At 41.3% G+C, this 144179-nt stretch overlaps 2 long non-coding RNA genes across 6 annotated transcripts; both read left to right on the top strand.

Annotated features, from left to right (window-relative positions):
- Positions 1-29847: 29847 nt before the first annotated feature.
- On the top strand, positions 29848-57447 carry LOC125689077 (uncharacterized). Of its 3 annotated transcripts, XR_007375020.1 has the most exons (5): positions 29848-29884; positions 40948-41090; positions 41209-41299; positions 46334-46475; positions 55225-57447. It is a non-coding gene; the product is annotated as an uncharacterized LOC125689077 (long non-coding RNA). The 3 variants fall into 3 exon arrangements; XR_007375018.1 differs by lacking the exon at positions 46334-46475; XR_007375019.1 differs by lacking the exon at positions 55225-57447 and having other exon boundaries at positions 46334-46847.
- A 147-nt stretch (positions 57448-57594) lies between these two features.
- Positions 57595-121492, top strand: LOC125689328 (uncharacterized). 3 transcript variants are annotated; one of them, XR_007375203.1, is made up of 6 exons: positions 61412-61576; positions 61691-61738; positions 61828-61907; positions 65185-65363; positions 67112-67274; positions 114075-121492. It is a non-coding gene; the product is annotated as an uncharacterized LOC125689328 (long non-coding RNA). The 3 variants fall into 3 exon arrangements; XR_007375204.1 differs by lacking the exons at positions 61412-61576; positions 61691-61738 and adding an exon at positions 57595-57959 and having other exon boundaries at positions 67118-67274; XR_007375202.1 differs by lacking the exons at positions 61412-61576; positions 61691-61738 and adding an exon at positions 57595-57959.
- Positions 121493-144179: the final 22687 nt, after the last annotated feature.

The raw sequence follows: 144179 nt of genomic DNA, 5'->3' as shown, positions 1-144179 counted from the left end.
AGTCCGCTTTTCTTAGCTGTCAGTCTGTTCTTCTAACTCACTTGCTCTGTGTACTTTCCTAGGCCTTTAAAATAGCAACCTGAAAGCACAGAAATGCTATTGTGCTGACATTCATATGAGCCATCACTATCTTGACATTTTGCGGTGTTCTTTTTTTTTCCCCTCTCCTTTATTTTTAGAGGGCTAAAATCACAAAAGTTGAATCTTACCATCTCTGCAGAGCTTATGAAGTAAAAACGTTTTTGCCAGGCAGCAGTCCCATGAGCAGGACAAGTCTTCATGCTCTGCAAGATTCAGCAGGTAGCCGGGGCACCTCCTTACCTCCTGTCTCCTCTTCTTTGTATGTTTAGCCAAATCCATGTGGTTCATCAGCCTTTGAAGCTGCGCTGATGCTACACGGTGTCACGGTACTACCACATGAGTCTGACAAAATGGATATATTCTGAATTGATTCTGCTTCTGCACTTCTGCACTATAGCTGCAACTATGGCTGTTGTGACAGAAGTGAGTTCGTCTACAGCCACTTATAATTAACACACCGCTGACACAACACGAGTGAAAGCACTGCTCAGCCTGCAGTTCAGCAGGTGTAAGAGTGACCTGTTGCTGCCAGGCAGTCCACTTTTTCTTACTACTCCCCATTCCCAATACCACATTTTTATACTTTTCCTTAATGTTCTTCAATGCAGGCGTTAGAGGTTCAGAGCGGCCAGGTGGGCAATTAAACACACGTGGCTGGGCTTCCTTCTATTCTTGAGTCCTTGCCATTGTTAACCTACAATAAATTTGGACACATAGAAACAGCAAGCAGCTTCATAACAGGATGGTTAACAACAGATTGTGGGCTTTTTGTTTGTTTTTCTGGAGTCAAGCTTGCAGCTATGCAGGACTTTACTAAAACTTTGTTTCCATTAGCTCTGCAATTATAAATTCATAACTCGAATCCCCCCTTTTTTAACTAAATCCGTGAGTAATACATTCAATCCAACCCGATTGTACCTGCTGTAGCACAGGTGTCGAACTGCTGTGCAAATAAATGGTGGTTGGCTCTGAAAAAAGAAAAGAATTCCTCACGAAGTAACCCTCAGACATGCTGCTGTTGCTGTTTGCAAAGCTGTTGTCTTTCATCAACTTGTTTTTGCAGAAGATTTTGAAAAGCCATTTGGAATTGTATAAATACGTGAATATAATTGGCTTTCCAATTCCACAGCTTATCAGGAGAAAGAGAGAAGGAGGGGGATCCCGAGGTATTTCAAAAACAATAAATGCATTTGATGTAATAGTCAATGATTTTGTCTTTTGTTGTTTAACCCAGGATTGAAGAAACAGATGGTAAGATTTTCTAGGAAGCTTAAAACAGAAGCCAAGCTAATACAAAACTGTTTAGCTATCAGACAGGGTAAATCCATTCTGTCGTTTTCTCTTTTTTTTCCTTTTTTTTTTTTTCCAAATCACAACCCATCAAAAGAAAGGTTTAGCTTCATAAAAAGATATTTACCAGGGAGCTTTTTTGCAAAGGAGAAGGGCATGCTTTGTTAAACCAGATGCATTTTATTTTTCCTGGAACCAAGATTTATGAAAGCAGTATGCTCATATTTCTCCATATACAGTAATTGGAACTCATTATGCTAATTGTATTTCCATTATCACTAATTAACAATCATAGTGACCTGGCCCACAGTCTAATTTGTCTTTAATCTGTTTTTGTATAGGGAGTTTTACCCTGTAATTTCAAGGTGATAATTCTATTCGGCGCAACTTTATTGAATAGTGGAATGTAATACTTGTAATATTTAGGGCCGTTCCCAATCAGATAGTTCAAAGGGAATGGGAAGGGAATTTATACCTGTCTGTGCTGTGGCATTAGTGGATTTCACTCCCTTTGTAACATACCCGTGTTAGACTTAACCTGTGTTCAGCTTATCTGGAGTAACTGGAGCTTGCTCAGCATCTTCTGATGAGATCTGCAAGCTGTGAAGGAATGTTTGTGTGTTTATTGGTAGATCAGTTTGTGTGAATCTGCCATTTTTTCACTTTCCGGCACTTTACCTGCAGGAAAACAAGATTTTCCTTAAATGGTGGTTTTGGTGTAGTAAAAAACACATCCTATGTCTTAAGGGAAGAAACCCCCTCTGAGCTGAGCATGTAAAGGGTTCTTGTTTTCTCTTTGTACTTTAACAACAACTAAGGTCTTGTTCGCTTTTTCTCCAGGGTTTGCTGGCATTCAGATGTTCAGGGTTGTTTTTTTTCACTGTTTTCAGTGTGAGAGTGCTGTGCCAATGGGCTTTTGCAAACCCTACCGCTCATCTGTCCCTAGTCTATAACAAAAATACTCCCAGCAACTTATTCCTGTTGACCCTAATTTTTTTCTGTGCTGCCGCTCGCCTGCTGCCCTTTTCCCTCTGCTGATTCACTGGCTGTGCATTGCTGCTGATGTCACATTGTCCCCATCTTACTCAGTGATCGATTTATACCGATAACTGTCCTATGCAAGTCCTCTCCCTTAAATCCCTGGCTTATTTCTTGGCTTTTTATCCACACGGGGTTCCACCTTTCAGGGAGGTAGGTACTAAATTTATCCGATTAGCTGTATTATCCTGTACCCTTTGCACTGCTCCTGCTGTGTTTTGCCAGTGAGGACTTTTGAAGCTGGGAACGACTCTAATCTGAGTCATTGATCTCTGAGCCTGCTTCCAGTCTCACCCTTTCTGTCCCAGGAGAAGCCTGGATCTCTGTGTAAAATATATTGTTTGGTGTCAATATAGCTCAACAGCTTGACATTGCTTGTTGATTTGGCCTCAGGTAGGTGTGAACACACATACATATGTATATATATACACACACATATGCACCAAAGTTTGCATGTGAGGATATGTATAAATTCATATGGAGGTACACATATATACGTGTACGTATACACATCTTTTGCCCCGCCAGTTACTTTCCAGCTTATTTCTTCTGTTGCAGCTCTCTCCCCACAGAGCCTTGATATCCTCCTGCATGCCACTTCCCTGCTTCAGGAAGAGAGGAGTCATTTAAGTGTCACAAATCCTCACAGCTCCTTGTCTTCCCCCTGGAATGTGTCACTTCCTGAATCCACAAGCGAGCCCCACTTGTGTGTGACCCTCCCTCTCATCTCCCTGGGGGAGCTGGTAAAGTTCTAAGGGTCTGATCCCACTTCAGCTGCCTGCATGGCACAGCCTTTGTGCAGTAAATGCTGCTTCTTCACCAGCACATAAATCAAGGAGTACCACCTAATCAACAAAATAATCTTAATCAATGCTTTCACCGTCTGGCTTTCCCTAGCAAATATAACTCCCTGTTGATGTTTCCCATCCTCCCTTCTGTTGTACCAGATGGTGTATGTTCCAGTCTTTTTATTATCCTTCCCTGACCACGACACTTTGCTCAGTCCAGAGATCTTCATACTGCATCCCCTGAGTGTTCTCTTCAGCAGCTCTGCCCTGCTCATTGCATCTTGATGTTCCAAGCATCTTGCCCTAACGACCCTCCTCCCCCCACCCTCTTCGCATTGACGTTTTTCACAGTGTTCATTCCCATAGGTTGGTCAGCTGATATGTGGTAGCACATATGCTTTAACCATCATGTATCCTAAATGACCTCTGATTTTATTGTTGGCAGCATGTAGGCTGATTATATTCTTCCCTGTTACAGCTTCCTAAACTATTCAGGATAAATGCAGAGTGTGGTAGCCTCTTCTTTTCAGAAGATTACAGAAGTCGATCTGCTTCACATTATCTACAATTACCTTGCTGCTGGATAGGATGATGTAATAATGGAGACATTGAGTCAGAAGAATTGAACTTCCTAGATGTTCGGTTTCATGGCTTTGTCTTTCTAAGGTGCTTACCCTGAGAAACAAGCTGCATGTTTGTGCTATAAAAAAGAAAACAACTGTCTGAAAATTTCAAGCAGGAGCCCTAGCAGAATTTCACGTTATGAGGACTGTGTGTTCTGTGGCATTTTCTGTGGCGTTCAGTAAGCAGCATAAGATAGGCTTAATCAAGTTAACAAGTTTACTTGTTGCACGTACAGATATCCTCCCTGCTCTTATCTTTCTCTGTTGAAATAGAGGCTTTTTATGTTACTTCTGCTGTGCTAGGCTTTCCAGGAGCTTCAGCCTTCTTTCCTTGAGTGCTATGACAGAACAGCCCTGAATCTGGCATGTATATGCTGTGTAACTCACAGCCTGAGTCACGGAGTAACTTCTCCCCTGCTCCTGCACCATGTAGCATTGAGTAAATGAGACCAGCTTGACTTTAGAGCCTCTCAGTGCAGAAGCAGTGAAATTGAACAGCAACAGATCCCAGCCGGAATGGTCCCAAGTTCAACTTTACTCTCATTTGAAACATTTGGGTAAAGAAACATAATCTCCCTATGCCATCCGGCTTTCTAGGATGCAGTTCTGGTCTCCCTGAGCACGTGCTCACTTAATACAATTTGTTGCTAATGTAATAGACATGTGGAGTTGAAAGAGAGGCTGAGTATCTAAATTGCAAAGACCACAAATCAGTCACTGGGTAGATAGATACGCTAAGTGAACGCCATTTTTCTGGAGTGTCTGACAGAACTGGAAATCACAATGCAGAGAGATTTTATCACAGAGGATTTTCAATTTGTTGCTCAGAAAGATGGGTCAGTAAGCCTCCTCTTTATCCCTAATGACTAAAGAATGTAAATAATCTGGCTGTAACCATTTTTCATGTATATTTTGTATCTAGATGAGGTATATTGCCTTCTAGGGTTTTTTTTTCTCCCAACCTAGGAGCTAAGTTGCTTTTTTTTTTTTTTTGTACTCTTGTTAAAAGAGGCACTGCAGACTAATAACTGTTTCATTCATCATAGAGGTTGATACAGCTAACATTTCAAGTGATATTGTCTGCCAGTAATACTCAATTCCGTCGTTGAAGGCTGCAGTGCCCAGAGAATGTTTTTCTCATAAAGGTAGGCTGTAGGGAAATGTAATGACTATTTAGTTGTTACGCCAAAGCAGAGACTATAATCTAGTGTCAGGAGGGTTTTACCAGCTACTTATTCTAAAGAAGAGTCTAAACTTTGCCTTCTGCTTCTTAACTATTCAATAAAAATGTTTAGCAACCGCAGTGATTTGTGTCACACTTTCACTCATGTGTTGCCATTTTGGGAAATACTGCTCTTTGTTCCTCTATTCTTGTGACTGGTGGCAAACCAGATCTTGAAACGTTTATTGCAGTCTGATATAGGATTATATGTACAGGGAAGAAAAAAATGTGGTCTGCATAACTCTGAAGCAGCAAAACAGTCTCTAGGATGTTATGAATAGAAGAGACCTTTGCAAGCTGGATGCCTGTGGAACTACTCTGAAAGTCTGCTTGATGTCCAGCAGTTGTGATTTATTTTCAGACACATATTATGACTTTTTTTTGACATGATTTTGATTTAGAAATTTCCAGTGGAGGAGCATCCACTGCAAACTTTAATTGGTTGTTTGCTCTGTAAAGAAAAAAAAAAAAAATTAGTGCACCATGTTCTGAACCTTAATTTGTCTAATTTGAACTTCGAGCCATTGAATCTTGTTAAGCCTTTGTCAGCTAGATTGAAGAGTCATCAATTATCAATTTTCATTCCCTTTGATAATAGATACTTATAGACTAATAAATTATCCTTTAACCTTTTCTTCATTAAGCTAATAGATTGAGCACCAGAAGTCTCTCACTTCAAGGCATATTTTCCATTTTTTTTTTTAAATTCATTCATGCGACTGAGTTCTCTCCAATTTTTCAACATTTTTGTACAGTAAATGAATAAGAACCAAGTGTACCTGTATAATAGTTCCTCTGCCAGAATCAAGGATGCACTTGCATAGCTTTCCTATATACTTACTCATAATTCATATGTTTATTTAGCAACAGATCACATTAGCTATCAGATTTTTCCAGCAAACTCTCACTCAAATGATTATTCACAATGGCTTCTAAGTGCCAATTAGGAGGACAGAATAATTTCTTTTAATTCAGTTTTGTCTCTGGCTACATGACCTGACATTTTATCGAGTTGCAGTGTGTGTTGTGTGCTCAGCAAGATGGGTTATCAAGTAGATGAACTCTGAATTGTCTGTTTGTCTGTTTGCTGTGTCCAAGGATTGTCTTCTTAGGTGTTTGGTCCTTGAATGGGTATGCAAAGGGAGATCTTTGAGAGGATTATATGGCTAGAAGAACCTAGGATTCAATCAATCCCAGTCACTAACAAGCAAAAAAGTTGTGAAGTTGTCATTTTAGGTATAATGGTGTGAGAGGGAACAATGAATTGTTAGACTGTGCTCAGATTGTGCTTAAGATAGATGCTCCTCATATCAACACATAAGCATGTTCAAAAAGATGTCTAAAGTTGTCCCTTTCTGCAATGGGTAAAATGGAAAAAATTTCTTCAAGGGGTGTTGGGACAATGTGGTACTGTGCTACTTTGTGGAAAAAAAAGAAAACAAACATTAATCTTTATTTCAGTGCTAAGTCAAGCCTGTGGTATTTCATGCTGGAAAATCAACGGTATGGATGTTCAGTAATTCTGAGGCCACAGTGGAGAAACTGAAGAAGGTTGACAGTCAAATGATAAATCACAGATGATCTGGAGTGAACTTTATTCCTAAGGAAGTGGCATGAAGAAGCCAGATCCAAAGCCAGTGGTGCTTAGTGGTAGGACAAATTAAAATTGTGAAAATTCTGTTTAAACGTTAGAAAAATCTTATTCATTTATTGAATGCTGAGAGGTTGGCTGAACTGGTTCCTTAGAGAGATGGTAGTATTTCCATTCTTTGAGATATTCCAAACTTGAATAGACATGCCCTGAGCAACCTGCTAGAGCTGATCCTGCTTTGCCTAGGTGGGTGGACTAGGCCATCTCCAGGCATGCCTTATGTTAATCTTCACAGGTGGAAGGGAAATTCATTGTATGCATTTGCCAAATCCTTAGGGCAAAGCTGTCTTTAAGAATAAACAAAATTGAAAAGCAGTTTCCTTACTTAATGCTTTGGTTAGAGGAACCTAACAGCCTGAAATGGAGTAGCTGCTATGTATTTACTGTGCAGTCCTTCGGGATGAATGCGAGGGCAGTGCTTGTGCCCCATTTCACTCTCTGAGAAACTGAAAAGGAAGATGTACAGTTAAATTGAGGTACACTGGGTGTTCTGTGGATGTTAACTCTTTAGCTGAAAAGTGTAGTGCTGTTTAGCTGAACAGTGCAGCCATCCCCGGGAAGAGTGGTGAGTAAAGTGGCCGCTGTGCCACCATGCACAGTGTGGAGCTTTTAGTTGGCTCTCTCTGCACATGTGCCCACAAGAAACAGGCACATTTTTCCCTTCCTATTTTAAGACTGCATGTAGAGAACCATCTGAGCTTAGAGGAGCGAGGCCAGGGATAGGCACCATTCAAACAACTTCCCATGCAAGTTTAAATACCTCCTAACAGAAGTTGATGGCACTAGGTGGGTGTGGAAGGCCAGTGTATTTAATGAGTTGCATTTATTTCTGCTGACCATGACGAATCAAAGAAACAAATTAATCCAAACCAGTCAGGATTTCCTCCTGCGTTTTGTGGAGCCTGTGTCTCCCTCCAGAGTTTAAAGACAGAAAAGATGTATAGGTATTGCATATGTTGAGCAGAGCATGTGGACACTTGGAATGTCCTCTGCCAAATTCATAAATGTTTTATTATCATCTTCAGGAAGAATCCATAAAAAGCCAGACCAACAATTTCTGAATGTTCTGAAAAAGTTATTAAAAAATGGAAATGTATGTTGTATGTATATGAAAACTCTTCTTCTTTGAGCCAATGTACTATATCAAAGGGAATAAATTGATTGGAAGATAAGGCTATCACATCTGCACATAAAGGTTCCAAATACCTCTGAACCTTGCTTCTCTTTGGTTTCAACTTCTACCTTAATGGAACTTTTTTATTATGTAATGGTTTGGCACAGTTGCAGAGCACAAGACAAAGAAAGAAGAGATAAAAGTTGATTTATTGTGTAAAGCTGACCAGAACTGTTGCATCTCTACTTTAACCCACGTCATCTTCCACTATGCTTGCTTTATAGGCATTCATTATATGAATGGATCATTACAACATACAGAGATAATAAACTAAATTCTGGAAGTTATTATCTGTTGCCACTCATAAATTTAAAGTTCCATAATAAGTTTTGTTCTCTTTTGTTCATAATCCACAAATCTCTAAATTGCAGAAAAAAAGACCTTTCTCCTTCTAAATGGTCAAATGGTTGTATGCAGAATATGTTTAAGAATGTCAGCTCCTTTGTCTTTTTGATTTTTCATCACTGTTGTTTAAAGCTGAGAAAGCAATAAGGAGTGTCATCTAGGAAAAGCATCCAAGTCAGAGCAATCCGGCATCCCAGCACATATTACTGGCTACACACAGAAAGTCTCAGCAAGCTTCAGTCAGACCTGCCTGTTGCTATAAGTTGAGGCTAACTTAATTAGATGTGCAGCTTACATTCATTAATTGTGAGGTGGAAAGAGATTTGCAGTGATTTCCACTGTGCAACATAGCTGTTCAATGTGTTTGCTAACCAATAAAGAACATGTATGCTTGAGTCTTCCCTAAAATCAGCTTACTGAAATTCTCTGATCAGGTTAAGATGGTGTCCACGTGACTGATTTGGGTCAGCAAATCCAAATATGAAGAACAGGGGAAACACTGATTGATACATTCCTGCACTGTATGTAATTGCCAGGAAAGGCATCACTGACACTTGAAAACAGAGGGTGATCTTGCTGTGAACTTAGAGTGTTCTTTGCAGGCCAGAATACTATTTGGGGAGATATTTTTCTGGGATCCTTATGTACAAGTTTTGAGGTTGTCAGACAACCAGTTATCATCGGTTGAGATGTTTCTGGAAAGCACTTTTCAGATCCTTCACTGTCTGATTTGTAGCAGTCCATCAACAACAAAAAGAAATGGACTGTCTGTAGGCTAGGAGGTAGAGATGCTGTAGGAAATGATGGTGCTAGGATGCAATCATGCTGCCTGGTTTCAGCCATTGAAAATACCATGAGACCAGCTTTGAAAGGCATTCGTTTGTTAGTTTTTAAGTTCTTTCTCTTGTGTGATCTGATTAGGGACTATCCTTTTTAAGACTGCTTTTTTTTTTCTACATCCACTGGGACTATATATACATTTAAAATGAAGAAACAGAAATGGAACCTTAGGGCTGTTCTGTTTTTTCTTTCTGTTTTTTCTTTCTGTTTTTTTCATTTTTTAGGGTTTTTTCTTTCTTTCTTTCTTTTTTCTTTTTTTTTTTCTTTTTTTTTTTTTGAGGTTTCAAGAAATACACCAGAAGCTTTGAGTCTTATGAAGAAGAATCTGACAACACAGATATGACGATTACTGACCTACTGTTAGGGGCTGACCAGTAGATCTGATGGCCTGCGCATTGCATTGCTGTGAAACATCTTGTAAGTCTTTTCGTTTTCTGAGAGCTACGCCAAGAGCTACAGAGCTTGCTTCTGAAAGCCTGTGCAGATAACTCACATTTGAAACCTGACAGCATTGCCACTCCCCACTGCAGACTGAATCCAGTTGCATTCCTAAGGCCACAGCTGTAAAGCAAGTTTGTGGTTTTATTTTTGTTCTTTTCAAGCTATATTTTTAGTGTTCCCTATAATAAATCTTTGTGTTTTGATTATGTGTAAAAAGACAGTGACTAGAGACAGAACACAGTGCTACCAAAATAAACTCACTTAATGCACAGCGGTCCTGCCACAAGCACGGACTCCTCTCTTTGCCTAAACTTAATCTCATTTGAAGTGGTGCAGGCAGAAACATGGGCAGAAAGGAAGAGTCCTGTCCCAGTGAAAACTGTTTTTAAAAGAAGAGCACAAATATAAATGCTGGCAAAAAGTGCAAGGAGGGGTTGCCCGGCAATTCTGCAGACTACTTGTGCAATTTAGGGAATGCGTTCTGAATTAGCATGAAGGCAAAGCTGGATGCATCAAGCTCTTTAACGTGGCAAATTGGCCACCATTTCCTAAGGCTGAAAGTAGCAATTTGCCTTCATGGAAAATGAGTCTCTGGGAGTCACTGCTGCTGAGATATGGCTGTGTGGTGCGGCCCCATGCTGTTGTGGCAGGAATGAGGATCCTGTAGCATAATGGGGACAGATGGAGCACAGTGGTGGCTAATGCCACAGCTCAATGCATGCTGGCCAGGTTGGAGCATGCTGGGAGCAGGGTGGGTGGCTCGAAAACCCCATCACATCCCTGTAAAGGAAGGGAGAATCGTGTCCCAGATTCCATGCTGCTCCCACACAGTGCTGGATGGTAAGTGCAGAAACCATGCAAGTATGTGGCAGTACTGAATTATGTAGACACATCTCCAGCATAGCCAAGATCTTCCAAAGGAGTATCAGTCAGCTGCCAGCACTGCTTCAGCCTTGAGCGCTTACAAGATGTGTGTTATATACATCTCTATTGGCTTTGCCAAAGATGTACTTGGTATTATGTCATGACCTGAACAGTTTATGTATCATAGACTCCACTTGCAGGTTGTCTGTGACTCGGTTCTCTGAGGAAAGTACTTTGGTTAAGAGGAAAGGGATTTGAATTCAAATGTCCCTGTTTAGGGCCACATTTCCAACTGAGCTTAGTCAACCCTTTAGAAAACAGTGGCTTTTGTATTCTGCACTACCACAGTGAACTTTGAAGATTATTTTTTTTATAAACATTTAGGCCCATTTTTTAAAAGCATTTTTTTGTCTCAAATGTTTTCCTTTTCATTGGATGTAATTGTTTTCATAAAGTCCTAACCTTGGACTAAGCTGAATCCTAATATTCTGTTTTACAGTTTTCTCTGTAAAGCTCAGATTTCTGAAGTTCAGTTCAATGATTTTTCATGTTTCCTATCAAGTGGTGAGGAAGAAGTTGATGCTAGAGAAAGATTCTTTCTTTTTTGTTTCTGTGGGAGGTGGAAAATGTATAATAGTATTTGGCTATTTGTAGTTTGTTCTTTGTTACCTTCTTTTCCTAATGGGTAAATTGAATACATTTCTGCATTAAACTTTTTACTACCCCTTGGAAAGCTGTTGTTTTTTCTTGCATGCTTACCTCTAGCAGTTTTCTTTCTTTCTTTCTTTCTTTCTTTCTTTCTTTCTTTCTTTCTTTCTTTCTTTCTTTCTTTCTTTCTTTCTTTCTTTCTTAATAATTAACTTACTAGAAATTCCTGGAAATATATATTGACTTTTTAATCTCTAAATTAGCCAGAGTTTCTATTAAACTGTAAGTAAGGTACTTGCTTCAGAAATATGTGTTCAAAGGAACCACTAAACTTCATGGCTCTATCAATACTTATCTCCTAATGCTATACATGTTTAATATATATGTAAATAAGAGTTATTAACAGAGATTTCATGTTTGGCTCTAACTATGGGTACCAGAAGATTACCCTAGGGATCCTTTAAACTCTTCTTTGTTTTATTCCACCTGAGAATGATAAGATTTTTATTGAATTAAATTTAGCTTTATTTAAATTATCTCGATATGTACCCAGAAAGCATCTACTTAAAAGAAAACGTGTATCTGATTTCAGAGACTCGGAATAAATACTTCTGCCCTTCTCTTTGCCCATGAGGGAATATGACAGGAACATTTTATTTCAATATTACTGTAATTAAGTAAGAGCTGATATGGAAAGTGTGTAGTGCCCTGCGATTCGATACGGACATTTTCTAACCTTTGAAACAGACTGTGGAAAGCTCCCTATGTGTATCAATTCCTGGGGTGAGCTATAGTGGTTACCTTTTGAGTTTATCATCTATTTCAGGTGTCCTGGCAGTATTTTTCCTTATCAAATCCGTAAGTCATGTCATTTCTATTTCGGTTGTGTCTTTGAGTCGGTCAAAGTTGTGGGGTTTTTTTTCATTAGCTCTTAACACTATGTCACATATTCCTGGCATTTGTGCTTCTGGACAGAAGTGTTCATTTCTGCATGCTTAGCACCTCCAAAAAATGGAAATTAAGAGTTCACACTGCATACACAGTAACTGCATCCTTTGTGTTCACTAATTGAACTTGGAGATCATAAGTAATCTCACCTTAGGCCTACTACAAAAGGGGATAGGCAAGTCAGAAAGCATTGTAGGGTTGGATATGGAGAAGCATTCCAAGGTTTGCTTTGGATGTGCTGGTGCAAAGGCTATTTTGGTATGGAGGTGAAGCACAGCTAACTGCATCATTCGGCTTTTGCATTATTCATGGCTTCTCTTCAGAAACTGACTGTGCATGAAAGCCAGCTTTTCAAGGCTAGTGGCTTAAGAAGGATCTTTTGCCTGAGCATTGTCTGTAGTTCTCTGCCACTCAGGGCACTAGGAGTATTTTCCAAAACCTCAAGAAAATTGAAAACCGTGGGATTATCCGGGGGGGAAAATGTCTGTCTTCACAGTCTTGGATTTTTAGTTTGGTTTTGGATTTTATAGCGTTTTTCTAGGTTAGGTAGAAGAGGCAAAAACATGTTCATGTCACAGGGAATGACAATTCAGATGTTCCAGTGAGAAATGTATAAGTAAAGCCTGTCACAGAAAGGATGCAGCAGGAATGGCGTGTTGTACGGATGTGGTGTAGAAACACCACATCTTTCCTTATTTAAAAGAAAACCAAACCTAACAACTAAAACACAGGAAATGTGGGCTTCATCTGTACCATCTTTACACTGAGCCTGGAGGGTGCCCTGCCTGAGTTAGGCTGGCTGGGTTGGATCCTGCTGGTCACAAGCAAGCAAAAGCAGGAAGAGGAGAGCATCAGGGCAAGGTGGGCATTTGCATGGTAGTTCTGCTCAGCCCCTTTCCCAGGAATTAGCTGGTATGTTGGTGTCCCCACCATGGGAACTGCCTGGCCCATGGCGGGGAAAGGAGCTCTGTGGAATCAATCAAAATATTTGGAACTGGTTTTCAACTGTAAAGCTAAAGGAGCTTCATAGCAGCAGCACACTGTTTGCTATAGTGCAGTGTAGTTGGAATGGGAATTTGCGTGTCTGGTGAAATGGCACAGTGGATCCTACAGTGTTTCCATAGCTTAGCGTGTTTCTTATCCGCATGTCAAGAGTTTGTTCAAACTCGTCCCTTTGTCTGTGTCTGAATTTCTGTGGCATTAATGGAAAGAAACTGCAATTTGATCAGTCTGTATTGCTAAAGACCCTCCATCTCTTTTATTATAGGAAAAAAAAAGGAAAAAAAAGCTTAAAAACAAAGAAGTTTTATAGTATTTCATAGTATTTCATGAGTATTTCATGCATGTCTTGAAACTCTACCAATAACACAGGCTTGAGATACATTTTAACTGTTTGCATTGTCAAGTCTGCTAAATGTTAGAAGGGCGATCAAGTTCCTTTTCTTCATTCAAAGCTTTGGGCAGGAATTCCAGTTAATATAAATGTTCCTCATGGGCCAGATTGGGTCTCAGTATCTAATCTAACTTGAACACTTAAATGACTTACATATTTTTCCATCTACATATTTCTTGTGCATTTTCTTTTAGTTTTCATTTGCAGAAAACAGTTATATGCATAACCAGATGCTGAGAATTCTAAGAATTCAAAGTTTGTTTTCAGACCAACTTAGAGTAATTTTAAAATATACTTGAGAGTGCAAACTGCAAGAAAAATCTCTAGAAGTAGATATGAGAACAATTACATATTTTGTTTTTCCTAAAAGGTTTTGAAATAATAAAAATAATAAAAATAGAAGTTAATGCATCCTATTACACTGAATATAAGAATAAAATTTTAATTAAACTGATAATCGAAGTGGAGAGGACAAGGGGGAATGGTTTTAAAGCAACAGGGGAGATGTAGGTTAGACATGAGGAAGTTTTTCACACAGAGGGTGGTGAGGCACTGGAACAGGTTGCCCAAGGAGGCTGTGGATGCCCCATCCCTGCAGGCATTCAAGGCCAGGCTGGATGCGGCTCTGGGCAGCCTGGGCTGCTGGTTGGTGACCTGCACACAGCAGGGGGTTGGAACTGGATGAGCATTGTGCTCCTTTTCAACCCAGGCCATTCTATGATTATTTTCACCTAATGAAAAGATTTTGATATTGGCAAATTAAATATTTTTATGTTAGTACGAATAAGGTAGAAATTAGACCTTCCTTGTGAAGCTTTACTTTGGAAAATTATAAAATGTTGTTGAGATGGACTTTTTTTTTCCCCAAAGCTACATGTTCTAATGGAAATCTGTCTATCTTTCATACATTAATTCAGTACAGAAAGTATACAATGCCAATGCAGCAATGCAGTGCCGGCTTCTGTCACTTGCTGAATGTCTCACCCCACTTGAGGTGCGCCCCTGCTGGTCTCAAGGATAAGGTTTTATCACTTGAAAACATTTTGGCCATACCTTTTGTGGTTAAGTCAAGAATCCCAAACTATTTGGATGTCAGGAATACGGTATGTAAGTCACACAAAGTGATGCCTTGTCGAAAATGAAATTCAGACTGCATGTGTCTCTTGGTTTGAGATGGGACTGACTGAAATGAACCATTCAGTGACTAGTTCATCTCAGCAGAGTGAGGCCAAGGTTTAGGATGTATCAGTATTCCCTATAAAATCTGCTTCATTCATTCCTGACTTTGTTTTATAGCAGTACAAACCTACTTATTTCTTCCAGTTGCTGGTGTATCAAACTCCATAGAACTGGGAGAAGACTGTGGCTTTCTTTGTGGATCATCTAAGCACCAGTGCCTGTGTGGATGTGCCTTTTCTGTTTTGGCATTACCAAATTAAGTGTCAGTTTGTGAAATATTTACTCTATCTGCAGAGCAGATGGAGTGGAAATGCTCATGTGAGTAAATATTTGCCATATATGGACTGTACAATCTGGCTGCATCCTTGCTTATACTCTGTAATTTATGCTTTTTAAACAGCAACGAAGAAACCTCAAAAGATTCAGAGGTTCTTTTGGATTCTCGTAAACACCAAAAGCTTGGATGTTTTCCTCTGTCTCTTGAGGCTCTGCAATCTCAATGAGAAATTTGGTAGAAACCCTTTCAGTTACAATGCATATAATATTGTACATTCTGCATCCATCTAAGTGCAGAATATGCAGACAGCTGCATGATAACAATGGACATTCACTGCACATTTTTAGACTCTAATACGTAGCTCCATTTAGATTTGGGTTAAGTATGACGCTAGACAGACCTAAAAATTTCTGTTCTGATTTGTTACTTTTTAAAAAACAAATAATTCTGTTTAAGGCCCTACATAAGAGAAGTCATTGGGCTGCTGCCACTGAATGTTATCTATAAACTCATTTACTGTTTTTTTCTCCTAGACAACAAAAATTTCAAAACAAATTCACCAAGTGGACGTGTAGAGTAATAGGAAAGTTTATTTTTAATTATACTTGTAAATTGTTTTATTCTCAAGATTTATTAAAAGGAGAAGAAAACCCCCTAAAGTTCTGAAGGAATATTAACATAACATGCCTGTAACTCAAGCTGTGTTTAATGAGAGGTGCTGTTTTTTTTTCTGCCATGAGGGCTACAGTCCAATGAGTGATAGCTATGAAAGAGGTCACATACATATTCATCAAATTCGACATGCACATGTAAACTGGTTTTAATAGGCCATGACAGCAGAAGTTGTGTCAGGCAAATAGCTGCACATGTGCTCGTTCCCTCGACTGGCATATTTAGCCATTATCACTCTGGTATCCATGGATGAAATATTAGCTTGTTAACTTAAGACCATCAGTTGTTGCTGATGCTTAGTGGCAACCAAAAAAGCACAGATTCCCTCTGCAACTTTATTATGTTGCAGAGGTAGAATTGAATTATTACAATTTCGTTGTAATATTTCCATTTCCTTCCCTTATTTATTACAGAGCATATTTGCAAGTGATAAATTGGAATGCAGCTACAGTATAAATAAAGGATCTATTGATTCAAAAATACTCCAAGGATTGGATCCTGTTATTTCCACGAAAGTCTTGCACTGTGCTTCTGATTGTACATTCAGAAGGGACAACGTTGCTACAGCAGTAATTTTTCCATGAGCGCATAGCAGCATGTATATTGACACAAAAAAAATAAACCAAGGGAAAATACGACCCCTCAGAATCCTCAGCGCAGCAAGGGGTAAACGACCGGCGCTCTGCCACGTGTAAATCAGCATACCTACTGGATCATGCTGGTTTGTTTTGCCTAAGGTGTGACAGTTTGGTTAATAGTTAACCTCTTTTTTTTTCTTTCTTTTCTCCCACAGCCAGGGAAAGGGAATACTGGACCTTACTTGTTCTGTCTTTCAGGGGAATGACATCTCTTGCACTAGGAAAAAAGTGGAGAAGAGCAACTGCGCACAGGGTTGCTTGAACAATAGCTTTGCGTTTTCAGAAGGAAGATGTAGTGCACTGCAGTCTCTTCCCCAGAGAGGTTTTTAAAGGCTATACATTTTGACTGATGTGTGGGATTGGACTACGATGGTGTGTTTGAGGAGGTGATCTGGATTGCCACAGCAGCAAATGTACCTTTGTGTGATACAAGATTGATATGCAGTTTTGCAACTCTGACTTGTTGCTGTATATGTGTTAACGAACAAACTTGAATGCAGCAAGAAACCTAAAAAAGAGCGAAAGCCTTCTAGCATTCTAACTACGAATGCCCAGATGTGAATGCCTTGCTTTTCCAAATTGGTTCCCTTGCATTTGTTGGAAGAGCTTTTGCAAATATTGAGAGCTAGTGAAGCAGATGTCAAGGTTGGCTAAATTATAATGTTCTTGATTGTAATTAGGAAATAAAAGAGCAAGTCAGCACAGATACAACTCATCTCAGCAAAGAAGGAAATAGTTTCCTCAGTAAACAAGTTTCTCCCCTTCCATATCCCACTAGGAGACCTACCTGCCCACATCACAAGGACAGAATCTTTAGGGGAACAAATAAGGTTTGGAAGGTAGGTTTTGAATTGTATCCTCTCTTGTCCCATTAGATCTTCATGTGGAGAAAAGATGGTAGGAAGCTAGAATTAGTTTTCTGCTGCATGAGGACAATAACTGTCTCTTGGGGAACAGCAGTTGCAAACTCCTCTGCACACTCTTCTTTTGGTCTTGGTCCCTCCTGTTTGTGGCCCTAAAAGGCTCTTTATACCAGATCCAGTATGAAGTTGGCTGCAGCAGCTTTATCCCATCTGCGTTACTTCCCTGACTGGAGGGAATATTCACATAGCAAACCACAGCTGCAGTGAATAACACCAAAGAGCCTTCTTAGGAGTTGAGGTTGATGTTTATTTTAACAAAGCACACCTCATCTTCGTAATTTTGGACTCCCACACAGTTGGGAATGCTGCAACCAGTTGAGAAATCTGTAAAATTAGACTCCCGAGGCAGATACATTAATCAGTTACCACACACTCCTTTGCATGTCTGGTACCGCTTGTATTTTGTGTAAGAACGAGCAGAGGGAATGGTGCTCTTTTAACCCTGCCAACTGCAAGGAGAGTGAAGTCTCCAAAGAGAAATATTTAAGGAAAAGTACTCCATATTGGTTTTGAGGGGCTACATTGAAAGTGATCTGTATTTGCCAAAGGTAACAAGTTTTGAGCAGGTCTTCTGTATCTCCAGATATCGTGCCAATTTGAGTGTATTTCACTTCTGAGTTTGGCATGACTTGCTCCAGAAAGAAGGACTAATTAGAGAAGCTGGACAGGAAAGAACTGCCACTGTCTGAGGGTTAGTCTTTAATCATTTAGAGGTAAGGATGGCGTTAAAGCCTGAAATAGCAGATGTTATGTCCTGACTGACTTGACTCTTGGCACCATGTGCTGCTGCTCCAGGTACTTTTGGTATCCAGAGAAGCAGTGATTCTTGCCAGTCTCATTCGTCTTCAGGCTGGAAGACCCTCTTCCCCACAGGTCTGGAGCCCCAAGATCTTGGCATGCAGGTCACTGGAAGATCAGTTTGAGTCTAAAGTCTTCCAGAGAGCATCTTCCCATGCAACTTATAGGAAGAATCTAGTGCATGGTTGTCCCACCTTTTGGCTTGCCGGGGCCACAGTCTGTGAGGAGTCGTCTTGAGCTGCATATACATAGATTGCTCTGAAAGTAATGCCTCTTATTTATTTCCATGGAAACTAACACAGGTGCAAAGAGCACAATAACACTATTTGATAGAGAAAATTCTTAGCTGTGAGACACTTTTTTCAACATAGTTCAGAGGACTGTGTTTAGCCAGTGTATCGCAATGCATAAAACATTTTACATGACTTGGATTAGCACTGCAATATGCCCTCCTGGTTTCAGTCCAGGCTGTGTTATCAGCACCCTGATGGGTGCATGCCTGGGGCATGGCTGGGCCTCTCTCCCAGCAGGGCAGAGCTGCCACCATGATGGCATGGGGGTGGCTGCAGTATGGGCTATGCTGGGCCACGGATTGGACGTGCTGGAACTCTAGTACATGGGGTAGGCTCTTAGGTGCCGCTGTGCTATAAATGAGGATAATTTAAGAGCTGAGACATTGAAAGCTGACTTGAGTTAATCTTTTCCTCTATTTCATATTTGTTAATGTAGTAAGGCTGGTTTCAGATCTTTTGAAAAAAGACCTGAGGTTGTCCCGGTATTCACTGTGCAAGGAGAAGTCTATCCTATAAAAAGGCTTTATCTTTTTATTAAAAAATGCACTAAGTCGTGGGAAAATATTCAAAATGAGGAATGATCTGATAAAAAAACATTAGAGGCTTGGCATTGGCTCATATGAACTTCCCTGAAAGAGAAGGGACATGTTTGTATATTCCTTATCAAACAACCCCAGATTTATTTATATCAATCATTCCAGTAACATGACGTGTGAAATTAGCGTTACTACTTAATTTTACATTACAGTGACAAGCAACATCATTTTGATCTTGTCTAGATGGAGGAGATGGTTTCCAAAAGCGCTTTGCAAGAAATGGGAAAGCTGGCTGCTCCTCAGTAATGTAAAGTGCAACTTTTGGTTCTTTGTGGTTTAAAAGGCAAATTTTTAATAGGAAAATATATATTTTATAGTTTTTGAAATCTTTCTTCACTTTTGTGACCTCAAATCAACATTTAATCTTGAATATGAAATAAATGCTTCTACCACGTTCATTCTAAACGACAAACACATCTGAGCTTGCAGTTGAAACTATTTATTTGACTTTTTGTTGTTGTTTCTCTTCTGACAAGCTGTTTAACCTCTTTGATTTATTCTCATTCTGAGTTAATTCGTTATTTGTATTTGTAAGGGAGCTAGAGATGTGCTGGGGTGGATTTTTCAGCAATTGAGTGGCCCCAATATTTGCAACTGGAAGTCTAATTAGTAGAGGAGGAAGGAGGAGCTGCTCGTATGGTCATTTTTGTGTGTGTTGTAGTAGAAATAAAGGAAAACAACAAGTCAGAGATCGGCATTTATAAATATGTGTGTAGTTAAACTTAGTGCAACTGTTAAACTCTTCTGTAAGTTTTTATGTCCATAACCTGGTGCTCTTTTGTTGATGTCCACAGGGCCTTGCTGACTTTACTGGTAAGATAAAGAATGAGAAATGAAACAAATGCAGGGTGATAGAACCTGAACTTTAATTGTTAAATGCAACAAGGAATCAGAATTTGTCAATTAGTTTTGAATGAAGTTCTCTGCTTGCCTGTATGTAGAAAAGTTTTTGTGTGGTAGCAGGTGTCAAAATCACCTGAAGAAAAATCTTACATTCTATCTCCTTTCCTCTGGATCTCTACTCCTTTATTTATTTAACCCTAAAGTTTTTAAAAAATTCTATTAAGTGAGGCTGCCTGTCCACCACCATCTCTGGTACTCTTGCCCACTAAACACCAGCAAAACTATCCCAAATAACTGCCATGGCATTCCCTAATGAATGTGCACAAATGGGGAATTGAAGCCTCAATTTGCTTGCTTGTTTGCAGTTCTGCCAGCAGGAAAAGCCCTGTGTGCCACTTCTGATCACTCTTCTGAGTCAGTAAAATGCTGCTTGGCACATGGGTCCCTAAAGTTTATGGGGAGGGTTTTCTGATGACATGAGATGTGAAAGATGGTGTCTTGCACGTGTTTTTCCTTTCTCCCTTTCCCTGCTGGCTGCTGGGTCACTGTTGTCTGGTCGAACATACACAGCGTGTGCACTATGTGAATTCACACTTCCTTGGCAAAGGCACTTCATACAGAAAGCTCACACCATAAATAACTCGGGCCGTGCGTTTATTCTGCTCTGAAATGCTGTAAAAAATAAAAGGCTACCTATCAAAGTTGTTTGTCTAATAGTGGAGGAAGGGGACGATATTGTAAACACTGTCCAAATGAATTGTAGTAACCAGAATAAATGGTGGTTGCTGTTATGGAGCTCTGAGACTGAGGCCTTTCCAAATACATCACATGTGACTTTAATCCATTCCAGAACCCGCGTCTATTCCAGGCTTGGAAATTTGATGCTCTGAGGTGCTAAGCCCCCTCTATTGCTATAGAAATCAATAGGGCAGCAGCCTGCTCAGCACCCTGCAAAGGTGATCAATCTGTTGCAAGCGCGGTCCTCCAGGCCTGATCCTGTGCAGCCTTCCTGTCTGCACTTAATTTTAGACAGGGATATACCACCTTTGGAGGAGGACCACTCCATTGCTCTGAGTTAGTCTGCATATAGGGTCTGTGGCTCCAATCTCCAGTGCTGTGTTTGTATTTTATTCTGATGTTGCAGCTTGCTAGCGTGCCTTCCCCATAGCAATTTGATTTAGTAAGTCCATAGTTCTCTTCTTAGCATCAGAGATGAGTCTGCTTTTGGTGGACAAGTATTCTTGGCACTGAACTTGTTGATAATAAGCTCTAACTAGGGCTTAAAGGAATATGTTTACAGTGTATGAAAGAGATCGTATAGGATAAAGTGAAATTATATCCAGTAAAACTCGATTTTATGTGAAAATTCAATCCAGCAGGTGCTGATGCTCCTGCAGTTCCCCCAGCATGAGTAATGTTAATTCCCGAGAGAAACAGTAGGGTGGGGAAGGGGAGGAGGAAACAAGAATAAAAAATGTCGCTCGCCGTCAGTATTTGCCGCCTGAGAGGGGCATCAACCCTGCTTCAGCAGCCCTTCTGACGCCACTGCCAGGAACTTTGAGGTGACATCCAAGCCCCTAATAGAGGGCAGTCAGTTTTGACAATGATAATAGGTGAGCTGCTTGCTCACCTATCCATGGCAGACTGGATGGAGCAGTAACAGAATCCCGTTCTGTTTAGGGGCGGGAGCCGGAGCCTGCAGGGCTCCCCATCCCATCTGTAATTATACGGCCGGCAGAGGAGTGCCTCAGGTTGCACATTAGTTCCTTGCTGAGATCAGTAATTATAATATCAGTTTTCTCCGAATAAGTCTGACAGAACGGCATTGGTAGCAGAGGTGACTCAAAGTTTAGCAAGTCTTAGGGAAAGTTTACTGTCTCCTGCTGCTTTCTGTCCCACAAATTTGGCCTCGCTAATAACCAGCACTGGCCACAAGCAGTAGGAATCCTTTTCAATCACTATTAGCAACACTTCATTTCTGTCATATTTGACCCCTGGCAAGTTGCAGCCCAGCGAAGAGCATTCCCTGCAGAAAGTAACCAGACATCTAGGATTTACTCTGTGACAAATGACATTTTTAAGGGCCCTTAAAAAAAAAAAAAAAAAAAAAAAAAGAAGAAGAAGCAAATTCACAGCAGGACTCTGGAAAGGGCTTTAGCAACCTCTGAAGGAGATAAGACAGGGACAGCCCTTACATGGTAGTGCCCCATCTTTACCTTTCTATTTTCCGTGGCTTCATTCTTGCTAGGAAACTCCTGCTTCCTTCAGTTTCTTAAGAGCCTGGAATTTTCCTAGAGAAGTTTCCTAGCACAGCAATGTCTTTCTCCCTCTTAGACGTTTTCATTTCTGGGTCTCAGTGAGTGGCTCAGCAGCCCTGTTCTTACTGGGGAAGAAGTGAAACACAGTGCTGTCACAGCCATCAAGCTAACGTCTACTCTGTGCCCCAATTTTTAAGGCAAATGCCTGAAATGGTCAGGAAACAGTTTTTATTAAAATTCCTTTATGCTCAAGCAAGAAAACATAGTAAGGTTCTTTTGCACTTTTAGTCTCTCATAAAGGCAATTGTACATTTGAGATAACGTTGCAAACACCAATATCCAGGTAATGCACTGTTTTAAGGGTCCAAAATGAAGGCAGCATGACCCTGGGGAAGCTGATCTGAGGGAGCAGAGCTGTTGGGAGACAGAAGCAGAATAAATAGGAGATGCATAAGTTCCTCTTCCACACACGTTTCCAGCTCAGCTGTTCTGAGGTAAATCCTGGTTGCTCCACGGGAGCTGTGGTCTGTTAAGTGTAATTAATATATTAGAAAGCCAGGAGAAGATGTAGCAAGAGCAAAAAGCGCTGGCTTTTGAAACCACAGTTTTCTACATACTCTTATCAGTTGTTCTTTCTCAATTTGTTTCCTCACTTTGTGATTTACAGGGGAAAAAAAGGCATGAAAAAGCCATCTTGGCTGATGGCTTATGGCCATTCAGAAACAGCAGTCATTGAGGTGACCCCGAGTACTCAGACATTTGCAGTAGCACGCAGCGTGTTCTCCTTCCCACCTCCTGTGACTGTGCAGGGAGCTGCCAAGGTGCAGCCAGCACTGCCCCAACCGGGAGAACCGCATTGTTTGCCCTTTCACGATGTTTTTCTGCTGCGCTCCCAGTTGACATTTGAACATATTTTGGAGGGTGTGTTGCTGCCGCACCTAATCTTGTGCCTCAGGCCTGTTGCCTCTCTGACCTCTGAGCCTCCTTGGGAGCCAGGCTGAGGGCTGCCCTCTCTATACGTGTCCAATATGTCCTTATGTTAGGGATTTGCGCAGTGTCAGGATTCCCATGAGCTAGTTGGGGAATGTGTTGGTCACTGAGGGCAGAAGGGAGGGCTGTGAGCCCACCTAAAATGTAAATTTCTTTTAGTTCAAGAGCAAAACAACCTATTTCAAACAGTTCTGCATGCTTTCCACGCACACTGCCTGCACGCTCATATTTTTGCATGCAAAATGAGAGTTTCTTCGTAGTTTCTAGACTTATGTCTTCTGCTCAGTTTATGTCTTCTTTGGCAAAGAGCTCTTGGCACATACAGCTTTCCAGAGGGCAGCTTCCACAGGCATAGAAAGCAGGTTGAGTGTACTCAGGATTAGTGCAGATTGGCAAAGAGCTAGCTGCTGTTCTAGATGGGTAGGGGTGTCTGATGGAGAATGGAGTTACGTGAATGAATATCTGTGAAATACAGGAGTTCCATTTTATGGTTATCAGTATAATATCAATATCAGTATAATAACAAGTGTGTATTAAAGGGTAACACAACATTATTACCATTGCATTTAGGTATTTTGTAATAAATATAAATATAATAAAATATAATAAATAACTAAAGAGAGGGGGTAGGAAGTAAAAGTGCTATCAAGAATTAGTGTACATCTTGCATATTTTTGGGCCTGAAATTGAACAGTCTCCTCAGTCCTTGATCCACAGCTTAATATTTTGCTGAAGAAAGCTAAGCTAGCCTGACCAAAAAAGAGCAATCTGGAGAGTGTCTAATTTCTCCATGCGTTGTGCCATATGCCTGCTCTGTCTCCTAGATCTTAATATGCACTTAATATACTGAAAGTAGCCTGAGAAGTGCCAGCTTTGTTGCTGAAATTGTATATATTGAATTGAAAGTAATTTGTAACCATAAAAAACTCCTTTAAAAGTACATTTGTTTCATCTTTTCCGTTATGCTCTCTATCAAGACATACAGAATGAGTGAACACAACCCAAAGAACTGAAATCCTAGTAGATGCTGATGGAGTTTGTAACTCATGCTGGTGTGGACTGATCAAGGGGACTTCAATTAAACAAAGCATGTTTGTCTTGCTGTTCAACTCAAGTTGAAATCAGGCAGCTGGGACGAAAGAGCTAAGCTGCTACTGCCCTTTATTTTGCATCCAACCCTTCACACCTCAGACACTGTAGGGTAGTAGGCTTGCTTACACTCAAAAATTCATGTTGTTGGGCTGCCATCTTGGCCTAGGTCTCCATCATCTCAGCTGAAGTAATCCATTATTGTATTTTTCCTGGTTGGTTTTCAGCTGGCTCAGGTTCCTGAGCTATGTAGCCATACAAATTCACTGTCCGGAGCAGAGGAGAGGAGACCCATGTGTGGACAGGAGTGAACCCACCTCCTGGAGGACACTCATACATCTAGATGGAACCTCAAGGGGACTACAAATGCCCTCAGTACGATGACTATGGCTAAGCCCAGGAGAATCCTGCTCTTTCAGTGTGTGGGCAGCTGAAGTTCCCTCATAGGAAAGACAGGTTTGACTTAATACCTTCTGATTTTTGCCTTCTAAGTGTCTTAATTGATTTCCTTTCCCTGTGTCTAGAGGCCTGGATTACCAAGTTTCCTCCACGTCTAAAAGTACAGGGTACATCTGAATTCTTGAGGCAATGTAATTAATCAGATATGTGGAGAGATGGAGTCAAGCTATCAGCCACTACCAGCAATCTGCAGTGAAGCTGTGCTGATCTTGCAGTATTTTAGGCAGAATTCCCTGAATGAGCCATTAAAAAAGTCAGAACCTGCAGAGGAATAGAGATAGATCTTATGCTTGATGCACTGAACAAGGATACAGGAGGCAGAAGCTGAATTCCCGCTTCCCTGCCTCAGTCTGGCTGCCTGCCCTTAGGGTTGCCACTTACTATCTGTGCCTTAATTGCAAAGTTTCTGCATGTTTGTGTTGCTGTACAAAGCTGATTTTTCTTAGTCAAGATGTCTGACACAGCAGAGCCCTCCTCCTGCACTCAATGTGAAGTATCACAGTCAAAATGGGTAGTTGGATATTTGCTGGAGTGAAGGCTTTGTTTCTCGAGCTAACCCACAATGCAGAAGTTTTTTGGCCTTGTTGACTTGCTGTTGTGCTAATGCTCATTCCCACGGTTCATTTCTTTTTTGTGTCGCTCAGTTTGTGTGAAAATCTGTCTTTACATTTCCAGTGAAAGTCTGGTTCAGACGGCGTTAACATAAAGCTTGGTGGAGAAACAAGAGGACAGACTAGTGTTAAAAGGGAGGGAAGCAGAGGTGACTCAAAGTTTAGAGAGCCTTAAAGAAGTTTACTGTCTCCTGTTGCTCTCTATTCGACAGAGTTGGCCCATCTAAAACCAACACTGGCCAGCAGCAATGGGAATCCTTTTCAATCACCATTAGCAACACTTTTATTTCCATCATACTTGACCACAGCAGGCTGCATCTCAGTGAAGAGCATTCCTTTCAGAAAGCCAGCAGACATTCAAGTGCAGCGGATTTACTGTGTGAAAACGACATTTTTAGGGGCTTCTGAAAATATTTAAATGAATGCTCTTTTTTAGCTCTTTCTCACAGCTTGGTTCTCAGCTTAGAAAGCCCTTCTTGCTTAGTAATTTTAGTCTCCTACAAGAATTTGAAAGTTAAGTTAATGTTTGAAACATAAAGATCCTGTTGCTACTGTAAAATGACACATTTCTTAAGGCTTGTATGTTGGTAAAACTAATGTTTATAGCTACTTTGTTCAGGGTGGATGAAGTGGGGTTACTAATGCATATTTTGGAGTTGACAAAAGAATTCTGCACAGTCTGTAAGTTTTAATGTAACTCTGCAATAATGCTTTCCTGCTTGGACTACCATTACAGAGTTCCATAATACAACTCTGCTTAAGATGATCAGAGCCAAGAAGAGAAATTTCCCCCACTTTGGCCTTACTCCTAATGCTTTCCCTATCTCCTTAATCAGCAGACAGATTTCAGGTCAAAGAGGGGGAGCCAGTGAATGGACTTAGAGTGAAAGTTTATTTGTTGGAGAGAACAAGTACAAATAAAGCCAGTCCCCATTGCAAATCATAGTTAAAGCACGATTACAAGGAGCTGGTTAAATCCAAGTTGCAATATAATGGAATGGTAGGACTTTCCTTTGCTCCCTAGACCAGATTAAAGTGCCCCTGGGTTTGGTTCTCTTCCTGTCCTGAAACTCCTGGGCTCACTCCAGTTCTGACTAGAATCAAAGGGAATCTCTCTTCTGCAGTGTATTATGTGACAGGCAATTATATGCAAATAACTATAAAAGTGTGGGTTTTGTCAAGTTCCCATAAAGCCCCTGTTTATATTCACAAACTTTTACTGTCTTCTTCCCTGAGGCTGGAGAATTCAGGAGCAGCTTGTGAACTCTGTTCCCCTCTTTTTTTTTTCTGATCCCAATTGTGGGGGTATCATTGACCCAATGATGGCACTCACAAGGGAATTTCCACATGCTGATTCTACATGCCTCTCTCTACACAACCTATAATTGCATCCTGGGTTGATCCCACCTCTCTACATTAACAGTCAACAGAAACAATCACAATTTATAGATAGAAAAAAAAAAACAACAAAACACACAGATTCAGACAGGGTTATCTATAGGATGAATCATCTGCTGAAGAGCTTGTAGCATGCTGTTAATTATGGAGTCTTGATGCTTGGACCCATAAGTGAGATACCTCTGGTAAGAGCCACAGGTGAGATCAGATGGCTCCAGACCCTCAGTGCTCCTTCCTGAAGCGCTGAGCATGAAAAACAGTGAGTGCAAATTAGTTTGAGACCCGTGTGAAAACATAATGCAAAATGCAATGCAAAAACCATGTGCAGGGAAACAGTTTGACATATGCCTGTTGTTTTCAGGAAATTAGTGCAGCATGACTTTGGGAGTCGAGCACATAGTTTGAATGTTGGGCCTTCTAATTGATCCCAGTCCTGACAAAAACAAGTCTTGACGTTACATACTATGTGATCCTGGCACAGCAGGAGTAATTAGAGGGGATTGAGTGGTGTGATCATGAGAGGAAATCAAAGCTAAAATGTTGCCTTCTTGAAATTATGCTGCCCTACACATGTGGTCTGTTCTTTCTTATGTTGTGAATACAAGGAATATTTAATGAACTGGATCTTAAGTGAGTATAATGTGTTTCCCACTGTAACTATGTGGTCTCCGTTAGATGCAATACAGTATTTTTGATGGGCAAGCAAATTGGTTTCTTTTTTTTTTTGTTTTGTTTTGCTGACATTAGCCAGGAGCTTACATTTTCAATTTCCTATAGCAAATTGTGCTTGTCCAGTTTTGAAGAGTACAGAAGAAAGGTATATAAATGTTTGTGCCAAGGGTGGCAGTGTAGAAGATGGAGTTCAATAGTGCAGTTTCTGCTGGTTTTAATTTAGATTGAAGTGAATATTTACCTGTCAGAAACTTTATTTCCAGAAATCACTGCCCTACTAACAATTCTCCTACCCTTGTGCACTCTTTAAATGTGCTAATATTTGGAATAAATGTATTTGGATTGCAACACTGCATTGAAATGACTGACTCATTCCAGTGCACTTCAGGCCCAAAGTCAGAGTTTCATCACGTGCTGACCAGGCTTAAAGAGGGATGTTGTCAATGAACATAGGTTTTACTTGCTTTTGCCAAGTAAAAGCCATTCTTGTTTTGAAGGTATTATGCAGCATAATCTATATGGTTAGAATTAAGGTGGAAAAATGCTACTGTGACTGTGTCAACTGTTTTGGCTACAAAATCAGTAGTCACTGGATGCTGAGATGATTCAAAAGTACAGCCAATGTGATGTTCACAGTGATCAAACTGGTGCTATTGCTGCTGTGTCAGCTGCCAAAGTTACATAGTTAGAGTTTTCATTCAGGGCAAATGAGGAAAATTCATAGTCCCATGACATTGAATAAAGGGAACATCCAAACCCCTGATTATATATTTTCTTTTTTCCATTTCTTTGTATATGATTTTCTCTTCCTTTACATCTCCCTGTGTCAGGTTCTCGTTTAAAAGGTTTTGTCGGTGTTGGGAACAAAAGCAACTGATCCAGCCAGCCAGACACTCCTGCCATATACAGCTGTTCTTTCCTTTCCAACCCTCCAAAACCACTTTGAGCTAAATGTTTCATTTAAAAAAATGAGTCATCAATCATAGCTCTTCTAGTAAGGAGAGGATGGATTCTCCAACAACAGATACAAAATTTCCTAGTATTCCTTTTGACACAGTGTCTGTTGCTCTTCCTGTAATAACTGTTCTCTCTCTTCACCTACCTGTTCTCCTTTCTGGGTCTTTCTTCTTCTCCATCCTCTCCCAAAGCATGCTGGATGCTCTGTCTTCCCAGCAATACATCCCTTAACTTTTGTTCTTTTCATCTTGTTTCCATGGGCCTAGTTTGGTACCACTGAAATTAATGGATATTTTGGCAGTTTCTCTGTCTACAACAAAGCCAGATGTTCTCTAAGTGCTGCTGCACTTGGACCAGTACTAGACGTATCAGGTTCCCTAAGAAACTCCATCACACTGGTGCTCTACAGGAAAACCAGCACTGTTTTTGTCAGGCTAACCAGGATTCACATCATTTCTACAGAAGTAGACTCACCGTATGGAAGAATAAATCTAAGTCTAAGATCCCAAGATAAATTGGGGATTGGCTTCCTCCCAGTTCTGTTCCTCAGGCTGAGATCTTTAGCAGACATATGTTGGAGAAGGGATGAGAAAAGGAGATTTAAAATCCCCTGAGGCAAGAGCTTAGCTATCTTCTTCAGCAGTTCGTAGCTCTCTAAAAACTATGTTGCTGGTAGTGAATGAATACTCACTGTTTCAATTTCAGCATTTTTTTTCTTTCTGTCCATAAAAACGTAAATATTAGGCTGTACTAATGGTGTAATCTGGCCTTTGGAACAGACAAGAGTTGCACAGTTGTTGGGGAAACTTTACGATAATGTATTAAGAGTGTGTCACCTGCCATCTCTACACAATTGAAACATCTCAAGCTTTCTTTTCAGTTAAAATAAGATTTTCTGCATAAACCAGGAAAGGGAAAGCAACTTGGGTCTTGAATAAAGAAAGAGAGGTTGAGAGAAGGGGAATCAGAAATCAACCATTGGAAAAACGTCTATGCTTTGTCCTGTAAGCACTTCAGTGACGCATTAGAAAGCCAGTAACTGTAAGCTTCCTCTTGTCAGGAAGGTATCTCCAAAGTGTAGCACTGCTCAGCTAAAACCTGAGTCAGTCTGTCAGCATACTGTCTCTCTTTATATATGCTACAACTTTCTATTTTTGGTATCTCAAGCAGATGTTTAAATTTGAAAAGGGTGGAATTGATCTTTGCATATTTAGAAGAGATATGGTGTATACAAATCTGCAGGAATACTGGAGAGAAAAAGGGACATTGTACAACTAGAGACACCGAGCAAGGACCAGAGTATGAAAGAGCTTGTGCATGTGAGGAAAGAGAAAAATAAATAATAGTCATTAATAATAGTAAGAATAAATAATAATAGTAATAAATAATGATAGTAGATGACAACAAATGATGAGTGCCTGGCAGAGTCATTAGTGACAGAGATGGAGGAAACATGGTTCAAGCGTTCCAGTGTTTGTGGCCACGGTTGATGCATGGTGGTGACAAGACAGTCATGAGATGCTGGAATCTGAGAGATGCAGTTGTGTAGAAGGAAGTATCTCTACCTGTACTAGAGACTGGTGCATGAATTGCACAGCAGAGCAGTGTTTCTGCTAAGATAATTTATCTTGGATTTTATGCCTAAAGGGCCTTGCTGACTGCTGGATGGGAGCTGCTGAATCACGGCCTGAACCTCTGATTGATCACCTGATGTGAGCAATGAGTCAGCCTTGGGAACACAGGTGAAGGCAATTCACCTGTGCTGCAGGAAGGGGTGGAGCCTGGCTGCACCTCTCCTAGACCTATTTAAGAGCTGACTGCCAGTAGGGAAGGATCTCTTCTGGAGATCCCTTTTCTGGAGTTTTGTAACAAGCCCAAGATGTGGGTAAGCTTTCTATCTATTCTCTTTTTGTAATTACAATCTGCTTTGCTAAACTCTCTTGTTTATTTCATAATTATAGCATCTTTATATTCATTGACTATACAACTGCCATTAACAATTTGCAGCAAACACAGGCAGATTTTAAAAAAAGCTTTTAATGTTAAAAAAATCCACCCCAAACAACGATGCATTTTCTCTCAGTTGTGAGTCAGGCCAGCAGAGTCACAGCAATCCTTGAAAGGTTAGAGGATTTGTTTGCAAAGAGACCGTTGCCCTCCCAGTTGTTTATTGCTCTATCTGACACCTTATGCACATTCCATGTTGCTATGATTTGTCTATAAATCTTGCACCTTGTACCAAATCAAGGAGACCATCTGTTGAAGAGAGCCTATGTAAGGGGACTTCTTGGAATGTAGCTTTAATGAAACTGCACCTATGCTGTTGCTTTTTAGCACTGTTTCCCTGCAGGGAAGGGGGCAGGATTGTTTTTCTATTGAGCAACACACAGCCCCAGTGAATCTGTAATTTCTAAATCTCTTTTGATTGGATTTAGGTATTAATGGTTATAAGGATCTCCTCCTTAAGCTATAAATCACATTTTATGGTATTAATTCATAGGAAGTGATTAAAGCATCCTAAATAGGTAAAGATTTACAGGTTTAATATTAGCTGCTTGACTGGCATCTCCTCTTGATGTTGTAGTGTAAGAAAACTGATTAGAGTGAGTTCATTTTTTATGGAGTTATTCTTCATTAATAACTTGCTTCTGACTCCATCAAACATGTGCAAGGGACATGGAGACAGTTATTTGTTCTGAATATGAAGAACTGTAAGTTAAATGTTTTTCTTCATCTCAGATTGCATACAGTACTGTGTTCTCTGCCTTAAGCAGCAAATGGATGCTAAGAGATGTGTGAAATAGGAAGCAAACTGGTTATGTTCTTCACAACAGTATCTGAAAATTCAAGGAGGTCCATTGTAAAAGGACTACAAGCTTAGAGCTGTGTTAGATCTATTCAGAAATGTAGTAATTGGGTCTGGGAGGATCTTCGGTGTTCAGGAGAATATGGTTGACTTCTGATGGTACAAAATGGGAAGATCTTTGTTGAATGACAGGTTGAATTTAAATTTCTTGGTGCCTGCATGTGCATAACCTATGTTCCCCTAACATGCCGTGTTTCTACAGCAAACAAGGCTGTTAGTATTTCAGCTTAACCTTCTAAAATGAACATAACTTTAATGCAGTAGTATTTTTATGTTCAATGAAACTGAAAGTATAATCTTCATGTTTTATCAGTCTGAAAGATACTATACTTTTTGATCTTGTTAAACACTCTTTTGATGTCATCTAAATCATATTCATCATGTTGCTGTAAACACTAAGATCTTGATACCACTTAGTTCTTACACCATCCAAACTTAGGTCAATAGGCAGCTTTGGGATGAGATTGTTAGCCATCAGAATAAAGGATGGGTGAAATCTATAGCTTACAAATTTTGATCCACAGACCTGAAAGCCTGCAGATTTAGCTGACCTTGGGAATTTTGCATGCTTTGATTCCTCTATTAAATTGTGTTCTGAGGAGTTCACCAGTTGGAAACATACTGTCAGCTAATGACATGGATGGCAAAATTGACAGGACTAGTCAATGCAGTTGTATAGCTCTCTTTGCCTGAAGAACTGTTCCCATGGCCAGAACATCTCAAAATTTCTCCCTGTGAAAGCCCACAGCAGTGTTATTTCCACTGCAACACTATGTAGTTAACAACGGGAAGGAAAGCAGCCTTCACAATTGCCTTTACTTAAGACTTGTATTATGGTATAAGAGGTTTGGTTAAAATATAAGGTATAAAAAATGCTTTTGGTTTTTACTTCCAAGAAGTTGGAAGGAAATAATTATTACAACAGAAAACCAGAAATGTAATAGTGGATGTTTATGTTTTGGAGGTGGATCATGCACAGTGCCTGAAGGATCTTGTGATGAGATGTCACATCAAATAATGTCCAATACTGAAACACTGTTGTCATAAGACGGTTTTACTTTGACTCCATTCCATTACTCTGACTCTGATCTTAAAAAAAAAAAAGACCCAGTTACCCAGTTTAAAGTGAAATTATTTTACTTCGAGCCTTATTCACATGCAGAAAATGAAAAAAGCCATGCTCTATTTAGAAAAATTAGCTCCAATAACACTTTAATGTTGCTTCCTCTTGTTTTTGATTTCATGTACCAGAAATGTCTGTGTTGCTTGCTAATGATCGTAAAAATCATCAACCTCTCCTTTGCCATACATAATGAAAGCTAGCATCTCAACATCAGTGGGACAAAACTTTACTTTCTTAGCATAAAGGGGAACTTTGTTGTTTAAAAAAAAAATACAGGAGAAAAGAGACATGGATCTGCTTTTGATGTCTTATTTGTTAGTGGAATGAATTAAATGAAAAGGCACTCGTCTCACTAGGATGTCATACAAATAGATGGATAAGGTACCTCAGACTGTGATTGATTATAATGATTCCCTGGTGGTTTTTTTTTTTTTTGACACATTCATGGTGCTTACATGTAATGTCAAAAGTGAATGGAGTAATGGGAGGGGAGAAGCATGCATGTAGATCTGAACTAAGGCTGGCAAGTCCTTAAGAAGTTGTTATGAGTGTATTAGTTCCAATTTATTGAGGAAGCCTAATGCTGCTGCGTGGTTTTCCCTTGTTTATTTTCTACAATCTTGCTACAACTTTAATTCTTTCTTTTCCTCACTCCTTTCAGAATTGTTTCTTAGAGCCTGAATATAGCTTGTAAGGGCATTTGAGTGGTGGTTTAACCCAGCAGGCAACTTAACACCACGAAGCCTTATACTCACTTCCCCCTGGTGGGAAGTGGAAGAGAAAGAGAACTGGAAACAAAATAGAACTTGGAAGTTGAGATAAAAGCTATTTACTTAGACAGAGAAGGAAAAGAAAAATAAATAAAACCTGCAATAATTATATATAAATGTGTGTGAATCTCTGCAACACAACTATTCGCCACTCACCTAGCAATAAAACTGCTCACTGACCAATGCTCCACTAGCAACATGATGGCTCACTATCTTCAAATGCCACCCAGACAATCCCTGAGCAGCAGCCCTCTCCTGGCCAACTCCACACATCTCATGGTATGGAATAACCCCTGGCCTAATTCAGGTATCTGCCCTGGTTCTGCCTTGTGCCTCTCCATTGCTCTATCATGGCAGCAGCTCTTATCATGTTTTCTTCTCAACTGATCCTAGTTTTTAATCCACCACAAGATTTTGTTGTATCTTCATGCCTGGAAACCCTACATTTACTCCTCAAATTGCTTCCTTCACTCTTCCAAGAGGACACAGCTCCCATGTCAACAGTGATAATAATATAATTCCTTAAATACATCAGTTCTAACAACAGCTCCTGGGACCTTTTCTGATGATTTCCTTCTGATGTGATCTGCCAGTATTTACTCAAAGTATGAGACTGTTTGAAAAATGGAAGAAATCACAGCACTCCAGTAGTGTTTGGATTTCTTCTATTTCCTGGCCTGTTGTTTTTCATTTTCCTAGGGAAAACCCATCCAGACTGGCACTAATCTTTTCAACAGTGCTCTTTAGTAGCTGCCACCCATCCAATCAAAGCAGGGCAGGAGCTGCCAAGCTCTAGTGCTTCTTTGCTTTATTCCTTGAAGGGTATCCTCTCCTCCTCTTTCTTGGATGTTTTCTGTACAAATATTTGTGATTCTGTCCCTCTGTTCGCCAAGATCATGTTTGCTTGCAATTAGTGGAGCTTTTAAACAGATTTGGGCTGCTGCTACACAGTTCAATAATCACCACTTTTCCATTCTTTTCTAGTCATTCTTCTGTAATGGGCAAATACATTTCACAACAAAATAATGTCCCTTGGCAGGTTTGATCTCATTCTCATAATGTGAATGTTTATAGACAATGGACTCAATATGCCAGTTAAAACAGATTTTGATTTGGCTTATCTACAGCCAAAGTTCTTGGCCCCTGGTGCACAACCAAACCATGTGTAAAAAGGTATTCAGCTCTGAATGAGATCACTAACATCTGTTGCTGCACATAGCATTTAATCTTCAAACACCATCAGCAACAACAAAAACTCAGGCAGTTTAAAATGCAGAAATGTAGAACCGTGGGCACTCTGAGACAGAGCTTCAATTCCTCTTAATTACTGCTATGCGTTGTGCATGCCGAGGTGATCTTCTCACAGCTATGTACTCTGCCCTCAGGGTTTTGAGTGGTCAAGAGCATTTGCTAATATTCCTGTTCCTGAACATCATGGCTATGTTACAGCTGCTATGTGCCAGTCACTAGCACTGTCTGTAACTGTGTGTGTAAGTGGTTAGATGAAGAACTCTAGAAATCTCTCCTGACCTGTATAGTTCATCTACATAGCTGTTGTCCAAGAGCTTCTGATCTCAAAACACAATCAATCTGCAAGCTGTTGAACAACAACTCACCATATTTTTCTCCTGCTAATGTGCCAGCAGCTGCTCCCAAGCTACTGCAGTTGCTTGCAGTGGGGTGGAGAGAGTGTTTTTTCTAATCAGACTGGACAATAATTGCATTTTGGAAGATCCATTTTTGAGGACTGCAGCAAGTGAATGCTGTGTTTAAAGATATCATTTGCATGGGCATTTCCCCATAGGAGAGTTGGCAGATGTCATTCTGTGTCTACTCCTTATGCACTCCAGCCTTTATTCTTGTAAACCAATGCAGACTCTGCAGAAGATCATAGAAGCTCAGGTTATCATGTTCTGCTTGGAAAAAGGAGATAGCTTACACTCAGTTTTTCATCTGTGGCAATATCATTTGGAAGAAGGCTCAGGTATATTCTGTGTACTGGTAATGTCTTCACTGCCTGCACTGCCATTTGCCAGGGCATCCTAAGAAGATAAATTCCTACCCCTACCCACCATGTTATTATATCCCTGTATTGGCAGCAATCAGGTTCTCAAATCAACTGCTGTAACTACCTTTCTGTTGCTATTGGTCAGAGGTTGGGGAAACAATAACAGTCTCTCCACTAATTCTACCTGAAAACAAAATTGCAAGAGTACAGCAGATCTTCATCTCATTCAGAGGTGCTTAATATTTCTAGTTCTTGATAGTACTAGCTTGATAGAAGGCATCCCACTGAAAAATTTCATCATTATTTAAAAAAAATCACTGCAGGAGTTGATTTGGTGGAAAGTGTGGCCAAGGTTCAATTTGTTTAAATAGCTGCTTAGCTCCTGTACCTTGCTTGAATTTCATTTTTACACAATCTGGTGTTCAGAGGCATTACAGATTTTAAATGTAGTTACTGATTTATGTACTTGTATTTTCTTTTGATCCTTGCCTTTAGCTGTTGTCTGCAACACAGTTTGACTAGCGCTCTAACTTATGTAATCATAAATTATCTTAATTTTGGGAAGCCTTGATAGATGAAACAACATCCCTTTTATTTGTGTTGCAGCTGATGCTACTTAGATGCAGAGATTATTCTTACCTATGAGGTAAAATTAACTCACAATCATTCTGGTTGCTCTTAGTAATATACGGATGCAGATTTGAATCTCCTCTTCTTAATGGTATTATTGAGAGTCAAAGTAAAAGCCCAATTTTGTAACTGTCCTGGAGAACAGGAATTCTAAGACACCTCTTCAGGTGTTCTTTGTATGCATTGTTGATATGCCTTGTGACAAACATGTATTTCTTTTCTCTGTTCTTCGAATGTGTGAGAACTTCCAGCTCAAGACCTAAGTGGGGTACCTGCTTCACACACTCTTTCAAAATGTTTGGTACCCATCTTGGAGGATTTTCAGAAAAATTGAGTCCTGGTTCTACATCTACGTACTTTTTGTGGGTGATGAATGGTCTTGGCTTATTTGCAGGCACTGTCCATGTGCCTGGTTTCTGACAGTGCTTGGTAACCTGACCAATCCGAGCCATTCCTGTGCGTAGTCATGACTTCTTTATAATTTTGCTGGAACCTGACGTATTCTCTTTACTGCCCTTTTTAATCATAAGAATTCTCTAACGTCATTCAGTGGGAGCTCTCTCAGACGTGCATGCATTGTGCTTCTCTAATATGGGGGTTGCTTTTATAAATACAGGGAGAAAATACTGTGGCAGTAGTAGTAGGAATGACATGAGAGATTGATGAAATAAGGTAAATTAAAGCTTAACGCTAGCGATAGAATCTAGTTATGGCATTTAGTATGATTTTTCTGTCTACTAGAGCTGCAGTTGTGGATCCTTGAGGAGTGAATGATTTATTGAACTTTGTTGTCTAATGTTTTTTTTGTAAATGTACCTGCTGGTCCGGTGCTATTACATTCCTCATCTCTTAGATTGCTCTGAGTTTTCCTTGACTCATAGTTTTCACTGAAAGTTCAACATAGCCTTGCATAGGTGAAATGTCTGTTCCATTAAATGGAAATTTGGGTTTCACATCCTCTCCAGAAGCTGTGGTTAACAAACCTGCACCAAGCCTTCCTGTGATTTGTGTACAGTATTGTGGTTATATCCTAACATCCCTTGCAGTGAAACATATTTGTCATACAATCCTAAATGTACAACTGGGCCTGGTCTTTCCAAGTGATTCATATGCCAAAGAATTTGGTTATGACACTGAATGGGCCACAGTGCTGTGAGGCAGGCTTGTTTAACAGAAATTCTAGAGTGTTTGGCACGTTGTGTTTGCCAGGGTGAAATGCAGTCCTGGAAAGAGGACTGTCGTTCAGATGACTCACTACAATCAAACACTTGGAGAAAATAAAGTTGCTGAATGTTATGTCTACATGTAATTAACTGTATTTATCATTGGACAGAAACTGTGAAGTTAAGGGAAAATTAATTTAGGTTTTCAAACAAATCTCAAGCTACCCAAACTCTTTTTTTTTTTTGGAAAACAAAACAAAACAGCCGTTTCTTTGCCAAGCAAACTGAAATGTTCTAAAATACAAATGTTGATGTATTGCAACAAAGAAATTGAATAGCTGAATGCAAACTTTGTTTTTAAAAATTGCGGTGTTGAAAACATCCAGATTTCAAACTGAAAAGTAGGATCGTATACACACAATCTTTATTTAATCAGCAGCTCTGACATTTTTATGTTAAAATTTTCTCCAGGAATTGTATTCTTCCCCACTGCAGTACTCCCAATTTACACATAATAGACTTGCACGCAGATAGGCGCACTTACAGTAAAGCTGACAGTTTCAGTTCCAGATGTGTCCATATATGTATATACACATGTGCTATATATAATATACACAGTAAATATTGATTTTTTTTTTCATTTTCATTACTAATGCCTCAAAATTGAACACAGTGTTTGAGTACTTGCATAGGAATTGATACCACTGGAGACATGGCAGTATATGCTCTTCACTGGGAGGGCAGGCCAAGGTTCAGTAATCAAACAAATTTCTTAATGAAAATGTCATGATCTTCAGTGCAGTGGATGCGCTGTAAACAAAATCAAGCAGTGCCTTACACTGTTGATATAGGACATACGTTCTTTGTGTAAGGATTCTGGGTGTTTTTTTTACAGCACAAGAAGAAAAAGGTCTGGAATGGAAATGGTTGTGTTCTGTCTTTACAGTGGGTGGGTAACTGAAGCAGCAAATCCTTTACTGGACAACACAAATAATGCTTTTTCCAAGCACGTGTTGGGAAACAGTTTCTTTCTGCAAAATCTGCCATTCTTCACACAGAGCAACAGATTGAATAGTCAGAAGATTGGTGACTTTAGGCAAACGAACACTACCTGTCACAATTACTTGTAACGTCAGGTTTTGGAAACCTGAAGAGCCAGAGGTAGGCTGGCACTCCTTTTTTCTCATTGGATCAGTGATACATTCTGTTGGCATTGCAAAGCTTGCTTGTAGTCCATGCATCAGGCGGCAAAGAGCCCAGCAAAGCATGGTGCTGCTGGCCAGCATGGCACCGCGAGCACAAAGAGCAGGTGTATCCTTCCTCATCTTGGGCAGGAGGGTGCTAACGCAGCACTGAGCCCAGTCTCATGGGGTCCCCACAAGCACCTTTTGGCTCCATGCTCAAGGAATGGTGTGCAAGAGCCAAGCCAGGGAAGCTCAGAGGAGGAGCTGTGGCCAGAACTGTGAAAATCGCAGCTAGGCCTGAGCAAAGCACTTAACTGACCAAATTTGGATCATCACCAATTGCTTCCCTTTAATGAGACCCTGTGGAAAGCAAGACTGCGCGCTATAAACGTCCGAAAGGGGGAGCAGAATGCCTATCTCGGTGATTAACCAACTAGAATAATCAGTTGTGTACGAGGCACTTTGGGAGATAGCTGTTATTCACTCATAGAAAGAGCGAGGTGTCATTTCGTTTTTTTAGGGTTGTAAGTTTCTAACTAATTTTTGTCTCTCCTTGCCAGTGTAACGGTTTGAATGTTAATTTAATTTTGCAGAATATCATTTATGTAAATGTAATTAGAAGGGAAACGTGATCGGGAGATGCACAGCACCAAAGAAAATTTATTACTCCAAGGGGTATTGCTCTAATCATTCAACTGCAATATTGAGTTTCCCCAGATTTAATCTAAAAGCAATAAATTACAAAAGGCTAATGTCCTGCCCAACAAAAAGCTGTCATGAACCCAAGTTTCTGTGGGGAAAAAATTCAACTTCATTTCAGCAACAGGCTCTCCTCGTTTACACATTCCTTTTATGATTCCAGGCAAGTCAAAGTAAAATGAATACAAATGTGGGAGTTCGAACACTTTCCCTGAATATGTATGTGTGTCTGTTGGTGATTGTAATAGTCAGTAAGCCAAAACATTGGGACTTCTCTATCTCTGGCAGAATTAGGAATGCAGCCCCACAACTGCAAATTCTTCTCCCCACCTTAGCATGACCCTGTGATTTAAGGGAAGGCAAACTGGATTCTGATTAATTCCAGTGTCCATATGAAAGTCTGTTGCTAATGTACTGCAGTTTTTGTTCTCTTGCTGATGGAATGGATGAGTAGAAACTCTCTCTTCTTCTGCCTGAGTGCTTGAGCCTGTAACTTGTGCACTACATGGAAAGCCTGGTCTGTGCTGGGTAGTTGCCCTATTGATGATGTTGGCCCGCCTTTACTAAAGGAGTGCTTTTGGAAAGTGGAATGATGAGCAAATGGGCAGATATGGTGTGATTAGTTCTTGAAGGCCCACATCTGAGTGTCCTCAGCAGTTCTGCTGTTCAAGGAGCATCTCTCCTCTTGAAAAAACCTGCCATGAAAATTCATCAGCAAATAAACAACAGCTAGGCAAAATAGGAACCGTGAAATGCCTGCCTAATGTGTATGCTAAAACACTGTTAAGTGTTGGGGTTTTGCGGTGCAATTTAGAATGAAGGCTGATGCCAACATTACACTTCTCTAAGAAGGGGAGTAATTAGTACAGGAAATAGGTTTCTTATGTTTTATTTAGCCAAATTCATCTCTGGTTTAACTCTACTGTAGCCTGGATTACATTTGTTCTTACTTCCCAGTGTTCCTCTGCGTAGTTCTTTCTTACACGACCCTTAATTCACTGTGTTTGTCTTTTATTTTAGGTGAGGACCATAGTTCCTCTGTCAGTTTGTTAGCATCAATTATGCTGTAAGCCCGGGTTTCTTGGCTTACAAGAGGAAACCCATCAGATTTGCAACAAGTTTTTACAAAGTGCAAATTGGCAGGTTTACAGATTCCCACAGCTGTGCGCAGGACAAGGGGAGGAGTGCAGGGCTGCAGAGAACAAGGCATGGAGAAACGAGATTGTGGAAGGAATGGGGAATAACGCAAGGAGAGGAGGAGATGTTAGTGTAAAGGAGCAGGGGCTTCCTCATGGCAGCTCTTGGTGCTGGGGTGCCACTAATGTAAAGCTTCTTTAGCTGTAGTTCTCCACCCATAGTTGTGTAGGGAGGCACAGATGTATGCAGAAGTACGTGGGACAAACTGCCATGGGTACACTTAATTAACAGTGAGCATGTACAGCTCCATTCACCTCATCCTCAAGCAAATAGGTAAGCACAGCTCAGACTGTGACAAGCTGAAAGTTTCTTGGCTTTTTGTAGGGCGCATCAGCAGAGAATGCCAAAAAATTATTATTATTATTACTATTATTTGCATAATGCATGAAGGGGAATCTTGTATCATGGAAAACACATCCTGCTCCAGGTGGAGACTACTGTTCTAAAATTCCTTCAGATGAACGCAGGACACAGATTTTATTAGTCAAAAAGTCTTCCAAGGTCGTCGTCATTTATTGGAATTCCTGTGTTATTCATTCCAGTGAGATTTATAATTATAACTGGTAATCACAGAGAATGCACTAAACAATTCCATAGGAATTCCACTGTGATCTGACATTAATTAACAACCAATTATAAATTATATTATAACTTCTAAAAAAAACCACCAGTGTCTGGATTCCTTCTTTCAGCTACGATTAAATGTTAGAAGGAAAGCTGCGTTTGTAAGCTGGGGCTGTGTTACAGATTGATCAGCATTGCTGTGCTTTATGGCTGTGTTTCCATAGAGCAGCCACTATGTGGATAGGCAGCTTCAGCCTACAGAGAATGTGAAAGAATTTTTGTCCTAATCTTTGTCGTAAGAGGCATCTGTCTCACAGGATTTCAATATTCTCTCATGTCGACAAGTGTGCACACTTAAAGCTTAGATTTTATCTGACTTGTTGTGTAAATTAGACTGATGTGAAGCATTGCTTGTACGCCTGATGCAAGCTCTCTCTGGCTTGAAAGTGTATTTTCAAAAATTGTAGCAAAAAAAAAGAGAATATTTACTGATTCCAGTGAGAATAGAGAAGATATGATAGCAAGTATTAACACGGTTCTGGCACTGTTTGATCACCCGCATTAAAGATCTGCTATCTCATGGAATTTCTACATCCCCCAGATCTGCCAAGTGGAATGCTATCTAGAGAGATGTGGGTAATAAAATACCTGCTACATGTGGATAATCAATACTAAGTCTCTCTCTTTCCTTTTTTCTTCCTTTCTTTCTTTTTCCTTTTGTTTCGTTTTGTTCTGTTTGGACAGCTCAACTCTGTAATCATCACTAAGATTTTTGGGAAGGTGGGAAAAGTGGGATAATACCAAAATGCACTACGTGCAAAACCACATAGAGTACAAGAGACATAAAGGAAGACAACAGATTCTTTTTGCATGGATGAAATCATGAGGTAAGTTTGCAAAGCCTTGCCCTGCAGATTAATTTCCAGCATCTCCATTAAGCCTAATGAAAATCACATGTGTGTTTCTGAGTGTTTCTTAGTGTGTTTCTCCCTTGCCTCTTTGCAGTTTCTCCCTGGGATCTTCCACAGCTCCTTTGATCAGTCTTCCCAGACCTCTCCCTGAAATGTGCCAACAGATCTGGTCCATGTTAGCAAGAGTAAGTAACAGAGTGGAGTGTGGTCCTTTTAGCTGCCTCCACACCCAGGTTTCAGTATAAAACATCACAGGTGTGAGTGCAAAGTAATTCAAGAGAATTATAGTGTGACCTGCTTTGTTGCTTATACTAGAGCTACTTGCTGCTCTAAACCAAGTATGTGTGCTGTTGCCAGTTACCCTTCTCATGGACTTTATAAACGTGGTAGCGTGGCTGATCCAAACTCCAGGGCTCATCACTTTATTGCTAGGGCCAAATGTGGTTTGATTCATTGTGTTTTGCTTTCAGAAAAAATACTCTGCCCTTAGTGCTGTCTGAGATTGCACTCGTTCTTTGAGATAGAAGGTCTGTTTTGGACTTGCTGCTGATTGCTCATGCAAATCTACTGTCTTTGCAGTCTTCACTGTTTCTCTGAATCTGCTGACAGTCTTGACCAAGAGATAGTTCTGCATGATGTTTTTTTGTTAATGTGAGCATATCCTCATATAAAATAGATGCAATTGCAGCTGGGAACTGCCTGTAAAAATCTCATCCTGTAATGTTGCATCTAATTTGTTATCGGGGCATCTCTGAAGAGCTTTGACAGTTAGCTGGAGATGTGTCACTGGCAGCAAGTAAAAAAAAAATGTAGCTCTGACATAAGGAAATATTATAAACTTACTAGATAAGATCAGCTTCAGCAGTGAATCAATCTAGCCCTATTGGACCCGGAGAGTATACAAGAACTAAACTTGTTGCTTTTCCTTGTAAGTACCCCTAAACGGGATTAAGTTTTTAAGATTTGGCTACATGCATTTCAGATACTAATATGCTTTTTTGGTTCTGTGCCTGAATAAGATTTAGTGGAATTTGGAGAGCAGCTGGACACTAAAGCTTTAGGAGATGGAGCGTCAAAGCGGGGCTTGTAGTAACCAACATCCTGTCAGCATATCCAAATGTTCTATATTTAACTTACTGTTAAAATTATGTTTTGTTATTTTTGTCTACCTTCAGCAAAAAAGTTTGGTTTCTGTAAGATTAGAGAACAAGGCAAATTCAGTTAAGGCTATAAAATTTATCTCATTGCTTTCTTTTTCGCTTGCTGTTGATCTTAGGGCAGCTGTAAGGGCAAATGGAAAAGATAGGTATTATATTTCAAAGGCAAAGTTATGAAAGTCTAAACTGCATCCAAAGTATATTTTACTACTAATAATGAGAACTGGATGAAGAGTGTTTAAAAAAATATGAACCTGCCTCAACTACATTGGTTCAGGAATAACGAATCTAATGCAGTTTTCCAAAGAATAATTGATATTATATAATAATAAGTGGCAGTTTATGTCATGAAAGTGACACTTGACACTTTGCTGCTAACCAGTTTAACATCATCAATTAAAACATCACTTGTGTAATGACATTTTAGTAACCGGTTTAATATCATAAATTATGACATCACCTTCTTTTATGGCATCGGGGTTGAATGAAAGGCTTTCTTTAGAAAAAGGGAAAAAAGGAGGAAATCTTAACATTGTCTCTCATTTTGTGCTCATAAAAGGGGTGTATGTCCTAGCCCTCTGGTCACTCTGGTCACTGATTAGAGAGATCTGAGAGCTGAAAAGCTGCAAACTGGTGTGAAATAAACATTTTTAAAGGATGTGTTTTGGGTTAGCATAGGCAACCTCCTAGTAGACAATAATTTCCTTTGCATAATGCTGATGGAAATCATCCAGGAAGTATGAGTGTACTTGTGGAACCCGATGAACTCAATTACAGTGCAGTAATATTTACTGAGATTTGGTGTGAAAGTTCAAGTTTGCATCATTACAAGTGGGTGTTCTTTTTCTTCATGGTCAATGTCTTTAAAATAATCCTTTGTATTTCATTCCTCACTGAATGGTCAAATTTTGGTGCTAGATTCTGATATTTTACATCTCAGAGACTTGTTGGCACTGGATTTTGTTATGTCTGCTGATGATTTGAGCCTTGGGTTGGCAAATGGCTTCATCTATTTATACTGATTTAGCCTCTAGAAACAACTACAAGCCAGATGTGAATTGAGTTTGGAGTATTCTCAATTAAAGAAAGGTATCTATGAATGAGTATCTCTGTAAGATTAACCACAGGGACCCAAATATTCTGAATATATTGTGTGTTTTCAGAGCTGGCTTTCTAAAGGCACATAGCATCAAATTCCTACCAAGGTCATTAAAAACATCAGTGACCACAGGCACAAGCAAAGCAAGTCGCAATCAAGAATTTTCAAAATATTTATGTATTTTTTTTCTTTTGAAACAGTCACTGTCATGTTAAGCTGTGCTGAACTCTACTGGAACTATACCATGGGATGATGTCCGGTGCACATTCTAAGCAGAAAATTAACTTTGTACATGCAGAAAGTCCCTGTGAATTCATGTGATTGTCCCATGGCTTGCATTCATATCAGGTCCTTAATCTGTGGAGTAGGAAATAGGGAGATAATCCTAGATATGGAGTCAAATGTAGTATTTAGAACAACTGAGCAACTGTTGTCTATTTACCAGGAGATAAGCATTTCCCTGAGTAATATGCAGACTAATTTCCCTTACTAATTCCCAGTCTGTAAATCAAGGTTATGACAAATGAGTGCCACATGCCATCTGAGCAAGTGTTCTGTCCTCTGCCAAGTGCCCAGTGTTCAAGAGATGTCCTAAATCTGGTCAGTCGATATGTACGATAATACTTCTGTAGGCAAAATTTTAAGCAAATCCCTGTAAATTGTCAGTGCATATCTTAGTGGTCTCTTGAGAATGCTGTGATTTACCTACTCTCTTTTCTCAACATTTTTTCAAAAGATTTTTTTCCTACATGAATATTTATGTCGATGCCTCATTTGCTGACTGAATTTCCACTCTGCTGGAATTATGCTTCCCCATAGTGCACCCAGGAAAGGTGAGCTGTTAGAGGTGAGGAAAAGAGATTCCATGACCTTTAGGAAATAGCAAGTGGCACTAGATAAAATGTATTTTCTGATGGGTTACTTGTGAATTGGTTGGACATAATTACCAAAAAATTATTATCTCTCTGAAACAATTAACTTTTGGTAGATCGGACTCCAAATCTCCAGAAGCTCTGAACTTTTACAAATGGGTTTTGCCCACTGCCACTCTTAGGCAATGAGTAATTCTTACAATAGACATGGGTGATAGATACCACATATTTCTAGTTACGAATATGGACTTATTTACTGTTGGCACTTTTTTCAAAGTGACTTGTAAATGTAAAGGTGCTAGATTCAATGCTTAAGAATGTGTTTCCTTGGTGATAAAGCTTTCACTAAGCATGTTATCTATATATTCTATCTTATATGCAGACAAGAGATGATTCACACTGTATGTTATAGATCTTGTGCCTTAAAATTGAGTCCTCCATTGACTTATGGCTGAGAAACATAGAAATCAAATCCACAGATGGTTCTTCTTAAAAGTGAAGTTTTGGCAAAAGCAATGAAAGCTATAATGCATTACAAAAATGTGCATTTTTTAAAGTTGTTTCACTTCCTATTTTCTCTCTGCAAAACTCCCTGAAGTTAGGAGGGCTCTCGTGTTTCATCTTGCAGTTTCAGCAGAACACAGCCTTTATTTAGCATGCCCTGCTACTGTCTACTAAATGCAAAGAGGATGTTAGCTCAGAGGGGTACACAGATTAAATAAATAAACGCTCAGACTGAAAACTCTCTGGCACAACATAGCAATTTTTCTAATGATGAAGTAGTTGTGGTCAGAAACCTTTTCAGTCGAGAAATAGAAATGGTTTTGGGGAAGTTTAGGTGGGATAGAATGACTCATTAAAACCCTCCTTGTCCTAACAAAGAATTTCACTGTCATCGGAGTGAGAAGTTAGTATTGTTGAAGTCAAGTTTTAACATTCTTTCCAACTAACCTTTATTGGTAAGTAAAATAAGGCAGAGTTGGCCCATTGTATGCTTGTGGATATCTGTCTTGTGTTTATGCTTTCTTCTGGCCTTCTGTAGAAGGATGCTCTTGCTTTCCATCAGTTTTAGCATTTAGGGGCTTGTGGTGGTTATAACACAGAACAGGTAGATATACAAGATGCAAAGTGAAAGCAGGCTTGCTACCAGTGAGACCATACTGATGACAAAAAGTTGTCATCCTAGCACACATTACACATGAGGGTTCAAGAACTATAAATGGCAAGAGGTTATGTGCATTAATTGCATCATGAAGTAGAGGGGCCCCAACGGAGGTCTGGTCTCAGCTGTGCTATGTCTGGGACAAACAATTAATGAGAGATCTTACAATCTCATTAGGCAGGACAGAAGCAGAGAGTATTAATCTCCTGTTTTCTGCATTTGAGACTAGAGTTCAAATACGCCTACCGTTTGCACAAACAATTCATGGAGCAGTGAGGAATGGATTTGCCTTTTCCCCAGTCCCACTCCCAGTTTCAGGGACTGACTTTTCTTCCCTTTCTGTTTCCACCAGCATGAGCTCTGCAACACTTCTCATTGTGCAGAATTCATCAAAGACTTGTTTAGATTTGCTTTTCATCTCTAAATGTAAATTCTGTTCCTACAGTTTACAACTTTGAAAGCTGCAGTGTCATGTGACAAAATGTGGACTGTTCTATTCCCAATGATTTTCTCAAATTTTGAGCATTCCATTACTCCCCGCTATCCTTGCACATGCAAAACTGTCCAAAAGCATGTTAAACTCTGAATACTTTTTTTTTTAATGTTTTTTTTTTTTTTTTGAGGGTCTTCAAAATATGTCAAGTTGTACAGTGTTTCTGAAGCAGAGTAGAGAGGGACTTTCTGGCTGTGCGGGTTGCAAAACCTCTTGTTGGCCACTTAAGAGAAATGAGCTGGATGCTGACCTCTTTGCAAGCTGTAGCTGAAATCATAATAACTTGCCTGGATGAAAAATGAGACATTGGAGAAACTTAGAGATATAGCATAGGATTGCCACACCACAGACCAGTCCTGTAGAAACCAAAATGGGACTTATCAGGGATACAGGCTGTTAAAAATTGCTTTATACACTCTCTGCCTCATGAACACAGGTCTTGAAAGGCTCATCTGGAGAAACCTATTCGTTGCTAGGCGAGCATTAATGGAAACATAAGGAACCTGGACCAATGTGAGCCTCCAAGTGGACTGACGTCCTACAGATTGTTTGATTAGAGGCCAGAAGAGAGGAGGAAGGTACAGTGCCTTCTACAACTCACATTGCTACCTTTGGATTTGGTCCCACTCTTGAATTGGCTTTGTGATGGCTTTTGCTGGAGCACTTGCCTAGATGCCGGGTTTGGCATTGTTTTGCCTTGTACTGTTTTCTTCTAATGTGTCTTTGGAAATGTCAAGAAATGGAAGAGGTCTATTTTTGTCAATCTGTCAGTAGTGCAGGGAGCAGAAAGATTTTTTCCCCCATCTCTTGGTTGGCTTTGAAATTCTCATTTATTAATGGTGGCATAAGATTCTTACTCCTATCACCCAGTCTTCTACTCTGCTTAAATATACTACCTCCAGACATAATGAACGTGATAAAAAGAGTGTATTATTTTTCCTCTTAAACCAAAAAAACCCCCACCCCAAACCAGAAATATAGTTAGCATATAGTAAATGTTGACTTTACCACTTAATTTTTTCCCTTTGTTTTTCCCTATTCCCCTTTGTTTTTCTCCACATCTCCAGGATACATAAACTCGCTGTCACTTTCAGAGCTTTTCCTAGCTCTGCAGCTGCCAGTCAACAAATGCACAGTAAAATCCCTCTGACTGCCCATTCCTTATACTCAGATAAGTATTAGGCCATGATCCTCAAATGTGATTTGCTGGCCTAGACTTTACCCATTACATAAACAGATTTGCAATTTTACAGGAAAGAATACAAACCAAACCAGCTGCCCTCTAGCCTGGGAAATCCCCATTGAACATCTCCATTGGAAAATTCCTACATCGGGACAATTAAATACAAGGAGATTTGAAAAAGGCTGGTTTTACCTAGGCTTTGGGTGGACAATGCATTTCCTAGAAAGCAGTATCCTTAGTGAAAACTGACTGAAAATGCTGTGAGATGAAAACCAGTATTTTCCTTATCCCATCCTTACGTATATATGAGGTATATTTCTGAATGATACTACTAATAAGAGAGAAAGAGACTTTATAGCTTTCTGTGAGCTGTTAAGATGGAACACTTTAGTGAGAGCAAGGAAATGAGTTTGAAGGGGGAAGATTCTGTCTTATTTTGCTGACCATGCTGAGGGAGGGCAGGAACTAGAGTATACATTACTGTCTATACTTGCTTTCAGTTTTGCTGGTATTGCCATATTTATCATTGGTTAAAAACTGACATGTTTAAGAGGTAAATAATTATTTTCTTTAGGAATATTTTCTCTCCTCCGAGTTAAAACATTTTAGATGAATGAAACAATGAAAAAAGTGAAGTCGTGGGGTGATTTTTGTTAACTTTTGGTTTTTTTTTTCTTTTTCCCAGCAGTATACTTTGACAGCCACTGTTGGCAATTCTAGTTTACGACAGTAGAGTTATTTAGAAAATGCCTTTAATTTCTTTCCCAGTGAGTCAGTCATCTTCCAACCAAAATCCTCCTTACAAATATGCTGTGATAGTACATAGCTAGTATGTCTCTTCCTTTGTGCCCAATTATGAGGTAGGGATTATGAACTAGTTATGTTCAAGACTGTGATATATTTTTAAGCTTCTTTGTTGTCATTCTCCATTTTTCAGACCCATTGCAAGTATCTTCTGAAAGCACTGGAAATTGCAGCATGCTGCAGAGGACAGGGATAAGTATAGATGCACAGGTGTTGCAAAAGCATAACCATACCTCTAACAAGTAGTTTTGTAAGGAGCATCATGAACATCAGCCTTGATTTTAAAATATGTTGTTGCTATGGCACTGATGGTGTGATAAACAAGAGAGCATTTTGTCATTTTTTTATAAATACCCACAAGACTTGCGTGGCTTCTCATTGGTTGACATATCAACCCTAAACTAAATACAACAAAGATAACCTAATAGGTGCATCACTTAAAATAGGTTGAGCTTAAGTGTCATGGTTAATAAAGCTTTGCATGAATTCTATCTAATTCAAGCAATTTAAGTGAAAAGCGTAACAAGTAGCTAAGCTGGGATAAAAATGTTTTTGTTCCACTACTTTCTTCCTCATAACATCCTTCACAGACACTGTAACAGTATTGTAGTCTTTAGAAGAATATCTAACAACACGATTGTCTCAACACCAGGCATAATCCCAGTGGAAATTAAAATTGCACGCATTTTCTCATCGCTCTTTATTTAACAATTGGGAGACTTTTAATATTTGAAACTCAGCAAGAAAATTGTCTTGAAACACAGAGATTCCTTTGGGGTAATTTCACTTTTGTTTTCTAGGAACTTTAGCTGAGCAATTTTTTTTAACTGTAATACAGATCCATGAATTGTATGACGGTTAACAGGACTTTCTGCATGTGCTTCTCAGCTAACATTTAAGGAAAAATAATGAAGAACATTCTAATAACATCATTTGAGTTAGCTAGCTTTACTAATAAAGATGTCCTGTTTCACTTCCCTTCACAGTTTCTTTTAAACACCTTTTTGGTGACTGTGTGAGTAAATGTAAGAAGTCACTATCAGCCTGAAAGGCAATACAGTTGTGGCACTTCTTGAATATTCACAATAATATCAGGCAAAAGAAGGTGAAAGAATAAACAGAACTCTGCTATGTGTATTTGATGGCTGGAACAAGTGAAGGCAGGAAAAATACTTTAGATTCTGACATCAACTGAGATTACAACATCCCATCCAGAGCTATGTTTGATGGAAAGAACAAAAGTTGTTTCTAAGAACAGAAGACGTCAGAGAAAAATATACAGACTTCTGCTTTGTTTACATGGAGAATCTTTGAAAAGCTTTTGCGCTGTTATTTCCCCAGCTCACTGTAGCCTGAGACAGCAGAGTATGTCGGGCAGGAGACAAAATAACATTTTTTGTATTGCTGACAAGAAGTAGGACACTGTCTTTGCTGTAATGTCAGTAAGGAGTGTTTTTTATATAACTGCTAAGTGTATACTTGGCCACAGCACCAGTCAGTTAACAAATGTGTTACTTGGTTCTGTTGAGGACACTGATTTTTATTTTTCTTTCCTTTTTTTTTTTTTTTCCTTTTTTTCTTTGTTTCTTGTAAGAAGGCATTTGGCATGTCCAAAAAAATTTAGCCTTGGTGGGACTTGGTAATGCAGTTTGCTTGACTCAGAGCAGTAGTATCCAGAAACTGATGGCTGGTTGTTATGCTGCAAAAATAACATTAAAATAGGCTCTTGCAAGTGGTCGTAGAAAACTGTCAGTGCATTTGGTAAGGTTGATTATATCAGCTAATTTCCATTCAAACCATTTTGGTTTTGCCTATAATCAACCCTCAGGAGATTGGCATGTTAGCATGGCACCATGGCTGTTTCATAGCAGCTTCCTATATTCATTATAGTTTAGATCTGTTCTGCAGATTGAAGACTCAGAGGTCAATAAGCACCTTTCAGAAAACTCCATTCACATTCAGAGAATGTGGTTATCATACTCCCTTGCTTTGGGCTTTGTTGCTTGTTTTCATGTTTCTAACAGAGTAACATCAACACTCCTTTCATACTGCATACACTCTTGATGTTTCCATCTTCAGCATTTCTGAGACCTGCCAGTCCCCACCAGGAATTTGGGGCTCTTTCCTCCAATGCTTCTACCAAAGTCAAAACAGCAATATCCAAGGTCACTCTTTGTGCACGACTTTATACTGGGACTGAGATTAGTGCGACAAGTTCAAACCCAATCTGCTTATCAGCAAGGTTGGTTCTACACTGAAATTTATGCTCAGATGCATTTACTTTTGATTTTCATTCTTATTTTAACACTTTGCAGTGAATCTGAATGACAAAATCTTTTTCTCCCTTTAAATCTCTTGAGGCTTTTTTTTTTTGTTCATTTTTTAAGCTGATTGTCCAACAAAGGAATGCCTCAGGCCTCCAAGTTGTTTCTGAAAAGAGGTATTGGATCTGTCTCTCTGGAATGGCATCACTGAGACAAAGCAGAGAGAGAAGGTGCTTCATGTACTGTTCTTCCCATTAATGCTGTGAAATGCGCAGAGATGCAGATGAGTATTTGCCATGCCAGAACATTTATCATCAGATTCCATTTCAGTGGTACAGTGTGTACTTGTGGGTAAGTCTCTAAGAAGTGAGGTTACTGAAGACATCTATTCTCAGTTCTGCCCGCTGCACACAGCGTAAGACCTCAAGAAACTTCATGGCCCAAATGACGTTGGATACTTGTGGAATGTGGGCAGCCAACAGCAATGTGTTGTTAAAGGAAGTCCACAGTATTTTGCAAAACTCACCAAAACATCAGGTTGCTATCATAATTCCTAAAAAGCCAGAAGCCTGTTGGGTTTTTGGTGGTTGTTTTTGTTTGGTTGGTTCGTTTTTTGTTGGTTTTTTTCATTCCTCCTTGTAGTTTCCAGGAAAAATCCAGGAAAGATTTTACAGCTATCAAGATAAATGTGGGACTTTTTCTGGTCCAAAATCCCGGACGCAGATCTGAAATGCAAATGTCACGGTTCTCTCTCCTAGAGATTTAGTCCCAGAAGCCCTCACCTGCCATTTCTAAAAAGAGCATGTCCTGGGAACGTTGTAGGTTATTTCTGTTAAAAGCCCATTTCCAATATGCAACCTTTTGATGTCTTGAAGGGTTTTTGTAGCTTCTTGTAATGCTAATTGTGTATGTGCTGGAGAATAAAACTTATGCCAAGAGAACCTGATAAGAAAGGGCTTAATGGGAAAAAATGCAGGGGATAGAAATCTGTTGTCTTACTTCAGAGTTCTCCAGGTATCTCAGGGAAATGCTCCCAGCAGAATACTGAGCGTTCAGTATCCTGACAGTGGGGGAAAGACCGTGTTTCTGAAAAGAGAAGGCTTACAGGTAGGCTGAGGGCAGGCTCTCACTGCCATTGAGCTCTTCATGCCAAGAGCAGGAGCATTGAAGTTGTTGTCAGATTTACCTGCGTGCAAGTCAGGTGCATCATGGTGGTTTGAACCAGTTATTGTCAAAGGTTTCTGTCAAACCTTGTGCTATTCAGCCCACAGCTCATATGTTCAAGATAAGCCTTTGGAGAAAGTTTTTGCTTCAGTTTTTCCAGGCAATGGTTTCTTAGCCAGTGGCTGATTTTGCATAATAAACCTTGGCAACTGAGTTAAATTGGTTGAGGCTAGGGTTGTCTTTGTGCACAGCCTTGCACAGCAGATACTAACCTATGATCTGGTTACTGTGTGCACTGTGGTGTTGTGGAAGAGCAGATACCCACGTTAGAATTTAACTTCATTTCCCACTGAAAAGCCCTGTCATCGCCTTGTCCAGGCACTGGGAAGATTTTGGTTTGTGTCACTCATGGGTGGCTCTTTGGAGTGCACACAACTCTTGCCGGATTATTCACTAAAGCTAACAGTCATTTCTCTTTGTGGATCTCCCTAGTTACCCTTTTAAATGTTGCACCTCACATCATCACAGCCTGTCAACTCTATTGAAATCTTTGTGATTATTTCCTAAAGTCTGTTTCTCCAGTATTTACCATGGCTGATATGAGTGTATTACAGGATTTCCCTTTTTTATTTCAGATAGAATATCAGTTCTTTAGGAACAAACAGGTAATTGATTACTGATATTATTGAAGTATTGATAGAAGGTGTTGGTCTGGAGAAGGCAGTTTATTTCTTTGGTATTTTAACAAGGGCAATCAACCCTAATTCCAAATTCTCTTTGTGAGGTTTTGCCTTCTGGGTAAGAAACATCCTTTTCCTTCCCCTCCCCCCTTTTCCCAGGCAATCTTCTGCTGTGCTTGGAAGATGGAATGTATAGGTGATATCCCTTTTAGAAAATACATCCATAATATATCACATGTATTGTCATTATGATGTATTAATGTAATGCATCATCAGAGAGCTGTCAGAGTGAAGATTTATTACTCTAAAATAAGTTATGGTAAGACACTGGGGAATGAGTTGACAGAATTTTTGTTTATTTTTCTAAATTAAGAACTTTCAGAGTAAGTTTAAAGATGTCTTACCTTCATGAAGTAAGTAGGGGTGGGAGGGTCACAGAAAGGAGGACTTGAATCAAAAGCACCAAAAGGACTCTGGAGGCCTCATAAGAATAAGAATTTAATATTTTCTTCCCCCAGATATTTTCCAAAAAGTATAGTGTGCAGAGTTTAAGTGTACAGCTTAGATGAGAGCTACATGAGGTAGTCAAATTAATTTTAATCAACCCAAAGCGGACTTCATTCAATTTCCATTTAAGGAAAACAGAGTCTCAAAAGCATAAATCCTTGGGCTAAAAAAGGCCCATTGGACTAGAATCAATCCAAAAATACTACATAAGTCTATGCACTTTGGCCAGGTGTGTCCAGTGGAGTTACAAACCTGCTTCAAATCCAGTGAAGTCAGTGAGAGTTTTTCATTAGATTTGCACAGACTTTGGATCATGCTCCTTTGCTGCATCATGTGGTGAAGCCATGAAACTTGGCACATTTATAGCATTGTAACATAAAGCCATCTGTGTACAAGCACAAACTTTTCCTTATTGCCAAAGTGCTTAATGTAATTACAATCAGGCTTGCTTCTTCTCTGCTCGCTTCATCCATATGCTGAGATGTATGCAAACTTGAACTGGTAAAGAATCCCACAGCATCTGAGTGTGCGTGCTGCTTACAGCAGTATACATTGCTAACCTTGTAAATCTTATGCCCTTCTCCATTTCAAGGAACACACACACAGTTACAGACTGTCTTATGAGGAAACAGTCTGGCAGCAGAAGTATGCCAAACAGTTCAGACTGGGTTCCTTTCTTGCTAACTACACGAGACACCTGAATTTGGAGCCCAGTTGCCCTTGCTCTTTATGGGTAGTTTGAAGTGTCCCAGGGAGGGATGCCCACAACAGGAATTGCTGTCAGGAAGTATCTTTCACACACTGCTGGCTAGAGAGTGAGCATAGAGCTATTGTACCTTGTCCTCCATCTATAGGAGATTATATTAAATCTTCAGGCTGTCCCAGTCCATAAGCAGCCGCAAACTAGTTGTTTTATCACACGGTTCACTCTGTGTTGACTTCAAATAATTCTAATTGCAGTAATGTCTTGTGGTTTTTACTACATTGCTTGCATTTTATGTATCGTGATATTTGCGTGCAATTTCTTCAATTCTAAGGATAGTCTTGGTCAGTGGAAGTTAAATTCCAAAGTTGCTCACAGGTTAATGAGTGCACTGTGCTTGCTGCTGGCTGACCCGACAGCCCATAGGCAGGTACTTCACATTATCAGTGGGGATGGTGTATTTGAAATGGATGTTAACAATAAAAAGAAACATATGCAGTGGATGCATTTGAAGGAGCAGGGAATAAGACTGCAGAAGAAAACTTGCAGAGAGCAAAAGATGGTCATGCAAAAAAAGATCTACAATTTTCTCTTGCTGAAGAACAGCAGTGATAAGCTGTTTAATTTTGGCCAATCTTAGAAAGACACTTCCATTAATTACCTAAAATGTAGGTATGAAATGAGTGCCAAAGTTATTCAAATTGCCTCTACCTAAAGTATGTTGTAAACTGTGCTGCTATCAGTCTATGAAAAGCCTCTCCTCCTCCATGAAGTTCAGAACAGTTTAATACTGTATAGTCACACAGGTACATTGGCTCAAGTAATATTTTTTGTTTTAAGATATTATCTGAAATGGGTATATGAAGTTGTTTATTAAGCACCTGCACTTTGCAGATGACAAATGACACACAGAACTTTACTGGTTATCCCGAAGGCTGATACATGCTCATGGTTTAAAATGTACTACTGTCTGTGGGTTTTATATAGCCATCTCAAATAGAGCAGAGATTTGCTTTTCTAAACCAGGATGTATGAGGGGCATGGCTTTTTTTTGTTGTTGTTATAATGTAGCCAAAAAGTTCTTAGTATGTATTTGTTGTGATTGACTGACATGTTTAGCAGAAGATGGTCCTGGTTTTCTGAAGCATCAGGCAGGGGGGCTTGTAGAATCACCACATGAAGCATGGGAGTTTAGGGGAGGCTTGGGTTAGGATCTATAGTCTGACAATAGTTTATTTCCCAATAGCATAGTGCTAAAAGGAAGGACTTCTGACCCATGCTGCAAGTGCTAACAGGCAAACAAGTCTTAGAGTTGAATGTTTCTGTGGGAGGTTGTCACATGTACTACAAATTGGAAGTTTGAATGCTTGAGTTATACAGTTATGAGGGCTTTGCCCAAGCTCCTGTCCGCTCTCTATTTCTCAGTAGGGTTTTGCTTAAATTTAGTATCTGTGGTGGTTCAGACAGTCTTAGGTCAGTGAGTCTGAAAGGAGATAAAATGTCTTGGAAAGACCATATGAAATCTATCATGACAAACCACTGATAACTCCACATCTTATTAGCTTCAATTAAGTATTTCCATGGGAAACCATGGAACTGTTTAAAGTCATGATGACACATACACACACTTTGTTCCATCCAAAGAAATAATCTGTTTTCCAGATTTCCAAATAACCGAGTTATTTTTTTTTATTGTTTTTCTTTTTTCTTTCTTTTCCTCCTTTTAAAAGAAATAAATTATAAGAATTTATCTTGGGCTTGCTACAGATTTAAAAGGAGAAAAAAGGTTTCTTCTGTCCGACTTTTAAATTATATGCATGACTGGAGATAAATATGTTTTTTATTTATAACTGTGGAGAGGTGCCAAACAAAGCCTTTCATATGACGCACTGCTGCTGCAGCAGAGAAGTACTTAAAACAGTTCCAGTCAAGTTAGGCCCCAAGACTTTTCATGCAACTTCATGCAAAATGGCTAAGAACTTTCATTTATTTTTCTTCCTTTCCTTTTGAACATCTTCAAAGGTTGCAAGTGCAACACGCTTAGAGGATGCCAGGCTTCTTCCTGCCAAGCTGAAACAGGCTGAAAACCACATTGAAACATGGGAAATTGCAGCTACCACAGATGGCAGATGAGGATTGTTTGCAGGCTCCCCTGGCCCTTCCCTCGAGGCTGGTTACAGTTGGATGAAGGTTATGGACAGGGGCTGGCAAAGCAAAGAGTCACTGTGCTGCTGTGAGACTGGGATGAATGGACTTTGACAATACTGCTGAATAGGAGTGCTTGTGGAGCCGGTACAAACAATCTGTAATTGTCAGAGCTGAAAAGTAAAAACATGATTATGAACTGCACACAGGATCAGCTTATGTCAGCTTTAAATGATTTAAAAGTCTAGTGTCTGGAGCCGCATCTCACTTGCCTGTAAAACTCCTTAAAGAGGACTTACATAACCGTACAAGCATGTCTCTCCCTTCTTGTGTGCATTGTGAAAGCTAACCCTTTGTCTAGCACTCAGAAGGCACTTTTTAAGACAGATAAATCAGGAAACGGGTTTTCTTGATTTAAATGGAGGAGATGCTTGCCTTGTCAGAGCAGCACTTTCAGAAAGCCCTGGTTATCCTTGCTCTGTGCAGGAAGGGCTCTCAGTAACCAGGTGTTGATGCAGCCCTGGTCACCTGGCAGCTTCAGAACCTGGATGGATGTGACACGAGTTTCTAAATGCAGCAAACTTCCTTGAGAAGAGAAGGAGCACAAGAAAGCCTCTTCTGTTACCTAGAGCCAACCATCATTACGCCTGACCCTAGCTCATTACCCCTCCATGTCTGCAGCAGATGGTGACCTTAGGTGGCACTGCACAACACTGAGCGAGGAGATGCCTTCCTTGTGACTGTGGTTCCTGAATGCCAAACGCTGCATCTTCTTCCCCCCTCTGCGTCCAGCCTTCCTCTATGCCAACACACCCATAGAAATTGAAGTACTACTGTGTACTACTAAGCAACACTATTACATAGTGGGCTACATTTCCAATTTTGCCACAAATGCTTCCCATCACCCAGCAGAATGGAGTAGAATGGAAGCAACTAATTTACCATGTAATAAGATAGGGTCCTGTTGACACAAGTCAAGGGCAAAACTATTAAGTCATTAGGGCTAATGTTGTTACATTCTGATACAAAGGCAGCCCAGGCCTTTCAGATGTACATCTGACCTCTGAGGATTAAGTTTCTTCACAGCTCATTGTTGGTACAGAAAATATCTTCCCTCCCCCCCTCCCCCTTCTGCTTCAGACACATTGATCTTTGGCCCTGTGCTCCGTACAGCTTGCAGATCTGCTTCTGAAGTCCTGATTTGCCCCAGTTTCATCAGAAATAATAATAGCAAAGGCGTCATATCCTTAATCAGCAATGCTGGGAATACATCACATTGCTTTTCTTAGCCCTTGGCCCAAGGGGTTGCAGGCAGAAGGGAGGAGATAGAGGTGGCTCTCAGGATTCTTGCACAAAGTAAGAAAAGTGAAGACTGCTCAAATCAATCAGTCTAGACGTCATTTAAAGCTGTGTAATATGAACATGTCTTGCTATAGCCCTGTGTTACTTTGGTAAAACAACTTTTTCTAATCTAATAGCTCATTAGTCAGTTGACAATTTCAATCATCGTATCCTCCAGCACAGCAGCAAGACTGTACTTGTTCCACTGCCGTTGCACAGGCAAGGGAAATGCAAGTGGACTCCAGAACTTGCCTTATTGCCCTGGTTAATATCTCTCAGGATTCATTTTATTAACATGAACTTTGTAGACTTGTTTAGATCTGAAACTTTTGGCTTAATGCTTTGCCTTTTATGAGTCACTCTTTGAAATAGAGATGTTCTCACTTAGAGTACAGTAGATTGTGTCTCTGCTGCTCTGAAAGATAACTGTTCTTCAGGTGGATTCGTGGAACAGGTTATACTGATGTCTTTCATATGTGATGAAACTTCCAAGACGAATGAAGAAACCCTATCAATGGACACCCCAAGCTGTTGTATAGATCATTTGTCTGAAGCTTCTGACCAAAATGTCACATACTCACATACTGCTATTATTTCACGAGGAAGGCTGATTTTATACGATGCTTTTGTCTGTGGCTGTATTGAATTTCATTCGCAAGTTGTTTATTACAAAGTATAAAGCTATGTGATAGCTTTATGGCTCATTTTAAGGATGTGTAGGTATTATTTGCTCTGTGTTGTAATACCATGAAGGCCAGTTTTCAGAAGTGCTCCAAATACTTTGGAGTTTAAGTCCCTTTCACCTTAAAAATGTGAGTGCATGTCTGGCCTATTAAAAATATGTCTTTCAGCCGCTTTGTTGTTGAGAATGGGGAGGGGAGTGCGTGGGTATTCTGTAATGCAGCCACTTCTAAAAATATATCTGAACCTATCTAAGCATATCTTGCTTATTAGTGTACCTTGTCCTTTTGAACTACTGGAAGGAGTTCACTCTCTGAAGGAGGAATTGGCTGTTCTAAAAAGGACAGCTGGGAAACAAGACATCCAGTGAGCTTATGGCAAGCCGTGGAATGCTATATTTCATGAATATCTCTTTTAATTTATTTTTTTGTTCCATGATTTTAAATACAATGGTGATGGGAAAATGCTACGTTTCATGAATTTCTGCTTTTTTGTTTTGTTTTGTTTTTCTGAGGCTTTAAATACAGTGTTGACTGGGAAAGGGAAGTTGCGCCGAGGAAGATTTTGCTCTTCAAACTGTACGTGCCAAGGTAGGTCTGGAACGGATGCTCATGGCTGAATTAATAAACTCTGACTGCAGAGGTTTAGAACAAGAATTCTGACAGACCCTTCACATGACAATACTAGTGGGAGTCACAGTAATATCATCTGCTGCTGAACATTGCGAGCATGTGAGTACCGTTGTGCCAAAGGTTAATATGCCAGTTTTATTTCCTTCTCTCTACAGCTATAATTTAAACGAGTTGCACACATAAGTGATGTTATATGCATAGGGGTTTGCATTAAGTTTGCTATGTCAGATTTGTTTATAAAAATCATATTTTGAAACACTTGCCCAGGGGCTCCATTCTGGGGAGCTGCAAGCTGATTCCTTTTAAAGAGGCAGCTTTCATTTTCCATGAACTTTCAATAGAGATTTTGGAGCTCTGAGCAGGGAGCTCTGTTTTAAAATTAGCACTTGCCCAGGTTTACAATTGTATTTAATTACAAGGCAAGAGAGAGTTTAATCTTGTTTTACATGTGTGCCATGTGAGAACCTTCCCATACCTTACAGGTATCGGAATGACCCCTTGCCTCTCCTGGGGAAAATTGCTTCCCAACATTTTGGAAATCGTTTACAATGTTTTTGTTCCTATACTGCAATGTTAACATTGCCCATAAACCTAGTAGTCACACAGTAGTTAATAAGGGGCAGAAAGTTTTATAGTCTTTTCCACAGTTGTTAAAAGCCTGCTACTGTAATTTGGTCCTGACCATGCAAACCATGCAACAACATTGGATGCTGTGAAAAATAAGAGGCCCTATTTTGGTGTTTTCTTGGAAACCAATGGGAAAGAGAACCTCTCCTTAGCATCTAGCTGAATGCAATGAATTTGAGGGTTATTGAAATTGCTTGGTTTGTAATATAAACACTCGAGGGCTTGCCAGCAGTGTACCTTCAGGATGTATGGCTATTCTAGAAAAAGAAAATCATTTTTTATTTCTGTTAAGAACCCATTGTAATTAGTGGCACTATCTGGCAATGGACGCTTTATCAAATTGCCTTTCAGTTACAGGAAATAGGATCCATTAATGATCTTGCAAGCATATTTTTAGTCAGACTCAGCAAGAATCATTTTCTAGCTGTCTTTCTATGTTATGTAAACTAAGAGCATTTTCAAGGTCTCAGCTGCACTGCCCTGTGTGCCATTCAGAACAATTTTTACCTTCTCCAGCTAGAAGCGACCAACTAGTGGAAATAAGGTACTTTTCAATGTAAGATTTCTAGAATCAAACCTGCTTTGGAGATGGCTCAAATGTAGTTATGTTCGGACCCTGGGTACCTGTTGGGTCCACACTTACTACAGTTCCTCAACACATCAGCAGGATGTAGGAGAGGTTGGAGGTGGGACAGAGTAGTGGCTGAAGGGTTGCCAGACAAGACCCAATTTGAAAAGGAAACTGTTCTTTACAAATTTCTCCAAGGGAAGTTTCCACGACTCAGCCTCTGCTAATAGCTAATCAGTTACTAATTAAGGATATTTATCTCCTGTACCTGTTCTAGTCATGTGTGGAAAAGTTGTAAAGCAATTATTACACAGCAGTGAAGAGTCTTAGGGGAAAGGAATAAAGAAAAGATCATTTGCTTCTAAATCAGAATATTACGAATATCACGAGCTCTCAAGTGCAGTGATATTGCATGCCATCTGAAAGGGGAGGGTTCTAATTGGCTGGTATAAGTCTGCTTCAGTGCTTAAGATGCCGTGATTTCCTTTGGATGCAATCTTAACACCTGTGTTCCTGGGATTAAAGTGATAAGTTTTGAGCCATCTGCAGCATTTCTAAAATGCCTTTTGCCTCAGATTAACAGTGAATACCTTGAGTACATGAATTACAATGCAGTGAGTACATAAACCTTTATGTTGATCTCCCTTGCCCTATCTAAGAAAGGGTCTGTGGGGTGCAGTGAATGAGCTTGGTTGGGTTTTTCACCCTCTGAAAATGGAGTCATTGGCTCAATGCTGAATTTAATGGGAGTTTTGAATGCAGGGAATGGATAACTTAGCAATGACAGAAGTAAAGGGTGTGCTGTTTGTGGTGGGTGGGCACTTCAGTGAGAAATCTCCATGAGCACAGACAAAGTTCCACTCTTACTCTCATGTGTGTTGGGACCCAAATTCAACACAACTATATTGCCACCGTGCTATAATAGAAGTCTAAAAAGGAAATGGTATTATTTGCTCAGTAATTTCTGACCCGTTGCATGATTGCATTACTGGATTCATTCTGAAACACATATATGGGAGTACCCTCATAATTAAACGTCTAAAAATACAGCACTGCCATTTCTGGGTTGGTTTCTTAAGAGTGGTTGCATAAAACTCTATCAAGATACTTAATGCACTGTACTGTGCTCTTTTGGGGCTGAACTGTTACTGCAAAAAAATGAATTCAGCATTGCAATGGTTGCAGTGCCTTCCAGCTTGAGCACGCTGAGTTCTCTGAACAGAGTATCAAAAATTCCCATCTCTGGCAGGCTTGATGCTGGCAGGGTGGGAAGTGGAAGCAGCTCCCTGTGACTGACCCTTCCCACAGTGCCTGGCTTCCTCGCATCTCAGGGCTCAGCGCGCCCGGTCTGCTGCCAGATGTTTTCTGCTTTACTATGTGGGCAAGCTAGAAAATCCTGTGTCATCCTGAACAAGCTGTGGGGGGGGATGGAGAGGGTGCTCCTTCCACAAGATGCTCCTGGGACTAAGTGCAATCCTTTGGCTTAGATTTGCCCCCAAGGTATGGTCTGGCTCAGCACACTAGCTCCTGTCAAGAAGTCAAACATTGCTCTGGAAAACAAACTTGTCTTCATGCGGTAAGTTTGTTCTGCTAAGCCTTGATCCAAAACCCACTGAAATCAACAGTGTTTTGAAGTCAATTTCCAGTGATTTCCATGGTCTGGAGATTAGATTTCACTGCCATTTGGATCTCAAAAGTTCCTGACCGCCTCACTCTGCCTCTTTATTTCTCTACCGCAGAACGAAGATGCTATTTAATGCAATGCTGTTTAACTAGGCACCGTGCATGGAAACTGGAGCTCTGTTGTTAGCCCCATTTCACAGACAAGGAATCTGTATCTAAATGATACCTCAGAAGTGTGGCAAAGCTGAGAGTAGAATCCAAGTTTAATTCCATAGATGCTCAGCCTTCTGGGCCTTGAACAGAGATGTCATACTACAACAAAGTACTTCAGCATCCTTTTCATTTGAAGATGTTTCCAAACATTTTTCCTTATCTTTTGCCTCTCAAAAGTGTTGTTTCACATTCATGTTCCTGTTCCATCAGGTTTCTTTCCTTTCCTCAGCTGCAATCATTAACAGCTGATGAGTAAACTAATTATGGGTACAAAATACAGCTGATGGAGTATTTCTGTTCTTGTGACTGGGGGAAAATGCTCCAAGAAAAATGCACTGATTTTTTCAAACCACAGTGGTGTTGTGTTTGGGTGCTTTTTTCCTGAATACCAAGCTGGCTGATGAGCCCCAGCACTCTTGATTTAGACCAAGGGTCAGGCTCCTTAAAAGGTAGACTGAGACCCTTCTTAATTTCTCCATTACTGAGGAAGTACCCATAGTTCAGGCAGCAGTCAGGGAAGGCTGCTGGGAGAACTACATTGCAGGTGACACTTTGGAATTGCAGTTCTTAGGCATTTATCAACCGCTGTATTTTCAGCTTGAAGGTACCAGTGTTTTTCTGTGGTGTAGTAAATTACTGAATGTTTACATGCAATTAGGTGTGTGCCTATGGAGGAGAAGACACCAGGAAACAGGATTTTCCTGAGGTAGTTGCTAGTTCAGAGGCCCAGTGCCACTGCAGTAGCTGTTGTCAGGAAGGACTGAGTGGCAGTTCTAATTACCAGTGTCTACACAGGTTTCTCATAGGAAGATACAAGCTGTCACGATCCCTTGCCAATCACATGAGAACTGACCTAGGGAGAACATCAACCGAAGGTGAGTGTACGAGTCCAATAAATTCAGTCCCCACTGCATTAGCTTATTTTTAGGATTGTCCTGAAAAGACATTCAGACTGTATCATAAAACCTTCAACCGAGCAGAAAATATACAGAATGATGATGACTTTAAATTTGGGCTCATGCCCTCTGGGGCATGAATTCATAGTACTTTGAATATGATTTGATAATGTACTGAATGCTGGGGGAATGCAGAATCTCTAGATTAAAGTTCATAAAGACAAAGTATTTATACAGTGTCGGTGCTCTCCTAATCAAAGAAAGCAAAATAAATTTTATTCTTAAACTTACTGCAAGTATAGTTATTTTTAATTTATAATAAAATCATGGTTTGTCCATAAGATATTTCTCAGCAATAGAATGCTTAAACTTAGCACATAAATTTATGCGTGCAACTGATATTCTGTTTTCTGATTTTCACCTTCTTCCATTGAATGTATTAGAGACTTGTTCATGAACATAGTTTAGACAATACACATGTCACAAGCAATGATGAATCAAAGAAAGAAAGCATCCAGAAAGGGAAGCTAACTAGACAGGTAGGCCCTCATCAGCATCACATTCTGTTCCGTAGCTACAATAACAATAATTGAGTCAGACACATGGATTTTAAGTGCCTCTTAAAGAGGAAAGTTAGGGAGAGACACTGTGGAAAGAAAATTATATGCTGAAATGTGGCATCTCAGTTTTGCAGCTGCCAACCTTGTTCTGTCAGTAGCCACAGCTGTTGCCTTTTCTTCTAAACTTAGCAGGGGGTGGGTGAAACTAAAGAGAATAAGGGCAGGCACTGCAGCTGATAAAGAGGTGTGGGGCCAAGTCCCTCTGTGGAACCCAAGGAAACCTTTAATTAGTTTGAGCTCTTGAGAAATAGGTGTTTTGCTTGAGTGGGAAGAAGGTTACATTTGGGAAGATACGTGCCTGCCCCATGGATTGGTGCATCCTGGGTATGCTCAACAGCAGCCCATCTTGCCCCAGTTCATTTTTTTTCTGGTTTTGCTGTATTTCCCCTTGCATTTTGTCTATTGTGGGCAGCAAGCTTTCTCAGTGTTAGCTTTCCCAATGGCTGAAAGAGGACATTTGTCAAGAAGAGCAGGAAATCTAGTCTCTGGTTTCTGCTGCTGACTGAATACGGTCTGTGAGCATGTGTTCCTCAACCTCAAAGCCAAAGCTCATGCATTTCACATCTGGAGTGATGCAAAATAAAGCCTTGTTATAGCAGGGCTTGGTATCACTAGAACAGTTCTCAGTAAAAGTATATCAGTATTCTTACTGCATTTGTGTGTGTTCAAGTGTCATTTTTGGGCAATATCAGACTAAGTACGAGCATTAACTTCCATTTTTCTACCTGTCTTTGGAGTTGCAGAAAAGAAATTTGAAGACATGACCCAAAATTCAGAATAAAATCCAAAGGCAGAAACAAAGCACCCACCATTTCTGATTTTCTTCTTCATTGCTGTTTTTTAAATGCAGTTTTATGCTTAAAAACAAGTTCTCTGCTTTTTGATGCGCTGGCTTGGGATTTGTGAGTGCTTTCTCATTTGTATGTGACAATCACCTGCCAGCTATCCAGATGATGTGGGGAGCTGAATAAAATGCAGGCATTGGTAATGAAAAATGTGTGTACCCCCAGAGCCACATGCTCAATAGCAGTCTTGGTGAAGCAACAAAGTGTGCTTAGGGTACAAGGACTGGTGATGTAGCACTGAAAGACTCTGTAAGACCACCAAACCTGGTGCATTTTTGTCCTATTGGAAGTTTTGGGGCAGTGTTATCTGCTGGATGTCTTTCAGCTTGGTGGCGTGTAGCTGGCTCCTTCCAGCAGAGAATGTGGGAGAGATTTAACTTGAGATGTGAATAATCAGAAGAAAAATAGAATTATAACATAGCTGAGAGTAGAGATATAACCTGTACTTACATTATGTGCCAACCTCATCGGGGGATAAAATACTCTCAGCATCAGCCAGAGTAAGGCTCAGTGATGCTGACCTGTTGGGTGAGCCACTGACTGCAGAGGAAAGTACCGAGGAAGGAGAGAGAATGTGGTTGTTTGTGTCATACACAGAAAATTCAGCCTGCGTGCCAGATGATATGCTTCCATCTGGTGAAGCTGAAGATGCTGAAAACAGTGATAGGAGGAAGGGGACCATACCCCAGTTAGGTTTAGGCACAATATGTAGTCGAATGAAATAAAATATTTCTTAAGAAATGATTGATGGAGCCTAGAGCTAATAACTTCTGGGGTAATTTTGTCACTTTTATCTTCAGGGCGGAGATCGCTACATGCCAAGCTGCATTCCTTCATAGCATCTGAATCATTCTTATTGTCTCCACAAGCTGAAAATGAGAAACAGACTGGCAGGAAAGTTAAAATTTTCAAGGTGGAAAGAGTAGGGAATAGCATGGTTTTATTTTTATTTTTTTCTAAGATTAAAAGTTCCTGCTGCGTTTTTGCAGACAGTGATACACTGGGTTTTATGATTCTTCTATTTAAAACAAAAGTAAAGTTTCCTATATTTTGAAGAGAAGTAAGAGCACCTGGAAAAAAAAAGGCTTGCTCCAATGCTGTCTATAGCCATCCAGGCTTTCTGTGAGCTGCATGGGGAAGAAATATTTCCAAGGCACCAGTGATTGCCATATCCTGTATGCAAAAAGATTCCATAAATGTCTGAAAACAGATGGAATGCAACTTTGGAGGAATAAATGGATTTTTAATTTTCTGAACATTTTGGATTCCATCTGGTTGAAGTAACTAAGTGACCTAGTAGAATACTTTTACCTTCCCTGTATAATAGATAGAATCGCAGCTTGCATTGCTATTGACTGACACATTATTCCCCAGTAATACAAGGGTTTTACTCACTCTTACCTTTGCTTGCTTTTAACTCTTTTGACTACATAGTGAGGTGCATCTCTCTCTACATGTCAGATCTACATGGTGAGCCACCCTCAGCTCACCGTTTGGCCTTGCTGGTAGCAAGGAGGAGCTCTGAAGCACCTGGCTAAGCCCACCTGACAATAGCTGGAGCCTGACGAGATACATATTGTACACATATGTCCTCTTTTATTTTGCTGCAAGCATTGATGCATGTCAAAAAGAAAAAACAAAATCCTAATTTTCTGTCATGTTTAAAGGCAAAGAATGAGTAGAGCTTTGCGTGCAGATACAAACAAGGTGTAACATTCCTGTTTACTGGTCTTTTTGTTATGCCATTTAGAATGCTGTTAAACAAATAAGAATAAATGCATGTGTTTTCAGACAGGAAATGAGCATTCCCGCATGAATAGGAAGTGCAAGCAACTTGAACTCACAAGAAAGAAGTCATAAAGTGTGCTACTCTCTATAAAAAGGGGAAGACTTGTGGAAAATACACCATTTTTGTGCCTGGCTCAGTGAAAGCTAGAAAGCAAATCTCTTCACACTCCTTGAGAGAGAAGGTGGGTCTTTTGCATCGCTAATATTAAGCCCGTATTTACTAGCTGAACTCTTAATGAAGCTGATTATTTCAGATTGCTGTTCAGAAGGTTATTCTGAGAGTATTTCCATGCTAATAAGTCCGTAAGCAATAGTTAGTATGATAGTAGCAATGTGTTTGGAATTATTTTCATGCTTCTTGGCACTTTGGAACATTTCTGAGCATTCTTGCTATGGATGTGGATGAAATTTGGAAAAGAATGGGGAATAACAGCTCTCTTTATTTGTTTTAAGGGACAGTAGCGAGGCTGTTTTCCAATTCTTGCAGCAAGTCTATTTGCCTTCCTGTAGAAACCCTTGCATTTTAAGATCCCAAGTTTCAGCCTAGCCCAAAGTCTGAAATCACTGTAAGATTTCACTTCTGCCTGACACATTAGTGCTATGTAAAAAAATGTGTTTGCTCTGTCCTTAATAGGGCAAAATATAGCATTTGCACTGCAAATAACTTTTATATAAATCTCTGGTCACTGTAACCCCGTAATTCAAATGAAGCTTGTTTCTTCTCCCTCAAATTAGTGATTCTGAACTTCTAACAGTTGGCAGGAACACACACTGATGCTGCCAGGGAAACTCTGGATCCAGTGAAGTCGTGCTTTATGCATCTTTTGCTAGGATCCTGTAATAACCTCGCCTTGTATGGCATCGAGACAATTGAATTCTCTCTTGCTTTATACACTTACATAATTGCATTACATTCTCTGAAGCCTTTTTGCTCCCATAAATGATTAAAACTGCTGTTGCACAAATTTGGACTTGGGAGACGTATTTGAACCTCCGTACTCAGAACGGGAGTCGCTGAGAGACTGATAGCTGCAAGTGCTGAGGGTTTGTTTTTTTGTGATTTTCTGGCAGTTTAGAGTTTTGTGAAAGAGAAGTCTGTGCCCTACTAATAGTGCTGATCACGTGTTCTCTCATTTGTGTAATTGAGAGAATTAGCAATATAATGAAAACAGCTCCATCTAAATAAGTTCTGTACCCGCAGTTAATAAAAGAGTTTCTACCCTCAGAGACCTGGGATTCCTCTGCAAACTCTTTTAGTTAAACAAAGCATTCTGTGTACCTGCAGTTAATGGGATATTTATTTTTTCATTATTCATGAAACAATTTTAATGTCACTGCTGATTTTCCTGGTAGGATGTTCAGCTCCAGCATGCTGGAGCTCATGCTGAGTTGTAGCTGAAGATGTCATTCACAATAAACATGAGCTGCTGTGACAATACGATGGCAGAAGGTGAAGAATCTCTTTTCTTGTGCAAGGACGTGCATGTGCCTCTGTGTCTGAGAGGGAGAGAGAGATTTGATTGTGTTTACAAGATTCATTCGAGGCACAGCAGGCAGTAGTCACATTCTAATATTCACCTTAACAGAGATAATTTGATTTTCAACCTGGTTATCATGCGTTTAGACATAACGATACATGAAAATATATGCTTTAGCAGTGCATTTTAAGCAAGGTTGCACACTTTAAGTCGGAATATATTAGAGGTGAGTGTTGATTTTAACAATTGCAGAAGTCCTGGAAAGCACAGTTTAGCATTCAGCGTAAGTTACAAAAATATCAAAAGGAAACCAAATTCTAATGGGTTTCCTCTGGGTAACTGTTTCTGGGCTGGACTCAAAAGGATGGATTTCCCTGAGTTTGAAGTCTCACAAGGTGTATGTCTTTATCCCATTTGAGAGCCTTAGGTACTAATGGAATTTCTTTTTCAAGTCCCAGGTCGTGTCCAGACTTGAAAATTAAGAGTTAGAAAGTCCCACAGCCTGTCTGAGCTTTACGCTGGGAGGAAAATGAGCTGCCTGAGCAGAGGATGAATGTTGTCTTGGGTCACCATCAAGATCGTGACCTGCCTAACTGATGTGACTCAGGGGAAGAGGTAAGTCAATGTTCATCAAGAGCACATCCTCATTTACTGTTTCCTGGAGTAGCGTGAGAGATAAGGGGATTTATCAGCAATTTAATTATAGTCGTAACACACTATAGTTGTAACATTCTTTATGCAAGACAAAAAGGAGTCTTCTGTTTGCACTGCAAGATTTCAAGCTCAACTGAAATCTAAAGAGTATGGATGAGGTTGGGCATGATCTTGTGAATCACCTAAAGCATGTTTGCAACAAACAAAAGCCATCATAATTCTCCCAAAGTCAACAAAGGTGAGCGTGTTTATACGAATGGGGCATTTGGCCCAAATCCAGCTGAAGCCTTTGCAGTATCACACCTCTGAATCTTCTGAGGTTTTCTCAGAGTCATTAATATTGAGGCTGTATGGTACCCAAGGCAATTATCCATTACTGCTTGGTCCTGGCCCAGGAATTATTCCACAACGTGTTGCCTCATTAGTGTAATATAATGGAAAGACAGAAACAAACTAGAAACTAGGAAAATGAGGATGGTAAAGGGAAAGAATGTGAAGGATACAAGCTGGGGTGTGTTCCTCTGGTGGTGTGAATTGGTGCAGCACTATCACCTCCAGTGAGGCTCTGCCAGCTTATGCCTCACAGTGCTCTGGTCCATGATTATTAGAAAAGTATGTTGTTGATATGCTCTATAATGGCTTCCATTACCAGCCCATGCTAAAAGAAGCAGCTGGTGAAAGTTATGTTTATGTTCCACAGATGGATCAGCAATGGCAGATACATAGCTCCGTGTCTGGTAAACAGGTGTTTGACTTTATATTTCCTAGCTAGCCAGAAAAAGTCAGAACCTTGGTGAGGGGTGTAGACAAAGGAGATCAATTCAGCTGTTGAAAAGGAAGAAACAATTATTTTTGGTTGCACTTTATCATCTTTTTTAATGGTGAGTGAGCATCCTGAAATGATTCCAGACTTCAGTTGAGCCTCCATGATCTAACTGTTTGGGAGGGAAAATTAGCAGAGGGTCACAAAGTCTTAAGCGCCTTCTTGCAAATGGAGCAATTCAAATGATACTCCTGCACCTCTTTCCTTTCCTGCCTGTATTCGGCAGGAGAGGGAAGTGCTTTGGCTTCAGACAAAGCAAAATGGGCTGATTATGCAGTGAAAACTTCCTGTAGCAAAGGAGCAACTTCACCAGTTGCTGCTGTGCAGAATAAGACTTGTTGAAATTACAGCTGAGTTTAGCTATGCCTTTGCTGGGAGGTGGGAAATATAATCCTTTTCTTCAGAAGAAATGTTTTGCAAACTGTTTCCAACACCTGTAGATTTAATACTTACGGGGGCACAGTCAGTGCAGAAGGAGAACAATTGCTTTTCAGCTCACTCAAAATTGAGCATTTATTTTGACTGTGTTTATTCATTTCTGATTGCTCAGAAAGCCAAAAAACAGCTGGAATTTTTTCTGGCCTCTGCATGGTAAATATTTCTAGATGGAGGAATCACAACATGTAAATTTCTGGGAGAATATCATTGAGCCTAAAATTCCTTAAACTCTGAGGATTTGGGAGCATTTTCACTGATACCCAGCGGTGGGCTGAGTACTCATTAATAACTAATATTATGATTCCCTGAATCATAGTGATCCAGATTCAGCTCTTCTGGTTGCAAATCAGGTTATTATTTTACACTTTGACCAGCTCTGGGGAAAGCTCCTTAATATGTAATGCAAAGAAGTAGCCTAAGGGAATAGAGCAGCCTGGCAGCGTGTGCCTAAAACTCTCCCACACTGCTATCACATGTTCATCCCACTGGCAGAAGGCTGAATGCATGCTGCTGTCTCTTTGCAAGCAGTGGCCCAGTGGGCATGAGTGGTTCTCCAAGGCAAGAGCTGACCAAGTGTGCAGAAAGAGCAGCTGGGATAGCCGAGGAGCCCTGGGTAGGTCTGAAGAAAAGTTCAACTTCAGTGTTGTTAACTCATTATCACGCCTGTTTTATTGAAACCAAACCCCTCAAGGAGGCAGCGTTAGAATCAGCGTGTTACATTGGGAAGGTGCCTGTTCAAATGAAGTGTGAGCAGCGTGTGTTTCCATGCTTCTGTTGTAGATGTAATATATGAGGGAATAGCGAGAGCAGCAGGTGTTGTCAGAATTTATGGAGGAGCAGCAAGCACAGGCGGCAGCCCTACAGGAAGAGCAGTGACAGTTACTGCAGTGAATGATCTTGAGAATTACGAAGCGGGGCAGAGCCCCAGCTACCCTATAGCCTGGCCTTCGGGCAGGAACAAACAAGACATTGACTCTAGGCTTGCATAGCCAACTCAAGCAGTAAGACTAGCAGCAATCAGGACAACCAGCCACCCAAGACCTGCGCTGAACAAGCGTGGCCCGTGCTGTGCATGCTGATCTCTGAGCAATGGTACTGCTGCCGACTATAAGAGGTACATCTTGAACCAGTTGGGAATCCCAGAATAGAAGTACTGATAAAGGCTCATGGAGGAATTTAACTACCCAGACATCTGTTGAGTAACAAATACAGCTGAACATGCATCATCGCAGAGGTTCCTAAATTACAGTGAAGACAACTTTATGATCCAGAAAGTAGAGACTCCTGAGGAGAAGCCATCCTGGATCTACAGGAATATATTAATGAAATTTGCAGATGAAACTTCACAAGTGCATTAAAAATATAGCAGCTCTGTGACTTCAGCACAGCATCATATGTATTTAGAGTGGACTGTCTTCCACATCCATTTATTAATTTTCACTATTTCATAAGTTGGTGAAACCTCAAACCCACTTTCTGCTGTCTTTAAAACTGTTTTCATCCTCCATTCATGCCAGATACTTGATATCTATGGGCTCTTAACTAATATAATCTGCAAACATTTCTGTTGGATGATGTACCGCTCATGACAGAGACCCAGAGAATTAGAGAAACTGACAGATAATAACACTATGCAATTCAGTTCAAAAATGCAAAAGCATACCTTTCGCAGAAGAAAAACAGTAAGAAACAAATGTTGTATAATACAAGGTACCTTAAGACACAGAAATATTGAAAAGATAATAATGAACAGCAAATAAGGCATGAGTTTTCAATAAGGCACAATAGCAAGGAAGGCCTATAAATTTTTGGAATACAAATAGATATTATGTCACAGGGTAAAGTTCAAATAGGGCCTTTTCCCCTCCTTGTTGGTATCAGGCAATGCAAAATAGGCTAGCATGTTAAAATGAGCAACAAAAAAGGTTGTGCTGGTTGTCAAGATGAACTTCTGGCAGTAGAATGTGGGAGTTTATGAAAAATCTTCTGAAAGTTTTGTCTTACAATGATACTAAGGAGCAAAAAGAAAAGCAACCCCAAATCCTGCCGTGTTTGATTTTTTTATCCTAAAACAAGGGACTCAGTGAAGTCCTAAGGGAAAGATTTCTCTTAAAATTTCTCACATAAATCAGCTAGTCTTTGCTATCCTCAAAGAAAAAAACAGCCCTGAATGAATCCTGCTTCATTCCTCGGATTCAGTACATGGATAATGCAGGTTTACTCTCTAATGATTCATTTCCTTACATCTGGAGAATGTGTCTTTTGAATTTGGGGTGAAGGGTTGGGGGGGGAATGAACGTATTTTTTTTCCTCTTTTGCCAAGTTTTGATTTGATACATTCATTTCTCCATTACTGTTCTGTCCCAGCATTTATTGTCTCCAACACTACAGCAAAACCTTTTTCACATCTCTTTGGGAAAGTAACGTTTCAATTTACGTTTGTAAGAGCAAGGTACGATCTCAGTGGCCTGGTAACCTTTGTAATCTTCCTGCTAATACACTGTTCATTAGCTTTGTGATGAAATATGCCCATGTTATAAATATTTCCAGAAAAGAATAAAACTTTTCTCTTGTCTGCATTAGCCCTGACATCTGCTATAGGGCATACAGAGAAGGAAATCTACCTCTGAAAGTTATTCCCATTCCCATTGTATGAAGACTATTATCAAATAATTCCATTCCACTCGATCAAAGACCTTCTCAGCATCTAATGTTAATAATGCTCATGGTCTTGAGCCTTTGCTTCTTCTAAGATTTTTGAGTCCCCAAAGCATCTCCTAAAAGGTCACTGAGAGGTCTGGGAGTGTTCAGTTCTTTGATCAGAAAGAGGCAAGAGCTCCTTTTAGTCTTAACATTCAATTTCTGTACTCACACACACACACACACACCAAAAAAAGAATAATTAATCTCAGGAACATGGAACTCATTCCAACAAAAGCAATAGTGGGAGACTTTTTTATCAAAGGTGCAATCTAAGAACTACCTTTGCAAGCAAGGAATTGGAAGGAGATGATAAAATGAATGAGAATCCCTCTCTGGTTAATAATTCTGTCTGAATTTTGGTTAGAATTGGAGTCAGACAAAAACAGATTGGACACAAACATGTTATCAACAAGATAGCAGCAGTGATATACAAACCAGCAGTAATGAACTGTCTTTACAAATCCAGGGAGGCCTTCTAAAGAAAGCCTACCAACACCTGCCTGAAGGCTCTTCTTGCTTCAGGCTGGATGGATTTCCTTGCTGTTCTCAATCAAAGTTAATTTGTAATCTACAAAAACAGTCTGCTGTTAGAGGCAGAAGCAAAACATAAGGGTGAAAAAGCAGCAACGGAATCTCTGTCAACCTGAAGCTTCAGCTTTTCTGTCTGCTGCACCTGAATAGGCAGACTGAGTCGCTCCAGCACTGAAGTGGAAGGATAGGACAGAAAGAAAAGTCATTTGTGGATTGCCTTTCTATAACAGAAAGAACACAAAGCTCTGCATTGGCCCTGAGCAAGGTGACTAACTTGAAAAGTACTTAGCTGAAACTCTTTCCTGGAGCATTGATTCATGCCCTCTGCTTCAACAAAGCCAGATTACAACGATTTGCCAGCGATTTTGTGGCTGCAAAATGCAGAAAGGTATTTTAATTACATTTTCCCCTGTGATCAGTTCAGTTGCCATATTCTGTGGTTGAAATCTTATTGGAATGCTTTAAATAGAACAAAGACTGCTTCCGCAATTCTGCCCCATCATCCTTCCTCTCCCTCACCCAAACTGGTTCAGGTTGTTTGGATGGAAATGCTGCTTTTGTCTAAAAGGCTTTGCCTAGGAAGTGACCGCAGATGAACAGTGCCAACAGGAACTCTTCACAATCACTGATTGGGCTTTTCTCAGTCAATGTGCATTTCCCAAAGGAAGTGAACTGAAAAATCTGAATCAAGTTTTGAAGCGAAGTGGTGTGAATGGCCTCAGAGCCGTCAATATGCTGCGTTACTCCAGCTGAGATTTCTGAACTTACATTATTTGTGAATCAGCTGTTTGCCAATCAGGGGAATCCAAATTCTCATGGTTTTACTTCTGAAAAAGACAGAATGAAGGTTTTTTACACGTTTTGCCTCATGATCAGCTCTGAAGCCATGCCAGCAGGTAAAATTTCAACTCCGTCTATGCAAGATGGTTCTTCATCCACATGTACTCACCCTGAATGGGGATAGTATCTACAACTTAATGGCCCATCTGGTGGAGGTGGTGGTCCCTGATCAGGTGTCCTCTTCTTTTAAGTCTCCTGAGTTTCTTAGTGCAGTGCTTTACGTCTTTCTGTCAAGTAGCACAAGCCCTTGTGTTACCTTCCGGAGGTTGATGCTGCTCCTGCAAAGTCAGAAAGAAGTGTTTAATATCAGATGCTAATTCCCATGAGAAGTTTTGGGGAAGCAGGACGTGGATTTGTTCTGAGGAAAAGGAGTGGGGGAGGAAGGACGGGTTGATTAGGTCCTCTTGGTTAGATTGGATCTAGTTCCTATCTTGTGCTAATCCACCCCAGACTCCTGGCGGAGAGATCCAAAGCAGCGTAAAGCAGATAACAGGAGAAGGCTGAGGGGGCTAGTCAGGGTGTTTGTAAATAAATCTGGAACCTAGGATCTGCAGCCTGTTTGGTTATGGTTTTGTGAAAACACAATTACAGCATAAAATGAAAGCAGGCTGTGCAATGAAAACAGGAGGAATGCCATCACCCAGGTTAGCTTGTACTGCAAACCACCCTGGTCAATCATCTGAGATGAATGGAGGTATCCGCTGAATAACCTCACTTTGCAACTTTTATGTGAAGGCTTGATAAATGAAGTCAGGGAGAGGTACAAGAAAGTGATTAAAACCAGCCTGCGCAAAAGGCAATGATAACCTCCCTGAGCTTGGAACTTTTTTTTCCCCTTCTGCTTGAGTTTCTTGAATAATTAACCCTTTCGTCTTACAGTCTCGGTACACAAACATTTGTACGTCGGTCTGAAACAGCTGCCTCCTGACAGACAATTTGTCACTAGTAATAAATCAGACTCATTGGCAAGGCCAGCCACTTCCAACAGGGATGCTTCCATCCAGGTACCATGAGATTCATAGTGGCCTAGATGTGGCAGAAGACCTTTTCCAAAGTTTAGCTCCGTTGTTTCTGGTCCCTGGGCTCTCTAAGCTGCTCACTTAGGCACCTGCTGTTAGACACCCTCCTGGGAGAACATGCCTCATGTCGCACTGTGGTGATGCCATTCTGTTGTTGTAGTGGGCTTGGATGGGATATTATTGTCACCGAAGCAAAAAAGTAAAGGCAGTCCTGGAGTTATTGTCATGTAGGGCTCAGAATTTCTCCTTGGGAGCATGAAACCATCATCTGCTATCTTTTGCTGTGAAATTGGTTACTCACTGGTGGGATGACTTGGGCATGCAGAAAAGCATCTTTCCCACATGCAACATAAGATATCAATAGATTTTCCATTCTTATAGTCCATTGTGCTCCTGGGTCCTTGCAAGGGACCAGCAAAGGAGTGTAATGAGCAAACTCCTGACCATGCTTGATCAGAGGCTGCTTGTAGTTTGACTGCTTCAGTTTCATCTGCCCAGCTGCATTAGGATACTGAATCAGTCACTTCCAAAAAAACCCAGCTGTCTGAGATGCGGTCTCAGGTGAAGATCTAGAAGTGAGCATTAACAGAAAACACACAAAAGCTTTCTTGCATGTCAAGAAAGAAATACGATAATAGGCATTAGGCTTTTCTTTGGGGGAAAAATCCCTAGACTTAACCCAAAGAATGGCACCAGTACCACTGCCTGTATTGAACAAAGCTGTGTAAACCCTCGCCGAGAGGCAAAATCTCAGCTGAGAATTGTCAACAGAGCTTTTACGACAGCCTGAAAATTAATTGTCCTCTCAAATGGCAGTCCTCAATTTAGGCATAATCTCTCCTGCATTACTCAGGTAGCTATTGTGAAGTATCACCCCGCTTGCTGCTCCCGCTGACAGTTTCTATATCCCTTCACCACGCCTACTGGAAGGAAAACAATCACATAAATCCCTCTTTCGGGGCATGCTCAAACTCGTTTCTTATTGTAGGGCAAATTTATGGTCGCATTTGCTGTGTAATCTTTAAAGGGGACTGGCTGGTGGTTGAAGGTCTAAAATTACAGATGACCTGGGTGTAAGCAAAAGTGGATTTGTTAAAAAAATCTGTGTTTAAGGGAGGAGGGAAGGGGGGGTGAGAGAGGAGAGCTTGATGTTCCCTGTGTAGTTTATGACCTTTCCTTTAAAAAAAAAAAAAAAAAAAAAAAAACCCTCTGAGAAAGGTAGAAAAGCAATTTTCAGTCTGTGTCTCTAAATATCTGTTTACCCCGCTGCCTTGCTGTGAGCATGCCCAGTTGGAATGATTTAGCACTCTGCTGATGACTACCAACGGAAGGACTCCATGTGAAAAGGTAGTCTGCAACGGCTAATGGGCTCTTGTTTCAAAGGGATGCTGTGTGTACATTACTAGTGTATGGAGAAGGTGCAGAAAGGCCTCAGCAGACATTAGGAATGGAGTGTTGTTGATGATGAAAAGGCACTTTGCTGTTGAGGGAATGGTGGGAGAGAAAAGGCGTATCTGTCTTTTTGATTAGAAATGCATGCTTTCTTTCATCATCTGAGCTGAAAAATTGGCTTCTGCTCTTGGTTTATGAAACCATTTTTCTTTTCCCTTCTTTCCCAGGTTTGCAAACTCTTTAATAAATTAGTTACTGTGAGGTGCATGGGTGCAACAATCACCTTAGAGGCTTTTCCCAAATGCATCTTTAATATTTTATAAGTATTTAAATGGATTTATTCAATGTGAACAGTCTGATTTATTAACACTGGCACTCTGGCAAGGAAAGGGGGTTCAATACAAATTATGTTGTGTCAGAAATTTTTAGCAGCTAGATCTCAATTTACCAATGGATTCTCGGAAGTCAGGAAATAATAGGACCTACCCCACGTTAATATTTAATCAGGCTTTGGTGCCAGGTAGGAGAAGCTGAGACACAACTAGGGGAGCCCTTTATTACATTAAAACATACATAGTGTGTGTGCACTTCTTAGATGAGGCCTGATGGGAAGTGGATCTGTCTTTATGACAGGTAAGGGGGTTCTGACCTAGAGCTGAATAAAGATGCTTTGTCAGGCTCTGAGAAATGATCAGAAGTAAAGGCTCTCTGCAGGCATGTGCAGGAAACCTTAGTGATCAGGTATGAAACTTGTTTCCCTCTTGATGTCACAGGTCCAAGAAACACCTTTCCTTGTGTCTTTTCAGAAAATTACAGGTGACAACAGAAACACTGGCCCTGACTCAGTAGCAGAGCTGCTTTGTAGAGCAGTTTGTAATGAAGCAATGTGAAGAGTGCTACCAAACCCAGTACTGTACTATGCAATTAGCACACCAAAGGCTGGGGGACGAGTAGGCTTACTGGTCCTCTATAGATCAGCACACTGTATGTCACTGCTTTGAATTACCCAAAATTCATTTTCACCCTGAAGTTCAGCGTAGGGTTATTTTTATTTAGCCTGGTACGTCACCCTCATAGAAACAAATGTTTTATATCTGTATGAGAACAGCAAACCCCTTTCTCAGTGCAGATTTTGAATGGAAATTTAAAATGTTAGGAAGCTCAAAAGCAAAGTTTTTCACAGTAGTGCTCATTCACTTAAATGAAACAGATGAACATAAGGGTGTGATTGCAAAATAGCTCTGCACATCAGCAGGGCTTTCCTAAATCACCGCACCCAGTGTGGAGCAATTCAGATAAGTTAGGAGTCTGCATGAAAACTGCAACATCTTATTTCTGCTGAGGATCACTGGCACTGCCTTCCAAATCCACCCCTGAAGGCAGGGGAATATAGGTGCATGCAGGGTAAAGAAAGCTTCAGGCAGCCAGAGCAGGACCGGTGCTGGATAAAGAGGAGAAAAAAGGACATCTCCAATGCCTCAGATCTTCTCCTGGACTGTTTCAGTATGACTCAGCAATGCAGAAACCCTGCAGCGGTCAGGACTGCCTGGCCATAATTGCATGCTCATGTGCTAGGGTTGGGTTTTTTGGGAGGGTGTGAACTAGAGTAGTGTCATTGAAGTGGCTCAAATAACACTGGTGGGCACTGGCTGGAATTTTGGCCTGTAGCTGAAGTCACAGTGATGATGAGGTAGTCTTCCGGTGGGAACTTCATTCATTTTCTTTTCTCACTTAAGAATGTTTATTTCTATCACTTTAATCACATAGTGTTTTCCATTTCCCTGCATGCCTGCTTTATATGAAGAAAGAAGGAAGAGTTGAATTGCTAGTGCTTTGCAATGTTATTATTAAGAAAATTGGACTATGCTGCGGTAAGATGGCTAGGTCATGAAAACAGGCTGGTTCACACATCTGGCTCTGCTAAATTTGATTGGAATGGTTTATTGTAAGGTTAGATTCCCAGGGCAAGAACCCATTCATTTATGTGTGAGAGCTGCCTCTTCCTGCTGGCATAAGAATCACAGTTCTTTCAGCTGAGTACCTTATGGGTGGAAGATACCTGGAAGAGTGGGAGCAGAATACTATGTGAGATTTCTTTATACTGTTGATGGTGAAGTTGAATTTGTGTGGAGTGCATACCTGAGAATGTTTTGATGAGGTGATGGTAAATACAGAACAAGTTCAACTTCACCTATTTCAGTCCTTACAGATCCCCATGGAATCTGCCACTGGGCTGGCAGCTGTGCAAGGGGGGGATTGTGAGTCTCTGGTGGTAGTTCTAGCTGTTACTGACATATACTCATACAGCTCCTTAAGAGTAAACAGGAGTGTTTGGGGTTGAGTGGGAGATACTTGGGAGAAAATATGAGAGAGAATAGAGAATGCAGAGCTGCGAGAGTCATTTCCAACCTTGCGATTGATTCTGTGATTCTATGATTCTATGATTCTATGGTTCTATGAAGATGATCAGAGGGCTGGAGCACCTTTCCTATGAAGAAAGGTTGAGGGAAGTGGGCTTGTTTGGCTTAAAGAAGAGAAGGCTCCAGGGAGACCTCATTGTAGCCTTCCAAAACTGAAGAGATTATATAAACAGAAGGGGCAAGGGCTGTTTACGAGGGTGGATAGTGATAAGAGGATGGTTTTAAACTAAGATGGGAGATTTGGTTTAGATATTAGGAGGAATTTTTTCACGCAGAGACTGGTGATGCACTGGAACAGGCTGCCCAAGGAGGCTGTGGATGCCCCATACCTGCAGGCATTCAAGGCCAGGCTGGATGTGGCTCTGGGCAGCCTGGTCTGCTGGTTGGCGACCCTGCACATAGCAGGGGGTTGAAACTAGATGAGCATTGTTGTCCGTTTCAACCAGGCCATTCTATGATTCTATGAAGAACATCATGGAAAGCAGAAGAAATTTGCATAGCTTTTTAGCTAAGTTTCATAGTTCAAAAGTTCATGTGGACTTCTCGCTGCTAAAGAGTTTGAGTGGTGAGAATTGTGCCCAGCAACACCAAAATTTCAGTGAATTTCTTCATTGTTACCAAATGAAACAGAGGAAGCGATCCTGCAGTCTTCTGCTGATTGAGGGCTTTCACGGAGAAGCAGTCTCCCTCTGGTCCCTGGAATGGTAAGGAGGTACTGCTTGCTATGTGAGCAGGGCTGAAGTGGTTATCTCGGAAATCTGAATGTGATTTTAATTAGAGCTTTTATTATTGGAACAGCTGTAACCAGGGTTGTAACAGTCAATTATATATGGACCTTTATTGGCAAAGGGTGTTTAATATTAAACAATAATTGCTAACCGTGAACATACTTGATATAATAATGAACTTTATTTGAAAGATCAGCATAAGATAAAGGAGTTAAATTTAGCTGTATGGTCCGTAACAATAACACAAGGGGATATTGTGAATTCCTTTTATTTGGAAACAGAAAACACAGAATGTTGTTACATTATCTTTTTGAGAGCATAAAGTAAATGTTTGGTAACCAGAGATTTGTATTGCTAGAGAGAATCACTTTCGCTAAGGCTGCAGTAACCAAATGTTTAAATGTGCAGAGTTGAACTGTCAAAGCACGTAACAACATCTTTAAATAAAATGGAAGTGGCTGGAGCTGCCTTTATCTGCGCCGTCCTCTGACAACTGCTTAAGGTTCAGTTCTGTTCACACTGAAGTCAGTAGAGATTCTCTCATTAACCTGAGATGATTCACGCATCAGTGTTTGTAAGTGGGACTCAGACCCCTTGCAAGAGAAGCATGGAAGGCACAAGCCTCATTCCACACTCAGAGATTTTTTTTCAGTTTCAGTTTTAAGTCCCTGGACGCTTCTGGCAGTTATAGTACCTGGGTTTTCAAGTAGACTGAGGGCTCAGAAAAACTCTTCTACTATTTTTAGTTTATTTTAATTAAAGCTGACGTTCTCTGATAAGCAACTGTAGGCTCAAATCAGAAAGACATTGCCCTAATTTTGCTATAAGGCCTTGAGAAAGAAAGTGCTGGCTGGGCTGTATTTCCAACACAACAGGGTTTGGATTTCTTTTGTTGTAACTTGATATTTGTGTCAGTGGCTATGTGAGCCGTTTGGCCTGGAGTGTGAGGCCCCATGGAAGTGTGAAGGCAGGTTGTCAAGTTGTCCTGAGTTCCACTAGGACCCACACCATACGTTTTACCCACATCTATCCTCCAGCCCACTCTTCCACTCTGATAGGAGGGCAAGCCACATATCAGCCTCCTTTTCCAGTTTGCACAGGCTGAACTATGAGCCAGCACTTTGGTTTGACGTCTGGGCTTGGGTCTGTCTCTTCAGATCCACTCTCCTTCTGCTGGCACTCGTTGGACCAAGGTTCTGCAAACAGACAATGCCTTTATCAGAACTGTAACAACCCAGCCAGACCTCCCTCCAGCTTCTCAGTTTCCAAAATGCAGCTCAAGTTCTTAATTGGGTAACCTGAACTTTTCTGTAATCTAGGTATCAGTATGCATGGGTGTAATGGACATGTCAGTGCTGTGTACGCTAACACTTTAAGTCATATAATGGGCTTGTTCACTGGAAGAGTAAACACTCCATGCCATTTAACTGCAAACCAGGGGGTGACACAAAGGAGAATTTTAGCTGAAAGTTTATCTCTGATGTAAAAGCAGCTATTTTCCTTTTGCAGACTTTGGGGGTTATCTACAGCAGTGGTACTTTCCTGAATTTTGAAACTCAGTTGTCTAATCAAGACATTTGAGTGAGGCAGGGGGGAGGAAAGGCAAAGGAGAGGATTGCTTCTTGCAAGCACTTCTCAGCTCGTAAGAAGATTTTGTGTAGCTTGTGCAAGCCTACAATTGGATAATGCAAAGTATAGTACTTCTATGCAGAGAAAGGGATTAGGAAAAAAACCTGAAGGTGTGAAATACAACAAAAGGCAGTGTCTGGAATTGCACTGTTAGGAGACTCAGCTGAAGTCAATGAAAGTTTGATCTGTGAAAGCACAGCAGGACCAAGCCATATATAGGAAAGCACAATCTGTCAAAATTAAGTGTGTAGTTTATGGTATACTTTTTGTTTGAAATAACATATTACCTCCTATTTATAGTAAAGCAGACTAAACAGTTCTATATGTCTGCATTTAAAATTTTCAGACAGAGAATAAGGATACCTTTTACCTGGAAATGTTAGAGTTGGAACTCAAAATTGTTAGCAGCGATATAAATGAATACCTGTGATTTTACAGGCATATAAATCTCAAGCTTCTGCTTACATTGCCCTTCTCTGTCTGAAGTATTGGCTGGATCTGCAGATCGCTGCTGGAGGACTACTAGGAAACAAATGAACTTGCAATGCATAGTATCTTAAAGGAAACTATAAATGGGATAGGTCAAGGACTAGGCATGTAAGCGACAGGAAAAAATCTTCCTTTTAGTTTATACAACTCCCGCTTCCATGTCTGTGCAGATTCCTAATAAGGAATAGTAACTTTTCAAGGCACTAGGCCTGTACATATTTCCTGACCTTATAATTCTCACAGTTCTAGACATTCCAAGGTAGGGGGTCATTCAGACAGAGTTGTAATTTCTTGTGCATATTTATTTCCAAAGTATCTTTTGCATAGTTTCCCAGTGAAATCATGTGCTGGAACTGGGGAATGCTAAATAGGTTATTTTTCAAGCTAGCATATAAAGGGCCTGTCAGACTGGGCTGTTTTGGACTTATCAAGCAAAAGCGCCAGAGCCAAAGTGTGATGTTTGGGGCTCGTTCTTCCCAAAACGCTGTGAGCTGGGCTCCTGGTGCTTGAACTGGGGGTGGCATGATGAGGCTGAGGAGCTCAGGTTCCGTTATCAGTGAGGATTGTAATGATGTTAAAAGGCTTGTGAATGCCTAAGTTGGCTCAATAGGAGTGTGACCTGAGCCTTCCCTCAAAAGTACATCTTGTTAACCCTTTGGGGTTACATTCGTTCTCCTTTTCCTTTACATTCTGTAAATAAACACTACCAATTTGGGGGGAAAAGATTATAGAGACCCGGCCTTTCTGTAAATAACTTTAAGTGGTTGTGAAAGCACATTTTGAATTCATTTTCTTGATCCTTCAAGACATGTACACTTTTTTTTTTTTTTTTTTTTTTTTTTTTAAAGCAATAGCATTTATCTGATCAAAGAATTAAAATGGATCGGGGACCAGAGAGCACATCATGAATTTTGATTACTCACTTCTTAAAATGCGTCAGCCAAGCAGCGGCTCGAAGTTATCTGCTGTCTGAAGGAAGTTTACACAAAGTATTTGTCTGGCCACTTTTGAAAACAACAAAAAAAAATGTGCTAAAAAATCCTGCAGATAATGTATTCGAAGAGGGAGAAGCTAAACTTGAGAGGAAAGAGTTTGCCTTTAACGCAGCCCATGGCCCACTCAAAGCAGCAGTGAGGAGGGTTAATCAGACCTCAGCTTTTATCAAGATGGGCCGAACTAATCTGAATTGAAATGTGGGCACTTTCTTTCCAAACTCCAAAGGCATGAAATGCAACCGGGACTGAGGTTTTCAGGCTCTTGCTGAAAAGCAAATGGAGACTTTCTGCTTGCAGAAAGCCCTCTTAAAATCTAACCTTTTTCAAAGCGTTTGAAAGGAATGTCAAGGGGAAGAGCCCAGAGAAATTGGGAGTGTTTTTGCAGATTGCTGGTGACAGTAAGTATCATTTTATAAAACACCAGTTAGGCTGCATATGACATATGGAGGCAATTTCTGCCTCGGCTATATTTACCTTTGCCTTTGATCTAATGAGAACAGCTCGTGTATATTGAGTCAGAGCTTGGTCTACGGTATCCTGTTTGGTTTGTCTATTGGAAGAAGTTTGGAATAGCTAAGTTGACACGTGCCATTGTAAACAAGAGGACAAGATTGCAAAATGAGCCTGATTTAGTCATGTGAAGGGACAGTTATGAGGTGATATGAGTGAAATGCATTAAGTGCTGCCTTTTTCCTTTATCATTAGAGAATCACTGAAATTTAAGACTGGGAGGAAACTCCGTAGGCCATCTATTCTGTTCTGCTGCTCTAAGGCAGGATCAATTATACAGCAATCTCTGGCAGCCATTTAAGTACAGTATTACTGGAAAGAAGAGATATTTTTTATGTTTAGAAGGGGGAATACTGCCAGCACAGTTAGTTACATACCTTCTGGAAAAGAAAAGAAAAAAAAAGAAGAAGAAAAAAAAAACACATAAAAGAGAGGTTATTCCAGCTCTATGAGAGTTATCATTCAAATTAGCTTGATGATTTGCTTGGGATCATTGGAGAAGCCTGGCTAGAAGATATAAATGGGACATAAGACAGGATATATGAAAGCGAAAAATAAGGAGATATGGTCACAGAAAGGCAAGGAAACGGGTTGAGCAGGCTTCCAATTGAGGCGGCGATCTCTAAAGGCAATCGTATGTTTAGGCAACAACTGAATGAACACGTGGAATTCAAAAATACAAAGAGCTGTGGGTTGTATTTTGAGCTTTGAATTACCTGATGACTCTTCTAAAGGTTAGAAAAGAGGTTTTGTGTGGCTTGCCCCCTCTCAGTTAGTGTCAGAAATCCATGTGAGTATATGTGTTTACACAACACTGGTTTTTCTCCTTCTGAGCAAACATATGCAATGTTTTTAAGATTCTTTCAAAAATTATCTTTAAACATTCTCATAGTAATCCAAATGAGAGAGGTGAAGGAACAGTGCAGCACTGCAGATTCAAATACTTAGCTCTGCTGTAGTGGTATCATTGCGAGGATCTCTGCTGGGTTGTTGCAAGTTCTTTCTTTTATAACCAGACCACTTCATTTGATTTTTGTCAGTGCTGCAGTTTTCCTCTGCTCTACTTTAAAGTGTAAACACAACTGTTATTTGCAGAGTGTTATTGGTCATTTATTTTATCAATCTAATATTCTTATATTATGCATCTTAATACTGCTATTAACTGTTTTGGGTCATTTCTTATTTGTATACCAGAAAACTGCTTCCACTGTTATTACTTATTGGTCATAATCAATTAGGGAAGATTTTGACTATGGCAGTCTTATATAAATACACTGGCAAAGTTCACCTCCTATGATTTCTGACAATTAAATTGTTCTGTCACTTTGGGACCTTCATTAATCTCAACTTGTCATCCTTGTTTATGCAGGTTATAATGGCCTGTGTGTGTAAGTGAAATGAGATGCTAAAAGCCCTTGGCTGTTTAAGTCTTTGATGAAAGTCAAGCAGGAATATGTTGCTGAAGGAGAAAGTTGGGTTTTTTTTAATCCCCCAAAATAGCACCATGGAAATTACTGCGTGGTGTAATGACTAGCTATGGAGTAAGCCAAGTTTACAGATCAGTGCAAAAAACTGACTTTATGGTACTGTTATCACAGTCTTTTGTGTGTCTGCCTGAATGTAGATAGAAATAAAGATGTGGCAACGTAGATTACTTTCTCTTCCAAGGAAGTGATGCAAAGGCATCGTGCTCAAACAGAGGAATCCAGGGGCTGCAGTATCAGTGTAACTCAGATGGAGGACACAGCTGAACATCTCCTGAATGTCTGCAATGCAAGGGTACCAGATTTGAGAAATTCTGGCAAGTGTATTGCTTAGGACTGGTGCAGATGTAGTTCTGAGGACTTTGGGAAGTGAAAGTCCACTAACAGAAGTGAATATAAAACATACATTCCTGTGGGAGTTTACAGTTTTATTCCCTCTTAAATTATCTCCCAGAATTCAAAGCCCCACTTTCTGATATCTCCAAATGCAGATGGTAATTTATCTTCTGCCTTCTGCATTTTTTAGGTCTTAAAAGGCTTTTCAGAGTGGTCACTGCGTGGCACCAATGCTTATATCAGCCTCCTCACTGATCCTTCCTCCTGGAGTGATCTCCCACTTTACAGACCTCTGAACCATCCCGACCCTCACTTTGAGCCCCCATCCACTTGGCCAAGCAGTCTCCTGGCTGGCCAAGGTTAAAAGATAGGAACAGTCTTGGAGTTATCCATCTCAAATCTAAAAGGAGTGTAATGATATGCTATTCTCTGCACCCTGAGAAACATATGAATGACATCCTCTCTCTGAGCACTAATTATCATAATTCTTAGACCAGGGAGAGATCCAGAACACTGCACAAATTATCACCCAATATCTTTAATAAATGTGGATGGTAAGTTACTTGCAAAGGTGCTGGTTAATAATCTGGAACACATATTCCCAGAACTAATTCATTTCAGTCAGGTGGGATTTATTAGGAGTTGGACTGTCACGCAGTCCTATGAAGCAACTCTTCAGAACAGTAAGTTCACACAGAAGCAATGTAGGATGTTGGTATGTCCCCTGGTAAAGTAAGTGACCATACAGATGACTTTTTGACTTTTCCAAGTGCTCAGCTATGGACAGCTCTTTGAGCCTGTAGAGTAAAAGCTGGCATTATCCATGTATCTATAGTAAGGAAGCTGATGCCATTGGCTTAATGGCCAGGCTTACAAAGTTACAAAAAGGAGAAATAACAGAGCTGCTCTCCCATTTCTACTTCATCTGGAATTCACATCATAACTGCTTTTCTTTTATGAGATTAATTTATAAAGAAAACCAAATCCCATGTGCCTTGGGGATGCCCATTTTGGATATGGCTGTCTTTGTTGCCTAGAGAGGAAACAAAGTGATGGGCTCTCACCAAAGATGCCTCAGTGTGTGTGCCTAAAGTTCAGTAGGATAAATGCAAGTTGTGGAGGCAAAGTGCCAGATGTTATTTGTCGAGGCTGCCTCTAGGCTGCTCTGAAGCATACCAACACATGTGTCAGGACAGAATGAGAGTCAGGGCAACTTTCCAATTTTTCTTCCTCCCAGAGGCTCTCCCAGGGAAGCTGAGTTAGGAATGGAGAAACAAAGACCATGAAAATGGGATATTAATGTGTACTAGGTACTAATACAGAAGCAACTATAAAGCACTAAATATAGAATTTCACCTTGAATTTGAAACATCAAACAATATACATCTTTCTAGATACCTCATTGTGTGGTGAGATGCATAAATCAGTTGCAAATGCTTATGCTTGCTCCTGAAGCTGTGGGGACAGCATTACTACTGCAGCCTTGAGAATGCCAACTGATCGTATGCTTTGGGAATGAGGTAAAGATTATACAGGCCTTTTGATATGAAGTTTTAAAAAGCCACACTGGATTTTACTCAAGATCATGCTAAGAAAATCTTGAGTTTTGCCAATTCATTTCCACCCACTGCTTTAGTGCATGCATATAAAATAAACAGAGCAAAACATTTGAGCTCAGTGTACCATTGGTTGCAAAGTAAGTGATTCATCCTGCGAAAGAGAAGAACGCTTGCCTAAGTAAACATAACAAAGTGGTGAAGCACTGCTCTTGAAGTAACAAGCTCACAAAGATGCTATTGCTCATATTCCTACATTATCATCTTTGTATGAACAGGCAGTCTACTCAGACTGATATCTATGAGGAAAGTCTGTTTTTACCACGTGTTTGTATGTTGGCCAGTGCAGCCAGATCCTGGTGTCTAATCCTTGTCTATTAAAAATGAAAAGGTAGAACAGAGTGCAGTTTAAGATGGGAACTTCCCAAAAAGTTTACTATACAATGCAAAAGGTGGATATTTAATTTTTAATTTCCATTTCTTTGTGATAAGAATAGCATTAGAAGATAAAATTGATGTATTTGTTATCTTGCCTTGTAGGTAGCTTTTCATTCCCACCACCACCACCACCTCTTGCAGCTTTACCTTAGTGACATTTTCCATCTTAATGTGTGCATCAAACAATTTTGGAACTATGTAAATTATTCTTAATAGATTATTATGCACGGCCACTAGGTTGCATAAATAAATTCTCCTCAGTTTTGCATGTGAACCCTGAAATGACTACACTTTTACTCGAGCTCAAAGCCTGAAAACCAATTAATTGCACACTAAGTACACTTAGTTTAGGTAGAATTCTGCGTGGAGCTTTTTCACTTCCAAGATCTGATCTCTAGCATCTGCAGGATATTGCATTATCTTAGGGGTGTATATAGAGATGTATTGGAAAACTATTTTCACACCTCTGAAAGTGGGTGCGGAGAGTGGAGCACGGTGATGGTGCTCTGCAGACACGAAGCAAGGGCAGTGGAAGATGGGCAGCTGAGACTCTCATGCAATTCACAGTTCTTGATGATAGCCAGAAATTCACTTGATAAGGCGATTATTGTTAAAACCTTGTTGAACACGGAGTTCAGAATTAAATTGATATGAACAATGGCTTTGAACAAAAAAAAAAAAGAAAAGTTAGTTTTCATGTGTTTTGGTTTTTTTTTTTCCTAGAAGCAGTTATTCAATGTTCACTAATAAGGAGAAACTGGCACTTTTGAATGAAAATTGCCCCGTTTTTAGTGAATTTTTGGGGTGTTCTAGAAACTGACTTGGAGAAAAGGAGGATAGAATGCAGCTGACAAGTCATTTATTTCTCTATTACAGCCATCTGATATTCTCAGCGTGTATAAATCAGTTCTGTTTAGCAATACCAATTAAACAAAATGCGGCCTTAAAATGTCACAGTGTATTTAAATGAAATGAAATATTTAAAATTTTTAAATGAGCAATCTCACATAATTAATTAGTTATAAGTTTCCCATAATCACTGAAGTAAGGGGCCATGCAGAGGCTCGCTAATAAGGACGTAAAAATGAGTTCCTCTGTGTGCGGGTGCTCACAGAGCTACATACACACACACACACACACATTTCTGTGTACCCACATACAAAAACACGTGCACATATATATGCATGCATAAAAGCACTGATGAAACTACTAGTGACTACATCTCCAGGCAAATAAGGCTCATAAATTGACACATTTTGCTTAATCTATATGTAAAGCATGTTACACTTCACTGTTGTAATGCAGACATCTTAACTTTAAATGAGACGAAAACAAACATAAAATTAGCACTTTAGGGAACCCCCTGCCACTCAATTTGTGTTGGGTTTAACACCTTCTTATTTTATATATCCTACATAAACAGTTTTATATCAGCCCTTGATATGGTGCCTTCAAAGAATTAAATGTTGAGCTGTTTAAAAGCACTAATTAGCAGTTTTAATACAAAGGGGAGCCTAGTTATTAGCAAAATCTTGTAAATCTGGAATACCCTTCGGGCTCAGTCATTTGTGTCTGAAATAACTCAATAAAATTATTATATTGTTAATCACAAAAACCTTCAAGGGAAATGCTAAATCCAGGAAGAAATATAAACTGTACCTTTTCCAAACAAAGGAGGGAAAGTGACCGTCCACATTAAAGCCAAGCCATAAAATCCCAAGAAGAATATATTCATTGATAAAATACAGCTTGTTTCCTAACAAGGGATTTTGCAATCCATAACTTTGTGCACATACAGCAACAAACATATATGATTGCTGTTTAGTTTGAACACAGCTAGCAACATACTTATTAAATTAGCACTTCTTTCAATAATGTGCAACAGTGCCAAGGCTTTGGCAAAAGATAGCTCTTAGTAGTGGTATGATAATATTTAAATCTATATGTTGTCGGGGTGTTTTTTTGTATGATGCAAATTATATTTATGTGTGTGTCATTACAGGTGTTTTTAAAGACTTTGGGATCTATCCTACTTAGATTTTCTTCTTAGACAACCTACATATGTACATATAATTTTGTTTGATAGATTTAGATTTATACTTGACAGCTCTGAGGTCTGCTTCTTTCAGCACAGCACACATGTTTTATGTTAATATTTCTAATGCAGGCAAATAATTGTATTCGTAAATGTTTAAAAGTTGCACTAATTCTGACATTAAGGAGGCTGTGTTTCTAATTAATATAATGTAGTATAGTTGAGTGTCAATAGATTACAAAAGAAAAGAATCAACATGGAGAAAATCTTTCGGCTGACAACTAATGCTTAAAAAAATAGGATACTAAGAATATCAGAATTTCTAGATGCTGAAAGAAAAAAGAAGACATTATTATTGTACTTTGTGAGTTCTTTCATGAAAACTTTCCTCTCAGTGAAAGGATTCAGTAAAAAGTGTTTGAGTCATGCTTTCAAATTTCATTTCAGTAATTATTATTATTTATAATACTGTTATTGTTATGATTATTGCACTTTTGTGTGCCATCATGCAAAGTCATGTGGTACTGTTGTTTTCCATACCTTTCCCGGGGAAAAGACTGGGAAAAAAGTACTGGGCATGCATGTTTTGACCACAGTCATCATAATGATAATTGGCTTTGTGGAAGCTGGATTCTTTATTTCATATAAATAAAAAATCCATAAGAATAGCTTCTAATATTTGAAGACAAATGTAAGTAGAAATTTCTCCATAATGAGCAATATCTCTTCCAGCTATAGGCTACCATTAGAAACAGATTTATTCAAAGCCTCAGTATATTTGCTATGAATATATTTTTAATGTATTTCTCTAACATGAAAGAGCTGGCTAGAACTTAAACATTTTTTTGTATGTCATGCTTTGCTTTTTATGGTGTTTTATGTTACAACCTAATTAGTATCTTACAGTGCCCTTACATGTACTTAGGGTGTAGGGTTTCACTAAATACACTGAGCGTTTTATTTTGGGGGACCTCCATGACACACTCTAAGCAGTTTTAAGCAGGCTGAGAATATGTTTCCAGTCAATCAAGCCTCTAGAGATAGGTTATCCACCTCTGGCTAATGCACTGCTATAAAACCTTCACCATTTCTGACTGCACGATACAGTCTGTTATTAAACCCCTAACCGTGCGCGGCCGCGGGATTCAGGAGGGAGGAGGGAGGCGATTATTTCCAGTACTTCATAAAGCCTACTTTAACAAATTACGCAAAGATTAACTAATAGCAGCCTCGGCATTGGATGGCTGGCCAAATTAGGAATGACTTAGCAGAGCAGTGCTTCATCATCCGCTCCTTCCCAGAGCAGACCTTCTCCAGCAGCTGCTTCGTTAGGCAGTGAGCAGGCCCACACAGTGGTACAGAAACGAAGCATGCTGTGCTGTCAGCTCATCTGAAAACAGGTTGGGAAGCCTACTGAGGTCTCCAGCATCAGTGGTTTTCCCACCGAGGATTAAATATGCCTGCATAAAGCCAGCGCATCCCACAAATCAAAAGCAGCATGCGTGGAAAAGGAGCAAGCAGTGGCAAGCACAACCTGGAGTGCCGTGATGGATTAGGGAGAGGGCCCTGTGAATGCTCCCTTTTTCTGAAGGGGAGGTAATCCGTCAATCCCAACAGGGCAGTCCTGTCAGAGTAGGTCTCACTGAGGACCGCAGCATTCTCCTTGGTTTGTTCTCTGTCCTGTGGAGGGCACCGCACTCAGTGCCAGACCGGGCTCTTGGTGGGAAGCTGAGAGGTGTGGGGAACCAACCAACTTCCGTCCTCTCTGCAAAATGGCTGTACCATCTTCTAGCTCTGGAGAGCTGGGGAGAAGACAGCGCAAGATGTTTTGAAAAGCCAAAACCTCTCGATGCTAAAATGCAAGATAGATTGTTCGTGACTCAAACGTGATAAGATTTAAACAGGGTGAGCTTTGTCCAGTACCGTTTGAAAAGCCATTCTGAAAGGGCACTTGCTGGAGCAGGAAAGCTTCCCTGCTGGTTGCAGTGGAGGAAAACCAAGGAAAAAAATCTATGACTTAAAGAGAGTTTGTCTTTAACCATGAAGGGATCATCCTGCTCTCCCTACAAAGTCCTTTCATTTCCATCTGGAATGAGTATACGATAACCTAGTCAGACCAGCCTCTCAGTCACCAATCAAAACACTGACTCTTGACATTTGCCTAATTATCTTTTCTCATCATCAGTCATCTCTTGAAGTCTTTGCTTCATTCAGATGCCAGGTATTTCCGAAATTAATCATGTCATTGAAAGCGGCATCTTTTCATGTAAATGGACTTTATTATCTGGATCGAAAAGCTCCCCCCCACCTCCTCCTTTGAGCTGCAAAAGCCCATTTGTAGGGAAAGTGTCTGAAATCTGACATGCTGCTTTCTCAAGAGAGATTCGTAGTGGTGACCTCCCAGCAAGAGCTAAGCATCCGTCACCGGGAGTGTGTGTGTGTGCTGCTTGCACCCTTGGGCTGGATGCATGCTAATTTGCCCCATTGTTTCGGGGTGAGTGGCTTTCCAGCACTTCCAAACAAAGCCTTTTTGCATAAGCTTCTGTGTGTACAATTATTTTATGTTCGCATCATTCCATCATCCTATCTCTATTCCTGATATAAGAGGGGATGGAAATGTCTTTGTTTTCTTGTTATACTGGGGATTACAAACTGGATTTAGCATGTTATCAAGGGCACTCCTCTTTCATTAATTCCCATTTGACAAATGTTTGGCACCATAGGGTTGATCAGCTCATTGCAATGCTCATCTTCTCTTTGACTTTCAAAGGGGCACTACCACCAAACCTTGTTGATTCAACAAGAAACCAATCTGCTGTAATTGGCAGCGCATGCAAAGTGTAGCAGGGAAGAAGTAAAAATGAGTGGTTTACTCGGGAATGTCATTTAAACTGTGGTAGATGAACACATTCATTTTGCTTATTAAGCTCACTCCTTAATGAATTATATAGTGAGCAGGGCAACGAATCTGAGATCAGCACTGATAATGCAACTGCATTTTGGGGAGTTCACATTTTAAGCTTGGGGTGGAATATTTACAGACTCCTTGTTAAAGCACCCTCACATTTTAAGCTTGGGGTGGAATATTTACAGACTCCTTGTTAAAGCACCCTCACATTTTAAGCTTGGGGTGGAATATTTACAGACTCCTTGTTAAAGCACCCTATTATTTTATATCTGCTGAGCTTCCCTCTGGGACCATTTGAAGACAGCAATATTAATTGCTGGCAAGATCTACACTTAAATTAAAAGAGAAAGTTGGGCATCATCTGACTGAAAGGGGGAAGTGAAATGAGTCACTGTCCTTCTGTGCTTAATGTGTAGGACTAACAAAATAAGATCATTCTTTTTAGCACTGTCAAACCAGGCTTGATCTGCTAAGCAGCAAAAACTCTCCTAGAAAGTTTTCAGCATCATACATGTTATATAAAAGTCATGTTCTATATTCCCTGGTAACATTTTAAGAGTATGAACAGACCAAAAGTGGCTTTTTGAATAACAGGCACAGTGTTATATAACAGTGTAGCTAGACATGTATGTTTAGACAAAGAGCATAGACTATAAATTTGTGGATGCTGAAGACCAAGTGACACCATTATGCACTGTGTCTTTCTGTCTAGCGAAGGACACAGGGCTCCCTTAAGGTCTTCCTATATCTGTAATGCCATTCGGCAGACTTTCCAAAACAAGTGTTAAGATATATCATGAGGCAGAAGTCACTGCAATATTCAACAAATTATTCCCATTGCCAAGTGCTCTCATGGTTAAAAATTTCCTGTTAATTTCTAGCTTGAATTCATCTAGCTTCAGCCTCCAGATGTTAGATCTTGTTTTATGTACGTCTTTGTTAAACTGAAAAGCCTTCTGTTTCCTGTGAAGCTTCTTGTATATTGTGGGCAAGTCACTCCTTAACCTTTCTCTATTAAGCTAAACAGTCTGAGCTGCTTGAGCCTCTCACAATTGTTTTCTAATCCTCCCAGTGTTTTCTAGTCCTTCAGCCATCCTCATGACTCTTCTAATTTATCAACAACCTCTTGAAACATAGGCACCAGAACTGGATTCACTATTCCATTAGTGGTCACACCAGTGCCACAGACAAAGATGATATTACCTCAGGCCTCTAGCCTATATCCCCCTGTTTACATATCCTAAGGACTGAAGTTACCCTTCCAGCTACAGAGCTAATGTGCAGCTGAGCATCCGCGCCTCTGCCATGTTCTTTCTGGAGCAATTTCTTTCCAGGAGAGAGGGTCCTTCCCTTCTCTAAGTATTCCCTCCACTCTGTTCACCTAATGTTATTATTTAACACTTTCTCATGCTTTCCTTTCTGCCTCAGTGAGATGCCTTTGCTATTTACCGCCTTCCCGATACGTGTCAGCAGTGACTCTGTGTTTTCTAGCAAGTGTTGAAAAGATTAAACAGCAGCCATCCACCCAAAAAAAAGTGCTCTGTTACCAATCCTCGATAAGGAATCCTCATACGCAGTGAAAAATCACCAACTGCCCTCCTCCTCCTTCCTTGCTAAGAAAACCGTGCCCTATAAACCACAGAGAAGATGCTGACCGACAGTTCACATTTGTCCTGCTCACCTCACTAAGAGATTTCTCATCCTCTTGTTTCCTTTCCGCACTGTCCTGAGAAGGCACATATGCCTTAGTCCAGGATAGGGACAGCAGGAAACTATCACTTCAACCCAGGAAGAGCAGAAACTGTTTTCTGCTTATAAAATGATGTGCTAGTGCTGAGGTTTATTTCACCAGCTGAAGGCTATTTCTGGAGGAGCAATTGTTACTTCTTCCCATTTTGATTTGTATATCCTTGATGCAACATTCTGAGATTGACAGGTTATCCTAATTATCTATCATTTGTTATTACTGCAATTATTGTTGTGTTGCTACTTTGGTGCTGAAGTGACAAAGTCAATCAGTTTCTACAAGTAAGGGTGTAGGATTGTCCCAAGGAGCTGTGGGGAGGATTTTTGTTGGTTTGTTTTTGCTAATTAAAAAAAAAAAAAAAAAAAAAAAGTTTAAAAAAATTACAATCACTTCACTGGTGTTATTTTATTTATCACCATGAATGCATTTAAATGGATTTCCCTGCAGTAGCCGTAACATTTATCTTTCTCGATAGTTTCCAGTAGTTCTGGGAACTGTTTTTCACAGAAATGTCTAATTATTATCACTAGCAATTACATTTATTTATTATGTTTTGCAGTTGCTGAAGGAGCTTCTCATGCCATTGACATGCTCTCTTGTACGCTATCACCAAAAGACAAATTGGGTTATAATTAAATTACAGAATAAAATTGTCAATGTTGACATTGTTTCTCTTTCATGGGGCAATTTGTAACCATTTACTCTTCTTCCCATTTTGAAGTTATTCCATTTCTTTTCCATTTGTTCTCAGAAACATTTTTTTGCTGCTCTTTCTTCTCACCCGTTTTTCTTTCAATTCCTTTCCTTCCACAAAATCTTTTCTTTCCCCTCCCACTTTCATATTCTGATAACTTTTCTTCAAGAAAGCTCCTAGAGCATCAGCTACAGGCTTGGTCTTTGGCCTCATTAGCCATAATTTATCTTTGCCATGTGCCAATGTGGAAAAACTGGTGCAGTGGAAAAAGAGAAAGGAAAATGAAGAAGTGGAAAACAGCTTTCCACCCCAAAGAAATTCATCCCTTTCATTACTTTCAATAGCAAGGTGCAAAGAGGTTTTTAAAAATAGCAGAAAGTGAGAATTTCAAAATTTTCACAAAAAACAAACAGCACATTTTGAGATTTCTTTTTTTCTTAACCAGCACAATTTCTGAGATCTAGATCAGTATCTTCTAGAATTCTTGTGGTATAAACGAGAGGTTTTGAACAGCCAGAAGTCTACAGAAAGGTGGGGCTCTGAGACGGGCAAAAAAATGCAAAAGCACCATTTTCTTTGAAAGAAAAAGAAGCTTTAAATGGCAATTCATTTTCTTTTCCTGGCACTTGCTTTCTGCCCTTCTTTCCTAGAGCATTAGGACACACAAGGGGTTAAAGGTCCAGGAAGAAAGCTAGGGAAGAAAAATCCCTCTGTTAATTGATCTGCCTGTCTGGTGACGAGGGCCAGCTGAAGCTTGTCAAAAACTGTATGAGCTGAATCAAGCTTGGGGCCCTAAGTAAAATACAGACACCTGGAGTGAGGAGGGGCCGCTCTCCCTATGTGCAACTATTTAGTTGTTCTTTTAATGTAGGCAGAGAAGGGAAAGGGTCAAGCAGTGCTGAGTCTGGGCTTGAAGGATGTCCAATAGCTTTTTCCACTGAAAAGAAACAAGGCTAAAGCTTGTTAATGGTATCTAATGCTACTATTGTGCTAGTCTGTGTGTACTTCTGGGCTTGCTGGTATATGTTGGAGGCATGTTTTGGTGTTGTTATTTGACAGTCTTACCCATAGGCATGTTGCTGGGCAAGAAGCAGTGGAAACCTTCAGTGAAATGTGCACAACTCAGTTTCTATTTGTTTGGGGCAATGTTCTCATAGGGAATCCTTAGCTTTCTGCCCTCCTCTTGCAGAAGGATGAAGTGATCCAGAGTATACCCTAAAAAGCTTTTTTTTTTTTTTGTCTCCTTACTCTTTGGCTCTGCTTCCAGACCCCTCCACTGATGCAATCTGGCTAGGATTCTGCATGCCACTTTGTTTGACCTTGATGACATAAGTTGACGCATGTACTTTTGAACCTTCCCAAGAATGAATAATATCCCTGCAATAAAATGAAATCCTAGCATTTTTAACCCGCCAAGTCCCTGTGATTGTTGGGGCCGGGCATGTCAAATGGTGGCTCAGCCGATGGACGCCTGAAATGGAGGTGGATAGATTTCAGTGCAAAACAAACAAGCCATTGAGATCTAGCACTGGCCCGCTTTTCTCATGATACCTGTGATGAGTACGTCTGAAACACTGAAAGCTTTTTTCATGGATAGTGGGAGGAGGGAGAGAGGACTGAAAAAGGTGCAAAAGAATAAAGATTTGCAACTGGGCAGGCAGGGTTGCTCTCTGGTTCTGAGGTTGGCAGCTTTCAGGGTTGTTGTGTGACCTTCATGGCTCAGGTATAATTTCAAATAGTTTTTCCCCTCCCTTTTGTCCTGAGCTCCCCAAATGCTACACATAAGTTAAAGATGGCCTTCGAGTTTACGCCAAGTTCAAACATCCACCAAATTCAGAACGCTTGGACCCAGAACTTGAGTTGAGTATTTCTCTGTCTTTTGAAGACTTCCATATAAGTGGGGACAAAAACTCGAAAAAACAGTGGTGTCATCATTACTAATGTCAGGTCTGGAGGCTCAGCAACACAATGCCCAGCCACACCAGAACCTGTGACAAGAGCAGAGGTCTCTTTTCTCCTGGTGCCAAACTGCCCCCTAAAGCTCACTCAGAGGCATCCTGACAAGACCCTGTGGAACACCTGTGCTGAAATCAAGGTGCAGAAGTTGATGTTTGGTTTAACTGGTGTGATGGCTTTGCATTGCTGAAATAGAGGATTCCAGTAGTTACTTGTGTGTATTATTTTTTGGATGCTGTGAGTGTTTTTTCTTGAACTTATAAGGGCTTTGTCACATGTACTGATGGATGTAGCAGGTTTGCATAACCATGGAAAAATTACATATTTATAGATATTTTGTGTTGAAAGTGAAAGCAACACATAAATACATGTATAGGAAGGAGATTATTTGTCTGTTTACTTTGGTTATGTCTTAATATAAGAATGTCAGGTCTCCTATCATTCATTCATTCTTTTAAAGCTAAAGAATAAGGCCACCTTGAATCTATCTTTCATACTTCAGCTTTGTTTTGTTTCTTCAAGAGAGGCTTTGAGGAGAACTGATTTCAGTTATTCTTGGCATTTTCAATGGCCATCCTTTTCCTCTTGGGAATGGTACCCAGATGTATAATTAGAAAGTTAAAGTGGTTCAGCTAAAGATAAGGGTGCTGTAAACTTCACTTTTACAGTTCTTACCTCCCAGCCCAGCTGATTTAGTGGGAAAGAGCTTGCCATGCTCATCAAAATTCAGCAGGGAAAGGAGGAGACAGAAGAACAACAGTAGAGGTCAGTGGCCTGGGCAGGAGGTGGGACTGCATCGCTGGAGGAAAGCAGGAGTTGTTCAGGGAGATGTACAGGTAATAAAAGGAAAGCATGGCAAGCAGATTGCTAGGTAGAATATTTCAGATTAATAAAAAAAATAATAAAAGAAATCCAGGGACAACCCCTTCCTCCCCGTGTGAGGCTGATGAAATTTATAAGAGAGAGAGAGAGATGTAACAAAAGAAATTGTTTATTTGTTTGTTTGCCTTTATAAAACCCATTTGGGAGGAACATCAACGGATATACCGTACATCAGTTATCTGCCTCATACCAGTTACGCTGATGCTGGAGACATCCTTTGTTAGAAATTAATGTATGTAATAAAGTTTTACATTTTTCATATGTTTTGAAGTATGTGGGCCATAATTCTTTTGACTACATAATTACCTTTTGTACACAAGAAAAATGAGGTGCTTAGTCCTAAGTAAATAACCTCAAAACAAACCAAGAGAAACAGTTGCATCTTTTTTATCTTCTGGGTCTTGCACAATAAATATTTTGTTAGAAACTTTAAAAAAAAAAAAAAAAAAAAAAAAAAAGTTATATATCCTCAATATAATTTTGCTTTAAAAAAAAAAAAAAAAAAAAAAAAGCCCCTCTAGGAGCAGATTGAAAAAGATGCTGAAGTTAGCTAGGAAAAGAAATGTATTATTTTGTGACATTTTTAGGTACAGGAAAAAAATGATTTCTGGAAGTGCTCGCCTGGTTAATCATGTTAGGTGAGTTTTCGCTTCCTTCACCTCTGGATCGCTGTGTTCATCAGAAAGCTCCAGTAAATTAATTTCAGAAAAGCCCAGATCATTTAGTGCTCTCCCTTTTCTGTCACCTGTCCCACTAAATGAGCGTGAAGCTGGGGCTGAGGAGCCGGGGCGACGCGGGGCCATGTGGGAAGGGCAGTCTGGTCGAAACAGGCGGTGATGGAGAAGCTCTCGCTGCAAATCAAGCTGGCTTTATTTTGATTGCTAATGGCAGGCGTTTGAAAATCGTGAGATAACCTCCCAAAAGTCAGATGAATAGCTTACATATCATGCCAGAAAAAGAGAAGAGTTTGTGCTATGGTGGTTTTTTTTTTCATTCTTTTGGGACTCTCTTTGTTTCTGACCCAAACTTCCTAGATGATGTTAATTTGGGTTTCTGAAGCTCTTTTCTTCCCGAGGAAGAGAATCATGGGATTTTATTTTTAAAGAAAATACGATTGGCAGAGATAACAACAGTAGTGTATATTCTCCAACCTGTAGGCAGCTGTAATTAGGGGTCGCAAGTGGCTGGGCTGGCTGGGACACGACTACTGGCCTCATTTACTCCCTCAAGGAGGGAGCCCTGAATGAGGTTGCAGCCGTTTTACCTCTTCTAATCTTCAGGAACTGAACTGATGTCAGCCCAGGGTCACATAAATAGAGAGACAGTAAAAAGGGGAGGAAGGAATGCTTTTGGAAAAAAAAAAGTGGAGATACGCATTTTTGAACTAAAATGAAATAAACCGCTCTTCAGCAGAATTTGGGGAGTCACGCTGGGTTGGGCACTGGCTTAAATAAATCAATTAAAGTACTGATTTAAGTTAAACCAATACGTTAGTGAGGCCTTAGGTTTTCATCTTTCAAAGACTTATGTGCATGCTTGGCTGAACAGTGGGAGTGATTATCTGTGTAATTCATGGTAGGAATACGGTCCTATTATTTAAGGATTCCAGTATATAATATATGCTCTATTTGCAGATCTTTGCCTCTGTGCAGGTTTCTGTGGAGCTGGAGCTACTTGCTCTGGGTGAAATGTATTCCCAGCTCCTCCACCCACCCCATGCACTCCCACCCATGCTTCCTCTTCATCCCATAGAGCAGTGCCAGCGGGACCTGCTGCTCCTGTGGAGCTGGGCCATTTTTTACAAATATGTAAATAAAATTTACCTCCTCTCACTGACCCCTTGAAGGGCCATTTTTGGCCTGCAGCAAATATTTATGTGCAAGCTGTAAACCCCTGAAACTGAGGGGTTATAGTGGAAATGCTGACAGAGTATTAAGAGACCTTTAACCCTTGGTTTAGCTGGCCCTTCTACAATTACAGGTCTGTATGTTATTTTCAATAGCACTCATCATGACCTTGCCTCTATTTTTTAATTATAGTAGAACCTGTGAAGGGAATTGTTACTAACCTGGGGTTCCCCTCCCTCTAAATTCAGTCTTTATTAAGCATGTAAACAGCTGAAATGGAAGGATTGGAATAATAGCCTTGCCTTCTGCCTTTCCCTCCCTATTCCTCCCTCCTCTCTGAACTGGTTGTGGTTCAAGTTGTGCCTAAGCCCTGAGAGATACGAATGCCATGATTTGATACTCCTGAGTCCTCCACAAGTGCAGAAACTGGCAGTGCAATAAGCATCAGAGGTTAATGAAAAAGGGGAATAAAGTTGACAATTTATTTTATGGTTGAAATCCAAATGGAGAAGATGAGATTCAAGAGGAGTTCTCCTTTTCTTGTCTCCTTTCCTCTATTTTTTATATCTGCATCTGTTGGTAGGTCCTATCGGACCCTAAAAAAGCCTCTTTAAAAATGTTTCTGAACACAAACCACTGGGCTGTAGCTTGCAGTTTAAGGAGAGCAGCTGGAATACATTTTTCAAGCCGTGCTGTCATTCCCTGCGCTGGCTTCTTTGTACTCTCCCCACGTTGGGGAGGGAGGAAGCTCACAGAGCAATGAGGTCCATCCTCTTTTGCTGCTGACCCATAGCAGTTGGGTGACCTGCCTGCACTCAAAGTGGAAAAATGCCCCATTCTCATTAGCCGGGAAGTGTCTTCTTGGACTTTCCCAGCTGTACCCTCCAGAGGCTCCTTCGGCCTTGGTTGCCCAAGCTAAATGACGCTCAAGTCACTCGCTGAGCCTGAGCACACAGGCAGTCCCCGAGGTAGAGGGCTATTTTACAGCTCAGTGTACAATTGCTGGAGGGGCAAGGCAGGGACATGCATTTCTCCAGCTGGTGAGCATCTTCTGCAGCCCAGTGATGACCTAGGTATCTCTGCCTACTGCTGGGGGAAAGGGCAGTGCACAGCTCCAGCATACCTACGACTCTCTGCAGAAGGCTTGTATTAAGGTTTAGTGGTGGAGGGGCAGCACATAGCCTGAAAAAACTCTATTCTTAAGCTATCAGTTAGGAGAGTGCCTTCTGAGCTGAGCGTTGACTTCTATCATGAGACCAAAACCCTGGGTGTTGCCAGTATGAGCCTCCCAGAGCAAAGGGAATGGCAGCAGAGAGCAAAGTTCCCACTGTAGAAGAGCACAGTGGCTGCTTGCCCTGCAGCACTGGCTGAATGTTTTAAGAGAGGAGAAGGAAAAGGGATGTGCTTTATGTCTGGAGTTTCCCTGGAACACTGGCTTTCTGCTCAGGGCCTCAGAAGGAGCCCCAGGAAGGGTGCGGGCTCTGTGTTGGCTCTCGTCTCCTCGGGGAGCGGCAGCTTTGCTGTTCTTTCCGTATCTCCCAAACCAATCCACAAATTGAACCTTTGGAACGGTTTGGGTATTTTCTTTTTTAATGGGAGTGATAGATTGGCCTTCAGTGGCTGAATGACCTTTCTGTTCCAGTCTAGACAGCTGTGGAGGGTTTGAGAAGCATGACTGGATCAGGCCCTTAGGAAATGCTTTCACTAAAGCACTTTATGTACATTCGGAGAGCTCATGAATCACCGGGCTTTGCAGATAACTTTACCCTTAAAATATAGTGGATTATGTTCATTTTAATATTTACCTAGGTAGAATGCAGAGCGTGTGGCCATGAGGCGTAGCACGGCGCTGAGCGATAGCTTGTCTGCGTTGTTTATAGATGAATAATTAGAGTTGCTGCACCGAAGCTGTGGGATGGGGACTGAGCTGGCTGGATATTTATTTACATGACTCTGAGAATGAAGCTGAGTTTCAACCATAACTTACAGGTGTTATTCTTTCTCTCCTTTCCATCCCCTTCCCTGAAAATGCAATTTCAGAGTATCCACAGCTTCTTTACGCTGTATCTGGATGCTACTTGTTTTGAACATCATCTTCCTCTGACTAAGGTTTAAGGAAAATGAATTAGCACAAGGTGGTGCAGTTAATTAATATTGTGTGGGTGAGAGAGGGAGAAGACTTTTTAAATGGCTTGCAGTACATTTATAAATCTGTCCCACAGTGTTCACTGCTTGTACTTAAGTCTCAGAATGCTCTGCTACCCTTCTTGTACCACCTTGTAGAACTGACTGCTGTTTCCCATTTGATGACATCACCAGTGTAGGGTGTTTTACCTACTGTAAGTGATTTTAGTACTTAAATTGTGCGTTTACGTGTAAATATTGCTGATATATAGCTATAAATAAAATTGCATTTTAATGAAATGTATGAGCTTTTGTCCAAGAATGCTGAATATTTTGGTAGACAACATTTTACAGTGGTGTCATCTCTGTAAATTGTACCAATATTGTCAGTTCTTTCTCCAGAATATTTTTGCCTATTTTAAAATATGCGTTATTATTATGGACATTAGCATTGAAAGTAGGACCAAAAGTAACATAAAGCATTTATTCTGTAGGCATCTAAATTTTAAGCTAGTGCAAAATATAAAAAAAAAAATATGAAAACGTAGACCCTATGAAATGCTCCAAAATGGAATTAGCATTTCTGTACCTCGTGTGATTACGAAAGTGGATTTCCACTTCTCCACCTACTCCAATTAAATTGATTAACTAGCCTGTACACAATGATTTTAGCTATAAAGTGGAAAGCATTTCAAGGGAGGTGTGGCATGGAAAGATTAAGCCACTTGCACAAGGTGACACTCAGGGAAAAGACCACACAGGGCCCAGAGTCTTACCAAAAATTGGGGTGCCTTGACTTGCATTATGCTGTGCACATTTAGCTCTGCCTCTGAAGAGCAAAAATGCTGATTAGCAATTTGCTATTCTAATGTATCTGTCCAAAACACATGGAACAGGGCACTTTTTATATGCCTATGCCATAATTCAGCATTTCTTTTCCCTCTGTAAAGGAATCTTGTTTTTTTATATGGATAGACTCCATTGCTGCTATGTATGATAGTCGATATTTCTTGTACACCCTTATTTCTAAGTGGTCTGTTGGCTTTGTTTCAAGGATTTTCATGAAGCTGGAAGAAAGAACAGGGAAGTTGAGCCAGCCAGCAGCCATATGTCCCATAGGTGACTGTCCTGCAGTGGGGTGTGCAATGCTGGGCCCCGCCATCTCAATCTCTTGCCACACCCATTGTTTTTTGCATCTAAAGGCTTCTACTGCCTTCTTCCATCTTCCATAACATGCCAGGACTGGGGAGGATGAATTTTGACTGTCATGCATATGGGTATAGAAGTAAATATCTAGCTCCATTTCCAGTATATTTTCTTTTGTTAGTCTACCAAAGCACAAATCAAGACGCATAGTACTGACATGTAGGGTCTGACTTTCCTTCTGTCTTTCTTGTGGTGTCTGTCGTTATTTTTGTGCATACATTTGTAAGTGTAGTAGTTATGTGGCACTTGATGTTGTTAAAGGCAGCATTTTTTTTTTTATAGAATGCTCAGAAGCAGTTATTTCCTTTCTGGGGGCGGTTATTTAGTCTTCTGTAATAATTTGTATAATTCCCTAAATGCCAAAGGGATATTCTTCTTGCTAACTCTGGGTAAAATAAAATGTACCGGAGGAAACCACGGGCTGTATGTTAGGGCAGGTCAGGCAAGGGGCAGGCTGATTTATGCTTCCTGATGACCTGGTGCCATGTAGCATTCAGCAGCACGCAAGCCAGCCCCCGCTTGCCACCCCGCTCGTGGCTATGCTGCAGCCCCCAGATGCCCAACAAAGGGATGCTGCTGGTCCAGCTTGGCCCTGTGCAAAAGCCAGGGGACTGGGAGTAAGTCATGCTCTCCAGTCTCCTAGGTGCTTCCTGAAATGCTAGCTGAAGCGACCAAAGAAAGAGCCAAAGTAAATGAACGAATCAGGTTTTTTTATGGCGCTCTCGTTTTGTTTGAGGGATTGCCAAGTGAGAAATTTCCATGGGTCTGCATGTCGCTCAGGTGAAGGAGTGGGTTTCTGCTGTATTTTTCATGTGAGAAAAATGCTGACCTCTGAAGGTTCAGGAGCCTTTATTCAGAGTTTGAACTTTAACACTCCTCCAGCCTTGGATTTTTAATCTTCAAAAGAAAACAGTCATTTCATGGCGAGTTATGAAACGTGAATTATTTATTCCTCCAGTAAATATGTAATTAGGCATATTTTGAAAATCTGTAATTAATCCCTCACCCCTTAAGCCCGTAAGAAATGCTAATACGCCTCTGAGGTAAGGCAGGTTTCTATAAAGGGCATTATGTAAGCTGTTCTGATCTGTTGTATAATTACGTTTGCTGTCTGTAGCGAAAAAAATTCTAGTGAGAATTTGTTGTTGAGGAGAGGGAAGAAAGGAAAAAGCTTTGCTACTCACTGAGCGGGAGGCAGTTACTAAATGGTAAGCTTTTCATTTGTCTGTATTCGGTCGCTGAATGCATGCATTGCACAAGTAAAGCTGCTTTTCTTCTTCCTTCTTGATGCAGCAAGCTACCAAGTCTCCTTGGTCTGCTCCCAACTCCAGAGCCCATCAAAGTCAACAGAAGGACACTCAATTGAATTTAGATCGAAGAAAAGTATCCAACTTCTGTATTGACTTCCAGTCTGCTTTAAAAGCACCTTGGAGGATTTGGAAATGCATCCTGGTGAGATGTGTAGAATGATCCTTCCTTCAGATTGTCACGGCTCTGCAGCCTAGGCACTGCTTTGGATAAAATGGGCAAAGTTCAACAACCTTTCCATGACACCTTTGGCACACAATGACAAGTTGTCAGACTTTCTACAGAGATCAAAAGGAGTGGCAGCAGCAGGGATCAAAATGAAAGGCAGGTGATGGACACTAGCTGCTCCGCACTGCCCAAGGCTCACCTCCATAACCATCAGCCTTGCCTCCATAACTCCATAGTTAAGAGCCTATTTTGGCATGGCTTGTACACCTTTAGCTCTGCACAGCTGTTCCTTTCCCTGTTCCTGATAAAACAGGGAAATCTTCAGTTCTGAGAAGTACCTTTTGAACCACTTCACATCCACTTTTTCATCCTACTTCCTGATAACACAGTATAAATAAGTATGAGCAATGTATATATATATATATATACACACACATATACACACAAAAACAGTAAAAGAAAACTTTCCAGCTTGGCTTTGGAGCAAACAAATCAGTTGAGAAGTAAAGTATATTTGATCTGACTAATTTCACCATTATGACAAGCCCAAGGGTAGATTGCTAAGATCTGCTGTGGTTTTTAGTTTGGAACTGCTGGATATATTTTAAGAGCCTTTCACTAACAGCAACTGCCAGAGCCGTGTCACTTCACTGTGAGAGTCTCTTGTCTTTTTGACTTCATTAAGAGGACAAGTGCACCTCACTACTTGAGCCGATAAAAGGAAGTGGAGGTTTAAAGGTCACTGAATGCCATTTTGGAGAAAAATGGGCATGTTGGCACTTAGGAAAGGAGTTAATAGACCCTTTCCCATGACACTGTTCCTCCACGGTAAAGCATTATCATGGTACATAAGGAGCCAGCAACACTGGACACATTGGAAAATCTGATATAAGTTGACTCAAAAAGCAAGCAGACAAGATCATTCAGGCATGTTCACAGGTGATTACTAAATACAGTCATCAGACTGTAACATCAGAGCCACTAAACTTGTGTTTTCCAAAGCTGAAGGGAAAGATTTTTCTGTGTACGCACTGTGTCCTTTACTCAAGTTTTGTCAGACAGAGAAAAAGATCATTTTGAACAGGTCTGACCTGACCACATCAGAATCTTCTACTGATTGACCTGATTTCCTCAGTTCCTATCAGTGGCACTGGAAACATATCTCTTCTCTCCATTCATCTATACCCTGGCTATTTTTTGCCTTTGCCCCAAGGCAAGGATCTTGACTTAAAACCATGGTCTGAAAATTATCAGGACTTGTTGTGAAGAGGAGAGACATTTCCTTTGTGCCACCTTAAATATCTGTGTTGGCTTTTCCTGCCCCCATTAGCCCAAAGGAGATGGACAGAATGTCCAGTTTTCTGATGTGTGTAGGTGGTTGAGGAGAAACCCATTTCAGGCTCTATCCCTGATAGGGATGGGCAATTGTGAAGAGCTTCATGTGCTTTGCTGAAATAATAGTATTATTTTTTTTAAATAATACTGTTAATTTTTTAAAATAATGTTGATAATTTCTGGGGGCCTATATGACAAGTATTCAGCACTAGCATTGGACATAACTACGTCCCCTTATTTTTATTTTAATTACACATAAGTCAAAAATAGTCTTGCTTGTATTTTATAGGACAGCAAAAGGGAGCATAAAATCCTTTAATGTGTGATTTTCAGTGAGGTTTCATTTCAGTTTTCATTTCTTTTTTTAAATTATATTTACAATAGATACGCTGATGCTGAACATTATAGCCAAAAGTATGCTGGTTTCAGCGATGGGGAGATAAACCTCTTCTGCTTTCAGTACCAAGAATCATCTGTGTCAACAAAACAATCCTTAAATATGTCAAGTACTACAGCAAAGAGGAAAGGAGTAATCAGTTCTCCATGCCTCATGCAGATAGGACAAGAGGTAATGGACTTCAACTGTGGTGAGAAAGATTCAGGGTAATGCCTTGCTGTGATCAGGCCAGTGATGCACTGCATGACACTGCTTGGAGAGATGGCAGCATCCCCAGCAATGAAGGTCTTGCAACCCAAAGATGACATCTGTCAGGAGTGACAAAGGCAGAGTGACCCTGCCCATAGGCCAAGGAAGAGAATTTTCAGGTGATGATACTAGGAAGACGTGACATGGAGCAACGGGAAATTTGTGTATGTTGCTGGTGGCCATCTCCAGGAATGGACTGCCCAGGGAGGTGCTGGATTTACCATTCCTGGTGGTGTTCATAAACTTTTAGATGTTGTGCTAAGGGACATGGTTTAGTGGGGAAAGACTGGTGGTGGATGGACGGCTGGACTGGATGATCTCAGAGGTCTTCTCCAGCCTTGGTGATTTTGTGATTCTCTGATTCTGTGGCTGTGTCTGGGGAGCAGCATCAGCATGGCTGAAGCCCACTGTGCAGCTGGGCTCCCTCTGAAAATAGTCAAATGAGTCAGGAGGAAATAGAAATATCACAAACATGAACTAGAGATGGAGCAAACAAGCAAACTTTTTTTTTTTTTTTTTTTTTTGGTCAAGTCTTGGATTGTAAAATCATGGAATCGTAGAATCGCCTTGAGACCTTAAAGATCGTCGAGTCCAACCATGACATAGCCATACTACCCTAACTCTAACAGCCCTCTGCTAAATCATGTTCCTGAGCACCACATCCAAACAGATTTTAAACACATCCAGGGATGGTGACTCAATGACTTTCCTGGGGAGCCTATTCCAGTGCTCAACAACCCTTTCTGTAAAGAAATGTTTCCTGATATCCAACTCAAACTTACCCTGGTGCAACTTGAGGCCATTTCCCTTCGTTCTGTCATCTGTCACCAGTGAGAAGAGACCAGCCCCGCTTTCCCGCTTTCACTGTAAGCACCTTTCAGATATTGGAAGAGAGCAATAAGGTCTCCCCTCAGCCTCCTTTTCCCCAGACTGAACATCCCAGTTCCTTCAGTCTCTCCTTGTAAGGCATATTCTCCAAGCCCTTCACAAGCCTTGTTGCCCTTCTCTGGACCTGCTCCAGCACCTCGATGTCCTTTCTGTACTGAGGTGCCCAAAACTGAACACAGTACTTAAGGTGAGGCCTCACCAGAGCCAAGTGCAGGGGCGGAATGACTTTCCTAGTTCTGCTCACCACTCCATTCCTGATACAAACCAGGATGCCCATTGGCTTTCTTGGCCACCTGGGCACAATGCTGGTTCATATTCAGCCGACTGTCCATCAGTACATCAACTGTATTCCATACTGCTTTCTGCTTGGCCATAGATATCCCTGAGTGAAGAACATGAGAATTTGAAATGTTTTGTTTGCACTGTTCATCTGAACAATAAGACAGCCAAAACCTAAAGGAGAGAAAATGGGGGATGAGTGGGGGAAGAAATGCTGTGGTGGGATAAAGGGCACTGCAGTATGAGAAGCCTTTAGAGGGCAGTAAGTGTCCTTGGAGAGGAAAAAGGATAAAAAGAATTTGGTGGATGAGGGATGGGGCAGTGTGTGCCTGGAAGAGCTGCAGGGAAAAGTCACCAGATTCTGACCAGGGAAGCGGACAAACCTCCAGACTGTGTTGAACTTCTCAGGCTGGTTTCTACCTGGCTGGTTTCTAATAATCCCCATGTGGCCTGGGATTGTTTGCCAATAAATGTAGGTGAATAGGAGGTTTACAATAAATAGTTTTGCTTGGCCCCTGCCCAGTTGCTGATGGGAATTTGGTGTTATCTGCATTTTAAACTCGGGATGGCGTGATCCATGGTTTGGTATAAAAGTAAGGAATCAATATAACAAACAAAACCTGAAAACCTTGAAACGGTACCGTGCACTTTCATGCACCATTAAATGGCCCCTCCCCTGGGAAAGGGACAGACTCTCAGTCCCAGTATTTCTCTGTTGTGCGTCTCTGCTGTGTGTGCGTTGTGTAAGCACAGTGCCCAGGGAGCTTGGACACAGACCAAGAACCTGCTTTGCAGGTGCTGCACAACAATAGGGCGACATGGTCTGGGTTCCCATCGACTGGGTTGGCTGGAAGGCTGGAAGCAGGAGGTAGGGAAGCGGCACTTCACGGCTGTGCTTCGCTCCCTAAGGTTGAGGGACCCTTGGTGTCCTCTGCTTCATGCAGACGGATGTATGATCTGTCAGGGATTTTGCATAGTACTAGATAATGGGTGAAGATATTCCCTCCCCTATCCAAAGGTACTTTGATGCCATCATTCATTAAACATTTATTCTACTATAACTATAATGCATTCCAGTTCTGTTTTTAGCTTCTTGTGGTAAGATTGCCCTTACTATAATAACCCCACAACACAGAATAACGTGGTGCTACACATAAAGGTTTGCCTTGCCGGCAGGTCAATGTTAGTTGGTTTGAGCTAAAAGCCATGAGAGAAATGTGACGTGAGAGGGCATACAAACCTAAACCCCTGGGATCTAACACACTGTAGCTTCTTTGCTAGCTTATCCTTGGGTCTCCACTTCCCAAGTCTGTTTCATATAATTACTGCATTACATTTTTAATTATGTTTGTTTTCCTCCTTGCAGTGCCCATTTCTTACATTTCTTCTTCAATGTATATCGTACCCCAGCAACAGCCACATTTATAATTACAGAAGATAAAGTTATAATATTCCTGAGGCAAAACTGCATTTTAACAACTGTGCTAATGTGGAAAACAACTTGTGCAGAATAAATATGCCCTACAATTAGTGGTACGCCGACATTTTTCATGGTTACCTTACATATAAATAAACTCAAGCCACTGACATTTTTCCTGAGGGCTTTTATCTCTGCAGCCCCAAAACTGCAGACAGATTTGTTGTAAGTAACACTATCACCATAATAAGTTTGAAAACCCATTATTTTATTTATTTATTTATTTATTTATTTCAAATTCATCTGCTTTCACATCTGCATAGCTCTGGGCTGCTCCCGCGGTCCTGATATTGTCGGGATGATTAACAGCGGGCGAGTTGCGGCCACAACGCGGGCTGCCCGGAGCCTGTCTGAGGCTAACAGGAGGTGACTGGGCAAAGCCAGTGCACCTGAGGGTGGGCCGGGTCTCAGGTCACTGGGAATGGCTCCTATAGAAAGTGGCGGCTGTCGGCGCACATCTACACGTGTCTGTGGGTGCAGAGGAGCTTGGTAGAACCTATGTGCCCCTTCTCAGAGATGCCACCTAAAAGAGAAGGTGGGTCTCGCGTTCAGATTGGAATTGCACTAGGATTTTATTTCTTATTTATTTCAAGGGGGAAACTGAGATGGGTGATCAGCAACAGTGCAGTGAGGAAGGTGATCCCAACCCGAAGTAAGTGGGCTCACCCAGTGCCATAGAGAAAAGCATACAGGTGGGGTTTGTTTATTGTAGCATTCAGCTGTAGCTGGAGGATTTAAAACTGACCAGCTTGCTACAAACATAATATATTAGTCTTGTATTTATTTATTGCGTGGCCCTTTAGTTTTATTTATTGACTGTCATTCCCTGCTTTACTGCAGGCAATGCTGTCACTGTATTTCCTTAAAACTTTCACAATAAATTTGTAAACATAAAATATTCCAGCTGTCACGTATTTTTCTCCTGTGTTTTCCAGACACTTTGGCTTTTGTAGAAGTAATGTTGGTTGTTTACTTGATTCTGACTCTGACAAAAAAACAAAAAACAACAACAACAAAAAAAACCTAGGTACTTTCCAGTTTCAGATGTTTTGTGTGATTGTAACACAGAAAGAAACCAGTTTGGACTTGGAGAGCGAGCTACTGCAAACAATCTGTTGCTAATATAGTCTAATTGCTAGTGATATTTTGAGAAAACAATTAAATTGGAAGTGGGGTTACTTTGGTGTTTATTGTCTGTGACAGCTTCTTTTGGAAACAGACTCTGAGAGCTGCCGAGCTGAGGCTGTGATGATGTGCAAATAATAGTTATCATAAACACAGCGCCAGCCGGCATGGGGAAGTTGGAGACCCGAACAAAGTCACCTGTTAGAGAAGTCAAGGCAGGCAATGAGATTTTACCTCTGCAGAGGTGGGCATCACCCTGTGTTTGTGCCCTGGGGCATTACTGCTGTCCTTTCCCTGTGTTAGGACCATGAGGATGCTTGGCTGCTTGCTGGCTGTGATCTGAAATCTGTTGAGATGCGTGAATTTCACCAGAGGAAGGAGAGGTACCACATATGAGAAGGAGTGCATTTGAACCACATGAGTTCCTCGTGGAGTGTGACAGCTCAAGGGAAAAGTCTGGGCAAAGTTCCCATGGATTTCCCCACATCCAGGTTTTCACTGCTGGTTGTCACTGTGATTAGTTCAAGGTGTAAACAGACATGCCCTCTGCAAGCAGCTGTGCTGAAAGAAGAGGTTGCCACCTAACCCCAGACCTCCCACTTGCTCTTTTACAGCCTCTGATGCAAAACGCAGCTTGTGCCCGGTGGGCTTAGCTAATGGAAGCTGAGCAGGGAGGTAAAGGTTGGCCCCCAAAATGCTGTGAAGCTTTTGGATAAACTGGTCATATAGTTGGGTCAGGAGCGTGTCACTGAGTTCTGGTCATCCCACGATGTACAAGCTGCAGCAGAAACAGCACTGAAGAGGAAAAGAGGCTGTGCTGGTTTGGAAATGCTAATTTTTGGTATGTAGAGGTCAGATCTTTGGAAGTATGTGATATGCTATACCCGAACTAGCCCTGCAGGCTGCTATAAGGGAATGGGTGCAGACCTGATTCTAGCTACTGATACCTCTGGGAAAGGACAGCACCAGCTCCAGCCCAAACTGTCCAGTCCTTCAGCAAGCACTGAGCAACGGTGTTTGTCCTCGGTGTGAAGTAGCCTGAGTGTGTTAGAGAAGACTTTTGAAGGCTACAGACATCCCTTCTGCATTTGGGTTGTTAAGCTGGAGAGCTCACATTCACCAGCTTTTCTCTTGTCCCAGAGACATCTAGGTAACTTCCTTTTATATCTCCTACACCAGCTCTGGTCCTCACCATGTCTTCTGGCTCCAGGAGCTGGAGATTTAGAAAAACATCAACTATTTTTAAGTAGGAACAAATCAGGTGAAGTTTTGTCAGAGAGAAGCCATGTCTTATGAGCTGTCTCTTTTTTGCCCTCTTTGCAGAACTGCTTGCATCAAGACCTTAAACCCCTCTGTAAAAGCTGTTTGTGTGTGAGCAGATGGTATTTCATTGTCTTTTGCTACTGATCTTGAATTATCAGCCTTCATAATGAAAATACCAATTCAGCCTTGACTGCTGTGCTGCAACTCTACCAGGACCACTATAATGCACACACCATATATGCTGAATATTTATTGTGGTACTGTGCATCTTATTTATTGTATATGCAATGTATTTTGTAGGTGAAAAATGATACCTTATCTAAGTCAATGAGTATAACCAGGAGAAATATGCCAGAATAATCATGTGATTCATAATTGACATCTGCTCTCCAAAGGCTTGGACAGAATCTGAATTTCCAGCATAAGTTTGAAATGATCTTCTGTTTCCTGGCCTGGGCAGAAGTGTGCCACCACTTGCACTGGCAGCTCCATCAGTCTTTGGTATTTCCATAATTCCCTGTGTGCATAGGAGAGCTGTGACAGCACATGCTGAAAATATTTCAAGAAGTTGCAAAAAGCGCTGCTGTGATTCAGTGTCCAGAAACAACAGGGGGAAATATTTTTTTTCTATGTGAATGCTAATGAAGACCAGCCCAGTGCATCCTTAGGGTTTTCAGTGGGTTTTTTATATGTGCTTGAGAGCGCTTGTGTATTTATGTTACATCTGTAAGAGTGTTCATGAATATACTTGTGCCATTTTGGGGTAGCATTTCTGTTTCCCTTTTCTGCTTTGATTTCATATGTTTGTTGCTACCACCATACAGCCTGGACATCTGCAGGCTGGTGGGACCTCTGCAGCGTCACTTCCTCCAGAGTCTATTCTTTATTTCGTTTCTCTTCTCTCTTTTCTTCTCTCTTTTCTTCTCTCACATTATAAAAGTGCCTCTTTCTGTAACAGTCATGGGTTCCTTGTACCTATTTGGAGCAACATATGCTCAAATTGCTGAGAAAAGAATTTTTGGGAGGATTTCTCATTGTGTATCACTTCTGCTCCTGCTAGTCATGAGGAGCTCCTGGCACGGTATATGCCTGGCTGCATCCAGGTCCTTTTAGACCATTGTCTCGTGAGCTGAATTGCTCACTGGATTTCTACCAGTTTTGATATATTAATGGGACACACACAGTTATCTATGAGCAGCTCCCCAGGAGAGAGGAGGTCTGCAAATAAGTTACAGAAATTACACAGTAGGTCACATCATAGCTGATTTACAGAAATGGGAGTTTAAAGAGAAGGAAATGAGGCAAAGGTGGAATTTGAAGAACTGGAGTTAAGTTCAGTGAGCACCATAACTTGCAAAGTATTCCTTTGGCAACCTTACTGCTCTTGCTTTTATGGTTTCATCGGTGTCTGCTCCTGTAGCCAAGTTCCTAGTGCAGCCTCTCCTTCAGCAATGGCACTGATTTGGATGTGTCTTCCTCAGGTCAGCACCTGTTTTACTGAGATTTTAGGGACATAGTACTCAAGTTGGCTGAAACAGAGCAGCAGTTCAATGCTGTTGAAGAGTGACAGGGCTGATAAATGGGCAAGGAGACAAACAAACAAGACTCAGTTCCCTGCTCTTCAAGCAGCCACATCTTTTTTCTGGATGCGTGGTTTTGTTGGCAGAAATCACTGGGGTGCAGTCAATGTGATGCCTGTAATCTCACTCGTGGAGGGCTGTTATGGAGGGCTGTTTTTGGGATAGGGAAGCATGCGTGGGGGATCTTATTTTCCTCAGGACTCCTTGTGGCACACAGTGTGGCATCATTCCAGATCGTCATGCTCAGTCTGCAGTGTAGGAGGTGGGTGAGGCTGAAGCAAAAGGGATGCTGAAGGTTTTGTTAATGCACATGGCAATAGGGACCCATGGTGTATTCCAAGAGATCTCTGGATCATGTTATCAACAGCATCTTGAGGACAGCCCCCATCTCTGTTGGCACCTCTTTCCCAGAGGAGAATGGCCAGTTTTGTCTCTATGGCTGGGCTGCTTTTTTTATTCTGGACAGAGATAAGGCTCTGTTTGTAGCATACTTAAAGGAGAGCAGAGGCTTCACCACTCTAATATGCATAACACTATAAAGTTTATGCAAATATCGGGGTGGAGACTCTAATCCTGCTCTCATTGAAGCCCTTTGGAAGGCTCCCAGTGACTTTACAGAGACTCTGAATTACAAAGCTACCGCTTTATTTTTTTCACTCTCACACAATGTGAAGGATAAGTATTTTCCTTCCAAATGTCCCTTCTTCCCTCTGCAGATCTTTGCTATATGCCAGCTCAATGTAAGGACTGTGTCAGTTATCAGCGCTTTGTGCCAAGTAACCAATCCTGGTTTACAGTCAGCGCTCACAGTCCACAAAACCAGAGCAAAAATCATCCCAAATGCCACATTTTTTCTGCAGTTTGCCACATCAAGACATTCCACTCGGAGTCAGGTGTGCAGGGTATCATCACGCCCTCCATGTGCTCACATGGAGGCTACCCTTTTCTCAGAGCACAGGGAGAGCATCCAGGCAGAGGGGAGGAGCAGGGGCTTGAAGCAGGGTCTTCAGGAAAGCACCTAAAAGAAGAGCTGAATTGTAATGAAAGTAGCTTATAGTGCGTGGTAGTGATAATGTTCTGCTCTGCCCAAGTGGAAATGCTGATGTGTCCAGCCTGGGAGCAGAGCCAGACTTGAGTTACATGTTGTGGGGCTCACAGTGCCTTGAGCATCGCTCTGGTACTTGGGCTCCTTTATACAGCCCAGTGTGTTCAAACAGATGGATGTACATGTAGCACAGGCAGATGGATTTACGTACATATATATGTGTGTGGGTGTATAAATATGGATATGCACAGATGCATGCATTTTATAATCTAAATATATATTTATAGATGCATAGCATACATAGTCATATACATAATACAAGTCTATATGAATATACATTATAAATGTGTGTATGCATATGCATATTAACACCTCTGCATGCATATATGTATATACAGATATGCTTATATATACACTATATATGTACATATGTATACATATATACATACATATGCATGCCTGTACCTGTGTATGCATGCACATGTTTGTATTTGCATAGACTTACATAATTTTTATAGTCTAAACAAGACATAAAAAGAAAGAGAAATCTATAATGTAGATGCATAACAAAATAAAATAAATATGTGCACTTAAGTGCATTTCAGGGTTTTGGATAGACAGAGTTGTACCTATGATACAGTTCTAAAGATTTTGCACTTTTGCAGCTAACATCTGATGAACCCAGTCAGATAATTTTTTGCAGCAGAAAATTGTTCCAAAGCAAATCAGAGCAATCATGTTATCCTTGGTTTGGGCATGTGTAAAGAGACTGCCTCAGTGAAGCTGTGACTGCCTTTTGCATCAGTGTTTCTGCAGTGGTTCCATCTTCATGTGCTTAGCGAATCCTTGACATGATATAGAGCCATGGAACCACCAATTGTTGAACTAACCATTGAATCACCTACTGTTGAACACGAACCATTGAATCACCATGGTTAGTGATTCCAACCTTGCAACCCGGTATCGCCAGCACACACCTGACTGCTGCAGTAGGCTGAGGCTCTCAGCTCTGTAGGGGTCCTCTTCATTTGCCAAGTCCTCGCTGTGGGGAAGGAGGAAGGTCAGCCCTGGGAGAACCGTGTGGGATAGCAGAGCCAAGTGGAGCAAGGGTCAGGTGCCTCAGCAAAGGAGAAAACAAAGTGGAGGTGTGGCAAAGGCCACTCTGAGTACAGGCAGAAAGAAGGAAGACATGCAGCCTGCATGGGCAAGGATGGACCAGGTGAATTCTGGCATCCTGGGTTTGGAAAATATCCTTTGTCCCTCTTAACAATCCTTGCTGATGCCAAGAACCTGCTGTCTGTGTTGACACAGAGCTCCCTGGGCACTTTTTCTACTTATTATTATTACCGTTATAGGTATGCCTTATGTTTCTCTGTAGACTAAGAGGAAAACGAAACTATTGGCAGCTCATGCTGAGTTGTTGCTTTTTTTTTTGTTTGTTTTTGTTTGAGTTGACTTCTGTGTAGGTGTTGTTAATACAAAGCCAAAGAGAGATTTGTAGGTTAAGATGTCAAGCAGCATTGAAATGCTTCAGTTTTATTCTCTCAGTCCCAAGCTCCTCTGTCCAGCTCTGTGTGGAATTTAGATCCTCCAACTCAAACCCCATCTCCTCAGGGAGCTGTGGGGTGCTGTGCTGCACTCACTCTTCCGCTCACCTCATTTGCTTTGAAAATGCGCACTCTATTTTAGCATGTGGTCTAGGGATGGAGCAGCTTTGCAGGAGACAGGTAGCAAGATGATGCTCATCTTGCAGATGAGGTTCAGTCAGGTTGTCCTGAAAGGACAGAGCGTCTCAACAGCCAGTGAGACCAGGGGCTTCCCAGAGCCCCATTCTATCTCCCAGGGTGGCATTGCCAGAATGTAGGCAAATGCCCAACCTTGCATTCTGCTTTACTTTGTGTTTTTCTTTCATCATAGGCTGCTGGCATCTCTGGTGCTATTCCCTTTTCCCATCCTGAGTGTGCACAGAGCCATTCCCAGCCAGTTGGAGCTCTTCCACAAGATGGTGCCGAGCCCCGTCGCTCACAAGTGGTGCGTAATTGAAATACGGCACACAACCTCCTGGGGAAGGAAGAGGTAAGCCAAGAAAACAGGCTGTGATAGTCAGAGATATTTAATATACAAAAAAGAAGTTGTTTCATAAGTATCTTATAAAAACTCCAATTTACTTCCCAATATTTTAGCAGATTATCTCAGTGAAAACAGCAGATGTATTTTGGAGCGACGAGACAAATGTTTAGTGAAATTGAAGTTATTCATGTGCAGTCACACAGGGAATATTTGCATGATATTTTACTAATTGCTCCAAAATCTGACTTGTAGCAAATAAACAGAGGAAAAAAAAATAAGCCAGCGGAAAAATTAGCCCCAGGCTTCTCTGCCTCTCTTCTAAGTCCTCACAGCCTTTCTTCAACTGCTCAACTTTTTTTCCTCTGGAAGCACAGTGTTATTTCCCAGGGTCCAATCACTCTTCTCAGCCCTCCAGGTTTTCCCCCGCTATCTAAATCTCTTCCCAAATAGGCCTAATTTTCATCTTCCCTTTGAGCCCAAATTTCTAGTCCGGTTTCTAAGTGAAAGACATTCACTGCTGAGCTGGCGTGAGGTAGAATTTTCTTAGGTGCAGGGAAAACACTTCGCTTTTACAGTTAACGCATGCGTGTAGAATTAGCAATGCAGAAAAAACTAATGCCAAAGCAGTGGAGCACTCATTGCAGCCAGGAGCTCAGACTGGAGTTCCTTCAACCTTCTGTGAAGAGTTTCAAGTTACAGCAGCAAAAATCAAGTTGTCATTGCTGATTGTTATGACATTATTTTATGTCAGATCTGTTTATTTGCCCTCCTGGAAAAAGAGAATGTATTTCAAGACGTCAAAATATTTTGTTTGCCTTCATTCAGTTGCAAGAGAAGCCTTAGGTGAGGTAGGAAAATGTGCGTTTATCACATTTTGATGTGATGTATACAGCTATGTATTTGTATACTCTCTATACTTCCAAACTGAAGGAGTGCTGAGGATGCCAGACAACAAGTTCTGGAAAATTAGCAAAGGTCAGGATTAAAATTGACACGTTCTATATAGAATCTTTATGGACTGCAGGTCCATGTGAGCAGCTCACTGGGGGTGTCAAGCACTCAGTTTCACAGAAGCACTGTTTTTTGCCCAAGGCATGGAGTATCTAGCAATGGTGGGCGCTTGTTGGCTTCTTCCTATCAGTCACTGTAGGTGGATATGAATATTTTTTATTTTTATGACCTCTAAAGCTACAGCTCAAGAGTTGTTGTCCATAGGGGAGCAGGGGCTCTAAGTTGCCATTCCTCACAATTCCTCACAACATTCTGGTTTGGCTGAGGCCCATCATGTCCTGACGAAGTAGCTGTGCTGCACACCTCCTGGCTCATTCCACGTGGGTATGCAGAAACCTTCTTCTCCTGCTGGCCATGAGGTGGAGGTGAATGGGGAGTGTTGAGCTTTAGACATGGTTTAGTGCCAGGGAGTCCATAAATCATCAGATCAGCTGTATATCCTAATGGATCTTCAAGTACAGTAATTCCACAGGATCAGTTCCTTTTTAACCTGATCTTTTTATGTTTTAACTTGCAGTAACACAAAAGGTGACTACTGCATATTCTGAACAAAAAGGTAAAACCAAAGGGGAAAATGGCTGTTGTTGTTATGGTTCTCTTTTTCTTTAAAGGGGGGTTTTCTATTTCTGATGGTTACGTGTTGAACTCACTTTATTTGGCCCCTCCCATTTTTAGGTCGCCACAGGAATATGTAAAAAGGAAATGTTTTATTTTAACAGAGTTGAACAAAGTACACAAAACACACCCTTCCCATTGCCTAACATTCCTCAAGTTAAATTGCAGAGCCCAGCATAACTTTTCCTCTTGGTCTTTTATTTCATTGAAAAGGGCCCAAAATGTAATATTCATGCAGGAAGCATAAATTGTATTGCTGGAAGCAATAGCAACCTCGAAGCAAAATCCCTCAGGATCACCGTGCTCAGGAGCATGCAGGCAGCTCCTGGACCAACAAGTTTCCTCAGTGCCATGCTTCTGTCTTTGCACAGCCTAAGCTATAGGATTTCTTTGCTGCATGGTTTTCTTGACATTTTGGCCCTTGTGGACAGCTCTTGGTCTCAGGAGTAGCTGCTAGACTCTTGCCCAACCATCCCACTCTGGGCCATCCCTTTCAGTATGCATGAGTAACTCCCACGAATGTAAATAAAAGTTATGTGCACGCATCAAGGGGAAATGGATCCATTTGTCATGGCTCCAGACAAGCAGCATCTCCCCAAGGAGCTACTTACGAGGCTATTGAGAAGCCAGCAGTAACGCGTGATAGGCTGCACCTTCTTCCATGTGTGTTGCAGAAATTATTGGCATGTTGCTGATGTTTACGGCGAACAAATAGTTTATTTCTGGGCTAAGAAAGATTCCAGTGTAAATACTCAACTGGCAGCTAGCTGGAAGTTTGCCACTTGAAGCTAAAAGGCCCATGACCAATGGTGTCAGATTAACATTTCCAAGTTGGACAATGTACAAATGGTGTTCTTGGACTGGAATAGAAATAGATGAAAGTGGTCTGCTGCAGTGCAAATAACAAACTGGCAACCAGCTGGTCATTGGAAAGAGAACATACTATGGGAATATGCTTTCTGCAGAAATACTTTATTTTGGAGATAAGCATTAACAATAAGAAGATGAGGCTCATTTAACAAGAACCATATGGTCTCATCCTGCTTTTATTTCACTCAGTAGCAAAGCTCTGATGATCTTTTGTGTGTGCAAGATAGGGATTGCTGTTAATAAATAAGCAAAACAGATTCAAGGTAGTTGTTTGAAATTAAAAAGAAACAGTAATGCCTGATCTACTGTTGCTTTTTAAAAGGTATGAGAGGGATAGTTCTAATCCACAAAATGCTATTTCAGGAGATTGTAACTGAAAGGAAGTGGGATTAAAGGTGTTTGTTGGAAAACAACTTCTGATAAAATCAGGCGAAGATCCACTCAAGATTGAGTTATCAACCAGTGTGAAACCAATACACAAATTTCTCCAAGCTGATTTGTGGCTGGGTTCATTCCATAAAAATGTTTGTATTTTTGTGGTGAGAAAACAAAACCCTTTTTAAAAGTAGTTTTAACTACACAATTTGTTCTATTAGCAACTTAATCAGAGGTAACAGCATTTCACGCTCTTGTTTCAATGTAATAGCAAAATTGAGTGATGCAAAAAGAAAAAGCAATCTGTGGGAACTGCACTGGAAAATCCTGCTTTGGGAGCTTTTCAAGGATGTAAAACATTGTCTAGAGCTTTCTACTTTTATGGGTAGGAAGTAGAAAAGAAGCAAAGAGGGGAAATCTCATTCGTACCACAGTTGGAAAGTTGCAATAAAAATGATAAAACTCATCACTGCAAACTAATTTTTATTTCATTTTATTTTTTTACAGCAGCTCAACTTTGTTGTTTTGGTTGCAAAAAGGCAGCAAGACGGAAGCTTCATTTATCGTAAAGATAAATAAGATAAATTAAAAAAAATAAGATTTGAACACGGAAAAAATGTGCAGATCTTGTACTCAGCAATTCACTTCTGCCTTTGGAGATAATACCAATCCTATTGATTTCCATATGCCTGAAGACAGCTCAGCAATATCAAAATTGCATTGTATTACATATTTAGATACGTAGCAGAAATGCTGAGTCATGGCCTGAAGCAGTGATTGAGCACCTTGTGAGAAGGCAGGGCCAACCCAGGGTAACTCAGGTGTATGTAATGTGCCTGAGTGACCAGAAGGTGTGGAGCCAGAATCCTTTCCAGACCTTATTTAAGGGTTGACAGTAAAGGCAAGGGGGTTTTGTTGGAGATTCCTATATACTTGAGGTCTTCTGAAGGTAAGCAGATTCTTTCCTTTGCTCTGTCTGCTGCTGTTGCATTTGAGCATATTCTTACTTGCTGTGCCCTAAGACTTCACTACTATGTTGTCACTGTCCTTGCTTTACTTTCCATTGCATTATAGCTTTATGAGATGTGTTGCATTTCTAACTGGTTTTGCTGCCGAAGGTTATGAGTTTTTCTTTCCTCTTTGTATTAAGATATAGCAAATAATAGAAGCTGAGGGAAATTATAGGCAATCATAAGGGTTCACGTGCTCAGTTCAGCTGTCTTAGTCTCCTCTTTTCACTTGGAATATCCATTCTCCTTCCTCAGTACTTTTCTTGCCATGGTGGCAAGGCAGTCTTTCAGCCCCCATCTGAAAAAAAACAGGTTTCCCAGCCTGCATTCCTCTACACTGGGAGTTGTTTCAGGGTAGACCAATGGTGAAGGCAATCCTATGTGTGCCCTACTGGCTGACTGTTTTCATGATGGATGTGCATATGAAACATGACCCTCATCCAAAGCCCTTCAAATACTGGGAGGTTTCCTGCTTCACAGTTGAGGGCAGGCTGTACACAGGTAAATCCAAATTATCAGGATTCAATTTTTCCCAAGTTTTCAGCAGTTTTCCAGCAAAAGTGAATGAGAGGTGACTTCTGCTTCCTCTCTGTTTATAGGGGCAGTATTCATTTGCAGTGTTATGGGTAGGCAGCTCTGCTCCCCAAGTGGGACTGTGCTGCCTCACCACCGGTTCCCCAAAACTGGGAGAGAACGCTCAGTCCTCTCCCTTTATCCTGCTGACTCCCTCACTTTTCTCCTCCCCAAGCAGCAGGGATAGCTGAAGGAGCCTGTCATCCTTTTATTGCTGTTTCTAATAAACACATATGGTGATGCATATAACAATAACAACAGCAAGTTGCTATTGTTCCACACACGGCCATATGTGGGCTGTCCAGTGGCTCAGCGCGGCGCTGCCATGAGCAGCTGTGCTGTGAGCACTCAGGAATGTCGATAGCCCAAAGAGAAAGGAATGGCTGTAAGGATTCTGAGCCTCGCAAATGGTGCTTCTGCTTCACATGCTGCTGTTGCTAAAACAACTTCTTGAGTGTCGTGTGCCAAAAGTGTAGACGCGGTGTTAGTCACCACAGAAGTTTCTAAGGTGATTAAATTGCTAATGATTGAGATGTGGAGGCCTAAGGATAAGCTGGGACCCTGTTGAAGCAAGCTTTGCAAACCAAAATGAACATATAAACTGCATATATATGTTCATACTTATGTGTGTGAGGTGTGTATGTTTATACTATTTGTATTTCCTTTTGACACCAGAGATGCAGAAGTGATGGCTGCAATGCTTTGCCTACCATCAGTGTTTCTCACAGTCTTTTAGGTGCTTCTATTCCCAATATTGTGTTATGCAGTGACCTGACAGAAAAACAAACAGCCCGTATGCATATCTTCATCCTTCTTTGAGTGTGCTGATAGGAGAGAAACTGCAAGTAAGAGAAGAAACAAATAAATCTTAAAAGCAGGCAACCTTTTTCAAATTTGGACAAACACCATCAGGCAAGCATATCTTTATTTAAGCACTTGAATAATTCAACTATTTTTTAAATTTCTTTTAATGAGATGCTGAGTACCTACTGTAAATAAGAGGAGAGAGAAAATTGTAAAGGATCCAAAAGTTCAACTACTTGCATATGTCTCTGAGCATGGAGTTTGGAAGTTGCATTTGAATATCAAAGTGTGAGTGGTTTCGGTCTGTGTTTGTGATGCAGGGCAGGAAGTCCTCAGCACTGCACTCCTTTTGCTCCTTGCATAATCACCTGTATAATGGTGAGATTTCAGAGCTATGGGGAGAGCTCCTGGCTCACCAGGAGATGTGGCATCTGCAGTCACAGTGCTGTGTGCTGGGTCCAGCCACTGGGAACCGTGAATGTTTTTACCAAGTCCGTGAAACCACAAACATTTGCATTCTCAAACATCCTAACAAAAAGCACAACTTTTTAGCATCTGCATGACTTACTTTTCAATATTGTACACAGTAGCCCAAGAAAGAAAAGAAAGAAAAAGGATAACTTATATTTACTCCGGCTTAGGCAGTTCTCTCCAATGGGTAGAGCCAAAATGCCTGTGCCAATCTTTCCTGGAGTAACAAAAGGACAGATTTCACCCCCTGGTAGATGTGTATGGCTCTCATTTTCTTCAGGGAATGGTGGCAGGACTTCAAAAACAGCCTGTGCTGAGGCCTGATTCTCAGAGGTCCCGCACATCCCTGGTTCCTGTTGGCTTGTAAGCGATGTGCAGCCTGAGGTTTTGCTCATCCCTCAGATGAAGCTTTCAAAACTCGTGATGTCTCAGCATGAGTCAGTGTTTTATGTAACCCCAGCTTGCATTCCTCCAAACCCCTCCTGAGCTCAGAGAGCTCCAACAGCCAATCTCAAATTCTTCTTCCTTGCAGCTGACAGCATCATTCCCTGATTGGCGGCACAAGAGGCTTCTCAAACCCTTCCCAAGGCTTTCTGGAGCTCTGACACAACTCTCCCGAACGCTGGGGGCCTGGATCACTGCCAGGAGCAAGGCTGGGGAAAAATCTGGGCTGAAGGAGGGAGCTCCTGGTGGACTGCCCCAACGGGAAGATGATTACTTTCCTATACTCAAAACAGAAATGGCCATTTCCAGGTTTTTAAGCTGTTTTTGTTCTCTTCCTTGCAATGAGATTGGTTTTTTTCCATGTTTCCAGAGGAGAAACAGAACAAAAAGAACCTCACATTTTTAATGGAAACATGATAGGAAGGGAAGACAGATGTGTTCCATTCATTTCTGGTGGAGCACCTTGAGTATCAGCTTTCTTTTATGACCCAGCTTACCAGGCTAGAGGTGGGCATCCAAGCAAGCTTCAGGAGTGGCTTAGTATACCCTGATTATTTTTCACCATTCTATGTGAACACAGTGAGAAATATGCACTACAAACAAGAGCAGATAAAGCAGCAAGAGAAAGCAGGAAGCTAAACACCTCCCATTCTTCCATCCTGGTTGATGCGCAGTTAAAGAGTGCAATATTTTGGTTTGTGATTGTGATTTTCTATTAGTCATGATGTGTTATAACCTAAAACCTAAAAGAGTGGTCAGGTGCTGGATCAGGTTGCCCAGAGAGGTGATGGGTGCCTTGTCCTTGGAAACACTCAAGGTCATGCTGGACAGGGCTCTGAGCACCTTTTGAGCTGCACGTGTTCATTGCAGGGGGATTGGATCAGATGACCATTAGGGGTCCCTTCCAACAAATGGTTCTACATTTTTATCAGAATGGCTGTCTTTCTCCCTCCAAGATAAAACACAAGTTGACTGGAGCAATGGCTTTTGGATGTTGAGTTGAAGACATTGCTGTACTGGAAACTTTTTTCAACGTGGGAGAGCAGAGCATGAGGAACATTAGTTGTTTGATGCAGTCTGTGAGATATTGCTGGGAAGTGAGATATTGCTGGGAAGGGTGCTGGGAAGGGTCAGGAGGATGGGCATGGCACCTTCTCTGAGCAACTGCAGTATTTCATGGGCAGTCCCTGCTTGCTGTGTTCAAACAGAGTCCATGCGTCAAGGGTAACTAAGGAAATAGCTTAGAAGCATATTTGGGGATAATTTTCTGGTGGTGTTGTCTTTTTTCTTTGTTCAGATAGGCAATGACTTGCCATGTGGATGCATGTGTGAGATCACTACCTCAGATTCCCACGATTCCACACAAACGCAGCCCTGTGACACCTGACCAAACTGCCGTTGGGTGCTGCAAGTGCTGGCCCTGCTCACGCCTCGATTCTGGAAGCAGTGAAGTAGTTCTTGCTCTCATTAGATATCACCTTACTGAGATATCTCTTGGCTGCAGAGCCAGTTTTGGGAGTCAGGAGGAGCTGATGGTCTCTGCAGTTCAGATGCAGCTCTTCCCTTCGGTGGAAGCGTTGTCATTAGTTATTTCCAAGTACATACATTTTTAAATGTGTATGGTCACAGCCAAGTTTCTTAACTGTGATTATTGTAGAAAGCAAGGCGCATGAACTACACCACTGGGATTCCACTGCTGCTCGTTGACCACCAAAAGATTCTGCACCAATCTGGAGGTGTGAGCACCTCCATTCCTCTGGGGAGGGGCTGTCTTCACACTTTTTTCGCTACTCTATCATCTGGCCCTAATAAAAGCTGTAACCTTTCCATTGCTGCATCACCTGGTCTGTGTGATACGTGCATTGCAGCCTGCCTCCTATCTAGGCAGTAGCTCAATGCATTTTCCTTGTTTTCTTTCTAGAGAATTTGAGTGACCCTCTTGCAACTTGCTTTGCCTATGGTCTACTTTGGCTTTTTTTTCCATCTGCAAACATTAAATGCAACCCCTCTGCCCCCCTCGGTGCATGTGAAAGCAAATGAAATAAATTATAAAGTAATGGGGCTCTCCCTTCACGTTTACATCTTAAAACTTTCTGTTGAGATCTTCCAGCAGTGTTTGTGAGTGCCCTCTAGCTCAGTGCACTGAGGGCTCTGTATGAATTTATTGATAGTAGCTGGATGAAAAATGGAAAACTGAATGAAATCCCTGGAGATACAAGGTATGTCATGAACTTCCCAAAGTTATTTGCAAATGTTTTCTGCCAGTATCAATAAATCCCTCTAATTTCAGGATAGGCTACATTAATTATAGGTTGGCATCGTGCATGTAAAGGTTGCTGAAAGTTATATCTGCAATCTGTCATGTTCAAATTGTGTGTTCATATGGAATATTTGTTATTTTAATACGTGGGCATACATACGAGCAGCAAGAGCATCCATGATGTTTTAATAGGCTTTTATTAGTCGTACTCTCCTTGTAATCTTGTTTTACAGTATGTGCGTTCAATGTGTTTGTGTCTATGCTCTTCATGCACACATCGTGGGATGCCAAAACATCATTCTGCTTCCTTGTTTCCAACCACTTAGTCAGGCATTTGAATGCTTTCCAAATCTTGTTAAAAACCAGAAATAGCACTATCACTTCTTGTTCTTGCTGGGCTGCGCAGAAGAGGGCAGATGGAGCGGGGCTGGGGGGAGCAGTGAGGGGGCCCATGGGGGGTATGGGACCCAAAGTGAGGGGCAGAGGTAGGAAGAGCCTTGATGCAGCGAGGCCAAGGTCTGCTCTGGAGCTCTGTACTGGGAAAGTGGGGCCTGGGTTTGTTGCAATGATGCTCCATGTGCTCTGCCTCCAGCTTACAGGGCTTGTGAACCAACACTTCCCTACATGTCCAGAAAAGACAGGGCACTCATCTGAGTTGAGGAGCATTGGCTGTATTTAAGTTTTATGCTACATCTGTTTTCTTTGCTCTTTTTTTTTTTTTTTCTTTTCTTGGTTGGTTTTTTTATTGTTTTGTTTTTGTTTTCCCCAATAAAATGTGAGGTAACTTGATTAAAATCAGTTTTATTTTTTCACAGCTTTATTTTTCTGATATTAAACTAATCAGGCAGACTCAACCTAGGTTCAGTGGGTGCTGTGAATGTGCATTTCTGGTGAGGAGAGAATTGCTTCTGAGAATATTCCAAGTATTTCAGTCAGGTGCATCCTTCCTAGGACTGTGTAATGGGCTGTTACTTCTACAGAACACGTTCTCACTGCTTCAACTTTTTTTTTTTTACTTACAGTAGATGCTTTCTAGCATGTATCTCTTAGGTAGTAAAGCATCAGTGTAGTGTTGGTTGGATCTTAGGAATAGTGGTCTGATTTACAAAGAACAATACCCACGAGTATTAATCAATTGGATGTTCATTGCCAGCAGAGGGACACTGATTCCCATGGACTGCTCTTGCAGATATGGAGTCTCCAGTATCTATTGAGGCCACACCACAACCACCTACATCACAGGAGACCACTGGGGCATTGCCTTGCTTCCCTTTCTCCATGGGATGGGAACACCTTTCCAGATTATTTCAATGGGCCAATGTCTTTAAAGGCTTTTATGGGTGCAGCTAGCCTCTGTAGGCCTAAGAAACAAGGATGAAAGTAACATTGCCATCCAGAATAACTTATTTTCCAGCTGGTTTTCCCCTCCATGCTTCTTCCCCAGATGGCAGGCTGGATTCAGGGCCTTCTTGCTGCTCCAAAAAGCAAAGGGCATTGTTGAACCACCCCATTTTTATTCTGTGATCAGTGCCATCTGGGATGGAAGACATGCCATGTGGACACATTTTAAATTGCAATTGTGAAATGCAGTAGTACATACATATTTATTTGTTTATTTATCCTTTTAAGCAGAAGAGCAATGACCCCATTTAGCTCAAGAATAAAATATATTTAGTAATAATGACAGTGGAGGAAAATATCTCTTTCACAAGAAAACCTGATATGTAAACACACAATGCAACTTAGGGCACATCTTCTTTTCACACTTGAGAAGTTCATGCAAGTGAAGAAAATTCAGAGTTTTTTTTCCTACCCCCAAAGAAACATAATCCAGAGTTTATATCAGATGGTTTATGGGAGTTTATTGGAATATCCAACAGGGTTCATGTAGTGTGTCATAAGGTAAAGCCTGTTCATTGGTGATTTACAAGCAGTGTGTGCCGGTGTTACTGTAATTTATAGACCACAGATGGTCAGGGGGTGCCCCTGCTGACTTGGAGCTGAATAAGAAGCTGAGCCCTGCGTGTCATCTGCTGCGGGTACCTCCGGCTCACTTCCCCAAATTAGCCCTGGTGGGGATCTGCCTCCTGACTTGGAGGGTCCCAAGCCCTCTGCAAACTGAGGTTGCTCTGGGAGGGGAGGAACAGCGAATGTTTGAGGGTGGGGGAAAAAGAGCAAAAAATATGAGAACATTGGAACAGCACTGGAGGAAAATTGCTTTCTATGCTAACAGCCTTCCTTCTGAAGGTTGGTACTTCTTGATGGGCTTCTGTCACTTGTTAAATGGAGAAGGAGAGAACGTCAAACCCCCCTTCTTAATCTCTTCTAAGACAAACATCTCCACCACCAAAATTTATATATATTCATAAATCTCCCTTGTAACAACCTCTAAGATAGATCCTATCTTTGTTCACATCACTTTACCCTTTTAGGTAATTGCTTGTTAATGGCGTTATGCATTTTACTAAGACTTACGCCAAGTTTACCCAAGTCTTTGCTTCTTTAAACCTTGTTAAATAATTGCCTCATTACCACGGCACCTCGTGCTGCTCGCATGGGGACCCACTGCTCGTGGAGTATCGTGTTTTGTCAAGGCAGCTCGGAGCTGGGAGGACATTTTGGGGTTCTTTCCATGCTTGACACCTGTTGCCAAATGCAGTGAGAAATGCCTCCATGTAAACACGCATCCCAGTTCACAAACAAGTGAGTGATTTCTTTCTTCTTTCCCAGAGATCAAAGGTGTAGGAGAATTTTGTGGCTTCTCTAGTTAATAATGAGAAAAGAAGAAAAACATTTTCTTTTCCTTATCCAGAGGATTAAAACAAAAAAAAAAAAAGAAAAAACACCCTATAGACAAAAGGACCAGAAGGAGAGCTGTAATGGAAATAAAATTGACAGCCTCTCAAAACTCAGGTGGCATTTTCCTTTTCCAGTTAATTACAGTTTTAATTACACGGCTTCTTGTGACTCCTTGATACCTAATAAACTAGACTCTGTGGGGCGGCAAAGTTGAGTTTTGCTTGAACTGCAGGTGTAAGGCTCAGCATGAAGCATAAATCAACTTCTTAAACATGTTCCCAGGGTGTGTTCAGGCTTTTTCTTCCTATTTGCTTGTAAAAAATCACATCTTTTCACCATCGTTTGTTAAAAAAAAATACGATTGGAGCCACAGTACTGCAAGTATTAGCTTTGTGTCTTAGGTTGTAGGAATCCCCTTCCAGTAGGGAAAAAAAGGATTGGGGTTTTTTGGACTTCAGCCTGATGGTTTTTAAAGGAATGGTACATTACCTGCATTGCTTCTCTCATTAGCCTTTCATATTTAAGATAGAAAGGGGAAATGCACTGAGAACATGAAAAGCAAGGGGAGATTGGGCTGTGGAAAATAAGGGCTGTTCAGCCTGCAGGCAACACAGGTTGGGTTTGCCTTTTGTGTGCTGCCCTGTGGGTTGCTGCCGCCAAAGGGTGGGAATAGACGTGGTTCTCACATTCCACGTTTCTCAGTCGTGGTGATGCTGAAGGCACACTGGAGACATGGCACTGTAGTGTCACCTGCCCTGTGCTGGTGTCACTGCCACATAGACTTCTGTGCAAGCCCCAGTCCTTGGGAGTCCAGAGCCACAGACTGCTGAGGCTTTACAGCCCATAGCATGAAGCCACAGCAGGCATGTCCCAGCCAGGCAGCCCAGCCTGCCTAAACACCAGCCTCAGCTCTCAGATCTAAAGGGGGGTGTCAGAAAGTCCAAAACCCTGCTGCCAATTCAGAGGGGAAGAAGAAATCTTCCACCCTCCCAACCAAATAAAATGTCTCACCATCTTTATCAATTAGTCGTGGTTGTATTTTTGTAAGCACACAGAGAGGCAATTACAGAGTTTCATTTTTTCCAGAGAGGGAAAAGCAGGGCAGAGCTAAGGGAGTAAAGGAATGGAAGGGAAGCAGGAGGCAGAGAAGCAGGAGTTTAAAAGAAGACACAGAAGCCCCGTACATGAGTGTCTTTCATTCTAGCACTCCAAGAGGCATGGAGAGCAAGAACAAAGAAAAAAAAAAACAAATCAAATATCTAAAATATTTTGGTTCACAACAATGAAATGAAGCAAAAGTTCCCAGCTGAATTGGAGTACGCATTCTGTGTGCTCTGCAGTGTTTCCTATGAAAGCTTCCAGGCCAGCAGGCTGAAACCAGCGTGGGTACGAGGGCGAGGGCTCTGGTTCCCTCATGAGTTGAGCTGCCTGCCCCTAGCACCAAAACACTGTTGCTGCTCAGGCACTGGCAATGTGGCCTGAAGACTTGCAATGCAGCTCCAGCATGGAAAACGCTAGAAGGCTGCATTTAATAATGGCAGAACAGACTGCATGAAGGAGCATTCACCACAGAGAGACCCTGTTGGGAAGGCAGCCTGGAAGAGGTTTGTTTCCCTTCCAAACTGATCACCAGTGCTGAGAACCCCGTGCGTATCAGCACAGGTCTGTGCAGCACACAGCGTGGAGAAGCAACAGTCATGTGCAACAAAGGCCCAGGAGATCCAGAAGACATCGAATAAAATGTCTGAAGGGAAAATATTTGCTAGCCCAGGATTTGAAGGAGACTCAGCGGTTCATGAAGATCCCACCTTGGGGACATGTGACAGCAATGGCAAAGGCTCTGAAAGACGGGTATGTACCCAGCCAAGGAGCACAACGGGAAGATCTATTGCCTTTGGGGATCTATTATTTTCTGGTTCAGGTAGTCCGTCTAACCAACCAACCAGCTTGGCTGGTTTTTAAGCTAGACCCTCTCAAACTCAGCCCAAGCTCACCTGAGCAATCTCAGTTTTCTAACTTTCAGGGGGAGTGTGAGTTATGATTTACTGGATCGCTCTGGCAAACACAATGTAATAAAAACCTGACCTGTCTGATGTGTATGGGCTACTGTATTATAAATATTTAATAAGTTGTATGGAAAGAAAAGAACTATAGGGGTTACAGGAATCATATTAAAGCAACTAAGTAAATACAAAGAAGGTTAAAGTGTCTAACTCTATACGCTTTAAAGGCTAAAGCAAACCAGATCTCTTTCTAGATTCTTTTTCCATGTACAGCGGTAACTGGGCTGCATAAAAATAAGGCGAGTATTTAAAGACAGGAAAGAAAAAAAAGAGAAAGATCTAAGGCATTTGTTTGGCATTGATAGCAATTTCAAAAAAGCCCTGGAACATTTAAAGAGAATTAGAAAGGATTTGGCTGGAATCAGAGGGGGAGCACTTTCCATGGCTGGGTGTGTATTTGGGTATCTACAAACTGCCTACATCTGAACGAGCAGAACAGCCTTGATCATCCAGGGCTTTATAACCAGAAGAAAAAGGCTCTCCTGTTTGGGCTCTTTTTTTCTCACTCACACATATCCAGATTTTCATTCTTCTGCATGCTCGATGGTGAAGTAACATTTATTTTGGCACAGAGCTTGTGCAGTACTTGGAAGGGCCCTCCATGGTGAGAAGATATGGTGCACCCGCTGGGGTGAGCAAACCTGCTCTACTTTGGGAATTATTCCAGGGGGGTTTTTGTTTCTTTTTTTCCATCCTATGTTGTTTCCATGGGGCGAATATACAGTAAGTCTGAAGCAGAAAGGCAAAAACAAGCAGGTATGCATGCATGCCCTTCTTCCTGCTGTCTCTTTGGGGAAGAAGCCTACAGGAGCTTTTCATTGCCATTTGATGGGAGCCTGAGGAAATCTTGAGCTGGTTTTAGGTCAGGGAGTATATTTCCTTACAGTTTCCTCTAGTGATGGTTATGGTTTTGTGTCCCACAAGCCTATCTCTGAATCATGACATGGATTCCTGCTGTGAGCCTTGGAAGAGGCAATGATGCTGCAGTGGCTCTTTTATTGAGAGCAGCTTTCTGCACACCCTTATGCTGGCCAACTGCAACCAGTGCAAAGAACGCTAGATTCACCTATCCAAACGTGCACCTTTTTTACTGATGACCTTTTTTTTTTTTCTTTTTGCAGTATTTTCTCTGCTGCAGCTATCATCCTAAATAACATCAGCCCACCAGTGGCAGAGGCTTTACAGTGCAATGGAGAACTATTTTGAAGGTACAAATCACTTGACCTAAAGAATCTCCCTGGAGTGTCAGTGCTATGCACTACATTTTTGCTCTGCTGAAGCCTTTATTTAGCACATGCTAAAGAACATTTAACATTTAAAGATCCCTTCTGCACATCCTCCAAATGTCTCCATCCTTTACTCCTAGATTAATATGTCTTCTGTGAAAATGAGATAATTGATTGCAGAGCCATATTATTTACAAATGAAGTGTTGTTCTTATATTGACCTTTCGTTTCTATAGCTCAATACTAGTTCTTGTACAGCATTTGTAATTAGTGAGATAGTAACAGAATTAGAAGAAACAGAGGGAAAGAAAAGGAGCTCCTGTGGATGCTTTTAATGAAAGGAAACTTCAGGATGACTTGCCCTTTTAAAGCTGCAAAACTGCACATAATCAACACTAATAAAGTCAGTGGCTTGAATATGCACAGAACAGCAAAGCTCCTCAAACCAGTACAGATGAAGCATGGGTGCTGCCATCAGTGATGCTCTCTCATGAGAGCCACTCCTGGGCTTGGAAAAAGGTGAGATTTGGGGAATAACCTGCAGCTTATCCTTCTGTGGGTCTGCTGCAATTCCCCTGTAAATGCCATGGTCTGTTTTCGGTGGCAATGTTAGTTATTAGCCCTATAGCTCTAAAGGAACTACTGCGACTGCAGAAGTGGTTTTCCTATATATATATATATATATATATATATATATATATATATATACATAAAAGCAATGTCCGTCAGTGAAAATCTGGAAAAAAAAATATTACACTTTAATATGGTCACAAAGGAAAAAAATAGGAGTAAATATTGGAAGGAAAGCTGTAGGGGTCCTTCCAGCATCCTATGGATGCAGACAGGTAAGACACATCACACTGAAGAGGATCTTTTTCAGGGATGACTCTTGTCACAGTGACATGGGCTCACATGCAATGCCCGCTGAACCTACAGAAAATAATAATAATAATAGTAATAATAATAATAATTCAGTACTCGTTAGGGAATACAAACGTGCTGCTTTGTTGGCTGCATTGTTTGCTGCACCTACTTGAACCACGGTATCTCCATTTTCTTGTCAGGGAATCATAGAATCATAGAATCATAGAATCACAGAATCATAGAATGGTCTGGGTTGAAAAGGACCACAATGATCATCTAGTTCCAATCCTCTGCTATGTGCAGGGTTGCCACAACAGACCAGGCTGCCCAGGGCCACATCCAGCCTGGCCTTGAATGCCTCCAGGGGGGCACTCCCATTCCCTTCTTATTCATCTTCTGACCCTATGGAAATGCCAGCAGTGATGCTCCACTCCTACTGAGCTCTCATTCCTATTAAATGGCACCACAAGGAACAAAATTTCAGTACAGCTGAAGGAGGTGGCAGCAAGCTCCACACTCCCAATGCCCTCATCTCACAGCATGGAAAAGCCTCTACGTGCCCTGGCCACCCCAAATGACTAGGTTGTATCCTTCTGCATGCATTCATTCCAACCAGAACCAGGATGCCAGGGCAGCTGCCCCTGTACAATGTACAGTATACATTCCCTAGTGTCCTGGGGTGCATGGACCCTCAGCAGTGGGGCTGGTGGGAGCACACCAGCTACCTGGGATCTTATAAATCTTTCAGCTATCAGTCTTTCAGAGCTCCAAATGCAAAATCCAGCAGCCCGGGATATCATGTGGATTTATGACCTGGGATTTATGAACTGGTCTGGATAAAATAAGAACTGACTTGGCTTTTTTTTTTTTTTTTTTTTTTTTTTTTTTAAAAAAAAAGGTTTGAGGAGAAGAAATAGAAAAAATGAAGACACGATTTTTTTCCTCCTTTCAAAGCCTGTTTACAGAAATATGTGTGCATATGAATGTATATATTCAATTATTTTGACTTTTCTTACCTGCGTGTTTCCTGCTCCCGGCTGAGGCCAATCTCTCAGGGTGTCCTGCCTGCTGGGGCAGCAGGAATCAACACAAATTGCCCCAAAATCACAGTCTCAAGCCATTCCCTGCCTGCTTCTAGGCTGGGAAAGGTGCTGGTAAGTTCTCTGTGGTTTTTGAATGCTTGCAAGCAGTGGGATGGCTCCCTATATTGACACTGCTGCAGCTCTCACCCTGACACTTCCTTTCATCATTTTTTTCCTGAGATAATTTTGCAGTCCTTGTTCTTTTTCATTGATGGCAAGCTGTGTATTTTGGGGTGGAATCTACAGTTGTGTGCATGGTTTTGCTTACACCTATGTGTCTCTGTGTTATTAATACATGCACTTATTCATCCAACAATAAGAGTTGATGTATGTAAGTATGTGCATATGTGCACAGTATGCATGTATATATATATGTACATCCACATCTATGTATCTATTGCTGCATGCCTGTATAACAGTGCACACAGACATTTATGAGCATTATGAATGGTTCGTGTATTAAGCCTTTGATTAGAAACCAATACAAACTATCACTTTTTATTACTACTCCCCAACTGTATGTACTTTGCATGAGCTTTTACAAGCCCATCCTGAAGGACTTTCTCTCCTTATCTGTATTTCATGGCCTTCATTTCAATTTGTCTTATCTTAAAAACAACAACAAAAAAGAAAATATGTTATTTACCTCGGTCAAGAGGAAAACTGCCAGACAGATTTTTATTGTCTCCTGCTCAACCCTTTTGTACCTCTGCCCACAATTTCTGGGTGATTATTTTTCAGCAGTTCTCAAGTTAACTTTCCATGTTACAGATTAGAGTTACTTCTTAGGGAGAAAAAAAGAAAATAAAGAAAAAAATGTACAATTACATGTATATATACATACATACGTAGCCCAGATTTTCAGTCTACCACCTTTTCCATCCCCTCGGGTGCAGACTTGTCTGTGAATCAGCACAGCCACACTGTGCCCTCACCTTCACCCAGCATTGCAGGAACCTTTGTGTGCACCCATCAACCCATCTAGAAGACATAGGATGCTGTTTGCTCTGTGCACGTAACCTCTACATGCTGATAGTTGTTCCCTAAAGCTCCCACCAGCCCCTTCAGAAGGAAGGGGCTAGGGAGAAATGCCCACTGAGAGCTCCTGGCGCTGCCCCTACTGCAGATAGAATGTGACACAAGCACAAGGACACTGAGATGATGCTCCAGAGCAGCTGCTTATTACTCTGCACAAGAAAATCAATTTTTACACCATTTCTGATGCCTGGGCAAGCTCAGGTGAAGCCACTTGCCCAAGCCAAAGAGCTCAAATCAAGCCATGAAGTAGCCAAACGAGTGAAATGACCGTAGCCATTGGAGCACAGCCTGGAATTGCAATGGGCTCAGCTGAGAACATGTCATAGGGATGCAAGAAGCCAGGAAGGGCTTGGCGGACAACATGAGCTCTTTGGAGGAGAGCAAAGCAGGGTTTCAGTGGCCCATTGTTGGTGGCAGTCTGGCTAGCTTTGCTGGAGCAGCCACTGTAGGGTGAAGCAAGAGGTTGCGGTTTGTTTTTAATTACCAGACATTTAAAGTGTTTTTCAGCATGACTCATGTCCCGGGAATAATTGAATTTGGAGATTTTGTTTTCAATGCAATCGAAGAGTCCACACCGCATCTGAGAAGTAGAAAAAACTGTTGCTTAAACTGTATGTTATTTGCCAGGTATGTGTGGGCAGGGCAGCCATCTCCCCCGGTACCTAACTCCAGGTCTGAGCTCCTCTCCCAATTGGAGGCTGAGGGAGGGGATCCGTGCAAGGCACCGTGCCTGGAGCCCCCTCTGTTCAAAGGCGCCCAAGGAGATGGAGCTGGCCTGGGGATGGCTGGAGGCCACACAGACGGGAAGGTATGTAGCAATCCATTTATCACTTTGCAAATATTAGTGCTGCTCGCATTTGCTGCGGCAATATTTCTTCTTGGAAATTGGTGAAGTGAGTAATAACAATGTTATTTATTCTAAGACCTTGGAGCTGAGAAGCAATAACAGGGGGACTGTTCCCTTGAAAGCTTCAGAGGTGCTGGAAATAAAATGGGAGGGGGAGAAGGAATCAACCAACAAAGGGCTGGGGAAGAGAAAGGCACATCAGAAAGCCACAGAGATCTGGGGTTTCATTTCATTGCCTAAGAAAACCAAATGCATTTTGTGAAAATTTGTGCACAAACAGAGGGCAGTGGTGGGCATTCTACATGCCCTGTTGGCATGGTCATGGAGCTGCCGCATTGCTTTCGCCTTACTTTGCTTTTATTCCTCATTTCTCCCCCCCTTTTTTAAACTTTCCCCCTCTCTGCGTGGCTTATCTGAATATATAGGGCTGCCCCTTGCTCAGATTTATGGGTCAGGGCAGCACTGTGTGTATTTACAGTCTCCCGACCTGAAGACCTACAGCTGAACAAGAGAAGGAGGAAACCAGGGCCCGTTCCATAAACAGAGACAGATACAGGGGGGAGGCAGGAGGAACTGCCAGCACTTAACATTTTTAACTATTTGGCCAAGCAAAGGAATTAGTGATTAGATTAGAGCCCAGGAAAAATGAGAAGAGGGGTGAAAGATTTCGGGGGGAGAGAGAGCCGGGCCTGGCTGGGGTTTGAGGAGTGCAGAGTTGGGGGAGTGCAAAGGGTTTTCCACTAGAAGTCAGAGGGTTTACAGGCGGCTGTGCAGGGTGAAAGTGAGATCCAAGTTCTTCAGTGGGAGCTTTGCTTCTTTGGGCAGAGCTGAGGAACTCCTCCAAAGTGCAGTTATGCTGTGCAGAGGTGAATTGCTCAGTCTGTGTTTATTCAGGTACTAATTGCCCCAGATTAAGGAAAAGAAAAGCTTTGCTCGGCCATAATAAATATTTCTTACATCTATGGTTTGTGGGCAGAAGTTTAGTTCAGATGAGACATTTTTCAAAGGACCCTGCTTCTCTGACATGAAAAGCATCAAAAGTGGCAACAACCTGGAAAATAAACAAATGAAACGCAACATACGTAGGGGTCACAACATAGCACAAGTATATCAACATGATGAACAGCTTTGATGAAAATGGTAAACAAAACCACCCTCTCTTCCTGTGGCTTGTTTTACATTGCAATAAACCACCGACTCTATAACCTATCAGAACATGCTGAGATTTTATGCATCATTTCCAACTACTATTTGAACATTTGGTTTAGAGTAGTCATGAACTATAATTAATGGGATTTTTTTTTCTCCCTGATAAAAAGCGTGCTTTATTGGAGTTTATTACCTGTTGGTCCAAAGCACTGTAGGTGATATGAATTCATTGTGTGGTTGAGGATAGGGAGAGGGGAAGGGGCCTCATGGCAACGAGTTCACATCCACAGGAGTTTCACCCAGTCACTGCCACCCGCGATACCCATGCTATGTGCACGTAGTGCTGCTCATTCCAAAGCCCAATTAAAAGCAACAGAAAAGCAGCGGATGCAATAGGAACGTGAGCACGCTGCTGTTGCCGTGGTCTGATTTTGCATTTCCATCACTACTTTTTGAGCTGTACCATGTGCCTGAGAATAGCAGAGCTCAGAGCACGGGCATCACGCGTCAACATCCCTGCTCATGCAGAATAAGACCCTGCAGAAACAAGGGGATGCTGCCCGCTCCAGATGCCAGCCCAGTGCAGCGCTGGTGCGAGTGAGCCAGTAGCGCCGAGACACCAGGCTCAGCCCGCCGTGGGGAGAGGAGAAAAAAAAATACAACAGGCACCACAAAGAACATTGAGATGAATGGCTCTATTTTATGAGCCATAAAAGTTTTATTCATCTTGACACCGAAACAGGTTTAGGCAGCGAGTTGACACGCCTTAAATAAATAAGTGGAATTAATTCCCCAGCTCTTGAAACAATAGCAGCGTGCATGTCACGCCGAGCGCTGCCCCATTGTTTCCCGTGGCTGCACGATATTGATATTATTTGTGTTTTTCCGTGCGGCTTCCTCTGGGGCCTGGTTGATCCACTTCAGATTCTTCCCCTGTTTTATTAGAGGTTGAAAAAGGTTCAAGACCTGGTTGTACCGCGGCTCCCACCGACAGCTCAGGAACCAGTTTGGCGTCTGGTTTGTCTGTTGTTTTACTGCTGACCTTCAGCTCAACTTTCCCCCCTGACCCCAGGAGGCATCTATCATGACAAGAGGCTGTTTAACACAAATGGTGCCCATTTATAGGGGAAGAAAGTCAGAAGATTTCCTTTTTATGAAGAATTTGGTTTTTCACCCCTCTTTTCTCAGTCACCACAGGTGAAATCCCTCCCAGCAGCTGGCTTATGAAATAATGCGAGGGGAGGCCGTAATGAGCTGAAAGCACCCTCAGCTGGAGATAAATATATGCAAATGAGATGCACAAACAAAGGAGCCTGGACAGAGAAATATCTGCAATTCCAGCAAAATGCTGCCTGCAGCTAGAAGATGAACAGCTTTGATAAAATGGTAACAAAAAGCACCTTTTTATCCTCCAGCTTGTTTTACATTGCAATAGACCATTGTTATTGTAACCCAGCGGAGCATGCAGAGGCTTTCTGCGCCGGTTCAAAAAAAACCTGTTTAAACATTTGTTTTTAAGGCATTCAGGGGCGATGATCAATGCGCTGTTTTGTTTTTCCGCCGGCTGGGGGTATCGCTGCTCGGTGCGGTTGGCTGGAGGCTCCCGGTGCCATTCCCGGTACCTGTTGGGCTCTGCGCGGGGCTTGGGTGCGCCGAAATTTAGGAGCTCGTGGAGGGAACAGAGGGCTAGCGGGTGGAGGGGGGGGGCACGGAGGAGAAAAGCCAGGCGTGAGGCTTCCCAAAGCAGCACCCGAGCAGGCAGCGTTAATGAGCGCAATCAAGCCTCGGAGCAAACGCGGAGGCAGCCATCGAGCATGCTGATTTTAATAAGCTTTTTGAAAAGGCGATTGCTAACTTTTATAAAAAGTCTTCTTGTTATCAAATGTAGTTGTTTGGGGTTCGTGCGTTGCCAAAACAAACACGGACACTAAAATATGCTTTCAGTATGCAGAATTAATGTATCTAGATCGTGTTTTAAATTAGCCTTGCGTTGGGTGGCGGGGGGCGGAGAGCGAGGGGCTGCCTTCAGATGACTTTAAGGCATTTTTTAAGCAGGGTTGGTGGCTCCCAAATAACACCTTTGTATTCTCACCTCTGCCCTTACGGCTCCCCACATGTGTCCATACGAATGACTACAGAAAGCAAGCCCCATCCCTTGCCATTAGCTGAAATGCGGAGAGAAAGGCAGAGCAAGGCAGCACAGCGATGCCGCGCAGCCCCTACCCTGACGGCACCATTACATAGGTTGTTACACATTTATAAAGAGAGCACAAACACCATAAAGTTTGGGCAGCCCTTTGCTCTGGGCACCAAGCACAATTTTTAGAAGAAAAATAGACTTACCTCTTAGGGGGAAAAAAAAAAAAAACATATATACACGTAAAAAATCCATCTCTTAGTACGCTATACAGCTATGGTACTTAGAGATGTTAGAGAAGGCAAGTGTCGGATTTCCCGATGTCAAGCAGATCTCCTAATTTTTCACAGCCTCCTGTGGCGATTTTGGGGCCAGAGCGGAGAGGAAGCGGTTCGGAGTGCTGCCCTGACCCCTGGGAGCCGGCTGCTGCACCCGGGCGCCCCGGCGTGGGGCTTCAGGAGTTAATGGAAGTTGGTAGGGCCGGGAGCCGCTCTTTTTGCAGCCCAGGTTTGCGGCGGCATAATTATGTTCAACCGCTGTTGTTTGAAAAGGGCAAGCGGCATCTTAGGCGCAGAACAATGAAATTACAGCTGAGATTTAGGTTAGCAAAAGCCGTCTTCTGCAAGGCTTTTATGATTCATTATTTCCCATTAAATACAGTATTAGAAGTGTACACCAGATAGCTCATGGTTGCTGCGCTCAGAGCACATTATCTATATTACACAGGTCTGGGGAGCAGAATTAGAAAACTTTGGGGGAATGAGCAATATGTGTTTGCTGATAGAAGTACCATATGGCTCATCTTCCTCAATTGCTTTCATTGCGACTCCGATGCTGGAGAAATTAAAGTTTTATTTGATGTGGCACAGCTTAATGAACTGTCTTCTGTTAGGAAAATTGAATATGTTTCCTGTTATTTGAGCACAGAGCCCTCATGGTTTTGGCTGATGAGGGATGCATTATGTATTGTTTATTTAGCATTTTGAAAACAAAAGCAGATATTGGAGGTAAAATTGATTACCGCAGGATGCGTTATATCATCCCATTTTTCTTTCTCTCTTTCTTTAATTTACAGCCCTGCCTATTATTTTTACGACGGCTTTTTTAGTTTCCCCCCCCCCTCCCCCTCTGCCCCTACCCTGAAATAAAGGGGTTTGGAGGCAGAGTGCATCTCTTGGCTTTGTTTAAAACCAGCATTACAATTTTTAGGTCTGCGGTTCCCTACGTGCTCCCTGTGCACCAACCCAGCCAGGCTTTGTTAATGCAGCCCCGGTGCTGCTCTTCTGCCTCAGCAGGGATGCAGAGAGGGGAGCAGCCCCCAATCCCCCACTTCCAGAGGCTCCAGGAAGGGTTAATAACTGCAGGATGGCGGTGGCCGAAGGGAAGGGGTGGGTGTAAGGGAGCATGAGGTGGAGCGGGCAACATTACCTGCTGCTTTTGCATCATTTGTGTGCAGCAGGAGAGAAATTGGCGATGGAAAGGTGTCTTGGATAAAGGGAAATATATATTTTGTGGTGTTGATTTTTTTTATAACGCAAGCACGCACTAAGGTGTGCATTCCCTAGCAATACCATGGGAGTACTTGTTCTCTCATAGCAGCCCTGCAGCAGGAAGAGTCATATTTGCTCTTCAGGTTTGTGAGAAGACAAATGTATTGAAATGTACTCCGAAACTTCAAGGGAAAAAGATAATCTTTAGGCTATGTTATTCATATCAACCCCTCTTCTTGTTGCTGATATCGATCTCCCAGCAAAAGAGAGGAGCAGGGAGCCCAGAGGCAGACCCAGGCAGGCTCTCGCCCTCTGCTCTGATAAAAAGGAGATTTGTCCTGGGTGCCCCGGAGGACGCTGGCACCACACGGGACCCAAACCCCATCCATTATCAGAGAATGTCCCAACATGTTTACAGCAGCGGGCACAACTCCCATTGACGTCAGCAGGGCTCATGCTCCAGATGGGAGGGCAGCAACTTGCCCCACACCTTCCTAAATGCGGGGGAGAGAGGGGAGGAAAAAGAAGAGAAAGAAAAAGAAGTCACTAGTATTGGAGAGAGCACGTTGCTCTTGAAAATGTCTTGGAGCAAAGTGGTTCAGCAAAAGCAGTACAAACAGTGACTATAAATATTTTCCATTCTGCTTGGCTCTTCAAACAGTGCCCTGCCGTGATTTCAGATGGGCTCAAAAATAAATAAATTACAGCAGGAGCCAGGGGGGAGAGAAGGAGAAACAGGGGAGGGGGGGGAAAATAAAGGATTACACTGCAGCCAATGCCGAAACCGCAAAAACTTCATTGTCAGACAGATATATTTCCTGGGGAAGAAAATGGTACATTTTTATGAAAGGCTGCTCCGTGACAGGAGCCTCCTTTGAGGAAGACCATTATGCATTGTTATCAGCGTGGCATAATTTGACTGTTGACAAAGTATCTGTGGCAGTGAGAATGAAAGCAGTTAGAAGTGTGGCGGGTTGTAATCAAGAAGATGCTTAGCTGTGCAACGCTGCATCTTGAGCAGATTTGAATCAACATTGCCTTGAGGGGACACACACCCGCACACGCGCGCGCACACACACACACACGAAAGTCCATTAATTTTTAGTGGGAAAATTAGAGTGGCACTTGATGAAGTGAAATTTGACATGCGTTAATTGCTCCGCAGCTCTCCTAATTAGAGATTCTTCAAATTCTTTTACTGCTGTCAGGCTGATGCCGCATTGTCTTGGCTGGACAAGTGATAAACCTGCAGAGTGGGCTGAGTGAGGCACTGAACCTGAGCCCATCACTCTGCGGGTTCCACGGGAGGCCTGGGCAGGGCACTGGAGGACAGGGCGAGGATGGGGAAATCCTTCTTCGTGATAAATAAGGATTGGCGCTTTAACAGAGCTGACTGAAAAAGATGAAACTGAAGGGAACCACGGAGCGTGCCCTGAAGTGGTGGAGCATTAAACAAACCTTTCCCCTCTGTTAAATCTGCACCGTGCAGGACGTGTCACCCAGGGCTCTGTTTATAGTGCAGCAATCAGAGCTGCTCTGTGCCTTTCTGCCTGCAGTGCGTGCAGTGCCACGCGTGGGGCTGGGCCCGGCCATGGCTTTTTGTTGCTTTTGCTTTTGTTTTTCCCTTCCCGCTCACTCCTCCCCTCCCTTAGCCTCTGACCCCCTCTTAATTCATTAACATATTGAATTTTTTCAATTTTCCATCTTCTTGCAATAACAATATTAATGCCGGGGCCGAGGCCTGATTGGAGCTAAATTACTTGTTACCTGCTGGCATTTATTTATATGGCATTGAATTATAAAGCTTTGCTATTGTCATGCCTTGGGCGAATTGTTTATGACACCAGTAATAGGAGTAATTGTTATTGTTGAAATTACCTGTCAGCTACCCATAGCAGTGGCCCTTGTCCCACTGACAAATAGTGACAGGGGAGAGGGATCCTCCGCACGTCCTCCTGATGACTTCTCCTCCGATAATAAGGAGTGCAGGGCCTCTGATAATTTGCCTGTCACTGCTGAGCGCAGCTCAGAGAGAGTTGGCCAAATTGTTGTCATTCACTTTGACAAAGACAGCAAAACGCTCTGGAGCAGGAGGAGGATTATCAAAATAAATGAAAGCGCTTACACGTCCTTTGTTTTGTGTTTTTGTGCGTGTGTGTTTTTCCCCTCCTTCTCTGCTCGCCCGCCTTTATGCCGGGCTGTAAAGCGGGGACCTGCATCATGCCCGCATGCCTTCCCCGCAGCGTGGGGGACGGCAGGGCTCGTGCCATTTGCTTTCTGCTGCTTTCAAATGCATGGGTTTCTTACTATAAAAGTATTCTTTTTTTTTTTTCTCCCGAAGGCTGCCCACGTCTCAGGAATCTCAAGATAAACACTTGAGTGGTGTTTCTGCAGGGCAGATATCTTTGGTTTGTTTGTTTTGTTTTTTTTAAAATTATTATTATTTTGGCTTGTTTTTGCTCCCACATCAGGCAGTGGCACTGCTGTCAGCTCTCATGCCCTCATACCATCTCCCACAGTCTCTGCCCCAGCCCAGCATCTCCTCCAGCAGAGGAGGTGACACAGCAATTACAAGGTGGTGTGAGGTGTGGCAGAGCTGGGCTGCCCACCCAACACAGAGTGCCCACCCCACATCTCCCCAGCTTGCCTTGTGGCAGCACTGAGCACTTCAGTTGGGCTTCATGCCCAGGGAACCACCACTTGGAGCTGCATTAGGACCTTCGCTGTTTGTAGCAATGGGCAAACTCCAGTGGCAAGGCATTGCTGATCCACACCGACATCCGTGGGCCCAAGCCTCTCCATAATTGCTCACAGAAGGAGCCAGGAAATTTTGGCAGTGCCAAACCAAAACGCTGACTTTGAATTTGCATGGGCGCAAAAAGGGTTTGTTTCATTTGTAACAATTGGGCTTGAGCACATAATTTAGCCAAATTATCAACCGCCTCCATCTTTCCAGCGAACGAGCACAAACAATGTTTTAGGAACAGACATCTAAATTTAGTAGGTTTTGAATAATTGATAGGATCGGGTGACAGAAGATAGAAACTTATGTTTCTAATCATCCCAAAGCATTTTCTCGTTCCTCCCGCCCCTAAATGAAGTCACTTTGTATGCAGTTAAATACAAGGAAGATGTCCACCTAACAAGTCTAAAATTGTGATACCATTAAGGGGTTTTCCGTGGTAATAAAATGCAGGGACATGCCTGGGAATGCGATCTGTAAGGCAGATAATTTTTAAGAATGCCTCTTGTCCTTGCTTTGTCTGGGGAGAGACACACGAGCGATCCCGAGAGGGGAAAAAACAAGGCACGCTTCAAAATGAAGATATTGAGGATGTGCAGTACATTTCAGGGCGTTGCTAGAAGCTCCCATTTGATGCTTTACCTATAAAGCCTAAATTGAGCCTCTGAGGGATGGCGATGCGTCTCCTGCTCCTAGTTCCACCGAAAACCAAAATAGGCTTTAAATGGCAATGCTACTAACACCCAAGCGTGCTTCCACACGCAGCAATCATCATCCTCCTCAATTCCCCCCTACGTTCCTAAACACGGAGCTAGCATCAGGATAATGCAGCTTTACATCCAAAGCTCATTGGAAATGTAAACTTTGAGCAAATAGCAATCGCTCGTGTAGCAGCATTGCTGAGGTGACTGGCAGCAAATTCCTTTCTCTTCCTCCCTCCCTTCCACGCAGTGTTTTGAAATACCCATCAGTGTCAAAGGAAACTGCGCAGAGCGCTGCTGCTGCTCTAAATAAGGCAGAGCAATGTTGAGAGAAACGTCAAAAAAAAAAAAAAAAAAAAAACCCTCAGTGGATTAAAGTGACATTTCTGTACCGTGTCAAGGCAGATGACAAAGCTTCGTGTTTTGCATAATTTCAAAAAGAGATCCTTCATAAAACATCCAGCGTATAAACAGGCAGCGGGCTTTTGTTTTAAACATTTAAGATCAAAAGTTATGGTAAGGACAATTAATATTGCCTATTAAAATCCCGTGTTATTCTTAGAGGTACATTTTGTGGTCACTGACTGTAAATAAAAGCAAAGGAACCGAGCCACGGTTTCTCACCAGCGCGCCATCTAGAAATATGAAAAGGCGATTTCCAGCTTTTTTTCCCCTTAAGTTGCTCTTAGATGTGTTTGCTGAATAAACTGGATTAACTGTATTTAAAACAAGAGATAAAGAACAGATTTTTATTGCGCTGCACAGGCTGCAGGGCTTCCATGCTCCTCTCAACACGCTCCACACCCAGGACAAAATATTTACATTTTACCTTTTTTACACTTTATACAATAAGCCAAAAATCCCAGCGACGCTACAAAGATGGGATCAATGGGGAGCGTTGGAAACAGCACATTTCCCCCCTTTCTGTTCCTGGCCAAAGGCCGGCACGTTCCTCCCAGGACTTTTGTTTGCAGTTCGGCAGCAGGATTAGGGAGCAGGGAGGGACGCGCTCGCTCAGCTGAAGGACCTCGCGTTGCATCTGCCTGCAAAACTCCACGGCTGCTGATAATCCAAAACTAATGGCCAGAGCGTGGCCGTAAGAGCGAGCCTGCTTGCAGCTGAATTTCAATGGGCGCTTTCTCAAAAATAGGTATAAAGAAAAGAATTTAGACAAATTTGCCTCTTAACCTTTAAAGATTTCCTGCCTATTCCAGTATGTCCTTTATTGCATTAATTTTTTATTTAAATTACACCATTAACTGGATATGAATTTATCAAGAATACATATATTGATTTATAAAACAGTATCATTAATTATTATAATAGCTAGATGTAGCTGATATTACAAAGCCATTTAAAGGTTTTTAATATAACTTGGACATACATAGATAGATAGACATTATGGACAAGACTACAATTTAAACTGGCTACCAGCAGTTAATGAAATCCTTGATTTATCTTCTCATTTAGAGATTGATTATATTGTTGCTTTGCAAAACTATTTATTTTGTGCCATTTTTCAAAGGATGCCTCAATAAAAGAAAAAAAGATAAATAAAATATTCAGTCAATTCTCAAAGCATATTTGGTTTTATATTTTCTTTCCTAATGCTGCCGTTGATAATTTATTACAAGTTTGGAGCCTTGTCACCTTACCAAAGAGTTAGCTTACATGAGAGCAGCTCTGTTTTGCAAATGCACAATTTCACATATTTGGAGAAAAATAAAAAGTAAAAAAAATGGAAAGGCTGTTTTTTTTTTTTTTTTAACAACAATGTGCATATTTCATAAAATGAAAACCAACAAAATGCCTTCCTGGCATAGATTTCTTAGGCATATTTTTGTTTAAGCTGTGGAAAAATGGCACTTACCCTAGTGCTGCAAAGCAGGCAGTCATGGAGAGCATTTTGATTTAAAATGCAATCTGAAGAGAAGAAAAGAAAAAAAAAAAAAAAAGGAATGATATAAACAAACAATACACCGCTTTCAAGTTACTCCTAAAATGTTCCTAGATTAACTAATACATTGAAAGTTTAAATCTTTACACATTGTTCTTGAGGGGCTATGTCTCTTGACTCTTTATTTATATCACTTATTCTTGTCTGGCAACATATGTTCCTGATTTATTATAGTATTTTTACTGTTAGCCAGACAAATGTAAGGGCTAGCTGAGAAGAGTAGTTTCATCTGATGAGTTTAACAATTGCAGGGCATCCTTGAGGGTTAGCCAATGGGCTCTTTTGAAGCTATAATACTCACCATTAACCGTTTGGATGCTGAAATATTTGCATTGTCCAAGTTGGGGCTTCCCCGGTGCGAGCCTCTTTGTTTCAAGCAGGCTCGCAGACACACGCACGGTGGTGGGCGAGAGCTGCCCTCCAGCAAGCGCTCCCATACACGCCCTGTGCTGTGCTGCTAGAGCCAGTGTGCCACCCGCCTGCAGTGTGTGTGCCCCCCTCCCGTGGGGTAAAGATAAAAGAGCACAGCAAATAATTCTTTAAAAGTCAGTGGCAAATATTAACTATGGGTTCACGATTTCCCGGTGTCGTTACTTGACTACCTGTGGTGGAGAGGAAGGCGTTTTCCATCACAGCACATCCCCAAAACCACGTGTTGTAAATGGACGCTGTGACACCTGGGGGAAAAGGTGGGAGGAGAGGTGGTGAGAAGCTGGGTGCTGCGTTTTACACGTCTCATGTTCAAGCAATTCATTCCAAGGTAGGAACCCACGCTTTTTCCTCTGTTTCCTCTCCCGTCCCTCTCTCTGTTCGATGCCTACAGGCTCCACTGGAAACCAGTGCGTTTGCCACCACCAGCACTCTTTGCTTGAGTACTCAAGCAGGTCCCCACAGCCGTCTAGACCTGGGGATGTCTTGTGGGGGGTTCCTCACATCATCCCACATCTACAGTTCACAGCCTTCAGGCGCATAGTCCAACCATGACACCCAGCAGCACACCCCATCATGGAGGGCATCTATCATGGGACTTTCAAAGAACACAGGGGCAAATTCAGAGCAGGCTGTAGGGCACAAACAATATTTCTTGCCCTTTGGAATTAAGTCAGACCTTGGTGATAGAAGACAGCTCTGAAAAGTTTCAATCTCCTTGCATCCTTGGGAAACATGACTCTATGTAAAGCTTGCACAAGGCCACATGTTCAGAGTGGCAATCTGCTGGGAAACGAGATGCAGCAAGAAAAATGCAGTGTTTCAGACAGAATGAGCATTTATAAATGAGCAGTAAATAGGATAATTTAAATTCTCTTGAGTTCTTGGAGAGTATGACTTGGTGGACCAAGGCACATCTCCTGCTGTCACTGGTGGAGCCTTGGCCAACACCATGCAACACAGTTGTTACTGGGAGAAGTACTCTCATATTATT

The sequence above is a fragment of the Lagopus muta genome, chromosome 2, assembly GCF_023343835.1.
Source record: "Lagopus muta isolate bLagMut1 chromosome 2, bLagMut1 primary, whole genome shotgun sequence".
In the NCBI taxonomy this organism is placed as follows: Eukaryota; Metazoa; Chordata; class Aves; order Galliformes; family Phasianidae; genus Lagopus; species Lagopus muta.
Note: the sequence above shows the minus strand (reverse complement) of the source record. Positions and strands in the feature narration are given on the sequence as shown.